The sequence below is a fragment of the Neoarius graeffei genome, chromosome 7, assembly GCF_027579695.1.
Source record: "Neoarius graeffei isolate fNeoGra1 chromosome 7, fNeoGra1.pri, whole genome shotgun sequence".
NCBI lineage: Eukaryota > Metazoa > Chordata > Actinopteri > Siluriformes > Ariidae > Neoarius > Neoarius graeffei.
The window spans coordinates 65,977,590-66,121,768 of NC_083575.1; the positions used below are offsets into that span (position 1 = coordinate 65,977,590).

Below are 144,179 nucleotides of genomic sequence, written 5' to 3' on the forward strand. Positions count from 1 at the left end.
TGCCCCAGCCGCAACAGGTGTCAACAACTTGAGAGAAGGTGAGCCTATCTTAGCCTAGATGTAAGGAAAAGCACACTATAAACCTCCACCGGTGTGCGATGCCGCGCGCCCGCCTCAGGGGTGCCATAGAAACGTGGCTGACACTAAGATATAAAATGAAATGTAATCTAAATGATTCGGTCACAACATCCTTAACAACAATACCACAACACCCATTAATGAGGTCAAGAGATTGTCTTCTTGTCCACATCAAATTTGTAGAGTCTGTCCTCGTTACCTTATGAATGTGAATCGACGTCCATCAGCTGCCATGTCAAGGCGGCGGTGCGAATGGGCAGCGCAAGGAGGAAAAAAAAACAACTTCCAATCGCGAATCGTTCTGTCATATCAAATAGACTGCATGCTTATATCTGTATATATTTCATGGTTGTAGAGGGCCAGTTCAAAATGTTGTACTGCCTCTGGTGTTGTTAATTTTATATATTATGAATAAAGAAAATGAAACAAAAAACTGTGCATGTGCAATATTTTCTGAGGAATCAATGCAATTGCAGCGGGGGAGAGAGGGGGGGGGTCCACGGAACTGGTGGTTCCTGGGGCCCCAAATTTGGTGCTACGCCCCTGTTGGGTGGCCTTGGCATGGAAAAGTTTGGGAACCCCTGTTTATAGCGTCTGTTCCACGCTCCAGCCCAGTAGGTGGCGGTAATGCACCTTTGCCAAACTCCATAAAACCTTAAAGAAGAAGTAGAACATGTGAGAAGAGCATGCGACAGGGAGAGCCAGAGGCGGAAGGACAGCGACGTCAGAACCGGGTTGCTGACGGCGGTGAATTTAAATCTCTCTGCAATACGCGGTAACGTTGATATCCTACCAGAACTGTACAGTGAATGTGAATGGTCATGGTGGAGAAGCCTGGCGGGCGTTTGAGAAATAATAATCTGGGTGACGATATGTTTTGGGATGAACCTAGTCGGGTGAGGAAGCTATCAGACAGAGATAGCAGTGGAGAATCGGTGACCTCAGTGGTCAAAAGGTCAAGAGTGGTTAGAAGATGGTCTAATGAAGATAGAGAGACTACGACATGGAAAGTAATTGTTGCCTTCGAAGCAAAAGGTGGACCAGATTTACATCCCATTCACATCACTAATGCCATTCAGAAAGAAATAGGGAAGATTCATCATGCCACATTCCTGGGGAATGGTAGACTGCTAATCTATGCTAGTTCAGAAGAACAACGTAACAACATCCTAAAGAAAAACACACAAGCTTAAGATATCCTCGCACATTCCAGGGACAGCGTCTAGAACAAGAGGGGTCATATCAGGAATTCCTACGACTGTCTCTATTGAAGAGATCAAAAAGAATCTGTCCCAGTATGCAATACTTGATGCTAAATGACTGACTAAAGGCAAAGAGAAAACAGACAGCATGTCAATTTTGTTAAGTTTCACTAAAGACCTACCAGCTCGAGTTCAAATGGGTTATATGTCTTACACCAGTGGTTCTCAAACTTTTTTCACCAAGTACCACCTCAGAAAATACTTGGCTCTCCAAGTACCACCATAATGACCAACATTAAAATACAGTAGTGTAGTAGGTCTAAGTATTCATTAAAAACAAGGCGGAGGTTTTATTTAACAAGTATATTTAATATTGTTGGCCACTGTAACATTACGCACAGTACTTTGAACAGTAACACTGTGTTTAAATATAGGAAAATAAAACACTGTACTTAAATAATGAATCAAATAAAATTAATTGCACATAAAAGTTTAACTCTCTGGCAGCTTTCTCTCCACACATGATACGTGTCATCTCTCTGGCTAATGGTAAACACAGCAGTTCCCCGATTGTGTGTGGCTTACCGGCTCTGGTGATCAGGAGGCTGGCACGATATGAAGCTTCCTGTGCTTTGGCTACGGGTGTACCGTAGGACAGAATGGTGGACTTGGACTGCTTCAGTTCATCACGTTTTCGTAAAAAAATCCATTGGTTTGTCCTTTAGTGCTGTGTGTTTGGTTGTAAGATGCCGTTTGAGATGCGACGGTTTCATGGACTCATTGCTCAGAACGTCCCCGCATACAACACACTGCGGCCTGGGCAGCTCCTCTGTCCCGCTCCAAATGAATCCCAGTTTTATGTATTTTTCGTCATACTTCCTCCTCACTGGTTTCTGCTGTTTGCTAGCAGTTCTGGGGCTGGTTTTGCCACTGTCGTTAGCATCTGCGCTCAGCTCACACACGTCCTCTTCAGTTCTCCCTCTTTCCTGATCCACGCTCCCATTCGCGGATTTAAGCCATGACAGTAATTTTGTCCTACTTGTCATAATTAGCAAAGCCACCTCCACCTTTTCCCATCACAGCCTAGTCTACCAATGGCAGATAACCGTCTGTCAGCGGAACCGGCGGGAATGCGTACATATGCTACGTATGGCTATCCAGAAGCACTTGCAAACTTTTTAAAATTATTATCTTAATTTGTATTTCCTTTCATTTTCTTGTCATCGGTTGATAAGATATTTTCATCCATTCGGATATTATGGATAGTATTTCACTTTTTTTAATTTATATTTAATTAAGTGATTCTTTGGTGTACCACTAGAATGGAGCCCGCGTACCACAGTTTGAGAATCTGTCTTACACGGTTCGTGAATACATCCCTCCCCCTTTAAGGTGTTTTAATTGCCAAAGATTTGGACACATTGCAAGCCAATGCAGAGGGAAATTAAGATGCGCTAAATGTGGTGGGGACCATGAATATGATAAGTGTGAGACAGAAGTGTTAAAATGTTGCAACTGTGGAGGCCCACATAGTGCTGCGTATGGTGGCTGTGAAAAACAGAAAGAGGCAAAGGAGGTACAGAAATGCAGAGTCATGCGTAAGATGTCTTATGCGAACGCCCTTAAGACGGTTCAGAATGACAAAAGAGTCTCTAGTGTTCCCATTACACTGCAACGACCTACATGGAGCCAATATGACAGAGTTAATAACCTGAATGAGCAGGTACAACTGGATGGAAGTCATTACATGACTAGGCCTGGTCCTAGGCCTATGCCAGCCCCAGAGAAGTGTGCATGCAGCACTAACATTACAAAGGACACACTGTTAGTGAAGAAAAATGAATTTATTGCATTCCTGTGTACAGTGATGAATAAAACTCTGAACTATCCAGGGAAAAGTGACAGGATTAAGTCTATTGTGGAAATTGCCAATGATTTCCTGGGGTCTACTGCTAAAGCGGATGAGATACATAAAATGCTAACTCTCAAATATGGCCAGACTCAAGATAATTGAATGGACTATGGTGTTTTTCATTTTACAATGGAATGCACGAAGTTTAATAGCCAATGGTCAGGAACTTGCATACATGTCAACCTATACGGAATGTCCATATTTTATACGGATTTGATTCAATAAACGTAGTATACGGGCGTATAAATAAAGTTATACAGATTCTTTAAAAAAACTTCAATATTTATCTAGAGCTATAATCAATTCCCACGACAGCCAGTAAAGAGTCTTATGAAATCGCGCATTATCTTGTGGTAGCGAGACTTCGTTCCACTTTTGATCATGCGCACACCGCATTGCGAGAATCCCGCCAACCCGGAAGTCATAGACATAAACATAGATGCCGCCTTCTGCGTAGAATCATACGTCATCCTCGCCGCCATATTGGATGTGGCAAAGTGGCGATTCCGAGAATAAAGATGCCTCATTCATGTGCTGCGTTTAACTGTACCAACAGGTTTACCGTCCAAACGAGATCACATGGGATTACCTTTCACAGGTGAGACTGGAAAAATACTTTTCATTGTATTTGGTCATTATAACGTAATTTTACGAACAGATTTTCCTGACTTTGTGGCTAATATGAAGTCTCGCGCATAATAGCCGCTCGGTGAAACCTGTCTCCAAACAACGAAGTATTTCCTTTGTAACTACGCTGATAACACTGTGTTTTTGTCAAACATTGGAGCTTTGTATTCATTCTGAAGGTTTATTGTTATTAATATTGAATAACAGTAACTGGGATATATCATTGTTAATTATCATTCAAATTTTAGGTAAATTATTTTAATTTGCATCTTATATGGATTTTATAAGGGAAATACGGATTTTGGAGGTTGGTCATACAGGTTTGATTGACCAAAGGTTGACATGTATGAACTTAAAAGATATATTCAAAAGTTAACAGATAAACCTGAGGTGATTTTGTATCCAGGAGACCTAGTTGAAAGCACACTTACAATTTGTCATTAAGGGTTACAGTGCTATTAGACGTGACGGGGGTAATGAGAGAGGTAGTGGATGTATAACATTCATTAAAGAAGGGATTCCCTATAAATGCATTAAAACAAGCAGTGAACATGAATGTATTGTTACAGAAATATTTAATGGGCCTAAGGAGACGTATGCTATCATTAACTATTATAACCCATGTAAAGCCTTAACAATTGATTTCTTAAATAGTGTTGCTAAGAGGAATCACACAGAGATCTGGTGTGGCGACTTTAATGCCCACAATAGTTTGTGGGGTAGCAAACACACAGACCTAAATGGTATGGTGGTTGAAGAAGTCATCAATGACAGAATGCTAGTGTGTGTAAATGATGGCTCTGGCACTAGACTCAATATCCTTAAGAATGAGACTTCATGTATTGACCTAACCCTAGTTGACAGAAGATTAGCTTACAGATGTCAATGGAACACTGACCAAACAACTACTATTGGCAGTGATCATTTTCCTATCTGGTGTAAAATGGATGTGGAAATCAGGATTGAACCTAATTATGTACATCATAAATGGCTTTTTAGGAAGGCTAACTAGGAGGAATTCCAGAACATGTCTGCAGATTTGGCTGAACGAATACCAGGATCTGAACAGAGTGTGAATGACATGAATGACAGTATAAGCTCCTTTTATCTATTTTACAGCAAGGCAGTCTATACCAATGAGTGAGGGCAAAAATAACACGAGGAATGTCCCCTGGTGGGATGATAAATGTACCAAAGCGATTAAGGACCGAAATAAAGCTTTTAAGCTATTACGTAATACTTTAACCTATGATAACTTATTGGACTATCAAAACAAGAAAGCATTAGCTAGAAGAACTATCAAAGAGGCGAAAAGAGAATCCTGGAGAAACTTTTGCTCATCAATAGGCAGAGAAACCTCACTCAACCAAGTATGGCTGATGATTAAAAAGATGACTGGTAGATATGAACCTCCTCATATTCCTGTCTTAACTGACAGGGATAATCATTATATTACAGATGTCGATAAGGCTAATATATTAGCTAAAACTTTTGCAGATGTTCACAAAGGACACCACCTGGAAGACTGCTTTAAGAAAAGAAAGGAGGAAATATTGAGTATGAATGAGGACCTTCTTACAAAGAGGGAATCAAACATGTCTAGTATAGATCTTGATTTTAGTATGATAGAGTTAAAAATGGCTTTAAATAATATGGCCTACTCTGCCCCTGGCAGTGATGGTCTCTGCTATGCCATGTTTAGACAACTCCCTGACGAAGTTTTAGAAATAATCCTTAAGCTGTTTAACAAAGTGTGGAAGGAGGGTACTTTACCAACGGCATGGAAAAGATCAACAATCCTCCCATTTCATAAACCTGGTAAAGACAAAAGTGATCCAGGTAATTATAGACCAATAGCCCTCACCTCACACCTGGGCAAATTAATGGAGAAAATGATTGTGACTAGACTAAACTACTACCTAGAATATAATAATTTACTCCATAGCTATCAAACGGGATTTAGAAAACAAAGATCAACTACAGATGCACTGGTCAAACTCATCTCATCTCATCTCATTATCTCTAGCCGCTTTATCCTTCTACAGGGTCGCAGGCAAGCTGGAGCCTATCCCAGCTGACTATGGGCGAAAGGCAGGGTACACCCTGGACAAGTCGCCAGGTCATCACAGGGCTGACACATAGACACAGACAACCATTCACACTCACATTCACACCTACGGTCAATTTAGAGTCACCAGTTAACCTAACCTGCATGTCTTTGGACTGTGGGGGAAACCGGAGCACCCGGAGGAAACCCACGCGGACACGGGGAGAACATGCAAACTCCGCACAGAAAGGCCCTCGCCGGCCCCGGGGCTCGAACCCAGGACCTTCTTGCTGTGAGGCGACAGCGCTAACCACTACACCACCGTGCCGCCCACTGGTCAAACTCACAAATGAAATTGAGAAAACATTGACTATGAAAGAAGTGATGGTAACAATTTTCCTAGATATTGAAAAAGCTTATGACACAAAGTGGAGAGAAGGACTATTAATCTAACTAAAGAAAATGGGCATTGAAGGGAAGATGTACAACTATATTTTAAATTTCCTATCACAACGCACCTTGAGGGTTAGAGTTGGAGAAGCTGTTTCACAGGAGTTCCCAGTGGAAGGTGGAATTCCGCAGGGTAGTGTGATTAGCCCAATTTTATTTAATATTATGATTAATGATATTTTTGAGAAATTGAACAGAATGAATGATGGTCTACTTTACTTTTAAAACTGTTAATATTATAGTCAGACTGTCTGTTGTTGCCCAAATGAGGATGGGTTCCCTTTTGAGTCTGGTTCCTCTCGAGGTTTCTTCCTCATGTCGTTTGAGGGAGTTTTTCCTTGCCACCGTCGCCACAGGCTTGCTCATTGGGGATAGATTAGGGATAAAATTAGCTCATGTTTTAAGTCGTTCAAATTCTGTAAAGCTGACAATGTTTATTGTTAAAAGCGCTATACAAATAAACTTGATTTGATTTGATTTACTTTATGCTGATGATGCCGTCATTTGGAGAAGGGGGAATAATATCCCGTATATCACTAAAACAATACAGAAGGACTTGTATATCCTAGAACAATGGGGAGTGGAGTGGGGTTTTAAGTTTTCCGTGCAAAAATCACAAGTGTCATACTTCACAAGGAAGAAAGTTCCAGAAAACCATGAAGTCTTACTTTACAACCACCCGCTCAAAAGAGGAGAAGGTTTCAAGTATCTGGGTCTATGGTTAGACAACAAACTCACCTGGAAACAACATATTGAATACATAGAAACAAAGTGCAAAAAGGTTCTGCACTTGATGCGAATGGTTTCTGGTCTTTGTTGGGGAGCAGATAGACAATCTTTACTCAATATTTATAAAGTGTTGATAAGGTCAAATTAGGGCTGTGCGATGTCCCCTTAATTGGCATCGACGATGTTTACAGTGCAAACATCGTGATGGACGATCATATCGTGGGCGGGGGGGGGGGGGGGGGGGGGGGGGGATTTTAATACCACATTATTATTATTATTATTATTATTATTATTAATAAAAGTATTAGATACTCATCTGAGGCTTTGGCACGTAAAGAAAAAAAAGCGCTAGGTGATGTGGAATATTTGGCCTTGATAACGGATATGTGGTCCAGCTGCAACATGATGCCCTATATGTCAGCTACCGTACATGATGTGGACCGAGAGTGGGCAATGCAGTCCAAATGCCTGCAGACGAGTTTCATGCCAGAGACACATTCAGCGGACAATTTAGAAGACGCATTGCGCGAGACACTTGCTGAATGGAAAATAGAGGAGAAAAAGATCGCCTGTATAACAACGGGGCGAATATTTTCACAGCCATCAGGCAATTGAAATGGCCGTGGTTAAGTTGTTTTGGGCACAATTTGAACCTGGCCATAACCAACTCGCTTGCGCAACAGAGGGCCAGTACAGACCGAGCGTTTGGAGTTTGCCGAGCAGTCAACACTGCGTTTGCGCACAACTGGCTTCGGAGAAATGAGCTGCGCAAAGCGCAGGTGGAAATGAACCTCCCCGAGCACTCACTGATCACGGTAAGATATTAATCTGCTCTAACAATGAAAGACTAGTATTCAAACTATGAGAAGAAACTACACTTAAGCTATTACTCATTGTTTATTTACACCATATCAATTGAAGACAGGGGCGTCGTAGAGGGGGGTAAAGTAGGACTAATTCACAGGGTCCTGACTACAGGGAGGGCCCCTGGCTGGGAGGTCCCCAAAAGGAGTCGATTTTTTCCCCTTTCGTTTTTTTTTTCTCTCAATAATGTCAATATATGTTGGTATTTCATGCAAATTCAATGTTCTCTGGGAATACATCGGTTGAAATGTATGTCCCAGCCTGCAAATAGTACCTATATCAGACACCCCCATTATTAATGCACATTGGTTTAGTCCGCCCTCTCGCGGACTTTTGATTGTATGCGCAACGGATTTTTTCATGCTTCGGCATGAAACGCAGCAGACAGTTCTTAGCCAGCAAGGAGCATGTCGTCAAAGAAGAAATAAGGCTTTCAGAAAAGAAAAGAAAAGAAAAGAAAAGAAACGAAAAGAAAAGAAAAGAAAAGAAAAGAAAAGAAAAGAAAAGAAAAGAAAAGGCAGAGGAAACAAGATGAAGGAAAGCAACTGCTTACTGATTTCTTTCCCAAGAAAGGTGAGCCCAAATGTGAAAATTAACAGCAGCTAACTGGTTATCCCATTCAGTTGCATACCACCGTGATAGTAGCCTAAATCAAATAATTCGAAATGAAATAATCTGTCATTTTGTAGGCTACCACATAATTGTGATAGAAGCCCTATTCTTGTCTTAAATTTTTCAGAATTACTATTATAGATACAGTGTGTGTCCCAAAAGCCTAACATAGGGTCGATGTTGGTTCAAAATGTTGTCCAAATATTAGGAAAGCTAATTTATAAAATGAATCCCACTCAGTTTCAGAAAATGTCACAGAACGTTATGATGCCCCAGCCGCAACAGGTGTCAACAACTTGAGAGAAGGTGAGCCTATCTTAGCCTAGATGTAAGGAAAAGCACACTATAAACCTTCTCCACCGGTGTGCGATGCCGCGCGCCCTCCTCAGGGGTGCCATAGACAGGGGCGTAGCACCAAATTTGGGGCCCCAGGAACCACCAGTTCCGTGGACCCCCCCCCCCGCTGCAATTGCATTGATTCCTCAGAAAATATTGCACATGCACAGTTTTTTGTTTCATTTTCTTTATTCATAATATATAAAATTAACAACACCAGAGGCAGTACAACATTTTGAACTGGCCCTCTACAACCATGAAATATATACAGATATAAGCATGCAGTCTATTTGATATGACAGAACGTTATGAGAACTCAGTTTCAGAAAATGTCACAGAACGTTATGATGCCCCAGCCGCAACAGGTGTCAACAACTTGAGAGAAGGTGAGCCTATCTTAGCCTAGATGTAAGGAAAAGCACACTATAAACCTCCACCGGTGTGGGTAGACCGTATCAGCGGATCATCAGATTAACGTTTTTAAAACGATTAGTGTGCACACAGCAACGCCAATACACGATTTGCGTGCACACAGCAACACCAATACACGGATACGCTCGGCTCCGCAGGCATCCTGCGCTCCAAATCACTCCGCCCTGAACAGCGAGTGCCCTCTGGAGGGTGCGCACTTCGGCCCTGCGCAGCTCACAGAGCGCGCGAGTGAAGCGCACTAGCAGTGTTTTCGGGACTGAGCCGCTGTGTGTGTGATCTCAGTGCATATCACTTACCACTTGCAAGTGGAAGGATGGCAAGCCTAAAGACAATCATAACTACACAATGGGCAGTATTTGCATCAGTATTTGCAGTATTTTCATACTTTTATACTCTTTAACGAAAGGTGATGCAAGGCGGAAGTCCGCGCCGTTTTTCAGCAGTCGCGTCACATGACCAACGCCAGCGAATCAGGAAGGTGGATGTCACAGTGACGCTGTCCAATGAGACGCCAGCTAGAGCTCAGCACAGCGTATCCGCGTATTCTGAATGTTTACACAGCACCGGAGCTGACACGATCTGGATTGAATACGTGGACGCTGGCGGATTCCCCTTTCCCGGCGTTTCCAGGCGGTTTAATGTAAACGGACAGTGCATCCGCGAAGAAAACGAGACAGATACGGTCTAATGTAAACGTAGCCTAAGATATAAAATGAAATGTAATCTAAATGGCCACGACATCCTTCACAACACCCATTAATGAGGTCAAGAGATTGTCTTCTTGTCCACATCAAATTTGTAGAGTCTGTCCTCGTTACCTTATGAATGTGAATCGACGTCCATCAACTGCCATGTCAAGGCGGCGGTGCGAATGGGCAGCGCAAGGAGGAAAAAAACAACAACTTCCAATCGCGAATCGTTCTGTCATATCAAATAGACTGCATGCTTATATCTGTATATATTTCATGGTTGTAGAGGGCCAGTTCAAAATGTTGTACTGCCTCTGGTGTTGTTAATTTTATATATTATGAATAAAGAAAATGAAACAAAAAACTGTGCATGTGCAATATTTTCTGAGGAATCAATGCAATTGCAGCGGGGGAGGGAGGGGGGGTCCACGGAACTGGTGGTTCCTGGGGCCCCAAATTTGGTGCTACGCCCCTGTCTATGGCACCCCTGAGGAGGGCGTGTGGCATCGCACACCGGTGGAGAAGGTTTATAGTGTGCTTTTCCTTACATCTAGGCTAAGATAGGCTCACCTTCTCTCAAGTTGTTGACACCTGTTGCGGCTGGGGCATCATAACGTTCTGTGACATTTTCTGAAACTGAGTGGGATTCATTTTATAAATTAGCTTTCCTAATATTTGGACAACATTTTGAACCAACATCGACCCTATGTTAGGCTTTTGGGACACACACTGTATCTATAATAGTAATTCTGAAAAATTTAAGACAAGAATAGGGCTTCTATCACAATTATGTGGTAGCCTACAAAATGACAGATTATTTCATTTCGAATTATTTGATTTAGGCTACTATCACGGTGGTATGCAACTGAATGGGATAACCAGTTAGCTGCTGTTAATTTTCACATTTGGGCTCACCTTTCTTGGGAAAGAAATCAGTAAGCAGTTGCTTTCCTTCATCTTGTTTCCTCTGCCTTTCTTTTCTTTTCTGAAAGCCTTATTTCTTCTTTGACGACATGCTCCTTGTTGGCTAAGAACTGTCTGCTGCGTTTCATGCCGAAGCATGAAAAAATCCGTTGCGCATACAATCAAAAGTCCGCGAGAGGGCGGACTAAACCAATGTGCATTGATAATGGGGGTGTCTGATATAGGTACTATTTGCAGGCTGGGACATACATTTCAACCGATGTATTCCCAGAGAACATTGAATTTGCATGAAATACCAACATATATTGACATTATTGAGAGAAAAAAAAAACGAAAGGGGAAAAAATAGACTCCTTTTGGGGACCTCCCAGCCAGGGGCCCTCCCTGTAGTCAGGACCCTGTGAATTAGTCCTACTTTACCCCCCTCTACGACGCCCCTGGCCATAGAAACGTGGCTGACACTAAGATATAAAATGAAATGTAATCTAAATGATTCGGTCACGACATCCTTAACAACACCCATTAATGAGGTCAAGAGATTGTCTTCTTGTCCACATCAAATTTGTAGAGTCTGTCCTCGTTACCTTATGAATGTGAATCGACGTCCATCAGCTGCCATGTCAAGGCGGCGGTGCGAATGGGCAGCGCAAGGAGGAAAAAAACAACTTCCAATCGCGAATCGTTCTGTCATATCAAATAGACTGCATGCTTATATCTGTATATATTTCATGGTTGTAGAGGGCCAGTTCAAAATGTTGTACTGCCTCTGGTGTTGTTAATTTTATATATTATGAATAAAGAAAATGAAACAAAAAACTGTGCATGTGCAATATTTTCTGAGGAATCAATGCAATTGCAGCGGGGGAGGGAGGGGGGGTCCACGGAACTGGTGGTTCCTGGGGCCCCAAATTTGGTGCTACGCCCCTGATTGAAGATGCGTTTCGGCTTTTAGTGCGCACTTGAACGCGCTAATTTTTCCAATTTATTAGTGTTTGAATTATTGCACCAGCTTTTAAAATCATGATTTAATATTGTTTTTTTTTTTACTGTCTTTACATTTGTCAGAATCACCTTCATTCTTCCCTTTGGTTTGACATTATGGCTTAGAGTGGACCATTTTGTGTCTGAAAGTAGGCCTATTTACCAGATTAAAGTTATTTGACTTCTGCCGAAGTCTGCACTTCACTGCCGTTTGATAAGGTGCAATATTTCCCGACTGAAGTCGTTAATAGTGTCTATTTGTTTGAACAACATGACAAATTTTACATTAAAAGTATAGTGTAGGCTAAAAAGTGAAGTCAAAATTTATTAGTAGTAGCATACTGTATTTGTGTAACCACGTTATGTTCACTAGCACGTCCCTGCATCATAGCCTACATGAACAAGCAGTAATAGAATATTACTTTATAATGATTCATATAATTATGTATTTATAATTATATGTTATATAATATATTTATATATTAAACAAAACTAACTAACTAAACTAACAAAAAACTAACTTTTTAGGTTAAATAGGCCCAGATGATACCGTATATGCATGATTATGACAGGAGGGGGCGTGGTATCACGATGGTGGCTCTCCATCGTGATGGATGACCACCATCGTCGATGGACGATGGCATCGTCTATCGGCACAGCCCTAGGTCAAATATTGATTATGGTTGTGTATGGCTCTGCTTGTAAAACATCTCTCCTGAAACTCGAAAGAGTACACTCAAGGGCCCTGAGAATAGCCCTGGGTGCTATTAAGACAACTCCCATTAGTGCCTTACAAGTGGAGTCAGAGGAAACTCCACTTCAGCTGCGTTTTGCAAAACTGTCATTGACCTGCTGGGTCAGACTACAGTGCAGCACTGACAGTCCAGCCATATCAGTGCTCAAAGATTGTTGGGAATATTCCAAAGAAGCTAAGGGATTTGGATGGAATATTGATGAGTCTGCAAGAGTGTTTGGTTTAAAAAATCTTAAGTTCAGCTCTGCATTGGCTATGAGTAGTGTCCCCGCATGGATCCTCCCTGCTCCAGATGTTAACACAGAATTGCTTACAGCGAAGAAAGATCACTCTAACGAACACAGCTTTGCAATACATTGTAAAACCTATTTGACTTCTACATTCTATGGTTACCTACAGATATTTACAGATGGTTCAAAAGACCCTCAAAATGGTCAGTGTAGTATAGGAATCTATACCAGAATTCAAGAGGACCTATGGATATTGATTGAATAACTTTTTGTCCATATACTCAGTAGAACTAACTGCTATAATTACTGCTTTGAGATGGATTGAAGAAGTCAAACCTTTAAAATCAGTCATATGCACAGACTCACTCTCCATTTTGCAAAGCTTTATCTCTGGAAAAGCAGTAAGAGATGATCTAGTTATTGAAATGAAATAGTTATTGGCTCAACTCAGAAATCTTGGACTCACCGTCCAATTTTGCTGGGTACCAGCTCGTACGGGCCTCAAGGGTAATGAAACTGCAGATAAAACTGCCAAGGAAGCTTTAGGTCACCACTGTATCACAATTCATGTACCATTAGGAAAAAGGGAAGCTAAATCTTATATTAAAGCAGAAATCATGAGTAGATGGCAGGACGAATGGGAGACAGACTCAAAGGGTAGACAGTACTTTAATGTGCAACATCAGGTTGGTGGGAGAAGAATCACTTCAGTGGGGCTTGGAAGAAGGGAGGAAATTACATACACAAGGTTGAGATTAGGGCACACTGGTCTCAACGCCACACTACATGTCTTGGGGAAAACTGATGGGCTTTGTGCTGAGTGTCAGGTTAAGGAAGATGTAGAACACATTCTTTTCTACTGCAAGAAGTACAATGATCATAGGAGAAAATGGTTAGAACAAGAAGGAGATGAAGGAGATATCCATAACATTTTGAAGGAAGAGGGAATGCAGGGAAATAGGATTAAAGCCCTTATGAGGTATCTAACAGATTCAGAATTCTGTGGCCCCATGCATGAACCTGACAACCCATTTGTTCCAAAAATTTTAGTTGGGCATGTCTCTGAACAGTTCATATCAATATCTGCCTTCCCTGAAATTGACGAACCGATAATTAGTTCCACTTCCAGACATGCCAACCCTGTATGATAGCAAACTGTAATGGTTGTTTTGAGATTTGTCCATGTCTGCCAACGGCAGACATAATGCACGCAGAGCGTGCATGGGGGGGTTCCAAAGGGGGGGTGCGCCTTTACATACATATATATATATATATATATATATATATATATATATATATATATATATATATATAATGTGTATGTGTATATATGTGTGTATGGAGAGAGTTTTGATTAATTTTCAACAATTTACACAAAAGAAAAAAATTTAAAACATGATTTATCAACGTTTCTTTAATATTCATACATCTTGTAAGTTGTAGGCAAATACTAAGAATTTTGCTAAAGCAATGAAAATACGAGTCGCTAACAACTGATTTACTATTCCATAACTTGATCACATAATAGACTAGAGATCTACAGACTTACCTTCAAAGCGATTTTGGAGTTGGGAAACATGGCTTTAAAGAGAGGCCCACTGTGATCAGCTGCGGCGATTGGCAGGTTGTGTTCCACGAGAAAATTTGTGAATAAAACTTCAGCTTTTGTCACACTGTCAATCGAGGATCGATCAACGAACATCGAGGTGATCGTCCGGTTAGCACTTCCAGATTTGGCCAAAGTTTGACGCGAGACAGAACTCACGTGCTGTCTGACATCGTAAACACCGGAATGTGCTACAGAGAAATGGACATTACATACGATGCACAACGCATGATTCGCGGATTTTCCTGATTTTGTGATAACTGGATAAAAGGTACTGTATTCCTCTTTAAATTTTTGGTACACGGTCTTAGTTTTGCCGATCGTTTTTCTTGCTTTTTTCGGCGGCGGGTCAGACAGATCGGCTGAACTGTCAGCCATTTTTTGCTTCTTCTAAAGTACAAAATGTGTGCGGGGCTCTTATTGGTCGAAATTTGATAAAATTGCTGAGGTTAACCAATCAGAGACCGTGTTTCTAAAGCATTGGCTGACATTCTAGTAATAGCGCCCTCTCAGGGTATCTGCACATTTTTCAAGTACAAATTTAAAGACTTTTAAGACCTTTTCAAGACCTCTAAATGGAAAAATTAAGACTGTACCATGGCAAAGAAACTGATAAATACGACAACTTAAAACTGTTTTCTGCAATAGTTTTTTTTTTTACTAACTTTAAGAAGAATGCACACAATTGGTGAACAACAGGGTGCATCAATGGCAACTGTTAGACATGCAAACAGCTGAAGCAAAGTCGTGTGTTTTGGGCCTGCAGAACTACTGTAGCAGCAAGGAGAAGACTGGTATTTACTGGAGAAAACACCATGAATCATTTCAAAAACCAAAACAATAAACGGCAAGTAGAACCAGCTGAACAACCTTAGCCGGCATTATTTCAATCCCCAAAGATTATCTTTGATGTGTGATTTTGTGTCTGACAGCAAAATCAGTCTGAGTGTCGTACAGTACACAGCTGGCTGAGGAAGTTCTTGAGTATCTTCTGCATTATAGCAGGTAACAGCATAAACCTGTTTATGCAGTCATACAATCATCAGAGCATTACATTAAACACAGAAAAACAACTGTCACCTTTCATAACCATTATCAATATTAATCAATGTGTTGTAATAACTAAACTAATCATCATCAGTGCAATTGTTATATCAATGTTCATTATTCAAAAATAATCATTAATTATTATCTATAATCCATGAATAATTGTTTGTATTACTACTACTAACTACTTTTTTAATAATAATAAAAAATTAACTCAATTTTATAACATTTTAATAATCACTACTTATTAGCTATATTAATTAATAATTAGAGTAGCAATGATTATAATTCAGTATTATTAATTACTACTTAATTAATAAGCAGTGATTATCAAAATGTAATTTAATAATTAATAAGTAGTAATCATCAACTACTACTTAATTATACTGATAATTAATAAGTTGGGATTATTAAAATGCTATAAAATTGAGTTATAAGATTAGTTTAAATTATTATTAAAAAGTAGTAATAATAATAATTATTATTATTATTAGTAGTAGTGATACAAACAATTATTCATGGATTATAGATAATTTGTTTTTAATAGTGAACATTGATATAACAATTGTACTGATAATAATAATAACAACATTAACAAGTATTACTAGTAGTGTTATTGTTTATTATTATTATTATTAGTAGTAGTAGTACAGTTATTTTATATCAATGTTCACTATTTAATTTGTTTGTATTCTACCAATTACTACTTTTTAATAATTATTTGTAATAATTTTTAATAACTTAATTTTATAACATTTAATAATCCCTGGTACTTATTAATCACTAATTCATAAGTAGTAATGATTACTAATCAATAATAATTACTACTACTAATTATTATTAGTGGTTGTTAATATTATTCTTATTATTATATTAAAAACACTGTTGTAGACGATAGGTAATAAAACTAAACTTTTTATACAAATTATTTATATTGTATTATATTTAGAATTATTGTATTTTCTGTAGTTCTTTTTAATTGAGTTTTGAAATAAAGGCTGTTTATATATTTATATTAAACTTAGTACAATAAACAATGTTAATTTTGTAAAAAATGATGCTAATCATTATTATTATTAGTAGAAGTATTTCCTTTTAGCCCCATTTTCCACCTGACTCTTGTGCGCATGCGCGAACCCCCCTGCGTTTCACTCCGGAGTGCTTGACCTCTAACACACGCGCGCGCGCCTCGTGTCCGTGAAAAGCCAGTTTCCCAGTGGGCGTGTCTCCAGCGCTGCGGTACCGGCTTTAAACACATTTGTGCGATCCAGCGCTTTTTATCGCAAACGAGTCTTCTCCTTATTTTGGGGTCGCTTTCTAGCGCCCGCGTAAGCTACCTGCGCATCTCTCACTCTTTACAACCACCACACCACACCACACTTCCTCCAGTGGCCTCCTAACGTCAGCTCTTGATCTACGGAACGCACAGAACCAATGCTGCCCCCAAAAGGTGCGCTGGTCACTTTTAAAATTACGGTTCAAAAAATAAATACATTTCACTCGTTCGGTCCAATATTAAATTTAATACCTCCCTTTCGAAAATTCCAGTCATTCCAAACAATTTAAGACATTTTAAGGCCTTGAAAACCGAAAGTTGTATTTAAGACTTTTTAAGGACCCGCGGGAACCCAGCCTCTGCCGGGGTACTGGGAAATCGCAAGTGTGGGAATTCTGGCGGCAAATTTGAAAATATCAATTATGAGCAAAAACCGTGATAATCGACTTCAAAGTCGTAATAGCGTAATTGGACCACCGAAACCGTAATGATTACGGGCAAACCGTAATGGTTGGCATGTCTGCACTTCTGTAATACAGGTAGCAGCACTATCTGCTGAGCATATAATCAAAATATTTTTCCATGCATGAACCTGACAACCAGCAAAATCCAACATGGCAGCGCCCATGGGAAGACGTGCAAAGACAGCTGCGAGAAGGCTGTCCTTTCAGGAAGTTATTAGTGAAATCCTGAGAGGTATATATATATATATATATATATATATATATATATATATATATATATATATATATATATATATATATCTGTGATCACAGAACAACCAAGCAGTACTAGAATTAAAAATTTTCAACATTTACATTGTGTGGGACGCATTCAATTTATCTGGACCGCTGTAGGCTGGCTTACTACGCCTATCACATTTGAAATGGGAATTATGTGTGTATTGCTGCTTATATTTCGTGCGGTCCTACAACAAAACATGTTAATATGCAATACTTAGGAAACCCTTTGAAACATTCCAAGTCTATACACTATCAAGTAGATTTATTTTGCAGGTTGTCTTTCATACGCTTGTGATGTGCCTCAGAAGACATAGTATATGGACCGGTGTGCAATGCCATTGGGGCCTATACCATATAAACTAGCCGTGGAAGGCTTAAAACTAGATGATTTCACAAGTTTCTTCATTATTCAGTTGTTTCATTTGAAACCATGTTGTTGTTGTTTGCAGTTAATAAAGTATTACTTTGTAACCAAGTAGTAATGCTACTTTTTTAATGTTTTACCGTGAATGAACCTGACAACCTGGGGGTTGTCAGGTTCATGCACCAGATTCTTCATTGGGGATATTCACCTCATATACATATATCTGTATTTTTCTTAGCTGTTTAAAATTTTCACCATTGCAATTTTCAGACTGGGCGGCACGGTGGTGTAGTGGTTAGCGCTGTCGCCTCACAGCAAGAAGGTCCTGGGTTCGAGCCCCCTGGCCGGCGAGGGCCTTTCTGTGTGGAGTTTGCATGTTGTCCGTGTGGGTTTCCTCCGGGTGCTCCGGTTTCCCCCACAGTCCAAAGACATGCAGGTTAGGTTAACTGGTGACTCTAAATTGACCGTAGGTGTGCATGTGAGTGTGAATGGTTGTCTGTGTCTATGTGTCAGCCCTATGATGACCTGGCGACTTGTCCAGGGTGTACCCCACCTTTCGCCCATAGTCAGCTGGGATAGGCTCCAGCTTGCCTGTGACCCTGTAGAACAGGATAAAGCGGCTAGAGATAATGAGATGAGATGAATTTTCAGACTAACTGGAGACATGTTAATGAAACCCTTACAAACCTCAAATCTATGTCTGGTTGACTGATATCAAATTTACGGATTATTATATTCAGATTCAATTTTCTCATTTTTAAAAATATGTGGGTTATCAGGTTCATGCATGGGGCCACAGAATTAATGGGAAGAATTTAGGTTATTTTATTTTTCTACCTTTTTTTTTGCCGTGCCAAGGCTTGACCTGACCATCTCACACACTCCTATACAGTAGGTGGCGATATACAATCATATATTATGAACCGACAATAATCAAAAGAAGAAGAAGAAAAGACGCGCATGCAGATATGGATTACTCTTGGAAGTGGGGTGGTTTACCTACTGCTCCGAGCCTAAAACACCTCACAGAGGAAGGATTTGGGCGTCCGAAAGATAAACAGCACGAAGCTGTGCAGGATCTGGTGAAAGCGCACATCGAGTCGTTTGATCACGCGGTGACTGATGGACTGGGCAGAGTGGTTCAGGTCAGTGGTGCGCGCTGGGGCTCACGTGGAGCAGGACTGCCATCATTATCATCCACTGACTGTCTAGATGTACATTACATTACATTACATTACACAGGCATTTAGCGACGCAGAAGAAGTGCTGAACTTCTAAACAAGAACTTGTTAGCACTTCCGGTAAATTTCCAGTAAAGGTGCTACTATTAGTCAAGTTTCAAGTCACGTTTATTTGTATAGCGCTTTCAACAATACACACTGTCTCAAAGCAGCTTTACAGAATTTAAATGACTTTAAACATGAGCTAATTTTATTCCTAATCTATCCCCAATGAGCAGCCTGTGGCGACGGTGGCAAGGAGAAACTCCCTCAGACGACATGAGGAAGAAACCTCGAGAGGAACCAGACTCAAAAGGGAACCCATCCTCATTTGGGCAACAACAGACAACATGACTATAATATTAACAGTTTTAACATGAAGTCAGTTTCATTGATGTTATAAAAGGGAACCCATCCTCATTTGGTGATGGGTTGTTTTACAATCAGGGTACAAAGTTTGTGTCACAGGGGTCCAAAATTCAAATTGATTCAAACTGGTTCTTGTACCAGTTTTTAAGTGAAGGACAAGTTAAAGAACAGATTTCAGGTAATTTTTTGATGTGTGTATGGTAGTTTTGTGTAATCTGCTATAAGATGGGAGAAACAAATGAAGTGATTCTCGGAGAGGACTTTTTTTTTTTGATAATTCAGAATCCACTACTTCCATAGTGCTTTTAAATATAAGGCTGTAAGCTTTGTGTTAGTTGTCTCTAATATTTATGTCCCAATATCTTGACCACATTTTAGGATGAAAATAATCATTTTAGATGTGTTATTTTTAGTGCTGTCAAGCGATTAAAATATTTAATCGCGATTAATGTCGCGACTGTCATAGTTAACTCGCGATTAATCGCAATTTAATCGCACATTTTTGTCACATGAAAAACCATTGTGATTCTCTTATCAGCATAAAAACGTGAATGGGCTTACTTTGTATTGCAAAGCATAACACGTCTTGATACAGCTACTGCAAAGTGAACCCTAAGCCGAACACCGGGGCTGGCAAAAGAACCATGAGTGAAGTGATCTACTGTTTGAGTTAGTCTACAACTCAGAGAGACAGGTTACACAGTGACGGTAGGCTTGACATGCTTGATTATAATATAAAGTACACTATTAAGTTTAAGTTGTTCGTTGATAAATATTGCATTGAATCTGATCTTTACTGTTTCAGCTCACTTAACACATTTTGTACTTTTACACTTTCTGCCTGTTGATGCGTCGCGCTGTCCAATCAGAGGCGGCCAAATTTGCATATTACAGGAAGGATTTCTGGGATAGCATTGAGTTTACAGTTCAGAGGGATTTGGCTTCTTTAGACGCTGTCTTCTTAAAACTGAATAAATATTTAAAAAGAGCCAAATGAGCCAGTCTTTTGAACGGCTCTTTTCAAAGAACGGATCACAAAGATGCGGATCCCATCAAAGAGCCATAAATCCCATCTCTACTAGCGCGCCCTGCCCGCGCTGATTCTTGGGGGGGCAGAGGACTCTGGCTGTGTGGGGCGCGGCATTACAGTCCAGCTGCTATCGGTTTTCTAAGCAAAGTCTATGTTCCAAGTTCCTGGCAGTTTCAAAAGCTTATGAAAAACCTACATCATGTCACAGAGCGTTTAATCTCGCGATAAAAAAAATTATCGCCGTTAAAATTGAGTCAAGTTAACGCGTTAATAACGCGACATTTTTGACAGCACTAGTTATTTTATATTGAAAAATTAGCTGTCTCGGAGAGGACTTTTTTTTTTTTTTGACACAATTACATACTAATTTGATCAAAATAGTCTGAAAACTTACTGGCATTCAACATTAAAACTTAACTATGTTTCCAATGATATGGAACCAAATATTTGTTTTATGATATAAAGAATGATTTAAGTGCATCCCTTTTGGAGCTACCTGTGGTCAAAAAAGCACGTTTTCTAAATGACACGAGTAATTTTGCTAAATATGACATGTATTGCCATACATTCACCAAAAATAACGTTATCACAATTTTTTTTTGCACGGTAAATAGAGCTATCACAGGGCTACAATAAACAACCAAGTTTATTTAGTCAAGTCTTCTGATATTGAAGATAAGTGTTAAATGTGATTTTTAGCTTGCGTACCCTGATTGTAAAACAACCCTGATAACAGATAGCGTGATTTTATAAATAACTCACTTCTATAACTGTATCTGTATAGTCACAAAGTACAACTGTGTAACCACGAAAATCACTGTGTAACCAGTGCTAACCACTACACCACCGGGCGGCACGGTCGCCTCACAGCAAGAAGGTTCTGGGTTCAAGCCCAGCGGCTGTCGAGGGCCTTTCTGTGTGGAGTTTGCATGTTCTCCCCTGTGTCTGTGTGGGTTTCCCCCACAGTCCAAAGACATGCAGTTAGGTTAACGTGGGGCGGCCTTGGGCTGAAGTGCCCTTGAGCAAGGTACCTGACCCCTGACTGCTCCCCGGGCGCTGTAGTGTGGCTGCCCACTGCTCTGAGTGTGTGCGTGTGTTCGCTGCTTCAGATGGGTTAAATGCAGAGGATGAGTTTCACTGTGCTTGAAGTGTGCATATGAGAAATAAAGGTTTCTTTTTCTAGTTTTAACACGAAGTCTAGTTTGTTGAAGTTATAAACTGTTCATTGATGGAAACTTGAGTGCAAAACTGTTCATGACAACCGCAGTCCTAAAGTTAGCAAGTCATCTGTAGTCCTTAGGCCTAAAAGTATTACTGTAAGTGGCCAGAGCGTCTTCCAAGTGCGACTTTCGACTGTCCATATGGGGCCGTCCTTCACAGGAGCGATGTGATGAGACTCCAGCCAGATGTAGAACATCAGGATGGATCAGGCAGGTCCGAGGAGCTGTAGTCCTTGGGCATAAAGAGGAACCAGACTCAAAAGGGAACCCATCGTCATTTGAGCGACAACAGACGACGTGATTGTAACATTTTTACCATGGAGTCTGTTTTTGTTCATGTTATAGACTTGGACAACCTTTGTCATTCAGTATGCAACAAATGTACACAGAACGAAATTTCGTTGCAATTTGGCTCAGCACAGAATTAAATATGAAGTGTATTAAATTAAGTTATGCAGCAGCAGAAATAGTATAAAGTGACCTGTGGAATTAGGAAATGTTCAGGTTATAAATAGAAGTTTAGAGTTTGGGTTTGGAGTTCAGCAGTCTGGTGACATGGGGGGGGAGCTGTTGCAGAACCTGGTGGTCCTGCACCGAATGCTGCGGAACTTCTTTCCAGAGGGGAGAACAGGCCATAATGAGGGTGTGAAGGGTCACTGATGATGTTTCTGGCTCAAGACATGCAGTGCCTTGGTGCAATGTCCTGAATGGAGGGAAGAGAAGTCCCAATGATTTTCTCTGCTGTCCTCACCACTCTCTTCACATTCTTCCATTCAGGGGCACTGCAGCCTCCACACCACACAGAGATGCAGCTGGTTAGAATGCTCTCTATGGTGCTTCTGTAGAATGTATTGAGGATGGGCGGGGGCAGGTGGGCTCTCCTCATCCTACGCAGGAAGTGCAGACGTTGCTGTGCCTTCTTTTTTTTTTTTTAAAGATATTTTTTTGGGCTTTTTGCACCTTTATTGGATAGGACAGTGTAGAGACAGGAAATGAGCAGGAGAGAGAGAGACAGGAAGGGATCGGGAAATGACCTCGAGCCGGAATCGAACCCGGGTCGCCCGCATTCATGGTATGGCGCCTTAACCACCTGAGCCACGACGCCCCCTTGCTGTGCCTTCTTTACCAGTGACGCAGTGTTCCATCAATGAAGAGTTCATTGATGGAACACTGCGTCACTGGTAAAGAAGGTAAAGTGGTGAGTGCAAGCAGGGACTCTGGCAAAACTAACTATGGCAGCATAACTAAAAGGGGAGAGCCAGAAGGTAACACAGGCATGAGGGAGCCCCGGGACATAAAGCAGCAGCCACTACACCATCAACAAACTCGAGTGAGTGGGGGACTGACAGCATCCATACATCCCAGTTTACTAAAACGCACTATGCCTGAGGACCCTCCAGATCTACACCTTTACCTCATAAACACCATTAACAAAAGGCTTGACTAAACAGATGTTTTCAGCCTAGACTTAAACACTGAGACTGTGTCTGATTCCCAAACACTACTTGGAAGGCTGTTCCATAACTGTGGGGCTTTGTAAGAAAAGGCTCTGCCTCCTGATGTAGCCTTCACTATACGAGGTACCAGCAGATAGCCTGCACCTTTTGATCTAAGTAGGCGTGACGGGTCATAGAGGAGCAGAAGTTCACTCAGGTACTGTGGTGTGAGACCATTCAGTGCTTTAAAGGTCAATAGTAGTATTTTATAGTCAATATGAAATTTGATTGGGAGCCAATGCAGTGTGGATAAGACAGGGGTGATGGGGTCATATTTTCTAGTTCTAGTAAGGACTCTTGCTGCTGCATTTTGAACTAACTGGAGCTTGTTTATGCACTTATTGGAACATCCAGACAGTAAGGCATTACAGTAATCCAACCTGGAGGTAACGAAAGCATGAACTAGTTTTTCTGCGTCGTGTAGTGACAAATTTCTTATCTTAGCAATATTTCTGAGATGAAAGAAAGCTATCCGGGTAATGTTATCAATGTGAGTTTTGAATGAAAGACTGGGGTCAATAATCACTCCGAGGTCTTTTACTGCTGCACGTGAAGAAACAGAAAGGCCATCCAGAGTTACTGTATAATCAGAAAACTTACTTCTAGCTATATGTGGTCCGAGTGCAAGTACTTCAGTCTTGTCAGAGTTAAGTAAAAGGAAGTTACTATTAGTGTTTACTATTAGTGTAACATCCAGAGATGCATTGCAGTACTCACAGGAGACAGGAAAGTGAAATACATAGATGAGATTGCCTCAAAGACAAGCACTTATGAATATATTGTCAATCAGTGCTCCTATTTGAAGCAAACCTTCAAATAGGAGCTTCATTTTGAAAGTAATGGATTTTGTCCCACTTCACATTAATTTAATAAACTGTAAAATGGATCTTTTAGTTGCATGAATCACTCAAAACCACTCCAGAAATGGCAAATGATTCAGGAAGCTGGTAGCCCATTGTTAGGGAACCATTTGTGACCAAGACAGATACAGTTACAACCCGAAATTTACATACAGTTTCGTAGAAAAAGACAAACTTTTTTTTTTTCCTCCATGTTTGACAGTAAAATTGAGGAAACTTTTCCTGTTTTAGGTCAGGTAGGAGCCCCTATTATTATTATTATTATTATTGGCGGCATGGTGGTGTAGTGGTTAGCGTTGTCGCCTCACAGCAAGAAGGTCCGGGTTCGAGCCCCGTGGCCGGCGAGGGCCTTTCTGTGCGGAGTTTGCATGTTCTCCCTGTGTCTGCGTGGGTTTCCTCCGGGTGCTCCGGTTTCCCCCACAGTCCAAAGACATGCAGGTTAGGTTAACTGGTGACTCTAAATTGACCGTAGGTGTGAATGTGGGTGTGAATGGTTGTCTGTGTCCATGTGTCAGCCCTGTGATGACCTGGCGACTTGTCCAGGGTGTACCCCGCCTCTCGCCCGTAGTCAGCTGGGATAGGCTCCAGCTTGCCTGCGACCCTGTAGAACAGGATAAAGCGGCTACAGATAATGAGATGAGATGAAAGTCAGAAATTTACATACACTTCACTTCATTAGTATTTGGTAGAATGGCCTTTGAACTGTTTAACTTGGATCAAGCGTTTTGGGTCGCCTTCCACAAGTTTCTCACAATACCAGAGGAATGATGCCCTACGTCTGGTTGGAGTCTCATCACATCGCTCCTGTGGAGGACAGTTGAAAGTCACACTTGGAAGACGCTCTGGACACTTACAGTAATGTTTTTATGGCTGAGGACTACAGTTGAATTGCTAACTTTAGGACTGCAGTTGTCATGAACAGTTTTGCACTCGAGTTTCCATCAATGAACAGTTTATAACTTCAACGAAACAAATTTTATGTTAAAACTGTTATCACGTTGTCTGTTATCACCCAAATGGGGATGGATTCCCTTTTGAGCCTGGTTCCTCTCAAGGTTTCTTCCTCATGTCGTCTGAGGGAGTTTTTCCTTGCCACCGTCGCCTCAGGCTTGCTCATTGGGGATAGATTAGGGATAAAATTAGCTCATGTTTAAAGTCATTAAAATTCTGTAAAGCTGCTTTGCAACAATGTCTATTGTTAAAAGCACTATACAAATAAACTTGACAATATCTTGCTGGAATTTTGGCCCATTCCTCCTGACAGAACTGGTGTTGAGTCAAATTTGTGGGCCTTCTTCCTTGCACATGCCTCTTCAGTGCTACCTGTAAATTTTCTATAGGATTGTGGTCAGGGCTTTGTGATGGCCGCTCCAATACCTTCACTTTTTTGTCCTTAAGCCACTTTGCAACTAATTTAGCGGTATGCTTGGGGTCATTGTCTATTTGGAAGACCTGTCCACGTCCAAGCTTTAATGTATTGGCTGATGTCTTGAGATGTTGCTTCAATATATCCACATAATTTTCTTTCCTCGTGACGCCATCTATTTTGTGAAGTGCGCCAGTCCCTCCTGCGGCAAAGCAGCCCCACAACACGATGCTGCCATCACCATACTTCATGGTTGGAATGGTGTTCTGAGGCTTGCAAGCTTCCTCCTTTCTCCTCCAAACATAACGATGATCATTATGACCAAACAGTTAAATTTTTGTTTCATCAGACCACAGGACATGTCTCCAAAAATTAAGATCTTTGCCCCATGTGCAGCTGCAAACTGTAATCTGGCTTTTTTGTGGTGGTTTTGGAGCAGTGGCTTTCCCCTTGCTGAGTGGCCTTTCAGCTCATGTTGGTACAGAACTCGTTTTACTGTGGATAATGATACTCTCTTACCGGCTTCAGCCAGCATCTTTACAAGGTCTTTCGCGGTTGTTCTGGGGTTCGTTTGCAGATTTCACACCAAAGCACGTTAATCTCTGGGACACAGAATCTGTCTTCTTCCTGAGTGGTATGAATTTTGACTTTGTTGCTTTCAGAAAGCTCAAAATAAATTAAAACTTGTGCACCAAATTATTATTTTTCTATTAAAGATGTATATCGTATAATCATTCTGCCACAGAAAAAGAACAGTTCAGAGAAATCACCGAAGGCCAAATATTGCTGTGTTGTTCATGTCTATGATGTAAACATCTGATCACAACCGTATCTTGGGACTATTTCACTGTTTAACAACATTTCAGTTTATCAGATAGCAATCATACCACAGTACTGTTGAATTCTGGACTCTAATTGGTCAGAAGTTGTTGAATAATTTTCAGTAACAGCACCTCTGGAAGTAGTGATTAGAATGACCTTGCTCTAATATGTTATTTTTGTAGTAACAGCTTGCACAGGATGTAGCGGAAGCTCCACGTGAGCAGATTTTAGAATGTGTAATTGTTGATATGGTGAAGCTTTCTATGAGGAAACGTATATTATTATGGAAGGAGTCTCCAGTGTCCACACTATGTAAGACTCCGAGGTAAAGCTGTAACTTTAAATTTTCCATAATGGAAAAGGCTTTAGGACAGAGGACTTTGCATATTGTGCTTTCTTTGTACAACCCCGATTCCAAAAAAGTTGGGACAAAGTACTAATTGTAAATAAAAACGGAATGCAATAATTTACAAATCTCAAAAACTGATATTGTATTCACAATAAAACATAGACAACATATCAAATGTCGAAAGTGAGACATTTTGAAATTTCATGCCAAATATTGGCTCATTTGAAATTTCATGACAGCAACACATCTCAAAAAAGTTGGGACAGGGGCAATAAGAGGCTGGAAAAGTTAAAGGTACAAAAAAGGAACAGCTGGAGGACCAAATTGCAACTCATTAGGTCAATTGGCAATAGGTCATTAACGTGACTGGGTATAAAAAGAGCATCTTGGAGTGGCAGCGGCTCTCAGAAGTAAAGATGGGAAGAGGATCACCAATCCCCCTAATTCTGCGCCGACAAATAGTGGAGCAATATCAGAAAGGAGTTCGACAGTGTAAAATTGCAAAGAGTTTGAACATATCATCTACAGTGCATAATATCATCAAAAGATTCAGAGAATCTGGAAGAATCTCTGTGCGTAAGGGTCAAGGCCGGAAAACCATACTGGGTGCCCGTGATCTTCAGGCCCTTAGACGGCACTGCATCACATACAGGCATGCTTCTGTATTGGAAATCACAAAATGGGCTCAGGAATATTTCCAGAGAACATTATCTGTGAACACAATTTACCGTGCCATCCGCCGTTGCCAGCTAAAACTATCTAAACATGATCCAGAAGTGCAGATGTCTTCTCTGGGCCAAGGCTCATTTAAAATGGACTGTGGCAAAGTGGAAAACTGTTCTGTGGTCAGATGAATCAAAATTTGACGTTCTTTATGGAAATCAGGGATGCCGTGTCATTCGGACTAAAGAGGAGAAGGACGACCCAAGTTGTTATCAGTGCTCAGTTCAGAAGCCTGCATCTCTGATGGTATGGGGTTGCATTAGTGCGTGTGGCATGGGCAGCTTACACATCTGGAAAGACACCATCAATGCTGAAAGGTATATCCAGATTCTAGAGCAACATATGCTCCCATCCAGACGACGCCTCTTTCAGGGAAGACCTTGCATTTTCCAACATGACAATGCCAAACCACATACTGCATCAATTACAGCATCATGGCTGCGTAGAAGAAGGGTCCGGGTACTGAACTGGCCAGCCTGCAGTCCAGATCTTTCACCCATAGAAAACATTTGGCACATCATAAAACGGACGATACGACAAAAAAGACCTAAGACAGTTGAGCAATTAGAATCCTACATTAGACAAGAATGGGTTAACATTCCTATCCCTAAACTTGAGCAACTTGTCTCCTCAGTCCCCAGACGTTTACAGACTGTTGTAAAGAGAAAAGGGGATGTCTCACAGTGGTAAACATGGCCTTGTCCCAACTTTTTTGAGATGTGTTGTTGTCATGAAATTTAAAATCACCTAATCTTTCTCTTTAAATGATACATTTTCTCAGTTTAAACATTTGATATGTCATCTATGTTCTATTCTGAATAAAATATGGAATTTTGAAACTTCCACATCATTGCATTCTGTTTTTATTTACAATTTGTACTTTGTCCCAACTTTTTTGGAATCGGGGTTGTAAGCTGTGTTTTTTATTTTTACTTTAGTGGGGGGGGGGAAGTGTCTGCTGAGGGAAATGTTATATATAATTATTCTATCCACATTCACTGGATATGAGCAATCGCGCACTCTGATTGGCTACTCTACTACTAGGATATCAGCTCATATACCGTGAGTAGAGGAAAAACAAAATGCCGGAATGTGTTGCTGAAACAACCGAGGACAAAATAAGAACTACTCGAAAACAACCCCCCCCCCCCCCCCCCCCCCCAAAAAAAAAAAAAAAAAATTATCAAGTATTTAAAGCTAGACGGCTTTTTGATTTCATAAAATCGGTGAAATTTAGTTCCCTCTGAAATTTGGTCATTGTGATATGTTTTTCTGTAATATCTAAAAAAAAAACCACCAGGCCATTCTGTGGCTGGGAAGTTATTTAATTTGAGGGGATTCCCTAGCAAATAATGTGCATGAAATCGCTCGCTTCGCGCAGTCAAGCAGATGGAGAAAATCTGGTGTGCGCATGTGCAGGTTTACCACCTTCTTTTAGGTTTTACGGCAGCTGGCATCCAGTGTTGCATTACTGCCATCTACAGGTTTACCTTTGACTGTGCACTGAGAGTTCCATCATTCCGTCGCTAAACGAACAGCTGATCACACCGAGGTGCTCGCTGACCGCCGATATTTATTAGTTTGGTCCTGCGTTTCCTTTCCTTCACAACATAACGTCTTTTCTTCTCGCTTTCCGTTACTGTAGTTGGTCTTTCACGTTTCATTCGCACGCTCACGTCCTCCATTTTTCTCTCCAGTTTCAAATTTTTATCCCACAATGCCTTGCACGAACGGGGAAAGCCCACCATGTGATGCATGATGTAGTATCTTGTATTGTGTCATGTTGAAGCAAGCAAAAATAGTGGAGAATTTGGGGCTACGTGACCCTAAATTCATTAATTGTTCTATTAGGGAAAAAAACCTAATTAAACTGGAAGTCTGTGATTTGACTTCAGTAGCTTTCTGTCCACTAAACAAAAATAACTGGGTGTCAGGGAAAATTCTTTTTATGACCTTCACTTGAAAAATCTGAAAGGCAGTCTTCCTTTAAAAGAAACATAAATGGCTAAAATAATATAATTGGTTTTTTTTTTCTTTCCCAATATCTTCTGTTCCACACTCCAACCCAGTTGGTCATCGTAATGCACCTTTAAGTTGGTTTGCCAACTGCCAAAAAACCCTAAAGAAGAAGAAATAGAAAACCTCAAAAAATAGAAAAAAAGGCAACAAAATGTGGAATAAAAGTATTTGATGGTAAGAACATCATTTTTTTTCCCCCCAAGAACTATTTTATTATTATTATTATTATTATTATTATTATTATTATGGGCGGCACGGTGGTGTAGTGGTTAGCGCTGTCGCCTCACAGCAAGAAGGTCCTGGGTTCGAGCCCCGGGGCCGGCGAGGGCCTTTCTGTGTGGAGTTTGCATGTTCTCCCCGTGTCCGCGTGGGTTTCCTCCGGGTGCTCCGGTTTCCCCCACAGTCCAAAGACATGCAGGTTAGGTTAACTGGTGACTCTAAATTGACCGTAGGTGTGAATGTGAGTGTGAATGGTTGTCTGTGTCTATGTGTCAGCCCTGTGATGACCTGGCGACTTGTCCAGGGTGTACCCCGCCTTTCGCCCGTAGTCAGCTGGGATAGGCTCCAGCTTGCCTGCGACCCTGTAGAAGGATAAAGCGGCTAGAGATAATGAGATGAGATGAGATTATTATTATAGCATTTTTCACAAATTGCTACTGCCATTTCGCCGGTTTGTTTACATTCTCAGCGGAAATTATTTTGTCGGACGTTTTGCACAAAGTTTTCTTTATTGAATTTGCAAAAAGTAAAAATGCTCTTTCTCAAAATCCAGTGAATGTGGATTAGAATAAACAGTTATTCCACTCAATCTTGTCGTACATGGCTTACAGCCAACTCGGAGCTACGTGCCTCGTCGGCTATTGGCTCATGTATGACTCGATTTTGTGGAATAACTGTTGAAAATACGGTATAATAGCTGCTTTAACATTGTTAATGGCATCACACAACCCCACTGTTGGTTATTTTCCTGTAACAGAATGCCCTATTGTGTTTTATTCCTTGCATCATCCATTTGTCTGTCTTCAGGCCATTCCTCCTCTGGAGTTCCTGTACAAGGGGGACAGAATCAGCCTATCGTTTGTGGAAGCTGCGATACACAACCCATCTGTGGCCAAAGGAGGAATCTGCAAGGATCTTCGTGTCTATCCTGCTGAGTGTAGAGGAAGGCGGTGTACATACAGAGGAAAGCTCGTGGTAGGACAGACTAACATATTGCACAATAAACCAAAATATCTCAGCATGGTTGCTTGTGTTGCTGACATGAGCCCCTCTTTGTTACCTTTGTGTTTATGTGCACAGGCTGATGTCAGTTGGTCAGTCAATGGAGTCCCTAAAGGAATTGTTAAGCAGTCATTGGGACAGGTGCCCATCATGGTGAAGTCCAAACTGTGTAATCTCCATGGCCTTTCGCCTAAAGAGTTAATAGAGCACCATGAAGAAGCAGAGGTAACCTTTAGATTTTTGATCTGCTTATTAAACAGAAAACCTGCAAATGTCTGCACGCTTATTTTGAGTATGCGTGATGCTTCCTTCATCCTTCTCCACTTCTGTTCTGTAGGAAATGGGAGGTTACTTTATAATTAACGGCATCGAGAAAGTGATCCGCATGCTTATCATGCCGAGGAGGAACTACCCCATCGCCTTGTCAAGACCGAAGTTTAAAAGTAGAGGTCAAGGTTACACTCAGTACGGTGAGTATTAACATTATGCTAACATGGATTTGAATGCAGACGTTTGCATTCCCTTCTGATCAAATGAATATGACGATTGTTTATACCAGCAAAACACTGGGTGCGGTTTCCCAGGCATTCCAAAGATGTTCGTGGTGGGGGAAAAAAAAAATCTAAGTTTTCTATTTCTGAATGCGATATATTCCTTATTATCTCTCTCATCAAAAAATTCCTGTGCAGAGGTTGGCCAAGGATGGCTCACATGACAAATAGTTCCACCATTAAAGGAGAACTGAAGGCAAATTTTTTTTATTATCAAAATTCTATTTATCTCATTTTATTAAATATAGGAATGCATTTTTGATGGCTATTGTCACTGCTATAGCAAGTTATGAGTGTTTGAAATATGCTATGTAATATCAGTCCATATGTCAAAGCAATGGCCGTAAACGAGATTCGTTGAGACCTGCGCGAGACATCGTAGGACGGAAGTAAAACGTACAGCGGAAATCATAGTGACCAACCCTGTGTCCGAAATCGCTCACTCGTTCACTACTCCCTATATAGGGAATTACTATATAGAGGACTATATAATAAGCTCGTTGGTAAAATGAAAAAAAAAGCTTTTGGACACTAGTCCGTCGCGCTGGTATTTACGTCATTACTGTCGCACAGTTAAAACGTGCCAGATCAGTCGGCTGGTGGGTTTTCAAAATAATAAATACATGCATGTATTTTTGTGATATCCATATTATACCGAGCGTATTTCCCACATTTAATCAATACAAAGTACCTGCATCTTTCAGTTCTTCTTAAATCAAGGCTGAGTACTTCTTTGCCGCTGCCTTTTATTAAATCAAATTTGAGACTTTTTCTTTCAGCATGACCGCAATGCATGATGGGATATATTGCTTTGGTTAATAACCATCGTTGTACACTACTTTTCGTGATGCGTTGTGGGATACTTTGTGTGCACTATATAAGGTGTAAATAATCCTCACTGAGGTTTCAGACAGCACTACAAAATGGCGTCCTCACTATATAGTGCCCTAATGGTGAGTAGGGAGCGATTTCGGACACATTGTCAAAAGACACGCGCGCCCTCTCGAATGCTGATGTAATCAAGCTGGAAGTTTTGTTTGTTTTGATAGCAATCAGGAAAGTTTGGAAAAAAAGTAGGCAGTAATTGTCATTTAAACTCGTTTTTGTGCAATATTTCGTTTGGAAAAGAGTTTTCAAAATGGCGGCACTGACACCTGGCTGACACTTCACGTTTCGAAGTCTCGCACAAGTCTCGTGAAGATCGCGCGGATAAGCGATGCCTGCCGTGGACCAAACGAACTACATTCAACAAGGTTAAAAACCGAATAGGCTGATCAAGTATAATATTTAATTGCAATTAGTTGCTGTTACGACCCTGGTGCCAGGGGACGTGTGTGTGGTTATGTGTGGGTGCGTATGTTTTTTTTTTTTTTTTTCTCTCAGGTAGACACCCCTTCCTCTTGTACGCAGCTGTTCCCACTCACCGTGTTGAGGAGCCATGTTAAAAGTGAGAGGGAGACGCCTTTCGAGAGGGTGTGTGAGCCGGTGGGCTGTGGCGGTGACCGTTAGGAGAGAGAGTTGTGAGCTGCATCTAGCGAGAGTGTGCTGCTCCTTTAAGGGGAAAGGAGCATGCGTAATCCTGGAACTGTTTGGTTGTGGTTTGTTTACTGTAGTTTTGGTGAGAGAACCTGGCTCTTGTTTGTTTTTCCTTTGTTTGGAGACCAGTGACTTTAGTTTTTTTTTTTTTTTTTTCTATTTTGTGAATAAAAACGGTTTCCATTTCGGCCCCGAGTCCACCTCCTTGTCCTCTTTTTCCTCCCAGGTTTTTTTTTTGGTTTTTCTCTGTTGCTTTCCCCATCCCCTATTTGCCACGGGGAATGTAACAAGTGGGGGCTTGTCCGGGAGCTCTCCATTGAAGGAGAGGGTTTTGGTTGTGGATCACCGGCGTGTGTGGGGTTTTTGACAGTCTCCCTGGTTGAGATAGGTGAGTGTCCAGCTAGGCTGATTTCAGTCTTTCCATCAGGCACTCATTTATTATTTTGCCTTTTTTGTTTTTGGAGTAATCCTGGGTGGGGATATACTTCCCTGGCGGGGGTAGGCGTTCGGGGCTCCGGCTGCCGAGGGATAGCCTTTAAAGTCGCCTCGAGCCCGGCACGCTCCGAGAAGATTGAGGTAGGTGAAGTTCTGGTTAGGTAGGAACCGGGGGTGAACTGTTAGCCAGTGGGTCTGTTTTGTGTAGTGGGTTAGTTGTGCTCTCTTTTTTTTGTGGTTGTAGCGCTACTATTAGCTGTGGGTTAGGTTGGCTGGGGGGGGCTGGTTAGCCATGGCGACATTTAATGTAGCGACGTTTGCGGCCAGTCCTACGTGGGGTCAGTTGGAGGAGTGTAGGAAACGGGACTTATTCGAAATCGCCAGGCACTATGGCGTCTCTGTCCTATTTTCTCTCCGTAAGTGTGACCTGAAGGCTGCGGTTGCGGAGGCTCTAGTGGCTAAGGGGGTGCTTAGCCTGGCGCCTGGGGATTTCCCAAGTGGTATCGGGGAGACAAATGTTGCGGTGAGCCACCCCTCTTCTCCTTTGGAGGAGCTGGCTGAGGGCCAGCCGACTGTGTTGACTCCTCACTCCAGTGTGCTGGAGGAAAAGAAGCCGGTCACTCTGCCGCAATTTGACCCCTTTTCAGTCGAGTCCTCCCCTGGTTCGAAGATTGACGCTCGGCTAAAGATTCGCCTCGCTCGCCTCCAGCTGGAGAAGGAGGAGCGTGAGAGGGAATTCCAACTTCGGAGGGAGTTGGAATTGAGGAAACTGGAGGCAGATACGGCGATTAAAATGAGGCAGTTGGAACTGCAGACAGGGTTGGGGGTGGTGACCAAGTCGCCGCCGTCTCTGACCAGAGGGGGCTTCGATGTGAGTAAAAACATTCCCCTGGTCCCGGTGTTCTGCGAGGCTGAGGTTGAGACCTATTTTAGTGCATTTGAGCGAATCGCTGTAGCATTAAGCTGGCCACAGGAGGTGTGGGCAGTTTTGCTACAGTGCAAGCTAAGTGGGTAAAGCTCAAGAAGCTTGCACGTCGCTCTCGGTTACTGATAGCCTAGAATATGATAAACTTAAAGGAGCTGTCCTGCGGGCATATGAGCTGGTACCAGAGGCGTACTGCCAACGCTTCAGGGGGCTCAGGAAAAACCATAGCCAAACTTATGCCGACTTTGCCTGGGAAAAGGGCGTGTTGTTTGACAGGTGGTGTGCGGCATGTAAGGTTGGGGATGTAGCCTCCTTGCGGGAACTGGTGCTGGTGGAAGAGTTCAAGAACTGTGTCTCTGACCGTATTGTTACATACTTAAATGAGCGAAAGGTGTCAACACTGCAGCAGGCTGTGGTGCTGGCAGATGAGTTTTCGCTGATGCACAAAACCAACTTCGACCGGCATGACCCCTTTTCTACCCGCGCCTTTTCCCGCAAGGCTGTTGACTCGCCGGTGGGTCCAGCTCCCCGTGCCAGTCCACCTGCTCAGGGCCCAAGAGGGGGAAAGCCCTGCTTTTATTGCCTCAAGCCGGGCCACCTGGTCGCTGACTGTGAGGCGCTGAAGCGGAGGCAGCAGGGGGCTGCACCAAAACCACCAAAAGGAGTGGGTCTGATTAAAACGATGGCCTCGTCACCGATCAGTCAGTGTCCTGCCATACCTGAGTCAGATGAATGTTTTAAACCGTTCATTTCTCGTGGGTTTGTGTCACTAACTGGTAGAGTGGAGGATCAGCGCCCGGTTACCATTCTCCGTGACACTGGTGGTTCCTAGTCATTTATACTATCTAGCGTTTTACCTTTGAATAAAGAGTCTGCCTGTGATGCGAGTGCTGTGGTTAGGGGGATCGGGATGAGTTTTGTGCCTGCGCCCCTCCACCGCGTCCATGTGCGATCACAGTTAGTGACTGGTTTCTTTTCGGTGGCTGCTCGTGCCTCTTTCCCTATAGAAGGTGTTGAATTCATTATGGGAAATGACTTGGCAGGTGGGAAAGTTTACCCTTCTCCTGAAGTCGTGAGTGTCCCTATCTCTGTTCATGAGCCTGATGTCTTAGCTGAAAAACACCCAGATGTGTTCGGCATCAGTGTTTTGACCAGAGCTCAGGCCCGTAAGCAAGGTAAGGAAGTGAATCTGTCTGACTCTCTGTTCGGTACCACCCTGTTTGAGGACAAGCTGCCCCCTTCTGTTGAGTTGCCAGAGGTAGTGGAGACGGTTACCACTCCTGATGTCACCCTGCCACTAAATCGGGACGCCCTTATAAAAGCTCAGAAGGCTGACCCCTCTCTGAAAAAGTGTTTTGCTGCTGTTGGTGATGGTAATCACGGAAATAAAAGAAAATCATTGTACTTACTGGATGATGGCTTGTTGGTGCGGAGGTGGGTTCCACGACTGGGAGGGGTGGATGAGGACTGGGGGTCGGTCCATCAAATAGTGATTCTGGAGGGTTGTAGGCAGCATGTGTTGTCGTTGGCCCATGAACATCTGTGGTCTGGTCACCTGGGGGTGACTAAAACGTATGATCGGGTCCTAAAACATTTCTTTTGGCCCGGAATGAAAACGGACATAGCCCGTTTTTGCCGAACGTGTCACACATGCCAGATAACTGGTAAACCAAATCAAAAGGTTCCTCCGGCCCCGCTGTGTCCCATTCCCACTGTCGGCGCGCCGTTCGAGCATGTTATCGTAGACTGTGCGGGTCCCCTACCAAAAACTAAATCCGGTAACCAGTTCCTATTGATGATGTGTGTCGCGACTCGTTTTCCTGAAGCCATTCCCCTTCGGAAAATTACTGCATCGGTGGTGAGTAAAGCCCTCCTAAAGTTCACCACTTTTGGCCTTCCACGTATCGTGCAGACGGATCAAGGCACGAATTTTATGTCAAAAGCATTCCGACAGGCCCTGCAGTCCTTGGGGATTTCCCATTCCGTAGGTAGCGCTTACCACCCAGAGTCACAGGGCGCGTTGGAGCGATGGCACCAAACTCTAAAATCAGATGTTGCAGAAATATTGCTACGAGTCCGGGAAAGATTGGGATGAGGGGCTGCCATTTATGCTCTTTGCTATCCGTGATGCTAAGCAGGAGTCACTTGGGTTTAGTCCGTCGGAGCTGGTGTTTGGCCACAATATACGTGGCCCCTTAAAAGTGTTGCAGGACCAGTTCACGACCAGTTCCCCTCCTAAAACCAATGTTTTAGATTTTGTCACAGTGTAGAGCCCGATTACATAGCGCCACTTCGCTGGCGAGGGAAGCCCTCTCCGCTTCCCAGGAGGATATGAAGAAGCGGTATGACCGTAAGGCAGTGGTGTGCCAATTCCACCCTGGTGATCAAGTGCTTGTGTTGCTACCGGTGCCTGGTTCTGCTCTCACCGCCCGGTTTCTGGGTCCGTATGTGATAGATAAAAGGGCATCGGACACGGATTATATCATCCACACCCCTGAACGTAGACGTAAAACACGACTATGCCATGTAAACATGTTAAAACCTTATTTTCCCAGAGACCCGTCTCAGGTGCGGGGCAGCGCTGGGCAGCCGGCTTCCCTGGTGTGTGCTGAGGTACTAGCGGATGACGGACTCAATGTGCCCTCTGGTGGCCAACAGAGTGGTAGATTAACAAATTCTGAGTTTCTGTCAGATGCTGACTCCCGTCTTTCTTACCTCCCAGCCGAACAGCGATATGAAATTCTGAGCTTGTTTCAGTCCTTTCCCACCTTGCTTGGGGATGTGCCAACTTGTACCAAGGTACTGCAGCATGATCTTGACGTGGGGGGTGCTGCTCCTATTAAGCAACATGCCTATCGATGCTCAGTAGATAAGCGTCAGCTAATGAAGGCTGAGGTGGAGTACCTGGTGGAAAATGGTTTAGCTAAGCCTAGTCGCAGCCCCTGGAGTTCCCCGTGTTTGTTAGTGCCAAAAGCTGATGGAATGCCCCGTTTTTGTACTAATTTTAGGAGGGTAAATGCGGTCACGGTGTCAGTTTCCCTTTGCCCCGTATTGATGACTGTGTGGACAGTATAGGTCCGGCCACTTGCATTACAAAGTTAGATCTCTTAAAAGGGTACTGGCAGGTCCCGTTAACACCCCGAGCGTCCGACATCTCAGCTTTTGTGACCCCCGACCACTTCATGCAGTACACAGTCATGGCATTTGGGTTAAAGAATGCGCCCACTACTTTCCAGCGCTTAATGCACCAAGTGTTGGGTGATGTTCCACAGTGTAATGTGTATCTCGATGATGTTGTAGTGTACTCTAGTAAGTGGTCGAGCCACCTGTCCACCTTGAGGACAGTATTTCAGCGGCTGGCGAATGCGAATCTAACTCTTAATCTTGCCAAGTGTGAGTTTTGCAAGGCTACCGTCACCTATCTGGGTAAACAGGTGGGGCAGGGGCAGGTCCGACCGGTGGAGGCTAAAATCACAGCTGTGGTAGCCTACCCAGTTCCCACCACCAGGTGTGAGCTGCGCCGTTTTCTGGGCATGACAGGCTATTATCGGTGCTTCTGTAAAAATTTATCTGTTGTAGTCGCCCCTCTTACTACTCTGTGTAGCCCGAATGTCCCTTTTGTGTGGACCACCGAGGGTCAGCATGCTTTCGAAGCGGCTAAATCTCTCTTGTGTAGCGCCCCTGTACTTGTTGCACCTAACTTCTCTCTTCCCTTCCAGCTAGAAGTCGATGCTAGTGCGTCCGGGGCTGGCGCGGTATTGCTCCAGAGTGATGGTAGCAGGGTTCCTCACCCAGTGTGTTTCTTCTCTGCAAAATTCAAACCCCACCAGCTGAACTACTCCACCATTGAGAAGGAAACCCTAGCCATGTTACTCGCTTTGCAGCACTTCGAGGTCTATGTAGGCTCAAGTACACTCCCAGTGACCGTGTACACTGACCATAATCCCCCCGTGTTTCTGGCCCAGATGTACAACCATAACCAACGGCTGATGCGTTGGTCTTTGTTGGTGCAGGGGTACAACATTGAGATCAAACACAAAAAAGGGGTTGATAATGTGGTAGCTGACGCTCTCTCCCGTGGGTGAGGTAAGGAATTGAAAATTGTAAACTGGTATTCCCTACCACCTTCCTAAACAAACTGGGGTTTGTTTTTTTTATGGGTGGGGGTGTTACGACCCTGGTGCCAGGGGGACGTGTGTGGTTATGTGTGGGTGCGTATGTGGTTTTTTTTTTTTTTCTCTCAGGTAGACGCCCCTTCCTCTTATACGCAGCTGTTCCCACTCACCTCGTTGAGAAGCCATGTTAAAAGTGAGAGGGAGACGCCTTTCGAGAGGGTGTGTGAGCCGGTGGGCTGTGGCGGTGACAGTTAGGAGAGAGAGTTGTGAGCTGCATCTAGCGAGAGTGTGCTGCTCCTTTAAGGGGAAAGGAGCGTGCGTAATCCTGGAACTGTTTGGTTGTGGTTTGTTTACTGCAGTTTTGGTGAGAAAACCTGGCTCTTGTTTGTTTTTCCTTTGTTTAGAGACCAGTGACTTTTTTTTTTTTTCTATTTTGTGAATAAAAACGGTTTCCATTTCGGCCCTGAGTCCGCCTCTTTTTCCTCCCGGGTTTTTTTTTTTTGGTTTATTTCTGTTGCTTTCCCCTATTTGCCATGGGGAACGTAACAGTTGCCAATACGAGCCACGATATAAGGTTACTAAAACTGAAAACGTAATTGAATAACACGTTAATTAAGAAATAAAGCAAGTTTAAAAATGACTTCAGTTCTCCTTTAATAGTGACCACCACGTTAGGAAAATACACATACCAAAAAACGTTTCCAAAACAGCGTTAGAAATTGTGGCCTGATCACAAATGAGTCTCCGTCGCCCATGTAAAAGGTAAAATGTACCTCTAATTTACAAATGATTTAAAGGCAGAAAAATGGATAGGAAAAATAAGTGACACCTGACAGAGTTATTACAGAAAAGTCAGAGAGAATCGAGGAACAATACAACTGTGTTCCCCTTTAAAGGTGGTCTGTTAATTTTGTTTTATATACTGTATACACACAGACGCACAAAATAATTTGAGCTCTGTGTTCCCAGGAATTTCGGTGCATTGCGTGAGAGAAGAACATACGTCCATTAACATGAACCTTCACTACCTGGACAATGGAACGGTCATGCTGAACTTCATTTATCAAAAAGAGCTGTTTTTCCTTCCTCTGGGCTTTGCTCTCAAGGTAATGCTGATAGTTACACTGTTTATGAAACACAGGCTGTGTTCACATTACCAGGTTGAAATGACAAGTCTGATTTTTGGTCATTCGCAGTTACGGATGTGAACTATAAACATGGACAGATCTGATTTGAATTAAAAAAAAAAAAGTGGAACAGTACAAAGAAGCATGTACTGTCATGTTTTCTGTGATGAGAATGTCGTCTAAATTGTCCAGTTATTGACTTCCTCTATACATCAGTGGATGAAGCTGTAGTTCAGTATATTTTGTCTGTGGATCACAGGCCCTAGTGGACTTCTCAGACTACCAGATCTACCAGGAGCTGATAAAGGGCAGAGAGGAGAACTCCTTCTTTAAGAGCTGTGTGGCAGAGATGCTGCGCTTGGTGATGGAGGAGGGCTGCACTACCAGAGTGAAGGTGCTTGACTATCTGGGAGAACGCTTTCGTGTCAAGCTCAACTTGCCAGAGTGGTACACACATGAGCAGTGTGCTAAATTTCTTCTGGAGTAAGTCCCTTTTTTTTTTTTAATAGGCTATAAACTGAACTGTTAGTCCTTTTAAATAATGCTAACGGGTAATTGTTTGGCCCTGGCTCCTCCTTCGGGACAGTTACTGGAGGATGTTTGTTTGGGTTTTTTGGTGCTTGTAATATAGATGAAAGTCTTCCGGATTTACCCGGAAATCCGGATATTTGATAAAACTCTTGAAAATCTCTGGTTTTCTGAATGGAGAAATTTATTTTTCGGATTTTTCACGTTCCGAGATGTGGCGTAATACTTCGCATTGTCCTTGCATGGGTGCAGTCCTTAAATAGCCCAAACATAGTTCATTGATTTAAAGACAGGTGTTCTTTGTTAACGGCGCACCTGCTGGAGCTCGTTAGCACGAGCTAAGGCGCGCAGGACTGACACCGTTCTGCGCAAGCGCAACACAATCACACTAGAAAGCATGTTCAGGCTGCCAGTGTAGCTGCAGTCTTTTTAGTTGCGACTTACAAGTATTTCCTCGTGTTAATAATTCGCCATGTCAAAACAAGCAAAACTTTCCTCCTCCTTTCGACGTGAAGAGAGGTAAGCAATTTTATTATATATATTTTTTTTCCATCAAAGTTGCATTTTGTGGCTTCGAAGCAAAGTTTTAGTGCCGTTTCTAGAAAACAACATCAAGAAAACGTGGAAGAAACAGCGATAATGGAAGAGCCGGTTTCTAAGCTGCCTAAAACTAGCAATGGTAATTATTTTTTGTTACATAATGCACTCAAGCTGCCAGTCAATGTGTGACACACACACACCCTACGCCCCGATTTAACATGAGAAATTTGGTATTCATTGGTGTGTTTAAATTTACAGACAATATGAACTAATGTAAACAATTGGCTTCAACTCGCATAAATATGAATTGGAAATGTTTAGTTCACTTTAGCTTCTGCAAACGCACAACTCTACTAAAAGATTGATAAACGAGGCTCAGTGTCTCCAACATTGAAACCTGAAAGCTTTAGAAACTAACAGACCTTTACTTTTTAGTCAAGTCAACTTTATTGTCAAATATGCTATACATGCTCGACATACAGCACAGATGAAATTTCAGTCCTCTCTGACCCACGGTGCAAACAGGCAATGCAATAAATAAAAATAGAATAATTGAAAAAACAAACAATATAAACAGTATAAACACTCTAGATAGGAACTAGACATAGACTAAACACTCAGACAATATAAAACAGTATAAACACTAGATAAGAACTAGACGTAGACTAAACACTCATATGGGCGGCACGGTGGTGTAGTGGTTAGCGCTGTCGCCTCACAGCAAGAAGGTCCGGGTTCGAGCCCCGTGGCCGGCGAGGGCCTTTCTGTGCGGAGTTTGCATGTTCTCCCCGTGTCGGCGTGGGTTTCCTCCGGGTGTTCCGGTTTCCCCCACAGTCCAAAGACATGCAGGTTAGGTTAACTGGTGACTCTAAATTGAGCGTAGGTGTGAATGTGAGTGTGAATGGTTGTCTGTGTCTGTGTGTCAGCCCTGCGATGACCTGGCGACTTGTCCAGGGTGTACCCCGCCTTTCGCCCGTAGTCAGCTGGGATAGGCTCCGGCTTGCCTGCGACCCTGTAGAACAGGATAAAGCAGCTACAGATAATTTTATATATATATATATATATATATATATATATATATATATATATATATATATATATATATATATATATAATTAGTGCTGTCAAGCGATTAAAATATTTAATCGCGATTAATGTCGCGACTGTCATAGTTAACTCGCGATTAATCGCAATTTAATCGCACATTTTTGTCACATGAAAACCATTGTAATTCTCTTAGCATAAAAAAGCGAATGGGCTTGCTCACCGTTCGAACTACGGGGGTACTTGGGGGATCCGAGATCCCCTGAAACAGACATGAGATCCCTTGAAAACATGATTTGGGAAATGTTGGGGGGGGTCTCTAAAATATTGGCAAAATGATGTTTATTGACACAGCAATCGTGTGTAACGGGAAGCATTTGCATATCCGAAGTGAGCGCGCAATGGAGAGCCGCGCTCTGAGACAAGGGGAAAAAAAGGGACCTCCTGAAAATATCGGCATAGTTCGAACACTGGTTGTACCAATGTTTTTTTTTTTTTTATTGTAGAGCATAACACGTCTTGTCACAGCCACTGCAAAGTCGGGCTGGAGCCGCCGATGGGAAAACGAAACCTAAGCCGAGCACCGTGGCTCTTTGGGGGAGGGCAGAGGACTCTGGCTGTGCGGGGCGTGGCATCATGTCACAGAGCGTTAATCTCGCGATAAAGTTATCGCCGTTAAAATTGAGTCAAGTTAACGCGTTAATAACGCGACATTTTTGACAGCACTAATAAAAAATATATACACACACACACACACACACACACACACTACTGTTTTGGGATTTTGCTGAGTTTACCTTCAACTGTCTGATTTTTTTCAAAGTAATGAACTGTGTAGGCAGGAAAATCACCGCATTCTAAATGCACTCCTGAAAATTACTCATTAACTAGAGGAATTAAATTTGATATTTATGACATGTTAATCATTAATGTACGTGAAAGAAAAAGGCTTAAAAGTTATAACTTGTTTTAGTGAAAATAAGTACTAAAATGCACTAGAATGCAGGGTTTTGCGTGTTATGTTATTAAAATTTTTTTGGGGGACGTGGCCCCCCCCCATCTTAGTTTGACTTTCAAAAGTTCAGGATTTTTTTCTTTGCTCCACTTTCATCTCTATTGTAATGTCTGAAACTGAATTTCATTTGTCCGCAGTGAGTGTCTGTGCATTCACCTGAAGTCTGACACGGAGAAGTTCTACATGCTTTGTCTGATGACACGAAAGCTGTTTGCTTTTGCCAAACAGGAGTGTATGGAGGAGAATCCAGATAGTCTGATGTGTCAGGAGGTCCTCACGCCTGGACAGCTTTATCTCATGTTCCTGAAGGTGAGCTTGCTGTGTCAAAAGCAGCGTTGTTCAGTGGATATTATGGTGCAATTCCTATTATACTACATTTAATCATGTGAAAGTACTACACAGTCAGTGTATGAAGTGCACGCCATGAAATTGAGTCATACGTGAGTTGATAGCCGCCGAGGCGCGTAGCACCGAGATGGCTATAAGCCAAGTACGACAAGATTGAGTGGAATAACTCTTTTTTATTATATCCACATTCACTGGATTTTGAGAAATGGAGCATTTTTCTCATCTCATTATCTCTAGCTGCTTTATCCTGTTCTACAGGGTCGCAGGCAAGCTGGAGCCTATCCCAGCTGACTATGGGTGAAAGGCGGGGTACACCCTGGACAAGTCGCCAGGTCATCACAGGGCTGACACATAGACACAGACAACCATTCACACCTACGGTCAATTTAGAGTCACCAGTTAACCTAACCTGCATGTCTTTGGACTGTGGGGGAAACCGGAGCACCCGGAGGAAACCCACGTGGACACGGGGAGAACATGCAAACTCCACACAGAAAGGCCCTCATCGGCCACAGGGCTCGAACCCGGACCTTCTTGCTGTAAGGTGACCGTGCTAACCACTACACCACCGTTCCGCCCCAGATAAATAAATAACTTGATTGTCAGACATTTTCTATAATTTCTGCTTAGCGGACTTGTGGCAAATTGCATACATGCGTAGTAGCAATTTGTGAAAAATGCTATAATAATAATAATTTGTGAAAAATAAAAAAAAGATATGTTCTTAGCATCAAATACTTTTTCATACCATTTTGTTGCTTTTTTTTTTTGTATTTTTTGGGATTTTGTTTTCAAGTAGAGTTTTTATTTCATCCTTGGTTGGTTCAACAACACACTGCCATTTTGTTTTTCTCTACTCATGGTATATGAGCTGATAGCCTAGTAGTAGAGGAGCCAGTCAGAGTGCACGATTGCTCATATCCAGTGAATGTGGCTAGAATAATTAGAAATACATATAATTATAATTAGTCAAAATTATTTGCAGGTGTAGTCTTACAAAAATTTTTAATACATGAGGGAAAGTATAATATCAGAAAAAAAAAGTGCGCATCACTTTAAAAAACTGAAGAATCATGCAAAAAGTAAAAACCTAACACAGTGTGAGCTGTGAAGAAAAACCTCAAAACAAGTCAGAGACATGACCAACAACCTCCATAGGGCAGGGGTAAAGGGATCACAATCCACCATTCGAATAAGACTTTGAGTGCAGAAACATGGAGGCCATAACACACAATGCAAACCCCATCAGCAGTACGAATCAGAAGGCCAGGTTGGAATTTGCAAAGGGAAAAAAAAATATGGAGATGAGCCACAAAAGTTCTGAAATCAAGCTCACCCTCTAGCAAAGTGTGGAGAAAGAAAGGATGCTGCTAATGATCCTAAACATATAAGCTCATCGGTCAAGGAATTCTGCTGGTCAATTTTCAGTGAGCCTGTGCCCGCTGTACTGTAGCCTCAGCTTTCTGGCGCGAAACCACGTCCGATGGTATAGGACATGACGGGCATCCCTGATTTAATATCGGTTCAGTTATGGCCGCCTTCTAACTTTTGCACCTATTACAACGAGTACATTCCTTTTTCTGTGTATGTATTTTTCAGGAGAAAATGACAGGCTGGCTGGTGTCTGTGAAACTGGCCTTGGATAAACGGAGCCAGAGAATCGGGGGACTGACCTCCGAGAACCTGGCTAAACTTTTCAACATGGGCACTGACCTCACTAAAGCCTTTGAGTACATGCTGGCTACAGGAAACCTCATCTCCAAGACGGGTATCATTGTGTAATGCTCAAAAGTGAAAGCTTGGACTTGCTGAACTCCTGCTTTTTGTGAACATGTTGATTTGTACCTCTTTTTGTCCCTCAGGTCTGGGTATGCTGCAGTCCAGTGGTCTGTGTGTGGTGGCTGACAAGCTCAACTTCATTCGCTATTTGTCCCACTTCCGTTGTGTGCACAGAGGAGCAGCCTTCGCCAAGATGAGGACCACTGCAGTTAGAAAGCTGTTACCCGAGTCCTGGGGTTTCCTGTGTCCCGTGCACACACCTGATGGAGCGCCATGCGGGCTGATGAACCACCTGACGGTCCACTGTGAGATTGTGGCTCCTGTTCACCCCACTACTACGCTCCCTGCCCTGCTCTGCTCACTAGGTAATCAGCGTGGGCACATTTTCTCCAATCTTTTTATTTTTAAAAAGGGCTGCACTACAAGTACTGCATGTGGTCTGTGTGGAGCTGGAGATTCTCAGAATGAAAGTAATGGAGTAGTATTTCAGGTGTCTATATTGTTGACCTCATCTTGACGGACAGTCGAGATTAGTATTTCCTGTATTTTGGGAAGTCTGAGGTACCTTAGGCAACTTTTGCTCTCTGCTAGTGACTCTGGTGGGTAAAAATTAACTGGCTTGTTGAAGGTCTAACAGAAAAAACACGTAATTTTTTCCTTGATAATTAATTTCCATGTAAGGGCATAAATTATACAAATGGACATTTTCAATAAAAAATATATTTAAATTATTCCATGAAATTGAGTCATACATGAGCTAATGAGTTGGCTATAAGCTATGTATGACGAGATTTGAGTGGAATAACTGTTTTATTCTATCCACATTTACTGGATTTTGAGAAACGGAGCACTTTTTTGCAAATTTGATAAACAAAAACTTTATACAAAATGTCCAACAAAATCATTTCTGCTTAGAATGTAAACAAACCGACGAAATGACAGCAGCAATTTGTGAAAAATGCTGCTATAATAATTCTTGGGAAAAAAAAAAAGAGATGTTCTTATAGGGCTGGGCGATAAAATGATCACGATACGTATCGCGATAGACACATACTTGATATCTATAGAAAATGCGTTCGATAGAACATTTCGATAGAATGTTTTTTTTTTTTTTTTTCAAGAAACAAGCGTTAGCCAGAGCCCTGTCTGGTTTAGGTCCGCTTTCAATCAACTGTTGTTGCAAAGCAAGCTTGGTTGCATGAGCAAAGGCACTCGTCCTCTGGTGCCTAGCAACGCATAAGGAGTGACACGCTGATAGCCAATCATGTAATAGTATCGCATTTGGTTGCGCCATCTCGTTGTCTCGTGGTCGTGTTTATTTTTTTTCCAGAAACAGCGTGGCCAAGAAAAGAAAGATGAGTGCCGGAACGAGCGAGGAAATTGTGGATAAAGTCAGTAAGGTCAGATGTTACAGATGTAAAGTCTTAAGTCTACCTCAGTTTTACTTTAATTTCATCTATGTTTACAAAACACTTTATTTTATTAAACCTTCAATGAAAATATACTTGAATAGTTTAAGAATAGTCTAAGTCTACCTCAGTTTCACTCAATTTCTTTTATGTTTATAAAGCACTGCATATTTTTATTTATGTTTTTAAATGTTATTCACCAGAGGGTGAACTTTTTTTGCACTAAACTTGCAGTAAAAAATTAAAAATATGACAGTCCTTCTCACACAGCAGGTTTTGCTATGTTTACATTTAACACTTTGCTCATGTTTTTATAACACTTGAGTTTTTTAAGCACTTAATTATTGATAATTGCTCAGTTTTTGTTGTGATCGTAACATTGAACATGCGTGTTGACATTCCTTGCTTATTGGCTGTCAGAGGAAGTTTAAGTTTAAAATAAATGTTTGAATTTAGTATTGTTCCCTCCTGGTCCTTATTTTAAATAGGTCATAAAATGTTTCAATAATTATCGATATCGACCAATATGAAACACTTATATCGTGATACAGATTTCAGCCATATCGCCCAGCCCTATGTTCTTACCATCAAATACTGTTCTTCCATATTTTGTTGCTATTTTTATTACCACCCGCCCAAACGAAGTTTGGCGCGGGATATAGAAACGGGTTCCATCTGTCCATCCGGTCACATTTTTGTTTCCGGGCATATCTTTAAAACTACTGAAGATACCTTTATGAAACTTTCAAGCAACATATCAACTGGTGCCTTTTGCTATTTTGGATTTTTGAAAAAATATATTTTTCAAATTTTTACATAGAAAATAGATTTTGACTTTGTTTCTAAGAGCAGTGTTTGTTTCCGGAGCATATATCCAAAACTATTCATGATACAGATTTGAAACTTGGTATACATGTTAACAAGGTGATGTAGATGTGCCTTTTCATACTAAGAAATTTTAATTTTTCATGTTTCCATGGAAACAATTTCAGGCTTCGTTTCTCAGTTTAGTCTTAGGGGTCAGTTTTGTTTCTGGAGCAGAACTTGAAAACTATGAGTGGTATGGTCTTAAGTTGGTATATGTGTTGATTAAGTGATGCATATGTGCCTTTTGATACGAAGAAATGTGAGAAATTTACATTTTTAGCTCACCTGGACCAAAGGTTTATGCCATGGGTTGCTGAGGTCAGTGTAAAGATGTAGGATTGGTTTCCTGCAGCAGAACTTGAAAAATGTGACAAATAATATCTCGAAACTTGGTATATAGGGTGGGGGATATAGATGACTGTCGTCTTGTTTTTGGGGTTTTGTTTTCGAGTAGAGTTTTTATTTCGTCCTTGGTTGGTTCAGCAACACGCGCTGCCGTTTTGTTTTTCTCTACTCACGGTATATGAGCTGATAGCCTAGTAGTAGAGTAGCCAATCAGAGCGCGCGATTGCCCATATCCAGTGAATGTGGATAGAACAAACAATATACATTCTACACTAAAATTTTATTTGCATTGTGATTTTTAAAATTGAGTACTTTTTAAACATGTTTTTTTCCACAACTTTATTTATCTCTAGTTCACTCATCAATTGACTCTGGCATTGATGTAGAAGAGCTTTTCTTTGGCAGGTGTTACTCCAGTAGATGGAACTCCTGGTCAGCCATACTCCTGCTGCTACCCTGTCGTATTGGACGGCGCCATGATTGGCTGGGTCGAGAAAGATCTCGCACCTTCTCTGGTTGAATCTCTCCGCAAGTTCAAGGTTAGTAACACTTGCACAAAGTTTATGGTGGTATGTTTTTCATCCAATGCCAACATGCAGTCACCCTAACTGAAATAATGTTGTAGTCATAGTAGTAGTTGTCCTTTTGGTGTTTGGACGCTTATTTATACTGCTTGAGAGCATGTCCAGTATACAGATTTATAGAATTTCCATTTAGAAATGGATTTCTTGATGCTTCTGTGGATTTTTGTCCTGGCACATCAAGATGTTTAGTGGAATATCTCAATCGATCACTTTTAGTATTGTGTATACTTTAATGTGCTTACTTTGAGTGGAAATTTTGGCTTGATTTACCTTTTATGGTGATGAATGAAATATTGAGGTGAAGTAAGTGTGTTTTATTTAATGATATTTTAGCAGGATGCTTCTTCACTAAAGTGATTTTCAATAAGGTCTTGTAAAAACTAATTATAGATTGAGAAAGTTTAAAAACAAAATATTTAAACTAATTGAAGCAAATTGATTTAAAAAAAATTACATTATAATAATGTAAGAGTGTAAAAAATTTGAATCGTATGCATTGAAAGACTTTTAAAAGAATTTAAACTGGGAAATCTTGGAGCACCGTTTAACATTTGTCACTTGGATTGTTCCATTTGATGGCTTGATATATCCTTTGTTTTTGCAGTTGGTAGACGAAACTCGCTTCCGTGTCTTGTATCATAACCATGTTCAGTCAATTTTCGGTTTGAGTAAGTGAGAGTTCTACTTTTTAATTTTTTTTTTGTCAACCACATTGTTTCCTCTCTCCTCTTCCAGGTCCTGAGGGAAAAAAAGATTCCTCCATGGACTGAAATTGTGCTAGTTCCTCAAACGGGTAAAGCAAGCTTGTACCCTAGCCTGTACCTGTTTACTACACCGTGCCGCATGGTGCGACCTGTCCGTAACCTCGCTCTGGGAAAAGAGGAGCTCATTGGCACCTTCGAACAGGTCTGACACCAGTCAAACTCTCATTATAACTCCTCAGTTGTACGTAGTGATGGTCTATAGACCCCTTGCATTGATGCCACATTTATGTTAGCAACCGTTGCAACCCTTATCCTGGGGGACAAGCAAACTTTGTTTACATACTGAAGCCAAGTGAAGCTGTCCGGTGTCTGTTGCTATTGTCCGAAGAAAAATACAGTTAAAAAAGCTCTACTACCAGATTACTTGGATAATCTTAGAAATAAGCAAAGGATACATATACAGTACGTGGAAATTAGAGTTTAGTGGCAGTTACAATCTGTACAAAATTCCTCGAAACGACTGGAGTTATGTAGATTTGAGGCCTAGCTTTAGCTACATAGATATTGGAATGTACCTTTTTTTTTTTTTCCCCCCGAAGAGTCCCGACACAGAAGAACAGTTAAACTGCAAAAGCAAGAAAAGCTTCTTTGTGTCAAGAATGTTCAGTTCCCTCTTAATTTATTCTCGATTCAAAAGGCACAGCTGAGTCACACAGGTTGAGAAGTGTGTAACAGACAACAAAAATTTTATCCAAAATAGTTTTTCCTGCCTTTGACGATTTATTTCCATTTCATATGCATGGAGCTGTTGTAAACTTCAGTGTGTTTGTGTAGAACTCTCTTGAACTGAAGGTTCACTCTGGCTCCATGGTGATGTATTGCACAGGATTGGGTTCCTTTGAAAACAGAAGCAGTGCTTCAGTGCTTTCTGCTCTTAATCTTTTCTGTTTTTTTTTTTTTTAACTGAGTTGTTTGTTTGGTGCCCAATCTAGTGATACTGGCTTTTGAGGGCACCATTAATCCACCAATGGGGGTTTTCCACTACCAACGCGGCTGAGTTGGGCTGAGTCGAGCTGAGTGGGGCTGTTGGGGTTGCATTTCGACTACAACCGCGCTGAACTGTGCTGGCTGGAAGTGGGTGGACACATTGGGTGGAGTTAGCGAAAGTGGGTGGACGTCACGTGATGTCGTTAGGCGGCGCAAACAGTGACATCAGTGACCTTTTAAGCGGTAGTCTCACGACCCGGATAGTAAACAATAAACATGGAGAACATGGAGTCGTTAGTGTTGCTGGTCTTGGTGCTGTGGCTTGTTGGGTTGGTCTTCCATCTTCTAGTTTTCTGATCATCATCATCTTTGTCGTAATTCTTCTTCTTCCGGGTTTACGGTGTTTACAGATCCCAGCGTGCTCGCGGGGCGTGTGTGGGCATGTGAGGACACTCCTCCTCACCAATTAGTGCACAGGGGAGTGTCTCCTCACGCCCCTAGCCCCACTCGGCTCGGTTGGGCTCACTTCAGCCCCACTCCAAAACCGTGCGAGTTTTGGGTGCTGAGTAAGGCTGAAGTGAGCTCAGTCATGCTGCTCTGAGGTAGTCGAAACGCGAGCCGTGTTGGGCTGAAGTGAGCTGAAAAAGGGTAGTGGAAAAGGCCCACAAGTATCAGCAAGGAATAAAACACAACAGGATGAACTGGGACAGGAAATTAATCATTGACAGGGTGGTGTGATGTGGCCTGGTGTGAAGCCAAGTTACTGTTGCAACAAAGTTGGTTATTTTCCTGTATCATGTCCCAAATTTGGTTTATTCTTGTTATATCACAGCAATTTGTAACTGATAAAAATTTTATCATTTTTATCTGTTTATAGTTACATTTAATATTGGAGAACATCCACAAGACAAGTTAGCTTGTCATGTTACTTAGAAAGTGTTGCATGGAAAGTGCAAAGTCTTTAGATTCATTGCAGAAAACTTATTGACACACTGGATACTCCTTCCCTTAATGTTAAATAAAAGTCTCCTTACAGAAAACTTCACTATCTTTGTCTTTGTTAAATAACACATTTTTAGTCTGTTTATTATTAAAGGAGAACTAAAGGCAAATTCTTTTTAATCAAAATTCTCATCTCCTCTCATTATCTCTAGCCGCTTTATCCTGTTCTACAGGGTCGCAGGCAAGCTGGAGCCTATCCCAGCTGACTGCGGGCGAAAGGCGGGGTACACCCTGGACAAGTCACCAGGTCATCACAGGGCCGAGACACAGACAACCATTCACACTCACATTCACACCTACGGTCAATTTAGAGTCACCAGTTAACCTAACCTGCATGTCTTTGGACTGTGGGGGAAACCGGAGCACCCGGAGGAAACCCACGCGGACACGGGGAGAACATGCAAACTCCGCACAGAAAGGCCCTTGCCGGCCACGGGGCTCGAACCCGGACCTTCTTGCTGTGAGGTGACAGCGCTAACCACTACACCACCGTGCCGCCCAAGATCAAAATTCTATTTATCTCATTTTATCAAATATAGGAATGCATTTTTGATCGCTATTTTATCACTGCTATAGCAAGTTGAGTGTTTTGAAATATGCTATGTAATATATCAGTCCATATGTCAAAACAATGGCCGTAAATGAGATTTGTTGAGACCTGTGCGAGACATCGTAGGATGGAAGTAAAACGTACAGCGGAAATCAAAGCGACCAACATCTGCTAACGTTGTCAAAAGACGCGCGCGCCCTCTTTCGAAAGCTGATGTAATCAAGCCAGAAGTTTTGTTTGTTTTGATTGCAATCAGGAAAGTTTGAAAAAAAAGTAGGCAGTAATCATTTAAACTCGTTTTTGTGCAATATTTCGTATGGAAAACAGTTTTCAAAATGGCAGCACTGACACCTGGCTGACACGTCACGTTTCAAAGTCTCGCACAAGTCTCGTGAAGATCGTGCTGATAAGTGACGCCTGCCGTGGACCAAACGAACTACATTCAACATGGCTAAAATTACAGCCATCACATGTCAGACTTGTTCTTCTGTTCTAGAACATTAATTGGCACCGTCTGAGCAATCAGAATTGAGAATTTAACAGTGCTGTGGCATAACTAATATGAAGTGTATAACATTTGCAATGGAAGCATAAGGTGTTGGGTCAACATGTGCGCTTTGTGTTTTCAGCTTTACCTTAACGTGGGGATATTTGAGGAGGAGATAGAACATGGTGTCACCACCCATCAGGAGCTCTTCCCCCACAGCATGCTCAGTGTGGTGGCCAGCTTCATCCCCTTCTCAGACCATAACCAGAGTCCTAGGAACATGTACCAGTGCCAGATGGGTAAGGTTGCGCTACCATACCAGGTCTGCTAGCTTTAGCTTCCAGAGATGAATTTCCTTTTGTATTCTATGGACATGAGTGTTTTACTGGGAAATACACCACTCATCTTTTTCATACGAGCTACATCCGGGACATGGAGAACCAAAATCGTGACCTAAATCTCTGTTACTCATGAGGATATTGATGATTTGTTTTTTGATAAATTTGGGCACTTTTTTTTTTTTTGTGTCTATATAATAAAAATAAAATCACGTGTTTGCTTGAAGATATGAAGTTTATCTTAATGTTAAACTCCTATTTTTCATAGAAAATACATCGCGGCTCTGAGTGACATATATATTTAAATAATATTGGGTGGTATATCGGATATATTCCATTCAGCTAGCATGATACTGAACAAGTCGAAGACGAGTAGCTGAATGGAATATATCTGATGGACCACAAAAAAAGCCAGCTATTATTATACATACTGTACACACTCTTCATATCCGCATTCTCGAAGGCCAATGCTAGCTTACCTGCGACTCGGTGCTATTAGCGCGGCAGTCCAGCTACCTTCCAGCCAGTGTAGTGTAGTGTAACGCTAGCACGGTCAAGCCGAATATTATTAGTTTCCCTGTGTAATTTACTTAGTTACTTTTAAAATCAACATTGACAGCTACACGCAACGGAGCGACCTGGCAGTCAAAATTCTCTCAATCTTCTGTATTTAACGAAGCAAACCTGGCGGCCATGTTTGTATACAAATTGTCACAGTCGCTCGCGAGCATGGAAGTTTTACATCTCTGACGTGTGACGTCATGTTGTCTTGACAATCATGCAATATCGTAAACCATATTCAACGCTCATTTTCCATTGGGTAGAGTGACGTAATAGTGTAGGATAAGCAATATGCTAACAATATTACATGCTATCAAACCAAATGAATGGAACCCACTAGAAGGGAATAGAATACATGTTTTTATTCCATGGAAAAAGTGTCCTGTATGTATAATAATTCCCAATATTTCACTCCAATGATGTCACTCCCAGTGTTTTCCCACATGTTGTCAAAATGGCGAACTGGTTCAAAATTAAAATGCTTTTGATTAAAGGAACAGTCCACCGTACTTCCATAATGAAATATGTTCTTTTCTGAATTGAGACGAGCTGATCCGTACCTCTCCGAGCTTTGCGCGACCTCCCAGTCAGTCAGACGCGCTGTCACTCCTGTTTACTCCTGTTAGCAATGTAGCTAGGCTCAGTATGGCCAATGGTATTTTTTGGGGCTGTAGTTAGATGCGACCAAACTCTTCCGCGTTTTTCCTGTTTACATAGGTTTATATGACCAGTGACATGAAACAAAGTTCAGTTACACAAATTGAAACGTGGTGATTTTCTATGCTATGGAAAGTCCGCACTATAATGACAGGCGTACTAACACCTTCTGCGAGCTTCGACAGCGCATTGATACCTTCACTCCTGGTTTTTTTTCAATGTGGTATCAATGCGCTGTCGAAGCGCGCAGGTGTTAGTACGCCTGTCATTATAGTGCGGACTTTCCATAGCATAGAAAATCGCCATGTTTCATTTTGTGTAACTGAACTTTGTTTCATGTCACTGGTCATATAAACCTATGTAAACAGGAAAAACGCGGAAGAGTTTGGTCGCATCTAACTACAGCCCCCAAAAATACCGTTGGCCATACTGAGCCTAGCTACATTGCTAACAGGAGTAACAGCGCGTCTGACTGCGTCTGACTGACTGGGAGGCCGCGCAAAGCTCTGAGAGGTACGGAGCAGCTCGTCTCAATTCAGATAAGAGCATATTTCATTATGGAAGTACGGTGGACTGTTCCTTTAAGGTGTGTGCGTGTTGTGTTTTTTTTTTTTTTTTTTTTGTGGATGTGTCCATATAAATATAAAGAATATCACATGGTGACGTGAAGATATGAAGTTTATCTTCTTGTGTTGAAAATATTTTCACTCATTCACTTTGCTCACTCGTGATGTATCCATCCACCCTTCGAAGATAATCTTCGTGCCACTGCGTAATATCCTCTATGTATTGATACACGGACACTGTTGCTAGTATATGAAAATAAGTGCTGTAGTGTTCCAACCAAATGTTTAACGTTAAAATTTTCCACTTTTTCCTCTCACCTTTGTGTGCAGGTAAACAGACTATGGGTTTCCCTCTGCACTCTTATCAGGATCGCTCGGATAATAAGCTTTATCGCTTACAGACCCCCCAGAGTCCTCTGGTCCGTCCTGTCATGTACGACCACTACAACATAGACAACTACCCCATTGGCACAAACGCTATAGTGGCTGTGATCTCCTATACAGGCTACGATATGGAAGATGCAATGGTCAGTGTTTTGATGGCCTTTAATTGTAATAGTACTGATCATTTTCTGATAGCTTTTGTAGCTCGATACATGTGATTTTAGCTTAACGTTGTAAACATAATTATGTCCTTAATATGCCATATGGTTAATTAGCATTTCTTATCCAGATTGTGAACAAGGCATCATGGGAGCGTGGTTTTGCCCATGGCTCTGTCTATAAGACTGAGATAGTGGACCTATCAGAGAAGGTCAAAGGTGAGGACGGCGTGGTGTTTGGGACTAAACCTAGTGACCCTAAAGTGTCTGGCAGACTGGATGCAGACGGATTCCCCCCTATAGGGACCAAGCTGAACTATGGAGACCCTTTTTACAGCTACATCAACCTCAACACAGGCCAGAGCCATGTTATTTTCTACAAGTACGTTATCATGATCATTTATGGTGAATTTAAAAATCGTCAGTTATCGTGTAATTATTTTGCCTCGTTAAGAAGCTAAATTTAAACAAACATTTAAAAGGCATTAAATTGTCTGGTTCAAAAACTATTTAATTCCTGCTGCTATCCTTGTTTCTCTCAGGAGTCAGGAGAGTTGTGTGGTGGACAACATCAAAGCATGCAGCAACGACGCGGGAACAGGCCGCTTCAAGCGTGTGTGCATTACCATGCGAGTACCACGCAACCCCACCATCGGAGACAAGTTTGCCAGCAGGCATGGTCAGAAGGGTATCCTGAGTCGCCTGTGGCCAGCTGAGGACATGCCCTTCAGCGAGAGCGGCATGACCCCTGACATCTTGTTCAACCCACATGGCTTTCCGTCACGTATGACCATCGGCATGCTGATCGAGAGCATGGCAGGCAAATCGGCAGCGCTGCACGGCCTGTGCCATGACGCCACGCCGTTCACCTTCTCTGAACACAACTCTGCCCTTGAGCACTTCGGTACCATGCTGAAGGCGGCAGGTTACAATTATTACGGCACCGAGCGCCTTTACTCAGGACTGAGCGGACTGGAGCTGGAGGCTGACATCTTTGTAGGTGTGGTTTATTACCAGCGCCTGCGCCACATGGTCTCTGACAAGTTCCAGGTGAGGACTACGGGAGCGAGGGACAAAGTGACCAATCAGCCACTCGGAGGGAGGAACGTGCAAGGTGGCATCCGCTTCGGAGAGATGGAGCGCGATGCCCTGCTAGCTCATGGCTCGTCCTTCCTGCTGCACGATCGCCTGTTTAACTGCTCGGATCGGTCTGTGGCTCAGGTGTGCGTGCGCTGTGGCAGTTTACTGTCTCCACTGCTGGAAAAGCCGCCCCCGCATTGGTCAGCCACACGCCATCGGAACACGATCTGCTTACTGTGCAAAAAAAGTGACTCCATCGACACAGTGGCTGTCCCCTACGTGTTCCGTTACTTCGTGGCCGAACTGGCGGCAATGAACATTAAAATTAAACTAGATGTGAAGTAGATTTACTGTCTGTATTTAAACATGCAGCACCAATTATGCTCACGGATCATCATTTCAGACTGTTGCTTATCACACTTGTCATGTAAAGACAATATATTTTTCAATGTAGGTAACTGATATAATGCTATTTTTATATTGAGGCACCTTTGTAGATTATTTTTTCCATGAATTATTTAAAATGGACATTCAGAACCTAAACGCAGCAAAGTGTCTCGAAGAGTTAGGGTTTTTTTTTGGTACAATATGAATATGAACTATCATCCATCATGGTGTTCGTTGGGTGACAGTGGTCCTAGACCCAGGTGGACTCTGGTTTCTTCAAACCACTTGCATGAAAAACCTGCAGTATATTACTGGTTGCTTATAACAGTATGTTAATGTGTGAGTGCAGGTGGATAATAAGGCAAAAATATCAGTGTGTGATTCATTTTCACTTTACAATATGCCACATGATTTGCTTTTCCTCAGGTGACGTATCAGTTGTCACGTTTAAAATCAATGTCTAATAACGTCTTCGTTCAAAAATAACTTGAAGAATTAGCGTTATTAAGAAGACAAGGTTTAACATCTACTCACCTGCTAATCCATTACTGAGTAAAATGCCATTTGCATTTTTCAAGATCTCTATAATGTCTTTTTTTTTTTTTAAAGTGTATTGTGACCTTGTGACACAAAATCGATTTGATATTGTCACATCGCCCCATCTCTGTGTGATTATTACAATAAACCCGATTTAAAAACATGTCCTGCACCTCTAACATTTGTAATAGTGTTTATTCAAACTTGGTAAAAGTTATAAAATTGACAATATGCATAGATATGTTCAAGTTTATTCAGGGCTGCACGGTGGCGTAGTGGTTAGCACTGTCGCCTCACAGCAAGAAGGTTCCGGGTTTGAGCCTGGTGGCTGACGAGGGCCTTTGCTGTATGGAGTTTGCATGTCCTCCCCGTGTCTGCTTGGGTTTCCTCCAGGTGCTCCGGTTTCCCCCACAGTCCAAAGATATGCAGGTTAGGCTAACTGGTGGCTCTAAACTGACCGTACGTATGAATGGTTGTATGTCAGCCCTGTGATGATCTGGCAACTTGTCCAGGGTGTACCCCGGCTCTCGCCCACAGTCAGCTGGGATAGGCTCCAGCTTACCCGTGACAGATAATGGATGGATAGATACTTTTCATTCGTTGGTGGGGAAATTTACATGTTTCAGCATCTCACAAATAGAGTTAGGAATAAACAAAGATGGAGTGTATTAAAAAAATGACTACTCGTATCATTTAAGATAATCATTTCAACTTGGCTAAAACATTAGGCAAGTCTAGCACAGAGTGAATGGTGTAATCAGGAGTCACACTATTCTCTGGAAGAACGTCTGTGCTCTTGGTAATCCACACTGTAGCTCGAACCCCTGCATCAAATCCACCCTGGATATCCGTGTCCAGTGAATCTCCGACCATGATGCAGTCCTGTGGCTTCACTCCCAGCAGCTTGAAGCAGTGTGAGAAAATAGAGACTGCAGGCTTCTGCTCAGAATGTTCTCCTCCTACTACCATTGCGCTGAAGAGTCCCTCACATCTCACCGCCTCCAGCTTCTCCCGCTGCGTCTGGGCATCACCGTTCGTCAGCAGTAGCAGTTTGTATGAGCGCTTGAGCTCGTGCAGCAAGGCTAAAACTTCAGGAGAAAATTCTAGTACCTGGAGACGTGCGGTTTTCCAAGTGTAGTAGCAGTCTGAGGCCAGAGCACGGCCAGGATCCACACTTTCTGCTTCCTGCAGGGCCTCGTGCCAGTGATTTATCCGCACGTCGTCTATTGTTTTGCCTGCAGATGGGTCAAACTTTTCCTCATGAAGTTTACGGGTAAACCGCTTACAAATATCGCTGGGGTTTGTGTCCTTCAGCTTACTTCTCAACAGCTCACATACCTGTCAGGTTTAGAATGCAAGTTTTAGTAAGTGATATCATGGCTAATATTTAGGTAATTAAAACTTTTGGATGAAGGAAACGACATGATTAGAGTTGTAAAGTATTGCAGTATTAGCCCTTATATTACTGCTATTGGGGAAAAAAAAAAGAAGTCTTTAACCATGATACAGAAAGGTTTCCGCAGTTTATTACGTGTGGCGTGATGACCACAATGCTATTTTATCCATAACTACTTTGACATTTTGTTCACTTTTCCCATGCTACACACTTACTGGCCACTTTATTAGGTACACCCATTCACCTGCTGTTTTACACAGTTATCTAATCAGCCAATCCCTTAACAGCAGCGCAATACATAAAAATCATGCAGATACACATCAAGAGCTTCAGTTAATGTTCACCTCAAACATCAGAATGGGAAAAGCTGTGATCACTGCAGGGCTCGACATTAACGGTTGTCCGCTTGTCCGGGACAAGTGATCCTTTATGTCGGACAAGTTCATCGTCTCAGTTACTTGTCCGATTGGACAAGTGCCAAAATACGCCGATATTCGGGTTACATATCAAATTTATCGGTTTATTCACATGATTTCCGAAGCATCTCACTCGACATATCGTTTTGATGAATCGCCGGATGTTTCTCTTCAGAAAGAGCGATGTGCGCATGCGCAATATTCCGCTTGCGAAACCGGCCAATACCGCTTCGTGTATTTGAGCTGAAAAGTAAACGGTCGTTTACCAGACCTGCCAGGATTTCGCGATTTGCAACTTCAACGCAAACTTTCCTGCAACGTTGACCAATCGTTCGCGTCGTCTTGAGGTGACGTCGACAAACTACCTTCCGCCTTACTTCTGTGTATACGTTCAAGAGAAGCAGCATGTGCGAGTCAGTGTTTATGTAGGCTTAAATTCTGTTACTGAAAGTGTGTTATGTTTACAGTGAAGGACTGTGTGCACTTTACATTATTTTTTACTTAATACAAGAAATTAATGGATGCCAACATTTTTGCCAAAATGGTATTTTATTTTCAATTGTTTAGGCAGCTTCAGCATCATACTGTGAGATTCTGTTCAAATTATTTTTTTTCTTCTATGAAGCCTGAGCCATTTATTTTATTAGTTTATAATTATTGTTTGAACAAATATGAAAAGCATGTGCGTATCGAGCTGTGGGGTGACTTTATGGAACAGACTGGAGACAGAAATAAAACAAAGTGAAAATATAAATCTGTTTAAAAAAAAGTACAAAAAATATTTTTAAACAGGTATATAGAAGAGGAAGTATGTTAACGGAGGATGATGAGGGATAAATAGAATAGGGATGATTGTTATATTAGAACTAACTTAGTATATGGTATATATTTATTTATGGGGATACTTTATATATTCATATTTACAGGGATAGGTATGTCGTAGATATTTATTTTTGTAATTATATATTTATATGGATATTTATGAAGTGTGTGTATATATATATATATTTTTTTTGGTAATTATATATTTATATAGATATTTATGAAGTGTATATATGGTATGTAGTATATTTTTGTAATTATATAGATATTCATGAAGTGTATATATGGTATATATTTTTATAGGTGTATTAATGTAGTTTGGATTTCGGGGTAGTTAAAAAGGGGTGGGAAATTAAAAAAGTATTGTACTTCTTCCCACTCCTTTTTCGAACAATGTGCGGTGTTTTGGAATGTCTTAGCTCTTTGTTATTTTATTTATTTTTTGTTAATTTCTCGTTTTCTTTCTTTTGTATGTACAAATAGTTACACACTTTTTTTTATACATGTTCGAAAATAAAAATAAATTCATTCATTCATTATTGTTTAATTTAGTCTTCAGGAGAGACTGCCTGCACACAGCACTAGTATTAATAGTTTTTTTTCTTACATGAAAGCTGAGGCATTTATATTATATTTTAAGGTAACTTCATGTTGTGCTGTGAGGTTCTATGCACTTTAACTTTTGAACCAACAGATGCATTTGGATAATGCCGCTTTTCCACTACAAACGCGGCTGAGTTGGGCTGAGCCGTGCCGTGCTGAGTTGGGCTGAGTCGAGCTGAGTGGGGCTGTTGGAGTTGCATTTCGACTACAACCGCGCTGAACCGTGCTGGCTGGAAGTGGGTGGACACATTGGGTGGAGTTAGCAAAAGTGGGTGGACGTCACGTGATGTCGTTAAGCAGCGCAAACAGTGACATCAGTGATCTTTTAAGCGGTAGTCTCACGACCCGAATAGTAAACAATAAACGTGGAGGACATGGAGTCGTTAGTGTTGCTGGTCTTAGTGCTGTGGCTTGTTGTCACCGACAACGCGGACAGATACTGGCAAGAGCGTATAGATGAGGCGAGGCGCATAAGGCTTCAGAAATTCTCGTAATTCTTCTCCTTCCGGGTTTGCGGTGTTTACAGATCCCAGCGCGCTCGCGGGGCGTGTGTGGGCATGTGAGGACACTCCTCCTCACCAATCAGTGCACAGGGGAGTGTCTGCTCACGCCCCCAACCTCACTCGGCTCGCTTTGGCTCGCTTCAGCCCCACTCCAAAACGGTGCGAGTTTTAGGGGCTAAGCAGGGCTGAAACGAGCTGAGTCGTGCTGGTTTTTGGTAGTCGAAACGCGAGCCGTGTCGGGCTGAAGTGAGCTGAAGCGAGCTGAAAAAGGGTAGTGGAAAAGGGCCATAAGTAAAGCCTATTTTTCTGCATTTTTGTAGTCCTGGCAATCTTTTATATTGGTAAAGTTGTTTATAGGACCATTTCTCAGTGTCTTTGTTTTTTTAATCAATAGTTTTTCAGTAATATCTTAATATTTAACATATCACTCAATTTTAAATCACAAAGAGACAATCGCAACAATTTCTCGCAACTTTCACTTCCTCCCGCAATATAATCGCAACAAAAACCTAAAAAACACCGCAACTTTCATCGCAACCATTAAATACCATACAGGAGCCACAATGAATAATTAGACAACAACAATTAATCAGTGGATGATATATATTCAAAGTTAATAATTTAAAAATGAAAATATACTGTATCATTTTAATTTTCTGGTTTTCAATTTCTCATAAATAAATTAATGATTGAGTCCAATTTTTTTCTGCAGTGAATAGATTGTGTTAAAGTAATTCTGGTGAAATTAGTTTATTACAAATAGTTTGGTTTTTTTTTTTTCTCAAATTTTTCTTCGGACAAGTAAATTTCCTTTCAACTTGCCCGACAGGACAAGTGGTTTCAAAAGTTAATGCAGAGCCCTGTCACTGTGACGTAGGTGTTCATGCCAGATAAACTGGTTTGGGTATTTCAGAAACTGCTGATCTCATGGGCTTTTCACACACAACAGTCTCTAGAGTTTACACAGAAAGGTGCAAAAACCATCGAGTGAGTGACAGTTCTGTGGATGGAAACATCTTGCTGATAAGAGAGGTTTGAGGAAAATGGCCAGATTGGTTTGAGCTGCCAGGAAGGATATAGCAACTCATATCACTCTTTATAACTGTGGTGAGCAGAAAAGCATCTCAGCATGCAACAGCAGAAGACCACATTGGGTTTCACTCCTGCCAGCCAAGAACAGGAATCTTAGAATCAAGAACAAGTTCCTATTAAAAAGTGGCCAGTGTATGTAATATAACATGTTTAAACAGCTATATTTAACAGTTTTATATATAAACATATATATTTTATAAATAATACACACACATTAGTTTTTAACAGTTTTTCCACGAAATCGAGTTGTACGAGTGGACTGCTGACGAGGCGCGTAGCACTGAGTTGGCTATAAGCCATGTATGATGAAATTGAGTGGAATAATTGTTTTATTCTATTCACTGGATTTTGAGAAACAGAGCATTTTTGTTTTTATGCAAATTTGATAAAAACTTTACACAAAACATCCGACAAAATAATTTCCGCTTAGAATGTAAACAAACCAGCGAAATGACTAACAGTTTGTGAAAAATGCAATGATAAAGTCAGGTGTTTTCAATCAATGGGATGACAATCAGGTGTGAGTGGGCACCCTGTTTTATTTAAAGAACAGGGATCTATCAAAGTCTGATCTTCACATGTTTGTGGAAGTGTATCACGGCACAAACAAAGGAAATTTCTGAGGACCTCAGAAAAAGCGTTGATGATGCTCATCAGGCTGGAAAAGGTTACAAAACTATCTCTAAAGAGTTTGGACTCCACCAATCCACAGTCAGACAGATTGTGTACAAATGGAGGAAATTCAAGACCTTTGTTACCCTCCCCAGGAGTGGTCAACCAACAAAGATCACTCCAAGAGCAAGGCGTGTAATAGTCGGCGAGGTCACAACGAACCCCAGGGTAACTTCTAAGCAACTGAAGGCCTCTCTTACATTGGCTAATGTTCATGAGTCCATCATCAGGAGAACACTGAACAACAATGGTGTGCGTGGCAGGGCTGCAATGAGAAAGCCACTGCTCTCCAAAAAGAACACTGCTGCTCATGTGCAGTTTGCTAAAGATCACGTGGACAAGCCAGAAGGGCATTGGAAACATGTTTTGTGGACGGATGAGATCAAAATAGAACTTTTTGGTTTAAATGAGAAGCGTTATGTTTGGAGAAAGGAAAATTCTGCATTCCAGCATAAGAACCTTATGCCATCTGTGAAACATGATGGTGGTAGTATCATGGTTTGGGCCTGTTTTGCTGCATCTGGGCCAGGACGGCTTGCCATCATTGATGGAACAATGAATTCTGAATTATACCAGTGAATTCTAAAGGAAAATGTCAGGACATCTGTCCATGAACTGAATCACAAGAGAAGGTGGGTCATGCAGCAAGACAACGACCCTAAGCACACAAGTCGTTCTACCAAAGAATGGTTAAAGAAGAATAAAGTTAATGTTTTGGAATGGCCAAGTCAAAGTCCTGACCTTAATCCAATGGAAATGTTGTGGAAGGACCTGAAGCGAGCAGTTCATGTGAGGAAACCCACCAACATCCCAGAGTTGAAGCTGTTCTGTACGGCGGAACGGGCTAAAATCAACAGTTACAGGAAACGTTCAGTTGCAGTTATTGCTGCACAAGGGGGTCAAACCAGATACTGAAAGCAAAGGTTCACATACTTTTGCCACTCACAGATATGTAGTATTGGATCATTTTCCTCAATAAATAAATGACAGAGTATAATATTTTTGTCTCATTTGTTTAACTGGGTTCTCTTTATCTACTTTTAGGACTTGTGTGAAAATCTGATGATGTTTTAGGTCATATTTATGCAGAAATATAGAAAATTCTAAAGGGTTCACAAACTTTCAAGCACCACTGTGTGTGTGTGTGTGTGTATATACACAAAATACAGTTCGGAGAAAAAAAATGAAAATAACGACGAGTAAAACAAGTCAATAGAAAATCCAAACAGTGTTATGCAACTGTTAATATCTGGTTCTTATGGTGAAGTAGGTGATGGAGTTTAATGGCAGGGAACTACAACTTCCACAATCCCTTACATTCCACCACAAACACTGTCGCAAAAATACATTATTATTATTATTATTATTATTATTATTATCTTTTAAAGATACTTGCTTTAAAAATACCTAAAAAAAAATATAACTGTGGTCGATAATACTGCTATTTAATGTGTACTATTTAATCTTGTGTAATTGGATATGAAATGTTCATTGGTTTGATTCCCTAACTCCCTCCCACCTGGTGTAAGGCCAGCTGTCCTGCTCCTGCTGTGTCCACCAGAGTGTTGTCCAGGTCGAACAGTATCGCTGATATTCTGCCTTTCTCCATGTCGAGTAGGGGACCTTCAGAACCGGTGTTATTCCTGAACAAAATACAGTCATCATTCAGTGCAAAACATTCAGGAAGCGGAACTACAGAGATGACGTCAGCAGGACACGAGCCGGTGATTTTGCGAAATACAGGAAGTGAATTTAGCTAAGCATCATGGGAGTTGAATTTTTTTTCCCTTCAAAACTTTACTTAGAACATACAGTACAAACAAGGCACTTCAAAGTCACATACGATTTCTTCTTTTGGTTGAGCAAAAATAAATAAATAAATAAATAATAAAGTAAAATAAGCAAACAAAATATAAAGGGCTTTCTCATATTAACTTAAACGTATCAAGTAATGAAAACAATTTAAGGGCTTTTTTTTAAATCATTAATCAGCTTTCACGACTTACTTAAGACTTTAAGCTCATTCCTCCACATAATCAGACAGGGTTTTGTTTTAAAATACCTGCATTTATGGATAAAGAATTTTCCAAATATTACTAAAATATTAACAACGAGATTTCTATCATGAATAAACACACCAAAGTTGACCATGTTTACAGTCAGAGGTAACAAATCAATGTTTTTGGACTGCAGCCAGCTTTGCATATCATTCCAAAAAGGTTGTACTAAGTTGCAATTAAAAAATACATCTTCTATCCATATGGTGGTGTAGTGGTTAGCGCTGTCGCCTCACAGCAAGAAGGTCCGGGTTTGAGCCCCATGGCCGGCGAGGGCCTTTCTGTGCGGAGTTTGCATGTTCTCCCCGTGTCCGCGTGGGTTTCCTCCGGGTGCTCCGGTTTCCCCCACAGTCCAAAGACATGCAGGTTAGTCAAGTCAAGTCAACTTTATTGTCAAATATGCTCGACATACAGCACAGATGAAATTTCAGTCCTCTCTGACCCACAGTGCAAACAGGCAATGCAATAAATAAAAATAGAATAATTGAAATAAACAGTATAAACACTCTATATAAGAACTAGACATAGACTAAACACTCATATATATATATATATATATATATATATATATATATACACACGCATATATATATATATATATATATATATATATATATATATATATATATATATACACACACACACACACACACACACATAAATTGGAGCAAATAAACAGTCAAGGGCACTTGAGGTATAGCAGGTAAACATGAAATAAGCAGTATAAACAATAAACTAATAGCTGTTAAGGTGAGGTAGTGTGGAATAGTGCAAATGGGCGAGGTAAAGTGAAATGTGCAGTCCCTGAGTTCAGTGTGTTAGTGAACGTTGAGAGTATGTGTGTGTGTTGGGGGGGAAACCGTGAGAGTGACATGTCAGATGCTGAAGGGGGGGCAGGGGGCTGAGCGGGCAAAATCTGTGGCAGGGGGCAGAGGGGGGAGGAGTGGCAGAACAGGGAGGGAGTTGAGCCTCCTGACCGCCTGGTGAAAGAAACTGTCCTTGAGCCTGCTGGCTTTGGCCCGGAGACTCTGGAGTCTCTTCCCTGACGACAGCAGACTGAAGAGGCTGTGAGATGGGTGCGTGGAGTCACCTGCAATCCTGATGGCTTTGCAGGTGAGATGGGAGTTATAGATATCCATAAGAGAAGGGAGATCTATAACTCCCACCTCACCCGCAAAGCCATCAGGATTTGACAATGGGTGAGAGGCGGGGTTGTCGCAGGTTAGGTTAACTGGTGACTCTAAATTGACCATAGGTGTGAATGTGAGTGTGAATGGTTGTCTGTGTCTATGTGTCAGCCCTGCGATGACCTGGTGACTTGTCCAGGGTGTACCCCGCCTTTCGCCCGTAGTCAGCTGGGATAGGCTCCAGCTGACCTGCGACCCTGTAGAACAGGATAAAGCGGTTAGAGATAATGAGATCTTCCATCCATTATCTGTAGCTACTTATCCTGTTCTACAGGGTTGCAGGCAAGCTGGAGCCTATCCCAGCTGACTATGGGTGAGAGGCGGGGTACACCCTGTACAAGTCGCCAGGTTATTGCAGGGCTGACACATAGAGACAAACAACCATTCACACTCACATTCACACCTACGGTCAATTTAGAGCCACCAGTTAACCTAACCTGCATGTCTTTGGACTGTGGGGGAAACCGGAGCACCCAGAGGAAACCCACGCGGACATGGGGAGAACATGCAAACTCCACACAGAAAGGCCCTCGCTGGCCACTGGGCTCGAACCCAGACCTTCTTGCTGTGAGGCGACAGTGCTAACCACTACACCACCAAAATACATCTTCCAGAGCCTCAATTTCTTTCTCACAATATACACAATTGTTTACATCAAAATTAAATCTTAATCTTAGGAATTCGTTTGTCTGGTAGATTTTGTTTAAGATTTTAAAATTTACTTCTTTAACTTTCGAGGGAAGAGGAAATAAAATTTTTTTTCTTATTTTCTTAACCTCTTCAACTTCAAATCCTTTTAGAATATGAAATTTGAATTTCCACTGCTTGCCAAGTAAGCTAACTGCTTTAGCTTTCAGATTGGGTCAGTGTTTTAAAGAGAAAAAAGTACTTGGGAAATTAAGTGACTAAACCTGGACACTGCATTTTTTTTTTAATTTAGTTTATTGTTGTTGTTGTTGTTTTTGCACTACATGTCCATTTGGACACTCAAAATACCAGAACCTGTTTTGCTCATTTGTTTCGTGCCCACTAATCACAACATTTTGCACTACATGTACAGTTGTTTGCTCATTTGATATCTTTTGTTGAATTATCTTAAACATTATAGTATATTAGATTTATTGTATTGTATTTCTATTTATATTCCACTTGTCTTTCTGCTGCTGTCAACACCCATATTTACCTGCCTGGGGCTTAATAAACAGTGATCTTACCTTATCTTAAAATTGCAGGGTTTGTTGTTGTTGTTTGTCCCCCTCCCACCCATCTGTGTACTGTGTTCAGTGTCCTGTTTAATGCTGCTACTCACCAAATGTCCTCTGTTTTGTTATTTGCACTAACACTTGATAGCTTTACACCTGAGGCTGCATTTCGTGATACTGTACATGCCTGTATATGTATGACGACAATGAAAGGGTACTTGAATTATATATGCTTATATTGAAATATGTGTGAAGGGTTTAGCAATTCTATTGCTAATTTGTTGGGTGGTGCCGTATTTTCATTATTCCTGTGAGGAGTTTGCATTTGTGTGCTGCTCTGAATGGTACAGGGGTCCATTGATTTCAACAATCTCAAACATAGGGGGTAACAGGATAACAAATTTCCCACAAATTTCTGCGGAAGACTGTCTTTCTCTTATCATTTGAAAGTACAAACTTTTTAGCTTTCCTTTTTTTCCACTAAGAAGTCTCAGTCCCACTAATCCTCCCAGTTCTCAACAGACATCAGAGATACACTATATGGCCAATAGTATGTAGACACCTGACCATGATGCTCATATCTGCTTGTTGAACATCCTATTCCAAAGGCATGGCATGAATATGGAGTTGGCCCCCTTTGTTGCTCTAACAGCTTCCACTCTTCTGGGAAGTCAAGTCAAGTCAAGTTTATTTGTATAGCGCTTTTAACAATAAACATTGTCGCAAAGCAGCTTTACAGAATTTGAACGACTTAAAATATGAGCTAATTTTATCCCTAATCTATCCCCAATGAGCAAGCCTGTGGCAACGATGGTAAAGAAAAACTCCCTCAGACGACATGAGGAAGAAACCTTGAGAGGAACCAGACTCAAAAGGGAACCCATCCTCATTTGGGCAACAACAGACAACATGACTATAACATTAACAGTCCTAACATAAAGTCAGCTTCGTTGATGCTATCAACCCCCCACCGATGAAAATCTGAGCGTAAAACCGTTCACAACAATCGCAGTCCCAAAGTCAGCAAGTCAACTGCAGTCCTAAAGTCAGCAAGTCAACTGCAGTCCCCAGCCACAAAAGCACCACTGCAAGAGTCCAGAGCGTCCTCCAGGCATGACCCCCAACTGTCCACATGGGGCCACCCTCCACAGGAGCGATGCGATGAGACTCCAACCAGACACAGGACACCAGGATGGATCAGGCAGGTCCGAGGAGCAGAAGAGGTCAGCATCTCGATTCCAGGACCGACATGTAACTCAGAGGGACAAATTTGGGGGTGGGAGGGAGAGAAAGAAAAAAAACACAGGTTGTTAGGTATGCCCAATGTTACCTGAATAAGTAGGAAGAAGAAGAAGAAACCTTTATTCGTCACATGCACACTTCAAGCACAGTGAAATTCATCCTCTGCATTTAAAGGAACAGTCCACCGTACTTCCATAATGAAATATGCTCTTATCTGAATTGAGACGAGCTGCTCCATACCTCTCTGAGGTTTGCGCGACCTCCCAGTCAGTCAGACGCAGTCAGACGCGCTGTCACTCCTGTTAGCAATGTAGCTAGGCTCAGTATGGCCAATGGTATTTTTTGGGGCTGTAGTTAGATGCGACCAAACTCTTCCGCGTTTTTCCTGTTTACGTAGGTTTATATGACCAGTGATATGAAACGAGTTCAGTTACACAAATTGAAACGTAGCAATTTTCTATGCTATGGAAAGTCCGCACTATAATGACAGGCGTACTAACACCTTCTGCGCGCTTCGGCAGCGCATTGATATCTGAGCTCCGTATCAATGCGCTGCCGAAGCGCGCAGAAGGTGTTAGTACGCCTGTCATTATAGTGCGGACTTTCCATAGCATAGAAAATCGCTACGTTTCAATTTGTGTAACTGAACTTGTTTCATATCACTGGTCATATAAACCTATGTAAACAGGAAAAACGCGGAAGAGTTTGGTCGCATCTAACTACAGCCCAAAAAAATACCATTGGCCATACTGAGCCTAGCTACATTGCTAACAGGAGTGACAGCGCGTCTGACTGACTGGGAGGTCGCGCAAAGCTCGGAGAGGTACGGAGCAGCTCGTCTCAATTCAGATAAGAGCATATTTCATTATGGAATTACAGTGGACTGTTCCTTTAACCCATCTGAAGCAGTGACAGTATACATATTGCACTGAGTACAAGCTGGAACTCCTGCAACTAACTATGACAGCATAACTAAAAGGGGAGAGCCAGAAGGTAACACAGGCATGAGGGAGCCCCGGGACATAAAGCAGCCAGTCACTACACCGTCAACAAACTTGAGTGAGCAAGCGAGTGGGGGACTGACAGCATCCATACACCAGGAAGGCCTGGTGTGGAGTTCATCTCATCTCATTATCTCTAGCCGCTTTATCCTTCTACAGGGTCGCAGGCAAGCTGGAGCCTATCCCAGCTGACTATGGGCGAAAGGCGGGGTACACCCTGGACAAGTCACCAGGTCATCACAGGGCTGACACATAGACACAGACAACCATTCACACTCACACCTATGGTCAATTTAGAGTCACCAATTAACCTAACCTGCATGTCTTTGGACTGTGGGGGAAACCGGAGCACCTGGAGGAAACCCACGCGGACACGGGGAGAACATGCAAACTCCACACAGAAAGGCCCTCGCCGGCCCCAGGGCTCGAACCCAGGACCTTCTTGCTGTGAGGCGACAGCGCTAACCACTACACCACCGTGCCGCCCCTGGTGTGGAGTTAACGTTCCAATTCATCTCAAAGCTGTTCAGTGAGAATGAGGTCAAGACTGTGCAGGTCACTCAAGTGCTTCCAAACCAACTTTTGAATTCGCTTTGGGCTTATTTTCATGCTGCAACAGGTTTGGGCTGAACACCTTAGTTCCAGTGTTGGGAAATCATAATGCAAACGCATACAAAGACATTCTAGACAATTATGTGCCTCCAACTTTTTGGCAAAAGTTTGGGGAAGGCCCACATTTAGGGGTCATGGTCAGGCGTCTACATACTTTTGGCCATATAGTGCATGTTTAACCAATTGTGTCTATTGTTGGATTCATTACCTACAGAAAAAAATCTGCCCATATGATTAAATTCTCTCTTATTTCTAGATTTTCTCTCTTTCTGGTGGCGTATGACCAGTGTCATGTAATTGCTTCAGGGTGATTACGTACACTTTAGATAGCTTTTGAAATGTAGTGCCCATTGGAGTTGTACTACATGTTTCTGACCACTAAAGGGCATCAAGTCATTAAATTTAGAGCTGGATAAAGTGAAAGGCAAACTAAATATCCTTGGTATTTGAACACATTATCGCCATTGATGTCATGTTAAAAAATATACAGCTTGCTTTCAATCTCTATAGGGTAAGCAATATTTGGTTAGCGTCTGTGGAATAAGTGCACTTTAAGGCTAGTGTGTGGCATTCCACAGGGGAGGAAAGAGTAAGAAGAACTTTTAATAGCTAAGAAGAACTGAAATGTAAGTAGTAAGTAAGTTGCAGGATTGGATCAATCTGACTGAAAGTTTATTTATTTATTTTTATTTATTCATTTTTTAAATCTCTGAAGAATGGTTCTATTGATCCTAAGCTCAATCCACTTCTCTCTTCTCCTCTTAAATAAATGCATGCTTCAAGGAAGCAAAATTGTCTGCCAGGGAATAAGACATTGTAAAAAAAAAAAAAAATTATATATATATATATATATATATATATATATATATATATATATATATATATATATATATATATATTCAATAATTCAAATTTTATTGGTCACATACACAGTCATACATAGTACGACATACAGTGAACTGCTTATTGCACTGTTCTGTAAGTAGTAAAGATAGTGTAGATAGTGTGTGTGGGGGGGACAAAAGAACGAACAAACAAACAAACAAACAAACAAACAAACCCCAAAAACTAATAGTAGTAAAAATAAAGGGGGTAAAATAGAGTGTAATAAATAGAATAAAAAAGTAATAGAATGCTCTGCAGAACATACACAATATACAGAATATGTATAAATACGTTGCACTAAAGAAAAAAAAATTAAATATATATTGCACTGTAATGAATGAAGTTGCACGAAGAGGTAAAATTGCAAAAGTAATGTACTGTACTGAAATGTACTGTATCTATTTCATTTTAGTGAGATGGAATTGCATGAAGAGGTGTAAGAGATGGGGGAATGAGGATGAAGTGATGACGAAACATACAGTGGTGCTTAAAAGTTTGTGAACCCTTTAGAATTTTCTATATTTCTGCATAAATATGACCTAACACATCATCAGATTTTCACACAAGTCCTAAAAGTAGATAAAGAGAACCCAGTTAAACAAATGAGAAAAATATTATACTCGGTCATTTATTTATTGAGGAAAATGATCCAGTATTACATATCTGTGAGTGGCAAAAGTATGTGAACCTTTGCTTTCAGTATCTGGTGTGACCCCCTTGTGCAGCAATAACTGCAACTAAACGTTTGCGGTAACTGTTGATCAGTCCTGCACACCGGCTTGGAGGAATTTTAGCCCATTCCTCCGTACAGAACAGCTTCAGCTCTGGGATGTTGGTGGGTTTCCTCACATGAGCTGCTCGCTTCAGGTCCTTCCACAACATTTCGATTGGATTAAGGTCAGGACTTTGACTTGGCCATTCCAAAACATTAACTTTATTCTTCTTTAACCATTCTTTGGTAGAACGACTTGTGTGCTTAGGGTCGTTGTCTTGCTGCATGACCCACCTACTTTTGAGATTCAGTTCATGGACAGATGTCCTGACATTTTCCTTTAGAATTCACTGGTATAATTCAGAATTCATTGTTCCATCAATGATGGCAAACTGTCCTGGCCCAGATGCAGCAAAACGGGCCCAAACCATGATACTACCACCACCATATTTCACAGATGGGATAAGGTTCTTATGCTAGAATGCAGTGTTTTCCTTTCTCCAAACATAACACTTCTCATTTAAACCAAAAAGTTCTATTTTGGTCTCATCCGTCCACAAAGCATGTTTCCAATAGCCTTCTGGCTTGAACACATTATCTTTAGCAAACTGCACATGAGCAGCGGTGTTCTTTTTGGAGAGCAGTGGCTTTCTCGTTGCAACCCTGCCATGCACACCATTGTTGTTCAGTGTTCTCCTGATGTTGGACTCATGAACATTAACATTAGCCAATGTGAGAGAGGCCTTTAGTTGCTCAGAAGTTACTCTGGGGTCCTTTGTGACCTCGCCGACTATTACACGCCTTGCTCTTGGAGTGATCTTTGTTGGTCGACCACTCCTGGAGAGGGTAACCATGGTCTTGAATTTCCTCCATTTGTACACAATCTGTCTGACTGTGGATTGGTGGAGTCCAAACTCTTTAGAGATGGTTTTGTAACCTTTCCCAGCCTGATGAGCATCAACAACGCTTTTTCTGAGGTCCTCAGAAATCTCCTTTGTTCGTGCCATGATACACTTCCACAAACATGTGTTGTGAAGATCAGACTTTGATAGATCCCTGTTCTTTAAATAAAACAGGGTGCCCACTCACACCTGATTGTCATCCCATTGACTGAAAACACCTGACTCTAATTTCACCTTCAAATTAACTGCTAATCCTAGAGGTTCACATACTTTTGCCACTCACAGATATGTAATATTGGATCATTTTCCTCAATAAATAAATGACCAAGTATAATATTTTTTTGTCTCATTTGTTTAACTGGGTTCTCTTTATCTACTTTTAGGACTTGTGTGAAAATCTGATGATGTTTTCGGTCATATTTATGCAGAAATATAGAAAATTCTAAAGGGTTCACAAACTTTCAAGCACCACTGTAGTTATTGTAAGTTATTGACAGTATAATAATAATAATAATAATAATAATAATAATAATAATAATAATAGTAATAATAATAATGTTTCAGATGTCCACAAACTTTTGGCCATAATAATGTGGTATAGATAATCCACCCCTCACCAGTAATTAACAAACTGATTTTTACATGTTAGCTATTACATAAAAGTACCCACAAAATTGTATAATTTATCACTGCATGTAATACTTCTGAAAAATGATGATAAATTAGGCTCCTGCAAGTTTTTGATTCCCTCCTCGAGAGCTGAATTACTTCATGCGATCCGAGCCTCACCTGTTAGCGTGCTTTTACACCTGGCCAGGTGCCAAATGTTCACACGCAAAAATGTGTCAGTACATCCTGCACTCATGGTGACAACTCAGGTCATTTCTCACGCACAAGAATACTGCTCATAGCCCACATGCCAAGCCCTGTGAAAGCTATTCTATTAATCTCATCTCATTATCTGTAGCCGCTTTATCCTTCTACAGGGTCGCAGGCAAGCTGGAGCCTATCCCAGCTGACTACGGGCGAAAGGCAGGGTACACCCTGGACAAGTCGCCAGGTCATCACAGGGCTGACACATAGACACAGACAACCATTCACACTCACATCTACGGTCAATTTAGAGTCACCAGTTAACCTAACCTGCATGTCTTTGGACTGTGGGGGAAACCGGAGCACCTGGAGGAAACCCACGTGGACACGGGGAGAACATGCAAACTCCACACAGAAAGGCCCTCGCCGGCCACGGGGCACGAACCCAGGACCTTCTTGCTGTGAGGCGACAGCGCTAACCACTGCACCACCGTGCCGTCCTATTCTATTAATGTCAGTCACTTTTCGAAATGTTCTATAAACCTTGGTTTCAGGAAACAGGGAGTGTATGACAGCTTGTTAACATATTTTCAGCTACAGAAAAAACCAGCCCACTGCCTGAGGTATTGGATCCTGCAGATCAGTGCAAACAGCTGTGCTTTTCAGTCTGCCTTCCTCTTTATTAGATATGTTTACAGATCATGTGTAATGCACACTTTTCAGTGACGCCTACGCAGTAGCAGCGAAGGGCATCGACTGAACTCAGTGGGAGAAATGTTTAATATTTTGCTGCATGCTCTGCAGGCAGACACTATATTTATTTTCCTTTTCATCTCAGTAGGTGGCCAGAGCTGCAGGCACACGCTATCTTGTCATGTTTCTCACAGTTATCACAACTAACAACTGTCACATGATGCTTGAATGCCTCAGATATATAAGAAACACTAAACATGGGTGGAAACACAAACAACAGGAAAAAAAAATCACATCCTGGGATTGTGCAACTTCAACTCACACTGAGTGCCTTTTAATACATCAAGGTCAATGAATAAGACATCCATCCATTATCTGTAGCCGCTTATCCTGTACAGGGTCGCAGCCTATCCCAGCTGACTATGGGCAAGAGGCAGGGTACACCCTGGACAAGTCACCAGGTCATCACAGGGCTGACATAGACAACCATTCATGGTCAATTTAGAGCCACCAATTAGCCTAATCTGCACATCTTTGGGGGAAACCAGAGTACACCCACACGGGAAGAACATGCAAACTCCACACAGAAAGGCTCTCGTCAGCCACTTTGCTCGAACCCAGGACCTTCTTGCTGTGAGGCAACAGTGCTAACCACTACACTACCATGCCGCCCTAAAGAAGACATAAATATGTAAAAGGTATGGAGTAAGTTATTAATACTTGAGTATCACACAGGCTGTGATATTCATATATTTATGGCTGGACGCTAAAACAGGCCATGGTGTTTTATCATACATAAGAAAATGCATGAACTACAGTCTACATATAAACTCCACAGCAAGTCTAACCTTTATTGTTGAGGCAACTTGTGCATAAATCAAAATAAAAGAAAAATCTGAATACATGAATATGCACCAAGAATCAATCTTTATCAATTAATGTAAGATTTAATGATCCCACTTTTATTTTGTAAACATAGCTTGTGCCTCACATAGAGAAATTAGACTCTGTGGAAGCATTCGGTGAGCTTGCTGCTTCTTTTATGTTCACTTTACAGCTGACTACGGGGTGTGTCTGATTTGATGTTATAAGCGTGTCGAGACCTGTGGTTGAGACATTGCATAACTTGAGCATGAGTGATAAGAGATGGCTTTCAGTAAGGGTGCTAATAAGAAACTTTCAGGGCATTTAAGGTAAAGAATGGAGTTATATGTGGTCACTTTTTTTTTTTTTGCTTTATTGTTAGTGTCTGTGCTCAACTCAGTGACTTTTTTTGGTAGCTGTTTTAGGCAATGAAAGAGTGGCGTTGTGGTCATAACCTCCTCCAACAGAAAGGGAACAAGAAGTGCATGTTTTGATGAAGACCTGGAAAGTGTTGACAGATGGCCAGTGAGGCCATCTTGCCCATTAGTCCCGCACACATTGCCTACAGCATCTGGCAGATCTGAGCTATTCGGAGCTTTCCTGAACACACACACACGCACACACACAGCAGTAATAAGGATGTGTGAATGATTACCCTGATATATCAACAGAAGTTCGAATATCAAGTGAATAAATCTAATGAACAAGAAGGGTTCTTCTTTCTTAACTTCTGCTTACAGGTATAGTCAGTGATATTAGTGGAACTTCGCTGAAACTGAACCTCAAAAATTCCAACAAAATCAGTCGATTTCTTTAGTGTTCTCTTTAAAGTCCGCCCTCCAAACACATGCATGCCCAAAACCTTAACCACAAAGTTACCACTGCCTTATACAAACATAGGGCAGCATTTCTATTTAATTTAACTGATTAATTATTAACAAGACTGTCAATGACAGCGTAGCTCACTCCGGCCCCGTCTAATCCAGAAGGAACGATCTAAAGTGGGCCACCTTGCACAATAAATGTTGCAAGCTATATACACTATATACAAGCTACAGTTGTGGTCAGAAGTTTACATACAGTGACATGAATGCCATCTTGGATATGAATGTCATGGCAATATTTGGGCTTTCAGTAATTTCTTTGAACTGTTCTCTTTCTGTGGCAGAATGATTCTACAGCATACATCTTGAATAAAAAAAAAACACTAGAATTTGGTACACAAGTTTTAATTTTCTTTGGGTTTTCTGAAATCAACACAGGGTCAAAATTATACATACAGCACACCTAATATTTGGGTAAAATGTCTCTTTGCAAGATTCACTTTGATCAAACATTTTTGTTTACCATGAACAAACTTCTGGCAGAATTCTGGTTGGATATTTCACAACTCTTCATGGAAGAATTGGTAGAGTTCAATTATTTTTTTTTCTTGGCATGGACTTGACTTATAAGCACGGTCCATATATTTTCAATAGGGTTGAAGTTAGGACTTGTTTTAAGCTTAATGTTAGCCTGCTTTATCCTCCACAACCAGCTCTGATGCGTGTTTGGGGTCATTGTCCTGTTGTAACTCCCAAGCCGTGTTCAAGTTTCTGATGGTTTATGTTGAAGAATTCTGAGGTAGTCTTCCTTCTTCATTATTCCATCCACTTTGTGCAATGAACCAGTTCCAATGGCAGTAAAACAGCCCCAGAGCATGATGATCCTACCATCACCACCAGCTGGTACAGTGTCCCTCTGTACATGGTGGTCATTGTGGACAGACAACTCAATCTTTGTCTCATCTGACCATACAGCTTTCCTCCAGAAGGCTTTTTTCTTTGTCTGTGTGGTCAGCTTCAAACTTTAAGTTTGAAGGTGTCAGTTTTGGAGCAGGGGGTTATTTCTTGGATAGCAGCCTCTTAGTCCATGGTGATCTGAACTGTAGACAGTGATCCATCAGCTTCCAGTTCATGGAAAGGCTGTGCCATGGTGGTTCCCAGGTTGTTCCTGACCATCCAAACCAATTTCCTTTCAGCTGAGGGTGACAGTTTGGGTTTTCTTGAAGCAAAGTGGCTTGGCAAAGTGACTGCACCTCACAATAACTTGGATACAATTGTTTGAACTGATCTTGGAATTTACAGTTGTTTAGAAATGGCTCTAAGAGACATTCCGGAGTTGTGTATATCTGCGATCCTCTTTCTGAGATCTGCACTGAGCTCCTTGGACTTCCCCATTTTACTGTGTGTTGGTCAATCAAATGAGTGCTGTAAACAAACCCTTTTTATGAAGGCACAGAGAAGCTACCAGCTGTAGTTAATCATGATCACTAACAGGAAGTTAAGAGACCTCAGCCTTGGCAAGATAAGAGATATTTTGGAAGTTTGAGCACCTCTGAATTTATAATCTAAGTGAGCGTATGTAAATTTTTGACCATGTATGTATAATTTTGACCCTGTGTTGATTTTGGAAAACCCAAAGAAAATTAAAACTTGTGCACCAAATTCTAGTGGGTTTTTTAAATTAAAGATGCATGCTGTACATTCTGCCACAGAAAAAGAACAGTTTAAAGAAATTACTGAAAGCCCAAATATTGCCATGACGTTCATATCCAAGATAACAGTCATGTCACTGTATGTAAACTCCTGACTGCAACTGTATATATAGAGGCTATATCCACCCTAGAAATGGCTACCTATTTACATGAAAGAATCCAAAACGACAAGGAATTGACAGAGAAGAAATAATTTTGGTTGAACTGCTCATTAAAGATCAATTAGTTCATAACTTCATTAATAATTGTAATTAAGCAAATCTGGGTAGAAGTTATATGCACCCTAGGTACCCCTACCTTCATGCCAGAAAAAATCAAAATCAGTGAAGAATTGAGGGAGAAGAAGTGATTTGTGTGGAAACTGCTCATTAGGGCTTAAATACTCCATATCTTCATTATTAATTGCAATTATGAAAATTTGGGTAGAAGCTATAAGCACTCCAGGCAGACTTAGCTTCCTGCCAAAAAGAATAAAAATTGGTGAACGATCGAGAGAGAAGAAGCGATTTTTGTGAAATGTGGACGATGGATGACGGACAATACATGATGGCAGAAACTCATTGCTTGTTGGTCGGATAAGCTAATGATTAATTAATGGTCAATTAATTGTATACAATTTATGCATCAGGTAAAAATTGTAAGAATAAATACAATTGAGCTTTTTATTTTTTAAGTTTTCATAAATGACTTCTCCACAACATAATGAGTTGAGTTATGGAGTGCTTCAGAAGCTGGATTAGATCAGGTATTTTTGGGAGCAGAGAAAAGCTGAATAATTTTTTTAGGCAGTGAGCCCCTGTTGATCATTTAAATATTATCTTCAAATTTAACAAAGATGAAGATTCAAACTACGACTTCTACTTGGAACCCTGTCTGATAAGGAAACACTCTACGAATTTCCCCAAAGGGACAAACTGAAGAACTCATCTCATCTCATGATCTGTAGCCACTTTATCCTTCTACAGGGTCGCAGGCAAGCTGAAGCCTATCCCAGCTGACTACGGGCGAAAGGCGGGGTACACCCTGGACAAGTCGCCAGGTCATCACAGGGCTGACACACACACAGACAACCATTCACACTCACACCTACAGTCAATTTAGAGTCACCAGTTAACCTAACCTACATGTCTTTGGGGGAAACCGGAGCACCCGGAGGAAACCCACGCGGACACGGAGAGAACATGCAAACTCCACACAGAAAGGCCCTTGCCGGCCATGGGGCTTGAACCCGGACCTTCTTGCTGTGAGGCGACAGCGCTAACCACTACACCACCGTGTCGCCCACTGAAGAACTCTTTAGGGTTAACTAGTTTGCTTTTATTTCTAGAAATGCAGACAGCAGACAGTTGTCTTGTAGCAACAGACATAAAGTGGAGAAGGAAAGACAAAATGATAGAGTGAATGAAATGAAGTGGATATTTGATTCAACATGATGGATCAGGGCGGCACGGTGGTGTAGTGGTTAGTGCTGTCAACTCACAGCAAAAAGGTCCAGGTTCGAGCCCCATGGCCGACGAGGGCCTTTCTGTGCGGAGTTTGCATGTTCTCCCCGTGTCCGCGTGGGTTTCCTCCGGGTGCGCCGGTTTCCCCCACAGTCCAAAGACATGCAGGTTAGGTTAACTGGTGACTCTAAATTGACCGTAGGTGTAAATGTGAGTGTGAATGGTTGTCTGTGTCTATGTGTCAGCCCTGTGATGACCTGGCGACTTGTCCAGGGTGTACCCCGCCTTTCGCCCGTAGTCAGCTGGGATAGGCTCCAGCTTGCCTGCAACCCTGTAGAACAGGATAAAGCGGCTAGAGATAATGAGATGAGATGAGATGAGATGATGGATCAGTTAAGGAGCAACAGGTTTTTCATAATAGAGGTTTTCATATAAATGGAGCTGGTCAGTGCCCAGTCGCATCCTGATGGGAGTAACTGAGAATAAATGAGTACTGGGAGAGTAAGAGTGTCCTTTATGACTAACTGGGTATAGAGTTTGGATTGATGGCATTGGGTAGCTGATGATCCAAGAGAGATTATATTTGTGGTACACACTGACCCCACCTGGAAAACAAGGTTTAGCATTCCCCCAGCTGTTTAGGACTGGACTGATCAGCAAAAACATGCAAGTAAAGATGCATCACCAACTGAATCAACTTTGCCTCATAAATGTGCAAAAGTCTTAGGCACCTTATTTTTTTTTCATACAAACTGTTATAAATTTCTATTTTATGACTTTTACATTATCAAGTCAGTACAAAAACATTTTAGAGTTCCAAACGTTCATTTTCCAGCACAAAATTAAATGTTACAGAAAAAAAGTTCATATCTGAGCAGCATATTACATAAGAGACCCTTTTTCAGATTTAAAAAAAAAAAAAACACATAATGAAGGCTACTGAGTTTTGGTGCAAAATTAAGAAGCAAGTGTGACAAAGTGTCCAGAAGAACTGTGGCTGGTTCTGTAAGATGCTCAGTAAAACCTACAGCTCATTTCCTTATAAAACTGCACTCGTTGTACCTGAGACTACTTTTTTTTTAACCAAAGGGTCATCTCATACCAAGTAAGTAATTTATTATGGCTTATTGCTATTTATAGTATTTTTTAAAAATGTTGAAACATTTCATTTCATTATTTTCAAACCATTTTTGGTCTACAGCATTTCTTTACACGTGCCTAAGACTTTTGCACAGTGCTTTATGTGACTGCATTATTTACAGAGGATAAATCCAGGAAAAGAAAACAGATGTCATCATGACCAAGGTCAAAATACTTTAAATAACACACTACTTGTTCATTTTATAGACACACACATTTTACAGACACAGGGAAGAACAATTCTCTTCTTTAGCATATTATTGCCATAACTCACTGCAGTGAAAAATAAGTCATTCTAAGTAATCATTTATATCGCACATGTCTATGATCTATTAGTGATCCCTGTTTGTACCAGATGACCATGAAATAGATGAACTAGTCCTGGTGATTGCATCCGTGACAGGCAAGTTCAGGTCAAGCAGCTGTTAATGACACTGAACACCCAGAATGCATTTGAGTGGCAATAAAAGAACGTGTCAACAACATTGTAATGAGGTATGTAGAGGCTGTTCTCAAGAACCTTACAAATTAAAACATTAACAAATGTCATCAGATGGCTTAAAGGAAAAACATAACAGGGAGGTGGTCAAAGAGGATTTAGAGGCTCTGAGCTCATGGGCATTACCATTCAACTCATGACTGTTCAGCTAATAAGCACAACAGTGATGAATAGCAGGAGTGGCTTGTTCCTAAAGGATGCACTGCAAACTAAATTCTGCATAATAAAGTTTTATTTTAAAAGTATGTAGTTTAATATATGCCTGTACTTTTAGCAAAAGTAAATGCTGTGGTGACAACAGTTATCATCCATCCATCCATTATCTGTAGCCACTTATCCTGTGCAGGGTTGCAGGCAAGCTGGAGCCTATCCCAGCTGACTATGGGCGAGAGGCGGGGTACACCCTGGACAAGTCGCCAGATCATTGCAGGGCTGACACATAGAGACACACAACCATTCACACTCACACCTATGGTCAATTTAGAGTCACCAGTTAACCTAACCTGCATGTCTTTGGACTGTGGGGGAAACCGGAGCACCCAGAGGAAACCCACGCAGACACGGGGAGAACATGCAAACTTCACACAGAAAGGCCCTCATCAGCCACTGGGCTCGAACCCGGAACCTTCTTGCTGGGAGGTGACAGTGCTAAACCACTACACCACCATGCCACCCAACAGTTATGATTACATTTAAAAAATCATAATTTTTTACAACAAACAAATCATAATTTGGTTGAGTTTTTCTTGCTATATTTGCCTGTAATAGCTGTCTGTCAAACAACTCATGGGTATGACACTGGAGAAATGACCATATTTCCTTTCCTCTATTTTCATTTCCTTCCTTTTTGGACTGCTCAATTGAATTCATGCTTACATTAAAAGCACTGCTAGCATGCAAAGTACAGTACCAGTCAAAAGTTTTGCTACACCTTCTATTTCAATGTTTGTTCTTTAATTTAATTAGTTAAAATACACGTCATGCCTTAAAGTAATGATGGATGCCGTTTCTCTTCACTTAGTTGAGTGGTTCATGACATAATTTGGATTACTACAGTTGTGGTATAGGGCTATTTACTGTATTTTTATTTAATCCAAGATTTTATATCAGCCATGAAGTCACTATAAGAAACATGAGAATGCAAATCTTTTGTCAATATCATGAGTTAGGCTTAGTGAGTTGGAACTAGATTAAAGGTGATGACTGCAAAGTCTCATCTCATCTCATTATCTCTAGCCACTTTATCCTGTTCTACAGGGTCGCAGGCAAGCTGGAGCCTATCCCAGCTGACTACGGGCGAAAGGCAGGGTACACCCTGGACAAGTCGCCAGGTCATCACAGGGCTGACACATAGACACAGACAACCATTCACACCTACGGTCAATTTAGAGTCACCAGTTAACCTAACCTGTATGTCTTTGGACTGTGGGGGAAACCGGAGCATCCGGAGGAAACCCACACGGACACGCAGAGAACATGCAAACTCCGCACAGAAAGGCCCTCGCCGGCCACAGGGCTTGAACCCGGACCTTCTTGCTGTGAGGCGACAGCACTAACCACTACACCACCATGCCGCCCTGAATACAAAGTCATCTCATCTCATTAGCTGTAGCCGCTTTATCCTGTTCTACAGGGTCGCAGGCAAGCTGGAGCCTATCCCAGCTGACTACGGGCGAAAGGCGGGGTACACCCTGGACAAGTCGCCAGGTCATCACAGGGCTGACACATAGACACAGACAACCAAAAATTTTTTTTTATTGTGCATGGCATTTTCCTATGTTTCACAAGAACAATATCATGCAGATAAGATGTGATCATTTTGATGTGCTGAGGGTCGCTTTTCTCCCTTTTGGGACTGAATATCCTCTGTCTTGAGGTCAACTGTATGGCCCTATGGAAATAGTCAAATGCGTGGAGCTTGAACTAATTAGCATAATTATGGATTTGGGTCACACCAAGATGGTGACATTGTGGAAGACATTGCGGAAAACATTGTGATTCTGCATCGACCTTGGAGAGTTTTGAGTCGCGGTGTGGCAGCGGGGGCGTGGTCAAGCGCCGGTCTGTGACAGGAGGGCGGAGTCAGGGAAGGTAAGTGGCAGAATCACTACACCTGACTCCAATTAACCTGTGTTTGTGTGTGTCTTCCCAGTGACCGCGCCCTATGTAGGCAGGGAGAGCAGAGAGCAGAGGAGCTCATCCCTGAACAAGACGCCAGTTGTGTGTGTGTGTGTGTGTGTGTGTGTGTCTGTTTGAGTGAAGTATTGTTAAACTGAAAAGTCTAGCAATAAATGCTATTTTGAACCTGATCTCTGTCCTGCCGTCCTCTGTGTGCCACCCACCCATACTGAACCGCTACAGTGGTGCTGAAACCTGGGACAAATTTGTGGAGCACAGCAGCCGATCAGCCCCATGGAGTCCTCCCCATTCGCTGACCTGGTCCACGCCCTCACCACGGCCCAGCAAAGCCAGCACCAGGCACTAGTCACCCTCCGAAAGGAACAAGAACACCGCTTTGAGGCCCTGGTGCTATCCCAGCAAGAAGATCGGGAGGCGTTCCGGCACCTCCTCGCGGCGGAGGGGTCCACCAGCGCTCCCACCGCGGGCCTGTCCCCCCTCACCGTAACCAAGATGGGTCCGCAGGATGACCCCGAGGCTTTTATCACGCTCTTCGAGCAAGTCACAGAGGCCTCGGGGTGGCCGATGGAGCAGCGTGCGGCGCGCCTCCTCCCCCTGCTAACGGGAGAGGCACAGTTGGCCGCGCTACAGCTCCCCGCCGACCGCCGGCTGGCCTACGCGGACCTCCGCTGGGCCGTCCTCCAGCGCGTGGGGTGCACCCCGGAACAGCAGCACCAGAGCTTCTGCGCCTTGCACTTGGAGGAAGTCGGCCGGCCGTTCGCGTTTGGCCAACAACTCCGGGACGCCTGCTGGCAGTGACTGAGGGCCAACAACCGCGACGCCGAGGAGATCGTCGATCAGGTGGTGCTGGAGCAGTTCGTCGCGCACTTGCCAGCAGGAACCGCGGAGTGGGTCCAGTGCCACCGCCCGGCGTCACTGGATCAGGCCATCGAGCTGGCGGAGGACCATTTGGCGGCTGTTCTGGCAGCAGGACAGCAGACCGCCTCTTTTCTCTCTTCTTCTCTCTCTCTCCCTCCTCCTGTGTCCTGTCCTCGCCCCATTCCCCCACCGTGGAGGCGGGGCCCAGCGCCACCCCAGCCGGCCCGCCGCACCCGCGGTGCCCTCCCGTTTCTCCCTTCTGTGTCTGTCTCTCCCCCCCCCCCAGGTGAGTGAGCCCCAGAACACCGGTGCAGAGAGGAAGCCCGGGCCGGTTTGCTGGTGCTGCGGGGAGCCGGGCCACCTTCATCAGCAGTGCACAGCAATGGAAGTGGGCGCGGTGGTCCGGATCCCCGATGCGCCAGAGGCCGCCCTCGATCGGGCCGGAGCATATCGCATACCGGTGAGTATCCAAGGGGCTACATATCAGGCGTTGGTGGATTCTGGTTGTAATCAGACCTCCATTCACCAAAGCCTGGTGCAACACGAGGCATTGGGGGGAGCACAGGGGGTGAAGGTGTTGTGTGTGCACGGGGACGTTCACAGCTACTCTTTGGTGTCAGTCCACATTTTTTTCCGAGGGGAAAAATTTATAGTGAAGGCAGCGGTTAATCCTCGCCTTACCCACTCTTTAATTTTGGGGACTGATTGGCCGGGATTTAGGGGTTTAATGACATGCTTAGTAGAGAGTGGGTCCTGCCATTTAACAGGGGGAGGTCCCAGTGTCGCTTTGGCAGGAGCAGCTGTCACAGAGCCGTCTACATCAGCTCCGCGTCAGAGTGAGGAGCCGCCGGCCCCTCCTCTCTCTATTGGGGAATCCCTCGCAGATTTCCCATTAGAGCAGTTGCGAGACGAGACTCTGCGACATGCGTTTGACCAAGTGAGAGTAATCAATGGTCAAACGCTCCAGCCGAACGCCACCCTGTCCTTCCCCTACTTCGCGATTATGAAGGCTAGGTTATACCGAGTGACGCAGGACACTCAAACTAAAGAGTGAGTCACGCAGCTTTTAATTCCAAAGAGCCGCCGGGAATTGGTATTCCAGGCGGCTCACTTTAATCCCATGGCTGGACACTTAGGGCAGAATAAGACACTAGCCCGAATAATGGCCCGATTCTATTGGCCGGGGATTCGCGGCGATGTTCGTAGGTGGTGTACGGCGTGCCATGACTGCCAGTTAGTAAATCCAGTGGCCATTCCAAAAGCGCCTTTGCGCCCTCTACCATTAATCGAGACCCCGTTCGAAAGGATTGGAATGGATCTCGTCAGGCCATTAGATCGGTCAGCACGAGGGTACCGCTTTATATTAGTTCTGGTGGACTATGCAACGCGATACCCGGAAGCAGTGCCTCTGCGCAATATCTCAGCACGCAGTATTGCGGAGGCGCTCTTCCGCGTTATCTCCCGAGTTGGAATCCCGAAAGAGATTCTGACTGATCAAGGCACCACATTTATGTCACGGACACTGCGCAAACTGTATGGGTTATTGGGGATTAAGCCGATCCGCACCAGCGTGTATCACCCACAAACGGACAGTTTAGTGGAACAATTCAATCGCACCCTCAAGAACATCATTAAAAAATTCGTAAGTGAGGACGCACGTAATTGGGATAAGTGGCTCGAGCCCTTGTTGTTTTCAGTGCGAGAGGTCCCCCAAGCCTCCACGGGGTTCTCCCCGTTCGAATTATTATATGGGCGTAAGCCACGCGGCATTCTAGACATGCTGCGGGAAAATTGGGAGGAGGGACCTTCACAAAGTAAGAACGAAATTCAATACGTTATGGACCTGCGCGCAAAACTCCACACGCTCACCCACCTAACCCAGGAGAATTTGCGGCAGGCCCAAGAACGGCAAGCCCGCCTGTACAACAAGGGTACGCGCCTTAGGGAGTTCACACCGGGAGAGAAAGTACTCGTACTGTTACCCACATCAAGCTCCAAATTGATCACCAAGTGGCAAGGACCCTTTGAGGTCACACGGCGAGTCAGGGACGTCGACTATGAGGTGAGGCGAACGGACAGGGGTGGGGCGCTACAGATTTACCACCTCAATCTGCTTAAACTCTGGAATGAGGAGGTCCCCGTGGCGTTGGTGTCGGTGGTTCCGGAGAAGGCGGAGCTGGGGCCGGAGGTTCAAAAAGGGGCATTGACATCACGTACCTCTCCGGTCCCCTGTGGAGACCACCTCTCCCCGACCCAACTCACGGAGGTCGTCCAGTTGCAGACCGAGTTTTCGGATGTGTTCTCGCCCCTGCCTGGTTGCACTAACCTCATAGAGCACCACATAGAGACGCTCCCGGGGGTGGTAGTGCGCAGCCGCCCTTACAGGCTACCCGAACACAAAAAAAAGGTGTTTCGGGAAGAACTTGAGACCATGCTCGAAATGGGCATTGTCGAGGAGTCCCACAGTGACTGGAGCAGCCTGGTGGTCTTGGTACCCAAGGCCAACGGGTCGGTCCGGTTCTGTGTGGACTATAGAAAAGTCAACGCAGTGTCTAAATTCGACGCGTACCCAATGCCTCGTATTGATGAGTTGCTCGATCGACTCGGCACTGCTTGCTTTTATTCGACACTGGATTTGACGAAGGGATATTGGCAGATCCCCTTGACTCCATTATCCCGAGAAAAAATGGCCTTTTCCACACCGTTTGGTTTACACCAATTCGTCACACTTCCGTTTGGGCTGTTTGGGGCGCCCGCTATGTTTCAGCGACTGATGGACAGGGTCCTCCGCCCCCACGCCACCTATGTGGCCGCCTATCTCGACAACATCATCGTCTATAGTAATGACTGGCCGAGGCACCTTGAACATCTAAGGGCCGTCCTTAGGTCGCTGAGGTGAGCGGATCTCACAGCCAACCCAAAGAAGTGTGCGATTGGGTGGGTGGAAGTACGGTATCTGGGCTTCCACTTGGGCAATGGGCAGGTGCATCCCCAAATTACCAAGACCGCAGCAATTGCGGCCTGCCCGAGGCCCAAGACCAAAAAGGGGGTGAGACAGTTCCTGGGGCTGGCTGGCTATTATCGTAGGTTTATACCTAATTATTCGGACGTCACCAGCCCATTGACTGATCTCACTAAAAAGGGGGCACCAGATCCGGTCCAGTGGACGGAGCAGTGCCAGCGGGCTTTTTCTGAGGTAAAGGCTGCACTGTGTGGGGGGCCACTTTTATACTCCCCTGACTTTTCTCTCCCCTTTACGTTGCAGACCGATGCATCGGACAGAGGGCTGGGGGCGGTTTTGTCCCAGGAGGTGGAGGGGGAGGACCGCCCCGTCCTGTACATCAGCAGGAAGCTGTAGGTGCGTGAGGGGTGCTACAGCACCATAGAGAAAGAGTGTCTGGCCATCAAGTGGGCGGTCCTCGCCCTCCGGTACTACCTGCTGGGGCGCCCTTTCACCCTCTGTTCGGACCACGCGCCCCTCCAGTGGCTCCACCGCATGAAGGATGCCAACGCGCGGATCACCCGTTGGTATCTGGCACTCCAACCCTTTAATTTCAAGGTGGTCCACAGGCCGGGGGCGCAGATGGTCGTGGCGGACTTCCTCTCCCGTCGGGGGGGGGGGGGGGGAGTCGGCTGCAGGCCTGAGTCGGGCGGTGGGGGTATGTGGCAGCGGGGGCGTGGTCAAGCGCCGGTCTGTGACAGGAGAGCGGAGTCAGGGAAGATAAGTGGCAGAATCACTACACCTGACTCCAGTTAACCTGTGTTTATGTGTGTCTTCCCAGTGACCGCGCCCTATTTAGGCAGGGAGAGCAGAGAGCAGAGGCGCTCATCCCTGAACAAGACACCAGTTGTGTGTGTGTGTGTCTGTTTGAGTGAAGTATTGTTAAACTGAAAAGTCTAGCAATAAACGCTATTTTGAACCTGATCTCTGTCCTGCCGTCCTCTGTGTGCCACCCACCCATACTGAACCACTACACGCGGGTATATAATTTGTGGTTGACATTCGTGAATAGATCTGTGAAACACAGGATAAATATATCTTTTCTCTGTTACTGCTTTTGTGTTATTGTTTCTTTCTCTGTAAAATCAAAACATTAGGTGTATAACTCTATACTCGCTACCGTAGTGTCGAGTCCATGCATTCTAAGGTTAAGATCGCTAAGCACTAGCTAGAATGATTTAGTTATCTGTCCAGAAAAAGGACACGTCATCTAACCTCACTCTATATTGCAGTTGCACTCACTAGGCAGGCTTTCCTTTTCTTTTCCGCTGGCTTTTAGCTGGTGGGAGAGCTGAGTCCGCCATGTTTGTCCATGCTGACTTGTTTTGGCTAAAAGTAGGTTAAACACGCCCCACGGTGGTCGCATGATATTGTTGCTTACTTGCTTCGGCAATCTCCGGAATAGTAAAATGCAGGATGCACTTTATCTCGGCAAAACATTTACACATATGATACACGGTGTGTGCAGCAGTGACACATCTTGAAACTCCAACAGCAACAGAAATAGAACATTTTGCCCAGAATTGAACTTTGCAGTTAGCACCTTTAACTAAATAAATACAGCGTGTTAAGATACCACAAAATGACATTACTGAAAACAATGTAGCACTCATGTTTACAGTTTTCATGTTTAGGTGATTTCCACACATGCTTCCATGGCAGGTTTTTTTTTTTTTTCATCTCACAGTGACATCAGCTCAACATGTCATGGTATTATTTCAGAGCTAGTCACCCACCAAAGAGACAAAAACAGGAGGACATAGTGTGGAAAGTAATTTTATGTGTCCACAGTGAGACAGAAAACTGTTCTCATGTTCTATTTTTTTGCCATGACCTCAGGTTGCACAGGACTCAGGGATTATGATGTGCTGTTATCAGGAATCAGTTTGATTGTGGGTTTTGAAAGCACACATTGTTGTGGCTCTGGAAGACACGCTACCTAGTCCACGCAAATGCTCATAGCATCAGTTGTCTATATGTCTAAAAATACAAATATGAAACTTGAAGTTTTAATTAAACTGCAGCAACACATTAATGCACTGTAGTATTTTCTATTATTATTATTATTATTATTAATAAAAATGTACATATTTAACAAAGGGCGGCACGGTGGTGTAGTGGTTAGTGCTGTCGCCTCACAGCAAGAAGGTCCTGGGTTCGAGCCCCGGGGCCGGCGAGGGCCTTTCTGTGTGGAGTTTGCATGTTCTCCCCGTGTCCGCGTGGGTTTCCTCCGGGTGCTCCGGTTTCCCCCACAGTCCAAAGACATGCAGGTTAGGTTAACTGGTGACTCTAAATTGACCGTAGGTGTGAATGTGAGTGTGAATGGTTGTCTGTGTCTATGTGTCAGCCCTGTGATGACCTGGCGACTTGTCCAGGGTGTACCCCGCCTTTCGCCCGTAGTCAGCTGGGATAGGCTCCAGCTTGCCTGCGACCCTGTAGAAGGATAAAGTGGCTAGAGATAATGAGATGAGATGAGATATTTAACAAAGAAAAAAACTATAATCATCGATATGGTGAAGTTTTCTGAGCAATTTATGAAAGGAGTTTCCAGTGGGCAGCACGGTGGTGTAGTGGTTAGCGCTGTTGCCTCACAGCAAGAAGGTCCGGGTTCGAACCCTGTGGCTGGCGATGGCCTTTCTGTGCAGAGTTTGCATGTTGTGGGTGTGCTCCGGTTTCCCCCACAGTCCAAAGACATGCAGGTTAGGTTAACTGGTGACTCTGAAGTGAATGGTTGTCTGTGTCTATGTGTCAGCCCTGTGATGACCTGGTGACTTGTCCAGGATGTACCCCGCCTTTTGCCCATAGTCAGCTGGGATAGGCTCCAGCTTGCCTGCGACCCTGTAGAACAGGATAAAGAGGCTAGAGATAATGAGATGAGATGAGTCTCCAGTGTCAGTACTTTGTAACTCTTGGTAAGTTTTCTAACATGGGAGAGTTTTCAGGCCAGAGCACTTTGCACTTCTCTTTTTTGTTCGATAATATGACAAGCTGCATTTGTTTGTCTTATTCTCTCTCTTAACTTCAAGAAAAAGAAAAAATAGAGACTTGTAAAGGAACGACTGTGTATAGATACTATAATGTTAGTGATAAAAGGAACCAACTTGTTGAGGAGATGTTCCATATTAAACTATAATAAAAAAAGGTAGTGTCCATTCATAAATTAAAAATTACAATTGCTGATAAATCGCTGCAGTATGAGAGGGATAATACACTTTGTGATATGTCATAATTGGAAAAGAGCTATCTTCCAGCTACTCTGGTTCACATCATACTGTATCACACCACCCTGTCACTGATTATTATCCTATAACAGCACAGCCTGTCATGTCTTTTAAGAAGAAGAACAGCAACTTTATTCATCACACATACACTTGTGAAATTCCTCTCTGCATTTAACCCACCTGAAGCAGTGAACACACATACCCAGAGCAGTGGGCAGCCATGCTAACAGCACCCGGGGTGTCATGGAACAGACAGGAGAGGAGATCAAATGCACTCAAACCACAGTTTATTAATAACAGGGGAAAGGGGAGAATGTGTGGGTGAAATCCAGAGGCAGGGATGGCTGGTGGTGATGTCTGAGGTCTCCCATCCAAGTACAGACCAGGCCCGACCCTGCTTAGCTTCTGAGACCTAATGGGATCTGGCGTAGTCAGAGAGCTGTGGCTGCAGGCTAGCAGCAGGGCTGAGCGAGCTGGAGAACAGACGAAGGTACAAGAGGGGCAGGCAAGAGGCAGAGTCAACAGGACAGAAGGCAGATCAGGTTACCGGGGCTGGAGAGCAGACAGAGTCAAATGGAACAGCACAATATCAGGAGTCAGAGAAGTAGGAACACAGAGCAGGTTATCAGGCTGAGAGTAGCAGATGATCTGACACTGAGGCTAGGGAGAACTGCAGCTTAAATACACCCGGGGGAAGCAGGTGATCGGCAACAGCCAATGACAGTCACTGAAAGTTAATAAGAGGAAGTGAGTGCGGGCGTGGCCGGTAATGCTGAGTGGAGATGTTACTTGAAGAGAGAAGCCCACAGGTAGGACCATGACAGAACCCCCCCCTCAAGGGACGGCCCCAGAAGTCCCTAGCCACAGATCACCAAAGACGGGCGGGAGGAGGGGGAATACCGGTGGAGGGTTAGAACTCCTCAGACCGGTCAGTGTCCATAGCCTCCGCACCCTCTTCACCATCAGAAGAATCGTCATCCCAGGACCCCCACCCAGGATTCGGTTCGGTGTCAGGCTCAGGCGTTGGAGCAGGGGCAGGGTCCGGGAGTAGATCTGCATGGTGAGGACCCCTACGTCGGCCCCGTCAGACGGAGTAGACCGGACCACCGTCGATGAGACGAGGAGGAGGAGGAGGTGCAGCTGGGACCAGCGGGCTCTCGTGTACTGGCTTGATCTTAGAGACGTGGAAGGTGGGGTGCACTCTCATGGACTTGGGCAGTCGGAGCCGGACAGCAGACTGGCTGATTATCCTCTGGACAGGGAATGGTCCGATGAACCGAGGTGCTAGCTTACGAGACTCCACCTGGAGGGGCAGGTCCTTGGAGGGGGCAGAGCTGGCAGGTGGAGTACGGGGGGTTAGAGTGGCGGCCCGTAAGCAGGTCCAGTGGGAGTTCTTGCCCCATTCTCTTATCGCGCCAGTGGCCCAGTCGAGGTGAGGACTGTGTTGGCGGAGCCATGGATAGCCCAGGATGAGAGGTTGGTCCGGGGAACGGAGCAGGTTCCGGAGCAGGTGAAACTGGATGGTTTCGTGGTGGTTGCCTGACAGAGTCATTGGGACAGGGGCAGTGAGGCGGGCGACGGTGCCAAGAAGATGGCCATCCAGTGCCCTGGCTGGAATGGGAGAGGATAAGTGAAGGCTTTGCAGACCCAACTGGTGCACAAGTTCGGTGTCCATGATGTTAGCCTCGGCGCCAGAGTCGACCAGGGTGTGGGTGGAATCCAACAGATGAAGACGAACTTGGAGCATAGGTTTCTGGCTGGTGGAGGACTGGATGATCATTGAGCCCAGCCGGACCCCTCCCATAGCCAGTGAGCTCGTCGCTTTTACTGGGCAAGAGGCAGCACGGTGACCGTCACCCCCACAGTACAGACACAGATTGGAGGTGATCCAACGCTGGCGCTCTGCCGGGCTGAGGGAAGCACGGCCGATCTCCATGGGCTCTGCCTGGTCCAGAAGGCTCGGCGGAGAAGCAGCAGGAGACGTAGAAGGGGCTGGGTTACTCCGTGCGCTGGTGACTGACTGAGTCTGGCGGGCCCTCTCTCGTCGACAGGTCTGGACCCGGCGGTCAATGCAATGGCCTCATCGAGTGTCGATGGTTGTTCGTGCGAGACCAATTCGTCCTTAATGTAGTCGGCCAGGCTGTGCAGAAAGGCGTCCACCAGTGCCTGCGTGCCCCACTTGCTGCGCCAGTCTAGGGCAGAGGGTTCAGGCGCTGACTCCATGTTGTGGTCAGATCGTTCTGTCATGGAACAGACAGGAGAGGAGATCAAATGCGCTCAAACCACAGTTTATTAATAATAGGGGAAAGGGGAGAATGTGTGGGTGAAATCCAGAGGCAGGGATGGCTGGTGGTGATGTCTGAGGTCTCCCATCCAAGTACAGACCAGGCCTGACCCTACTTAGCTTCTGAGACCTGACAGGATCTGGCATAGCCAGAGAGCTGTGGCTGCAGGCTAGCAGCAGGGCTGACCGAGCTGGAGAACAGGCAAAGGTGCAAGAGGCAGAGTCAACAGGACAGAAGGCAGATCAGGTTACCGGGGCTGGAGAGCAGACAGAGTCAAACGGAACAGCACAATATCAGGAGTCAGAGAAGTAGGAACACAGAGCAGGTTATCAGGCTGAGAGTAGCAGATGATCTGACACTGAGGCTAGGGAGAACTGCAGCTTAAATACACCCAGGGGGAAGCAGGTGATCGGCAACAGCCAATGACAGTCACTGAAAGTTAATAAGAGGAAGTGAGTGCGGGCATGGCCGGTAATGCTGAGTGGAGATGTTACCTGAAGAGAGAAGCCCACAGGTAGGACCATGACACAGGGAGCAGTTGGGGGGCAGTAATAGGTGCCTCGCTCAAGGGCACCTCAGCACGTCTTTGTACTGTGGGGGAAACCGGAGCACCCAGAGAAAACCCATGGGGAGAACGTGCAAACTCCACACAGAAAGGCCCCATCGACCACTGGGCTTGAACCCAGAACCTTCTTGTTGTGAGGCGATAGTGCTAACCACTACACTGCCGTGCCACCCTTTTATTCCTTACTTAGAGAACTGGTTACCTTTCTTTGCAACTCTGAAGCATCAAAATGAAAATGCTCTGAAATGAATTACAATAAATCACTATTATATGAATATTTATATATTCAGGAGATTGCTTTAAAAATTATTCTAGCCACATAATAATGGGGCTGTAATATAAGTGTAGTAAGAGTGAAGATGAGTGTCCATGAAAAATAGATTGTAAAAAGGAAACCATGGAGCTTTAGTGTGGCATTTAGAATCTGTGACTGATACAGAAACAAAAACAGGAAAGTAGAAAAGAAAAGCAAGCTTAAAGGGGAAAGAAGATCAAGAGATAGTTTTGATGCTAAAGGTAGCGGGGTCTTTCAATGATCAGTTCATTCCAATAACCATTCAACATTGTCCTGGTCAAAATAGAGTGGCATTGATAATTATTCTGATGACAGATGGCTTATCAACCCTGTACCTATCCCATTTAGTGATGGAAACGTGACCTACAACCTTCTCATCCTTGTGATCAAAGTGCAGCAGCTGAACAAAGAAGCTGTTGATCCACTGTGCATCATGACCAGTTTTCTTTTTAAGGAAATGACATTTGTTTTTAACTGAGACAGGAAGTGACTCAATAAGCTATTTCTGGTTTATTTACTTTAGTGTGGCATTTTGATTCTGTGACCTACTTGTGAGCTAATTTCATTTGCATAGTTTCTATTAGCATTCCTAAGTACTGATGCAAAACACAACTCTCTGAGGCATAATGTTACATGGGTACCAGATGCCCACTGATCTGATGAACGAAAACATAAAAATGGATCATGTATGCAATAAATAAATAAATGATTACATGAACAATATCTACACAAATCAAACACGACACATGGCGGCACATTATATGATTAATTCATTAGGCTGTACACTTTGAACTGTCTTTCGAAGTTACTAATATGTGAGACTATCACACCTTATTCGATCTAAGAATACCCGCTCATGGATTTCACCAAATAAATATGGTGTCTTGCAAAAGTATTCAACCTGCTTAAAAGTCATCAAATTTATCTGGATTACAGTCGGCACTTATGCAGATTGTTGCAGCCAATATTCTGATTGCAAACCAATATGCTCTTAAAATATATTTCCAAAGTAAAAATGAATGATCTGTCAGCAGATCTTTAAAAAAAATGAAAAATTGAAAAATGCTGCTTGCACAAGTATTCAAGCCTTTCAGAATAGTATTTGGTAGAACCACCTTTTACAGTGACAGCTTTAAGTCTTAAAGTGCATATCACGGGTAAATTCAGGAGCAAGATCAATGCAATTCTCCTATTTTATATTAAACTTTGGTCAAATATCTGTAACATTTTGCATTTTGTGCAATTTTTTTACCTTGCGCAATACCAGAAAAATTCAGTTGAAATCAAGCCATTTGAGGCGAATTGGTCCGCCTCTGAAAAAACTTGGCATTTGGATTTCCCGGCAAACATTGATTTTTGTGATGTTGCGTGTGGGACGCCTCCCTCTGAATCCTACGTCAGCGCTGGTTTGTTTATGAGAAAACGACCTGGTGGTTTTCTGCAAATTTCTTCAATGTTATCACGTAATTATTAAAATGGTTAACAGATGTATCGTAGGAGGATGTAGCAACACCAATCTTGATGGGATTAGTACTCATCGTTTTCCAACAGACCGGACAATAAGAGAGAAATGGGAGCGCTTGGTCTACACAGGCTGTGCACTGAAACTGTGCAAAGCTCTTGCAGCCTGCTGGCGCTTCCGCAGGTAACGTCACGAATCTGGCTCCAGACTCCCTTGGGATTTTTCCAGACGCATTTTGTTATTTTATTTTTTTCTGCTGTAGACAGATGGCCTTGTGCAAAATTACCCTTCTGGATGAGTGTGTAAAGGGACATACTTTCATATAAAAAAAACAAAATTGGTCCAGAATATGCACTTTAAGCACTTTGACTTGGCCATTGTAGAACATTCAGCTTTTTTTTTTTTCTTAACCACTCCTGCATTGCTTTGGCTTTGTGTTTGGAACTGTTGTTCTGCTGAAAGGTGAAGTTTCTCCCAAGCTTGAGTTCTTCTTCTTCTTCTTCTTTAGAAAAGGGATAGTTGCTTTAGATATTGAGTTTTGGTACATAGCAAGCTCAAGATGTACATGTGTGGTGAGAGAGCAAGATAGTTGTTTTGTCTCTCAAACTGAAGGTAAATCATTTTGTTTCCACAAACAACACTTGGAATATTCTTTTAGGGCGGCACGGTGGTGTAGTGGTTAGCACTGTTGCCTCACAGCAAGAAGGTTCTGGGTTCAAGCCCAGTGGCTGACGGGGGCCTTTCTGTGTGGAGTTTGCATGTTTTCCCCGTGTCTACATGGGTTTCCTCTGAGTGCTCTGGTTTCCCCCACAGTTCAAAGACATGTGGTTAGGTTAACATGGGGCGGCCTTGGGCTGAAGTGCCCTTGAGCAAGGCGCCTAACCCCCAACTGCTCCCTGGATGCTGTAGCATGGCTGCCCACTGCTCTGGGTATGTGTGTGTGCGCTCACTGTGCATGTGTATGTTCACTGCTTCAGATGGGTTAAATGCAGAGAATGTGCTTAAGTGTACATGTGATAAATAAAGTTGTTTTTGTTCTTCTTCTTTCCTTTACAAAACTCATGCAAGTTCTCTTGTAACATCCTCCTATATTTTATTCCATCCATATTCCTTTCAATTTTGACACTAGTTCACTGTAGTAATGGTACGATTTATCAGTAAAGGCATTGGGAATGACAGCGCTAGCCAAACTACAAACATGGCCATTCAGAACTACAATTCCCAAAGAGCACAGCACCCCCTGTCACCAGCTTATTGAGGTATTTCACTCACGTGACCAAGTCATGTGACGCTGCCATTTTGGACGGCACGGCTCGAATCAGTTTGAATGCGAGGAAGGCGACAAACGAAAAACATAAAAGAAAAAGGAGCGAGATGCAGAAAACACCTTCACTATCCAGCGACGTAGGGCATTTACAGGGCGAGCAGAGGGAGAGGTATTTGCAAAAATTGAGGTTAGCAGGCTTGGAGAACGATGTTTACCTGCTTCCACCAGGATTGTTCACTGACAGCTAAGATTTGTTCACATTTTCATTTACTTTCGGTCCTCAGGATAAACAAAATGTTATTAAATGTCATTGAAATAACTTCTTAGTCTGTTGAGACATGGCCCGTTATAAGTTTTTCCTTTACTGTATTTACTAGTTTACTGAGCGCGCTCCGGGGCGGGCTGGCTGGCTGGCTAGCGCTCCGGGGCGGGCTGGCTGGCTGGCTAGCTAGCGCTCCGGGGCTAGCTAGCGCTCCGGGGCCGGCTGGCTAGCGCTTCGGAGCCGGCTGGCTGGCTAGCGCTCCGGGGCCGGCTGGCTGGCTAGCTAGCGCTCCGGGGCCGGCTGGCTGGCTAGCTAGCGCTCCGGGGCCGGCTGGCTGGCTAGCTAGCGCTCCGGGGCCGGCTGGCTGGCTAGCTAGCGCTCCGGGGCCGGCTGGCTGGCTAGCTCTCCGGGGCCGGCTGGCTGGCTAGCTAGCGCTCCAGGGCCGGCTGGCTGGCTAGCTCTCCGGGGCCGGCTGGCTGGCTAGCTAGCGCTCCGGGGCCGGCTGGCTGGCTAGCTCTCCGGGGCCGGCTGGCTGGCTAGCTAGCGCTCCGGGGCCGGCTGGCTGGCTAGCTAGCGCTCCGGGGCCGGCTGGCTGGCTGGCTGGCTAGCTAGCGCTCCGGGGCGGGCTGGCTGGCCGGCTGGCTAGCGCTCCGGGGCCGGCTGGCTAGCGCTCCGGGGCCGGCTGGCTAGCGCTCCGGGGCCGGCTGGCTAGCGCTCCGGGGCCGGCTGGCTGGCTAGCGCTCCGGAGCCGGCTGGCTGGCTAGCGCTCCGGGGCTGGCTGGCTGGCTGGCTAGCTAGCTAGCGCTCCGGGGCGGGCTGGCTGGCTGGCTAGCTAGCTAGCGCTCCGGGGCCGGCTGGCTAGCGCTCCGGGGCTGGCTGGCTAGCGCTCCGGGTCCGGCTGGCTGGCTAGCTAGCGCTCCGGGGCCGGCTGGCTGGCTAGCTAGCGCTCCGGGGCCGGCTGGCTCAGTAAACTAGTAAATCCAGTAAAGGAAAAACTTGAGACTGAAAGGTTTTAACAGTCATCCAGATGACTGAACGTAAACATTGCTACAGTAACATACCAGCTACTGTTGTTGACATTAGCTAGCTTGCCGTCCAAAATGGCAGACACCGGGGCGTCACGTGACCCTGTGACGTCAGGTGAAATACCTCAATAGAAATCAGCTGTTGTTCATTCACACTCATCAGCCACACTACTTAAGCCTCTCTCTCACACACCTTCAATGCGAAGTATTGTTCTGTGTTTTCCAGTCTATACCAAGCCTTTCTATCGCTGCCTGACTCTAGTATTTCTGACCCTCGTTATCTCTCTTCGTCTACGTCACTTGTCTTTTCTATATTGCCCTGTTTGCTGATCGACCAACCCTTGCCTGCCTTTTGACCACGCTTCTTTGCTTTGCGATTTGGCTTTGTTTCCAGTTTGCTCTCCGCTCTTCCCTGCACATACATCTGTAAGTGCCTGCACTCTGACACTATTTGATGTATGGCCTGCATTAGGTTTTCACCATATACGGTATAGAGCTTTGTCCAAATGCAGTATCTTGATTTGTAGCCTCATTAAAAAACAAACAAACAAACAAACAAACAAACACAAAAAACCCCACATATATCTTCACTGGGACATTCTCATGCTTTCACTTGGCTCTTTCTTAAAAATTTCCTTCCTTAGAAAGTCTTTTCTAGCCACCATCCCAGACAGTCCTCAATAATGCAGAACCCTTGAAATGGTTGTCTGGTGCACCTTCAACCCACTCTTAGCTACTGTACTCTGCAACTCCTTCAGAATGACTGATGGTCTTACTGTGGCTTCCGTCACTAATCTCTGTCTTGTTTTTGTGCTGAGTTATGAAGGACAGCCATATCTAGGTAGTCATTGTGTGATATACTGCAGTTTCCACTCCTACACTATTGATCCAACAGCGCTTATTGGGATGTCCAAATACTTCAATATAATTTACATCCTGTTAAGAAGAAAGAAAAAACCTTTATTTGTCACATGCACATTTCAAGCACAGTGAGATCCATCCTCTGCATTTAACCCATCTGAAGCAGTGAACACACGTACACACACCCAGAGCAGTGGGCAGCCATACTACAGCACCCGGGGAGCAGTCAGGGGTCAGGTACCTTGCTCAAGGGCACTTCAGCCCAAGGCCGCCCCACGTTAACCTAACTGCATGTCTTTGAACTGTGGGGGAAACCAGAGCACCCAGAGGAAACCCACACAGACATGAGGAGAACATGCAAACTCCACACAGAAAAGCCCCCACCAGCCACTGAGCTCGAACCCAGAACCTTCTTGCTGTGAGGCAACAATGCTAACCACTACACCACCGTGCCACCCTGTTCTTAAGTTATGAAATTGTAATACATTATCTTTAACTGTAGAATGCTCCTAAGCCTTCACTTTCAGCCTTTCCTTCACACTGGCAGTCTCTTCAATAGCCAACAACTTTCTCAGTTCAACTGAGAAAATGGAATCTGTTTTAATATTTCACTTGTGAAGTCAGCTGTGTCCTCATTAAGAAATCTTTCATGGGAGGTTGAATATTTACACAAGCAGCATTTTTCAGTTTTTGATTTTCTTTGAAATACTTGCTGACATATAAGTAAATTTAACATGTAAAATTCACTATAAGAGAGCATAAATTTGCAATAAATTACTAACAGGAAGAATATGTGCATTTATTATTTGCTATTCAGACAAATACAATAAATTTCGGGGGGGGGGGGGGGGGGGTCAAATTTTTTTTTTAAGCCACTGTAGATATATTAGACTGTAGTTACATAAAGCAGGTTGCCTTGAAAATAACTGTAGTGATATATTTTATCTGATTTACTATAATGATAGTTTTGTTTCACCAAGGACATTGTCAAACTACGAAACTGGATTATCAAATGATGTTCAAAATACACGTTATGAAATTTCATCATTTTCTGATGAAGACTGAAAAATACAATGGAAACGCCAAAAACTGTCTGCATGTAATGCATCTGATCAGCTTAAAGGTCATTTCCTTATGGGATCCAGAGAAGTCGTGTGAAGTATTTTAACAAAAAGGCAAAGACGACGAGATTGCATTGTGTAAAAATGATGAAACATGATGAAAAAAAAATTCTTTGATCATGCACTATGGCATAACCATATGTTTTGTAAATGCTTGTGTTTCTGTTTCTTTCTACAATAGAAGACAACCTGTAATTATACCACATGTTCTGGAAATGAAACTGGTATTTCAGTTACCAGATTTCATCTTTTCTTTCAGTACAGTGTAGCCACATACTGATAAACCTCCAGGGCAAAAATGCAAAGCACCCAAACAGCAACAGAAACAATGTCATGGACGAGTAATCCTAATTTACAGTAGGAAATTGTTAAATTTAACATGCTGAATAATTGTGGCTCAAGGTGCCTTTTTTGATTAGTCATGGTTAACTGTGTAATGAAGAACAGAATGTAGTTACACAAGACACAGTAAAAAGGGCCGTGTACATGACACAGCTATGATAAAGCATTAGTTTACTATAAGCTGGCGGCAGCCAATAAGGCAGAACAGTTGTCATTTTGATAAGTATCTGCATAAGCCAACTTCAAACAAAAGGTACCTGTTGAAAACACGAAATGTGTGAGGGGGGAAAGAAAAGAGGACATAGTGTTTGCATTGCAGTAACAAGAGTGCTCTGAGAGCATAATATTCCCCGCTGGCAACTATGCCATCACTCTGGTAAAATGCGACTGAATTGAACGAAATTGCAATATGTGTATTACCGACATATAACAAAGAATCCTGTCAAGTTTTGTGAAATTCCTCCAAAAATTGTGAGGGAAATTGATTTCAGAAAGCAAGCATACATTGTCGAAATTGCCAAAGTACAAGTTTGCTAATAATTAAGGGCATAACTCTGGTAAAATTTGCCCAAATTAAACGAAATTTCAATATGCGTTTAACTGTCATATAACAAAGCCTGTTGCCAAGTTTGGTGAAATTAATCTCCAAATTGTGAGAGGAGTTGATTTCAGAAGAACGTACACCCTCATGAAATTGTCAGAGTACAAGTTATTTAATCAGGGGCCAAAACTCTGGTAAAATTTTGACAAATGAAATTAAATCGTAATATGCATATTACCATCATATAACAAGGCCTTTTGCCAAGCTTCGAGAAATTCATCCCAAAATTGTGAGAGGAGTTGATGTCAGAAGGCAAGCACACCTTTGTGAAATTATGAAAGTACAAGGTTGTTAATCAAGGGCCACAACTCTGGTAAAACGCGACCGAATTGAACAAAGTAACAATATGCATACTACCGACATACAACAATGCCTTTTGCCAAGTTTTGTAAAATTCCTCCAAAGATTGTGAGGAGTTGATTTCAGAAGGCAGGCACACCTTCGTGAAATTGTGAAAGTACAAGATTGTTAATCAAGGGCCACAACTCTGGTAAAATGCGACCGAATTGAACAAAGTAACAATATGCATACTACCGACATACAACAATGCCTTTTGCCAAGTTTTGTGAAATTCCTCCAAAGATTGTGAGAGGAGTTGATTTCAGAAAGAAAACACACTCTCGCCCTTACAGAAAAACCACATGAACTTCACATGTGATTTCTCACATGTGAAATATGTGGAAAATGTGTTTTGCACATGGGAAACATGTTATTTGCACATGGGAAACATGTGGTTTTGGCCCAATTTTATGTGAATCACATGTGGGAATGTTTTACACGTGATAACATGTTTTCTACATGTGCTCTACATGGTAACACATTACAAAATCTGATACCATGTATTCCACGTTACCACATGTGGTAACATGTGATCACATGTGAAATACATGGGAAATTCATGTGTTTTTTCTGCAAGGGAAATTGTCAAATTATAATTTTGTTAATCAAGTGCTGTAACTCTGGTAAAATGTGACCAAAATTACAATATGGATATTACTGACATATAACAAAGAATCCTGGCAAGTTTTGTGAAATTCTTCCAAAAATTGTGAGAGGAGTTGATTTCAGAAGGTGAGCACCCTTCCCAGGACAGATGGACATCGCCATGACATAATCCCCCTTCAGGCCTTTTGGCCAGCAGGGGATAAAAACTTCAAAAACATCAATCTTGAAATTTGGACAGTGACAGTGTACTCATGGCCGTAACTACCATTGAGGACACCGAGGTCATGTCCTCGGTATTTTTTTCAGAAATGTCAAATTGGAGTACGCTGAATTCGAGCAGTGATCAATGTAAAACGCAGCGTCCGCATCCACATGTCATCTGTATTTCCCCCCAATAAAATTCACATTTGTCTAATGTCATCTGAAATCTCTTAGCCTCTATCTCTATCGTTGCCGTGTCTAACGCAGCGTCACGCGACGTAGCCTATACTAGTGTCGGCCGGGGCTAACGTAAGCTAATAGTCACATAGCATTATAGAGCTTTACCAGAGTGCAAAATGAAAAAGTTGCAACAAACTAAATTAAGGTTTGGACAGCCAACAGAAGAGCAGGGAAAGAGAAGGAGGGAAGATGAGAAAATATTGTCAGTGCAGTGGCAGACCGTTCAGCAGTGTCATGCCAACTTTCCTAGGGGAAACGTTTCATTGTCATTGCCTATTATATTTTAGTTAGCATTTCGAGAAACATTCAAAACTACGTTGTCACAGGCAGCCCTGTGCAGGGCTGAGTAAACGGGCTTGTTCGAGTAACTCTCTCTTTCTCTCATAACTCTCTCTCACTCACTCACACACACACAGACACACAAATACAGACACACACACATACACACAAATAATACACTCTCACACACTCTCTCTAATGCATAGTCTTCACACAGAACTAATAGCTCTACATTCTAATGTAATTTAAGATAATGAAATGTAAATAATGCCAATACTTCAGGTAGCTGAGCAATACACTCAGTTCAGTTTTGACTTTTATGTCAGACAAAACTCCACAGTTCTGATGGCACAGTTTAAGAATTGTTAAAGTAAATGTGTTGCAAGCCAAACTTACATTACAGGCAATGGTGAGAACACTCTGTTTCAGAGAATGCATGCAAATGGATCTCAATTCAAGACAGCCAGATAGACTGATGCCTTTACATTACTGCTCAGAATGTCTCTACACATACAGACACCCACAAATAACACACAAACTCTCTCACGCTCTCTCTCTCACACACACACACTCACTCACACTATTATTATAAGGTGTAATACTAAGCTTACAATTCAGCAGTTCACACCCTTTCTGTCATGTGTATGCTGCAATGTAAATAATGCTAATACTTTAGGTAACTGGTACTTTAGGTATGTATACTCAGTTCAAGAGTTCACTACTTTTCTACTTTTATGTCAGATAAAACACCACAGTTATGGTGCCACAGTTTTAGAATTGTTAAAATAAATGTGTCCTCCACCAAATCTATCCTTATTTATTTATTTATTTATTTATTTAAGTTGTACCGGGGGGCTTCGGTGCTGTCAGCCATGTTTGACCTCGGTATTTGAAAAATCCTGGGTACGGCCCTGAGTGTACTCCATGTAATTGGATTTGAAATTTAGCATGGACCACTGTCACATTTAAATGTGTAGAAGTTACAGCATTTTGGAATATACATACATGTAGTGGCTGATTTAAAAAAAATCTAATAAAACACTACTATCTGTCTTTCATAAATGTAATTAATTTACATAAACTATTATTGTTCACCTATGGTAAATGATCCTTATATTAATGTCCTTAAATGTCATTAATTAATGTCCCTTACATCTCAATACATTTCAAAATTTGTAAGAACATTTTATTTTCTATACCACTTATCCATTGCAGGTCATGGGACCCAATCCCAACTGACATTGGATAAGAGGTGGGGTACACCCTGGACAAGTTGCCATTCCATCACAGGGCCAACACAGACATTCACATTCATGAGCAAGTTAGAGTAGCCCGTTGACCTAATCCACATGTCTTTGGACAGAGGAAACTGATGCAGGCATGAGGAGAACATGCAAACTCCATAAGGAAAAGGCTCCAATCAGCTGCAAGGTTTGAACCCAGAACTTTCTTACTGTGAGACGACAGTACTAACCACTGCACTGCCATGCCATCTTGAAAGAAGAAGAAGAAGAAGCCTTTATTTTTGTCCCATGTACACTCAAGCACAGCGAAATTCCTCCTCTGCATTGAACCCATCTGAAGCAGTAAACACACGCATCCACACACAAGTAAGCAATGAGCACACACACCCAGAGCAGTGGGCAGCTATGCTACAGTATCGGGGGAGCAGTTGATACCTTGCTCAAGGGCACTTCAGCCATGTTATAGAGAGAGGGGAAAATGCTGCTCATTCACTCAACTCTCCTCACATTTTTCCTGCCGGTCTCAGGAATCGAATCGGCGACTCTTTGAGCCAAAAAGGCTGCTTAGGTCAAAGACACAAACATACAAATCCATTTGGCATAATGCCAAATAATACAGTCACAACATAAGACCTTGGAGTTTATGTACTCTTCCTCTGAGACATGTCTTGCCACCTTTATGGATTCTCTCTAATCTAGACATAATGCAGCTATACATGCTGTCATGGCTAATTTGTGTGCCCACAGAAAGTCTCAATTGTAAACTATACTAGGTCCTTTGAAAACAAATCTGTAGCACATATTTTCTGTTCCTTATTTGTATACCATGCGTTGTTTTCCCCCCCAAAATTCCAGACACTATATTGATAATGGAGACAGACAAAATGACACCATAGCATACTCCTTAAAGCAGATACGCAGAACCATAGCCCCACTTTTTGTTTAGAAATGCCTTGAGACCTCAAGAATGGCATAGAAATAGTTTTAAGCATTAACAATAAATCTAATAGTAATTTTTATGATTAAAGTGATTCATATAGGTAGCGGTCTGAGTGAATGACCTTGACGTCTGTGATGCCACAGCAGGAAGTCTATCGGTCTCATCGCCATTTCCGCTATACTAAAACACAGAGCTGACTGCAACTCTGATCCTCCATTTTGAGTTAATTTATCGCCATGCCATGTAGATATGTTGCTGGCAGGTGCAGCAACACGACAGAAGGTGGATTTATGCTGCATTCATGGCCCAAGAATGTTCAAACTGCAAAGATTTGGACGAGTTTTGTGAGAAGTTCACGGGCACATTGGGCACCTATGAAGTGGTCTCTCTTCTGCTCTGCACATTTTACTGAAGATTCATATGAAACCTCTGATCTGTTGAGAAGCATTGGCTATAAGCCCGTATTGAAAGAGGGTGCAGTACCAACAATTAAATAAAACTACAAAAAAGGAAAGTATTTATTTATTTATTTAAAAGGAACGTAAGTTCAGTTGCACCAGTTCTCCCGGAGTGTGAGCCAAGGGTTGTTGGTAAAACCCGGGACAGAATGGGATGTGACATATTGCTTGGGCAGTGACATCCCCGTGGTTGTTGCTAAAACCAGTGACGTACAGTCCCATCCTGGGTTTTAGTAATTGCTTGAGCCAAGCAGTAATGGCGGAGTACTCAATATGGAGAAAATGGAGAATGAGTGGACCAGCTGTCTGATTTCTCTGCTGGATATATTGCTGTCATCTCGCCCTTACATGGAAGAAGCGAATGAGCAGAGAACTGAACGAACAACTGAAAATCAGATTGTTTCCAAACAATTGGCCACAAGATCGGCCTTCAAGAAGCGAGAACACAGACGGATAAGATATGACTCTCATTTGGATACAAAACAACAAAAACATGTTGTTTACCTGCATTTAGATTAATACATGTAACTTGCATTGTGTGTTTAAGTTACCGGTATAAGATTGTTTAATTTGCTTCAGAATGTGATTGTCTTAGTTCATCTGATTATTTAATTAGTCTTTTACATTTTATCAGTGAAAATGCATGCATGTACATGTATGTTGCATAAGTTATAACACCTATCCTGTTTTAATGAGAGTCAACCTACAATCAATTAAGTCAAATCAGTCTTAGTTGAGCAAGTCGGTAACAGTATTTCTTACTTTCACCATAAATTTTTATTTATATGACTTTGGTCTATTGAGGTATTTCACTTACGTGACCAAGTCATGTGATGCTGCCATTTTGGACGGCACGGCTTGAATCAGTTTGAATGCGAGGAAGGCGACAAACGAAAAACATAAAAGAAAAAGGAGCGAGATGCAGAAAACACCTTCACTATCCAGCGACGTAGGGCATTTACAGGGCGAGCAGAGGGAGAGGTATTTGCAAAAACTGAGGTTAGCAGGCTTAGAGAATGACGTTTACCTGCTTCCACCAGGACTGTTCACTGACAGCTAAGATTTGTTCACATTTTCATTTACTTTCGGTCCTCAGGATAAACAAAATGTTATTAAATGTCATTTAAATAACTTCTTAGTCTGTTGAGACATGGCCCGTTATAAGTTTTTCCTTTACTGTATTTACTAGTTTACTGAGCGCGCTCTGGGGCTGGCCGGGGCGGGCTAGCTAGCTAGCGCTCCGGGGCTGGCCGGGGCTAGCTAGCGCTCCGGGGCTGGCCGGGGCTGGCTAGCGCTCCGGGGCTGGCCGGGGCTGGCTAGCGCTCCGGGGCTGGCCGGGGCGGGCTAGCGCTCCGGGGCTGGCCGGGGCTGGCTAGCGCTCCGGGGCTGGCCGGCGCTGGCTAGCGCTCCGGGGCTGGCCGGCGCTGGCTAGCGCTCCGGGGCTGGCCGGCGCTGGCTAGCGCTCCGGGGCTGGCCGGCGCTAGCTAGCGCTCCGGGGCTGGCTGGCTCAGTAAACTAGTAAATACAGTAAAGGAAAAACTTGAGACTGAAAGGTTTTAACAGTCATCCAAATGACTGAACGTAAACGTTGCTACAGCAACATACTAGGTACTATGATGTTGACATTAGCTAGCTTGCCGTCCAAAATGGCGGACACCGGGGCGTCACGTGACCCTGTGACGTCAGGTGAAATACCTCAATAGCTGTCAAAAGCCTCGGCCTTAAAACTGGTTAACCCTGTAACGTCATGCTCTCAGGGCTGGCTGGCTCAGTGGGGCAGCTCGAATGCCAACTTTGCAGTCGATTTTAACTCTCAAATATATTATATATATATTTTAGATGTATGTAGTCTTTGTGTGCTATAAGTAAGTGGGAATGACATTTAATATACACCTGCTGGATTGTGTCATTCAGAAAGGTCCCCATTTTTTTCCCTCTCCCCCCCTTTTTTCATTTGTGAGTTTTTAATTGTAATCTGTACTGCGTCTGTAAGTGAGTTAATGTGTGTGTACAGTGGTGCTTGAAAGTTTGTGAACCTTTTAGAATTTTCTATATTTCTGCGTAAATATGACCTAAAACATGATCAGATTTTCACACAAGTCCTAAAAGTAGATAAAGAGAACCCAGTTAAACAAATGAGGCAAAAAATATTATACTTGGTCATTTATTTATTGAGGAAAATGATCCAATATTACATATCTGTGAGTGGCAAAAGTATGTGAACCTCTAGGATTAGAATTTGAAGGTGAAATTAGAGTCAGGTGTTTTCAATCAATGGGATGACAATCAGGTGTGAGTGGGCACCCTGTTTTATTGAAAGAACAGATATCTATCAAAGTCTGACCTTCACAACACATGTTTGTGGAAGTGTATCATGGCACGAACATAGGAGATTTCTGAGGACCTCAGAAGAAGCGTTGTTGATGCTCATCAGGCTGGAAAAGGTTACAAAACCATCTCTAAAGAGTTTGGACTACATCAATCCACAGTCAGACAAATTTGTGTACAAATGGAGGAAATTCAAGACCATTGTTACCCTCTCCAGGAGTGGTTGACCAACAAAGATCACTCCAAGAGCAAGGCGTGTAATAATCGGCGAGGTCACAAAGGACCCCAGGGTAACTTCTAAGCAACTGAAGGCCTCTTTCACATTGGCTAATGTTAATGTTCATGAGCCCACCATCAGGAGATCACTGAACAACAATGGTGTGCATGGCAGGGTTGCAAGGAGAAAGCCACTGCTCTCCAAAAAGAACATTGCTGCCTGTCTACAGTTTGCTAAAGATCACGTGGACAAGCCAGAACGCTATTGGAAAAATGTTTTGTGGACGGATGAGACCAAAATAGAACTTTTTGGTTTAAATGAGAAGTGTTATGTTTGGACAAAGGAAAACCCTGCATTCCAGCATAAGAACCTTATCCCATCTGTGAAACATGGTGGTGGTAGTATCATGGTTTGGGCCTATTTTACTGCATCTGGGCCAGAACGACTTGCCATCATTGATGGAACAATGAATTCTGAATTATAGCAGCGAATTCTAAAGGAAAATGTCAGGACATCTGTTCATGTACTGAATCTCAAGAGAAGGTGGGTCATGCAGCAAGACAATGACCCTAAGCACACAAGTTGTTCTACCAAAGAATGGTTAAAGAAGAATAAAGTTAATGTTTTGGAATGGCCAAGTCAAAGTCCTGACCTTAATCCAATCGAAATGTTGTGGAAGGACCTGAAGCGAGCAGCTCATGTGAGGAAACCCACCAACATCCCAGAGCTGAAGCTGTTCTGTACGGAGGAATGGGCTGTAGGACTGATCAACAGTTACTGTTGCAGTTTAGTTGCAGTTATTGCTGCACAAGGGAGTCACACCAGATACTAAAAGCAAAGGTTCACATACTTTTGCCACTCACAGATATGTAATATTGGATCATTTTCCTCAATAAATAAATGACCAAGTATAATATTTTTGTCTCATTTGTTTAACTGGGTTCTCTTTATCTACTTTTAAGACTTGTGTGAAAATATGATGTTGTTTTAGGTCATATTTATGCAGAAATATAGAAAATTCAAAAGGGTTTACAAATTTTCAAGCACCACTGTAAGTGTATTCATGTCCAAACTTTGACCCAGAATCTAAATACTGAGTCTTAATGGGTTATTATTTTTGGGTCTTATAATTCTAATTTCATGCTGTCATTTGTAAAACATTCTATTCATTGATATCATCATTGTATAATTTTGACTTGAAAAGAAAACCAATAAAAATAATTTGCAAATATATATATATAAATAAAATACACATTTATGCAGCAAACAAGAGTCAAGGTTGGAGATACTATCCACTCAGAAATGTGTTTAAAAATAAAGGTTCTGCATATCTGCTTTAAGCAAATGAGCTCTTTGGTTATTATTTGATTTCAAAAACACCATACCAACAAACCAAAACACAGTGAATACATAATCGCACTGTCTCCTACAAACAGAGAAATAAAATCATCACCAAGCGATCAGGGTAAAAGACGTCCCAAAAGAAATAAAATGTGTGTTCCAAATACAATCAAGCTCCTTTGTGGTCATTCTCATTAGATAATGCAGTGCTAATAAAATCCCTTCTGAACACTTACAGAATAATTTGGTTTGATTATGTTGCTCAATACATGTTGTGAAGAGCTGAGATGATGAAATGTGGATGAAATAGGTCAGCAGAGAATAGCCAGACTGGTCTGAGCTGAAAGGAAGGGTCTTCTTCTTCTTGACAACCCAGAACCTTCTTGCTGTGAGGCGACAGTGCTAACCACTACACCACCATGCTGCCAAAGGAAGGGTAAAATAATTCAGATAATATCCACTTTTTACAATTATGGTGAGCAGAAAAGCATCTCATAATGCAAAACAAGTTGAGCCTTGAGGGGGATGGGCTACAGTATCAGAAACCTGTGAGCTGAGAACAGGAATCTGAGGATACAGGGAGTACAGGCTCACCAAAACTGGACATTGAACCAGCCAATAGTTTTTAAATCTTTAATTGCCAAGTTTCAGTCAGTGGAGAATGATTAGTTTGGCCATTGTTCTCTGGCCTCTCTAATCAAAAGAGCTTTTCTGCCTGGAGAACTTGTCAGAAACAACCTACTCTCATTATATACACACACACACACACACACACACACACACACACACACACACACACACACATATATATATATATATATATATATATATATATATATATATATATATATATATATATATATATATACACACACACACACATATATATATATATATATATATATATACACACATATATATGGGTGATTCTTTAACTATGGGCACTATTGGCCTTGTGAACTTGAAGGGGAAAAAAGTGTGAAAATATAGTCACACTGGGATAGGTAAACACAACTAGTCTAGTTTGATGGTTCATAAGAGAACACACTGATATTCTAAGACAAGTTGGTGATTTTTAACAGATTTCCCGACTCCCCTTGCACAAATGTAATTTCCATCACATGTAAATATTTGTCATTTATTTTAAAATAGTATGATACACATAATTTCTTTTCACTGGAAGACCAATTTCATATATAGTTTTAGCAGTTTATGCCTATATTGTAATTCCCATGAATTTATGGATTAGGAAAATTAATTGTGATGAGGACCAAACACGAATCTTACATCCACCACAACCTGAGATATAACACTGGAATGGTTAGATACACTTCAAGGAGTAACTACTTGTGTTTTTACTTGAAGTGGAACATTACCTCATAAATTATGCAGATGTTTTTAATGAGTGATTAGAGTTTTGTAACTATTTGTTTAAAAAGAAATGGGGTGGTGGAAATTACTAGGCGTAGTGGAAATTACTTTTTGTTGTGGAAATTACAATAAATGGACCCCATAGAAAAACTAAACTTTTATTTTAAAACTTTATGAAGCACCCAATTCCATTCAACAAATTCATTTAGTATGTTTGAACCTTTCTTTTTAAAAAGACAACTTCATATACATTTCATATCATATATTGCATACAACATGAACAGTATTTTGAAACCGTTCACAAACAGTAGTCTTGACAGTATCATGAAAAGTATTCTGAACACAGAGAGAGGGAGGTTTGTCCTGAGAGCATGACCATTGTTGGCCAAGAGAGCATGACCATTGTTGGCATGTGAATGGTTAATCAGGAACACTAAAAACAAACAAACAAACAAACAAACAAACAAACAAACAAACAAACAAACAAACAAAACAAAACAAACAAACAAACAAAATAAGGCGGCGGTTGGAGTTGTCACAATGAGAACACAAGTCATTGGGCTGGGAACAGTATTCACAATAAAGAAAGAAAACGTCACAACACAGCCATCATGTGAACTTGCAATCAAGTAAACCTGAAGACATTTGGATGAGATATTGAAACATTCTGATTACTCACAGTTTTCTGAGCTAAGCGAGGAGCGCGTGTGTGTGTGTGTGAGTGAGGGTACACTGCCGTGGTGGTTGGCCTGGACATGGGCTCTCTGTGAAAGGGAGATGGAGTGTGTGGGACAACATGGACTATACTGGATGCGATGGGCACCATGAACTTTGTGTGTGTCAGTGAGAAGTGAGCTATGAGTGGGGCAATGTGAAGGGGCATGAGGTAGTTGGGGTTTATGCGTGTCTGTGGTGTGAGAGAGCATTCAGTGATGTGGATGTGGGAGAGCATGGACAGGATGTGATGGGGGAGAGTAGACTGAGTGTGCGAAATGTGTGCATAGGCTGAATGTGTGGGGAGAGCATGAGATGAGTGTGTGAGAGAGCAAAGGCAGTGTATGGGGATCTTATGCCGCTTTTCCACTACCAACGCGGCTGAGTTGGGCTGAGCCGTGCCGTGCTGAGTCGGGCTGAGTCGAGCTGAGTGGGGCTGTTGGAGTTGCATTTCGACTACAACCGCGCTGAACCGTGCTGGCTGGAAGTGGGTGGACACATTGGGTGGAGTTAGCGAAAGTGGGTGGACGTCACGCGATGTCGTTAGGCGGCGCAAACAGTGACATCAGTGAGCTTTTAAGCGGTAGTCTCACGACCCGGATAGTAAACAATAAACATGGAGGACATGGAGTCATTAGTGTTGCTGGTCTTGGTGCTGTGGCTTGTTGTCACCGACAACGCCAACAGATACTGGCAAGAGCGTATAGATGAGGCAAGGCGCATAATATGGCTTCAGAAATTCTCGTAATTTGTAATTCTTCTTCTTCCGGGTTTACAGATCCCAGCGTGCTCGCGGGGCGTGTGTGGGCATGTGAGGACACTCCTCCTCACCAATCAGTGCACAGGGGAGTGTCTGCTCACGCCCCTAGCCCCACTCGGCTCGGTTTGGCTCGCTTCAGCCCCACTCCAAAACCGTGCGAGTTTTGGATGCTAAGCAGGGCTGAAGCGAGCTGAGTCGTGCTGCTCTGAGGTAGTCGAAACGCGAGCCGTGTCGGGCTGAAGTGAGCTGAAGCGAGCTGAAGTGAGCTGAAAAAGGGTAGTGGAAAAGGGCCATAAGAATTTCGCCTGCATGCATAAATGTAATTTCCACCACACCATTGTAATTTCCACCCAAGAATGCAATGTGGTGGAAATTACGGTGGTGGAAATTACAATCCTACAGTTTTTTGAGGAAAAATCTACGCTAACATCTTATATTAGCTAAGAAGTGGTATCTAGCATTTTGTGCACGCAAAATACATCTATGTGCGTTAAAAAAACAACTTATTTACAAACTCAGTTGACTTTACGGCATGTTTGGAAATTACATGCAATAAAAATATTTTCATTTCAAGCTATATTTACCTTGGCTTTTCTTCAAAAGTTGATGGATGAAGTCAAAATTCCCTCCATATCAGACATGTTCTCTGGTGTCACTGTTCATCTCCACAGAAACTACCCAAACAATCTTTCATACAAACCTTTTAAAGGGACATTACAGTGTTGTGGTGGAAATTGCAGCAATAGTGTGGGACAACTACATTTGGTTAAAAAAAACCCACATAAACAGTTGAATGACCTCGAATACCCCAATTATGTTTTGATTATTTTACTGATACTTTATTCAGTGACATTTTAAAACATTAGAAAAAAATTTTTTTTACAATTAATTTTTATCATTGAAGATCAAAAGTCTGGGTGTGGGACAACCACAAAACAGCAACATTTGCATATATAATGATGTTGAAAAAGGTGAAAAAGTCATCATACACTACCAGTACAAATTTCTTAAAACACTCTCATTGTAAAGATAACTATAAAGGTGTGAAATTTCCCTTTTTTTCTTTCTTTCATAAAATATGATCAAAGGACATAAAAGTGCCCGTAGTCTAAGAATCACCCATATATATACACATATATATACATATACATATATATACATATATATACATATATACATATATATACACACACACACACACACACATATATATATATATATATATATATATATATATATATATATATATATATATATATATACACACACACACACACACACAACCCCGATTCCAAAAAAGTTGGGACAAAGTACAAATTGTAAATAAAAATGGAATGCAATAATTTACAAATCTCAAGAACTGATATTGTATTCACAATAGAACATAGACAACATATCAAATGTCGAAAGTGAGACATTTTGAAATTTCATGCCAAATATTGGCTCATTTGAAATTTCATGACAGCAACACATCTCAAAAAAGTTGGGACAGGGGCAATAAGAGGCTGGAAAAGTTAAAGGTACAAAAAAGGAACAGCTGGAGGACCAAATTGCAACTCATTAGGTCAGTTGGCAATAGGTCATTAACATGACTGGGTATAAAAAGAGCATCTTGGAGTGGCAGCGGCTCTCAGAAGTAAAGATGGGAAGAGGATCACCAATCCCCCTAATTCTGCGCCGACAAATAGTGGAGCAATATCAGAAAGGAGTTTGACAGTGTAAAATTGCAAAGAGTTTGAACATATCATCATCTACAGTGCTTAATATCATCAAAAGATTCAGAGAATCTGGAAGAATCTTTGTGCGTAAGGGTCAAGGCCGGAAAACCATACTGGGTGCCCGTGATCTTCGGGCCCTTAGACAGCACTGCATCACATACAGGCATGCTTCTGTATTGGAAATCACAAAATGGGCTCAGGAATATTTCCAGAGAACATTATCTGAACACAATTCACCATGCCATCCGCCGTTGCCAGCTAAAACTCTATAGTTCAAAGAAGAAGCCGTATCTAAACATGATCCAGAAGCGCAGATGTCTTCTCTGGGCCAAGGCTCATTTAAAATGAACTGTGGCAAAGTGGAAAACTGTTCTGTGGTCAGACGAATCAAAATTTGAAGTTCTTTATGGAAATCAGGGACGCCGTGTCATTCGGACTAAAGAGGCGAAGGACGACCCAAGTTGTTATCAGCGCTCAGTTCAGAAGCCTGCATCTCTGATGGTATGGGGTTGCATTAGTGCATGTGGCATGGGCAGCTTACACATCTGGAAAGACACCATCAATGCTGAAAGGTATATCCAGGTTCTAGAGCAACATATGCTCCCATCCAGACGACGTCTCTTTCAGGGAAGACCTTGCATTTTCCAACATGACAATGCCAAACCACATACTGCATCAATTACAGCATCATGGCTGTGTAGAAGAAGGGTCCGGGTACTGAACTGGCCAGCTGCAGTCCAGATCTTTCACCCATAGAAAATATTTGGCGCATCATAAAACGGAAGATACGACAAAAAAGACCTAAGACAGTTGAGCAACTAGAATCCTACATTAGACAAGAATGGGTTAACATTCCTATCCCTAAACTTGAGCAACTTGTCTCCTCAGGCTACGTTTACATTAGACCGTATCTGTCTCGTTTTCTTCGCGGATGCACTGTCCGTTTACATTAAACCGCCTGGAAACGCCGGGAAACGGGAATCCGCCAGCGTCCACGTATTCAATCCAGATCGTGTCAGCTCCGGTGCTGTGTAAACGTTCAGAATACGCAGATACGCTGTGCTGAGCTCTAGCTGGCGTCTCATTGGACAACGTCACTGTGACATCCACCTTCCTGATTCGCTGGCATTGGTCATGTGACGCGACTGCTGAAAAACGGCGCGGACTTCCGCCTTGTATCACCTTTCATTAAAGAGTATAAAAGTATGAAAATACTGCAAATACTGATGCAAATACTGCCCATTGTGTAGTTATGATTGTCTTTAGGCTTGCCATCCTTCCACTTGCAAGTGGTAAGTGATATGCGCTGGGATCTCACACACAGCGGCTCAGTCCCGAATCACAGCTTGTTCACTTCACTCGCGTGCTCTGTGAGCTGCGCAGGGCCGGAGTGCGCACCCTCTAGAGGGCACTCGCTGTTCAGGGCGGAGTGATTTGGAGCGCAGGATGCCTGCGGAGCCGAGCGTATCCGTGTATTGGTATTGCTGTGTGCACACTAATCGTTTTAAAAACGTTAATCTGATGATCCGCTGATACGGTCTAATGTAAACATGGGCTCAGTCCCCAGACGTTTACAGACTGTTGTAAAGAGAAAAGGGGATGTCTCACAGTGGGAAACATGGCCTTGTCCCAACTTTTTTGAGATGTGTTGTTGTCATGAAATTTAAAATCACCTCATTTTTCTCTTTAAATGATACATTTTCTCAGTTTAAACATTTGATATGTCATCTATGTTCTATTCTGAATAAAATATGGAATTTTGAAACTTCCACATCATTGCATTCTGTTTTTATTTACAATTTGTTCTTTGTCCCAACTTTTTTGGAATCGGGTTTATATATATATATATATATATATATATATATATATATATATATATATATATTCCACATTCTGTATAAACTCCACGTTGTGCATCAAAAATCAATTTTAAACAGCAGTTTGTGAAACACTTAACCTGTGTAGAACCAACAAGGCCATGGTCAATGTCACTAAGATCACATTTTTCCCAGTTCTGATGTTTGATGTGAAAACTACCTGAAGCTGTTGACTTGGGTCTGCAAGATTTTGTACATTGTGCTACTGCCACTTGATTGGTTGATTGGATAATTACAATCAAGCTGGATTTGGATTTAAATTTGATGTGTGTGTGGCCTAAACCATTTTCATACTTTTCATTTTTTGAGGTAAATATGGACCCTACCATTATGCCCTTGGAAGATGAGAACATGCTAGAAAAACAAACAAACAAATGAAAAGTCGTACAGAGCATGATACTTGCGAAAATCACAAAGAAACGGAAGTTATGGCCGATTAGGTGTTTTTACAAGATTTGACCTTGGTGACTTTGACCTTGACCCACCAAAAACTAATGATGTCTTTGTGTGACCCTAGTGAGTTGTCCTGTGCATTTTGGTGAAGATTGGTCAAGAAATGACAACACTAGAGCACCAACAAACAAATGGACAGATCAACATACTTGCAAAAATCTCTGATTTTCGCAAGTAACTAACAAACAGCAGTAGAAAGTTAGAATGAATTCTGAATTCTGACTCCTAAGCTCCAAAACCTCAGCAAAATCATTTGAGTTTCACTACAGAGGTGCACGGGACTATTTTTTAAAATCCTGCACATGCAGTTATAATTTTTGTTTGTACCTCCCTGCGATACATTCTAACTAATTTATTTGTTCATATTTCCAAAAATATAAACAAACTTGTAGCCCAATTGAAACAAAGATGAATGAATAAACACTGTAAATCCATTGCAGAGCACTGCATGTACATGTAAATCAGTGTGGTCTTTTTGTATCTTGCAAAGCTTCATATCTAACTGCTCTCTATATCTGCAGGAAAGCAAAACTTACTGCTTGCATGGTATTTTTGTTCGATGCACAATTTTTAGTCTCAACCAGGGGTGGGCAGAGTCAGCAAAAACTGTACTCAAGTAAAAGCATTGTTACTTTATAACATACTGTACTGCATTACCATATAATAATAATGACTAAAGTAGAAGTAAGAGTACTCATCAAAATAACGACTTAAGTATGAGTAAAAAAGAATCTTGTAAAATGACTACTGAAGTAGTGAGTAATGTCCATCCATCCATTATCTGTAGCCGTTTATCCTGTTCTACAGGGTCGCAGGCAAGCTGGAGCCTATCCCAGCTGACTATGGGTGAAAGGCGGGGTACACCCTGGACAAGTCGCCAGGCCATCACAGGGCTGACACACAGAGACAAACAACCATTCACACTCTCATTCACACCTACGGTCAATTTAGAGCCACCAATTAACCTAACCTGCATGTCTTTAGACTGTGGGGGAAACCGGAGCACCCGGAGGAAACCCACGCAGACACAGGGAGAACATGCAAACTCCGCACAGAAAGGCCTTTGCTGGCTGCTGGGCTTGAACCCAGGACCTTCTTGCTGTGAGGCGACAGTGCTAACCGCTACACCACTGTGCCGCCGTGAGTAATGTCATATGATGAATTATTACTTCTATTATGCATTACATTCAAATGTTTCAGAACATCAGTTATGCCCAAAATAAAAATTTAAAGTGTTTGTCTAAGAAACAGAACATAAAATCTGCTTATTCAGGTTTTACTCCTAATGATAGATAGATAGATAGATAGATAGATAGATAGATAGATAGATAGATAGATAGATAGATAGATAGATAGAATCTCATCTCATCTCATTATCTCTAGCCGCTTTATCCTTCTACAGGGTCGCAGGCAAGCTGGAGCCTATCCCAGCTGACTACGGGCGAAAGGCGGGGTACACCCTGGACAAGTCGATAGATAGAATACTTACCAAATAACATAATTTAAGGCAATTTTGAATTTTGCTGCAGGTTAGTTTCATAAATCTTCCAGGATAAAAAGGAGACAGATATGCGCTGTGGGAGGGAGAGAGAGAGAGAGAGAGAGAGAGAGAGAGAGAGAGAGATGAATGGCAGCTGTGTGTGTCTGTGTGTGTGTGTTGAATGAACTAAAATAGCGGAAATAAAGTGCACCTGTTTAAAAAACCAATAGCAAAGTCAGAACACTTCTTAACCTCTTAACACAGCCCTGGTCTTTATTTATATTTGTCCATCTGTGTTCAAACTCCATGTGTCAAAGCAATCGATATAGAAGCTGTGCACATGTGAATAAAGATAATTGAATTAAGATAACTAAAAGTAGCAAGAAGTGTGTAGTCTAATGTAACTGAGTATAAGGACATTTTTTAAATCGTAAAAGTATTATGCATTAAGACTACTCCTATCAATACAATTTATTGGAAAAAGTTATGTAACAGAGTACACAAAATGTGTTACTACCCACCTCTTGTCTCAACCAGATGCACTGGGAGCCTTTCTGGGAGCCTCATAAAAAAGGAAGTGTGCCTCCTATTAGTATCTGTTTAAAACACAATGTATTGATTCAGAATAATGTATTTCTATTTGCTTATGTCCCTGATGTAAATCAGGGAGAACTCAAGTAGGCTTATGAACTGAAATAACTCAGATGCTTAAACTAGTGGGGAAACTCATGTGCCCCTGTAGAGCTGGTCTGAAACACCAAAGAAAGTGTGATAAGTGACAAAGGAAGTCCGGAAGGATAAATGTAGACCTAAGTGCATTTGGCATGTTAACATGTAAACAAAAGCAAAACAAAAGTTCATCACTATGTCCCAGCAAAAGTGCCAGATTCATCACAACACTCTAAATTGGAAGATCTTACATGCCACCATGCAGATCTGTCACCACTCACATTAGGCAGCTGATAATTACAGAAAGATTTGTCATATTGTTCATCCAACATGACACTCTAGGAGGGTTACTTTTATTTGTGCCATAACAGAAAAGCTAATAATATATCATATGAAATTAAGAAAACACTGTGCAGCCACAATGGGACGTGGCAGTAAAATAAAAAGAACAAAGGAAATGTCAGTCAATCTATGTGACCTTCTTGATCACTTCAGACTCGAGAGATACCTTTAAAAGTTGAATTAGCATTATAAATAGCTGTGAAGAAAAAAAACCCCTCACAACTCTTTTCTGGAAGACAAAGGGTTCTTTCTCATCTCTGCATTATCTCATGACTGACATGTATGTGCCAGATTTGTGCTATGGTAACTAGTATTTATCTACACAAAGACCTGCACATGTCACAGCCTTAGTCATGGTCTGCTTTCTTAGCAAAGACACTTAGCAAGTCTATTCAGTAGCCATATCCATGGCCTGGCTACATATACATGGGGAAGCCTAATGGTTAGAGAAGCAGCTTTGGGAGCAAAAGATCACCAGTTCCATTCCCTGGACCAGCAGGAATGGCTAAAGTGCCCTTGAGCAAGGCACCTACCCCCCAACTGCTCTCCAGGCTGCTCTGGGTATGCTAAATACCAGTAATGTAATGTAATATCTATTGGACATATATTAAATAACAAAAACAAGTGTGTCTGAATACTTATTTCCTCTCCCTGTATACTACCATATGAGAAGTTTTACCCTCGAGGCCCAAAGTAAAGGTGAAACCAAACTCATCTCATCTCATTATCTGTAGCCACTTTATCCTGTTCTACAGGGTCGCAGGCAAGCTGGAGCCTATCCCAGCTGACTACGGGTGAAAGGCGGGGTACACCCTGGACAAATCGCCAGGTCATCACAGGGCTGACACATAGACACAGACAACCATTCACACTCACATTCACACCTACGGTCAATATGTGCCGCTTTTCCACTACCAACGTGGCTGAGTTGGGCTGAGTCGAGCTGAGTGGGGCTGTTGGAGTTGCATTTCGACTACAACCACGCTGAACTGTGCTGGCTGGAAGTGGGTGGACACATTGGGTGGAGTTAGCGAAAGTGGGTGGACGTCACGTGATGTCGTTAGGCGGCGCAAACAGTGACATCAGTGACCTTTTAAGCGGTAGTCTCACGACCCGGATAGTAAACAATAAACATGGAGGACATGGAGTCGTTAGTGTTGCTGGTCTTGGTGCTGTGGCTTGTTGTCACTGACAACGCCAACAGATACTGGCAAGAGCGTATAGATGAGGCGAGGCGCATAAGGCTTCATAATTCTCGTAATTTGTAATTCTTCTTCTTCCGGGTTTACGGTGTTTACATATCCCAGTGTGTTCGCAGGGCGTGTGTGGGAGTGTGAGGACACTCCTCTTCACCAATCAGTGCACAGGGGAGTGTCTCCTCACGCCCCTAGCCCCACTCGGCTCGGTTTGGCTCGCTTCAGCCATACTCCAAAACCGTGCGAGTTTTGGGTGCTAAGCAGGGCTGAAGCAAGCTGAGTCGTGCTGCTCTGAGGTAGTCGAAACGCGAGCCGTGTCGGGCTGAAGTGAGCTGAAAAAGGGTAGTGGAAAAGGGCCATTAGAGTCACCAGTTAACCTAAGCTGCATGTCTTTGGACTGTGGGGGAAACCGGAGCACCCGGAGGAAACCCACGCGGACACGGGGAGAACATGCAAACTCCACACAGAAAGGCCTTCGCCGGCCACAGGGCTCAAACCTGGACCTTCTTGCTGTGAGGCGACAGCGCTAACCACTACACCACTGTGCCGCCGTGAAACCAAACTGTCCAGAATAAATAAAAGTAAACATATAGGGGCTGCAGTGTTAGGTCGCTCTCATTTCTTTCACAGACACAAAGCTAGCCAACATCTTTTTGAACTGCTGCTCTTGCTGTGTTGCAGGGCAGTGTATTTGTCCTCTTTTGCACAAATTTTGGAACTTTAAGCCTTTATTCATCACATGTACATTCGAGCTGTAGAGGGAGGGGAAGTACTCTAATGTACACTACCCCCATCCATACATTTTCCTGCTGTTCCAGGGAACTGAATCAGTGACCTTTTGGTCCCAAACCTGCTTTTGTAACCTTTAGGCCAGGCGCTTCCCACAAATGAGGACACAGACACCCACAATTGGCTAGTGTTACTGTGATTGGGAGGGGGCAGATAGTATGCCATTCCTCCTATACCTACCCACAGAATATGCCCAATTTCACTCTCTTGAACTTCCAGCCACAGACAGCTGTGGCACTGTAGGGATTCAAACTCATGACCTCCCAATGATAAGGCGTATGCTTTTCTGTTGTACCACACATCAAGCTAAACTCTGCTTATGATACTTTGTGGGCCTGTCTATAAAAGGTTTTTCAGTGGGGTTGCTTGAAGATTCTTGAAGACGTTTCACCTCTCATCCGAAAGGCTTCTTCAGTGCTGTCTGACTAAGGCCCTGTCCACACGGCAACGGATTCAGGTGACTCTGATACAATTGCTTATCATTTAGGCCTGGCGTCCACACGGCACCGGCGTTTTGGGTGCCCAAAACGCAATCTTTTTGAGAACGGGTTCCAGAGTGGAAAGATCTGGCAACGTTGCCGTTGCGAAGTCGTCTGGATGAGTAGAACGGATTTGTTTACGATGACGTCACAACCACATGACTGTGAGTGCTTCACGCCGGGTAGAAGTGTAACGAATATCACCAGGAAAAAGCCTTACAGAGCACTAGTGAGAGTAAAACACGAGCTTGGATATTATTATTATTATTATTATGTTCAGTGTTAGTTCACAGTAGTAATGCAAGAAGCAGAATAGTGACAGTAATAGTGAAGCAAAAACATACAATTGTACAAACACTGCAGCTCTACAGCAAAATATTCATTTATGAAATGGTCTGATTCTTAACACCAGTAGTGCCAATGATCTTCTCATTGAGATGTGATGCAAGTTGTCAACAAATCCTATAACTTGGTTCATGAAACGCGCTTACAAAATATTTTCACTGTGAATATTTATTGTGTAATGGTGCAAAGTGAGAGAGAGAGAGAGAGAGAGAGAGAGAGAGAGAGAGAGACTCTGCCCTTAGGGCAGAGTCAATCCTGCCAGCAAAAATAGGGAAAAAAAGGAGCGATCTCACCTCTTCAGATGTTGATTTAAGTCCGACAATACATTCCTCAAAAAGGGCGTAGAGGAGCAAATTAATCCATCAACGTGTAACATTCAATTCATTCCGGACCATTAAAGACGCTGCCTTCCGCGTAAAATCATAAGTCATCCTCGCCGCCATATTGGATAGGTCAAAGCGGAGAATAAAGATTCATGTGCTGCCTTTAACTGTACCAACAGGTTTACCGTCCAAACGAGATCACATGGGATTACCTTTCACAGGTGAGAAACAACAAATTAATCCATCAACGTGTAGTATTCAATTTATTCCGGACCATTAAAGACGCCGCCTTCCGCATAGAATCATACGTCATCCTCGCCGCCATATTGGAGATGTCAAAGCGGAGAATAAAGATTAGCTGCGTTTAACTGTACCAACAGGTTTGCCGTCCAAACGAGATCACATGGGATTACCTTTCACAGGTGAGACTGGAAAAATACTTTTCATTGTATTTGGTCATTATAATGTAATTTTACAAACAGATTTTCCTGACTTTGTGGCTAATATGAAGTCTCGCGCATAATAGTTTATGCGCATGCGTCCTTACTTCTTCTATTGTTCTGGTGTCTCCGAAGGGACCGTCTTACAGCGCCCCTAGAGGTGTGGCATGTGTATTGCATCGTTTTCAGCAAGCGTTGCGTTGCCATATGGACCTGATATTTTACTGATCTTTGCCCATTTGGACGCGATATATTTTTAAATAACATCTTGCCTGCGACCCTGTAGAAGGATAAAGCGGCTAGAGATAATGAGATGAGATGAGATCTCGTTGCCGTTGTCGTGTGGATGTAGCCTAATAGGGAGTATCAGGTATTTATCCTCTCATGGATGAAAAGCAATCCTAAGGTGTCGTTGAGTCATCCTGTTGGTGTGGGTCACTGGGGGCTGGGTGTGAATGGCCTAGAGAGTCGTAGATCAATGGATTGTTGGTTCTCTCTGTCCTCCTGTGAGTCACTGAAAACAGCTGGGTTTTGGTGTGCATTCAGTTGTCTGGGAAGTGTGCCAAGGACTGCATTGTAGGTGGCTGATAAATGATGTCTTAGACCACCACCTCTGTTCAGTGATGGCCGTTCCAGGTTGACAAAAATGGCTTCTTTAACTCCTCGCTCATACCAACGATCCTCTCTGGCTAAAATGCATATGTTGCAATCCTGAAATGAGTGTCCTTTGTTGTTAAGATGAAGATAGACAGCAGAGTCCTGGCCTAAGGAACTGGATCTCCTGTGTTGAGCCATGCGCCTGTGAAGCGGTTATTTTGTTTCCCCAATATACGAGTGTATGCATTCCTCACTGCACTAAATTGCATACACTATGTTGTCCTGTTTGTGTCTGGCTATTCTGTCCTTAGGGTGGACCAGTTTCTGCTTCAGGGTGTTATTGGGTCTGAAATGTACTGGAATGTTGTGTTTGTAGAAGAGCCTCCTGAGTTTCTCAGATAGACCTGAAATGTAGGGAATGACAATATTCTTGCGTTTGTTCCTGTTATCCTCCTTGTCCGTTATGTTCCTTTTTCTGCTCTTGAAAAAAGCCCAGTTGGGATACCCGCAGTTCTGAAGTGCTTTCTTGATGTGATTCTGCGCCTTCTCTTTTCCCTCTACCATTGTAGGAATGTTCTGAGCCCTGTGTTGCAAGGTCCTAATGACCCCCAATTTGTGTTCCAGTGGGTGGTGTGAGTCGAAGAGTAGGTACTGGTCTGTGTGTGTGGGTTTCCGGTAGACCTTGATGCTAAGGCTTCTGTCTTGTCTAATTTGTACATCACAATCCAAGAAGGCTAGATTATTCCCACTGACGTCCTCCTGAGTGAAATTGATGTTGATATCCACTGCATTGATGTGCTTAGAGAAGGCTTCCACCTCATGGGTTTTGATTTTAACCCAGGTGTCATCCACATATCTGAACCAGTGGCTGGGAGCAACTCCTGAAAAAGTGGTCAAAGCTTTATGTTCCACTTCCTCCATGTATAGATTGACCACAGTAGGGGACACCGGTGAGCCCATGGCACATCCATGCTTCTGTCTGTAGAAACTTTCATTAAACTGGAAATAAGTGGTAGTCAGGCAGAGGTCAAGCAGGGTGCAAATCTGGTCTGTGGTGAGGTTCGTTCTATCCAGTAAGGTGCTGTCTTGAAGGAGTTGTTTTCTAGCAGATGTGACTGCTTCTGTGGTGGGAATGCAGGTGAAAAGAGAAGTGACATCATAGGAAACCATGGTTTCATCTGAGTCTAGTTTGAGGTCTGCAACTTTAGTAGCAAAATCTTGGAAGTTTTTGACGTGATGTGGCGTGTTCCCAACAAGAGGAGCCAGGATGGTGGCTAGGTGTTTGGCAATGTTATAGGTGACAGAGTTTCATTCAAAAGCCAGCATCTGTGGTGGGGGGGGATTAGTGCACATGGCATGGGCAGCTTGCACATCTGGGATGGCGCCATTAACTATAAATGCTATATACAGGTTTTGGAGCAACATGCTGCCATCCAGACATCTTTTTCAGGGAAGGCCTTGCTTATTTCAGGAAGACAATGCCAAACCGCTTTCTGCTAAACTGGCCTTCTTGCAATCCAGAAGTGTTTCCCATTGAAAACATATGGTGCATTATGAAATACAAAATACGACAAAGGAGACCCCGAACTGTTCAGCAACTGAAATTGTATATCAGTCAAGAATAGAACAACATTTCACTTTCAAAACTACAGCAACTGGTCTGCACAGTATTCAAACATATACAGAGTGTTGTTAAAAGTAGCAGTGATGCAACACAGTGGTAAACATGCCCCTGTTACAACTTTTTTGAAACATGTTGCTAGCATCAAATTTAAAAATGAACATATATTTTAAAAAACAATAAAATTTCTCAGTTTCATTTGACATGTTGTCTTTGTACTATTTTCAGTGAAACATAGGATCTTCTATGATTTGCAAATCATTGTATTCTGTTTTTATTTGCCTTCTACACAGCGTCCCAACTTTTTTGGAAATGGTGTTGTAGAAATAAGCATGTTAATGCAAACTTGGGGTTTTCTGACCAATCAAAATCAAGCATTTAATTGAGATGTGGTATAACAGGTAATTTCTGCAAGCTTTATGGATATAAAGCTTGCAGAATCTCTCAGCGGGTCCAGACTTACATTCATTACCCTTGTAACTAAATGCCTTTCCTATTAGTTCCACTGTAGTTACTGAATAATTCATGATAGTGAATATATATATATGTTATTTACCAGCTGGGAGGTCCGTATGGTGAAATACCGTGACCGAGGTCTTGAAAGTACTGACAGAGGCCCTCTGGGCTGAGGTCAGTATTCAAGGCCGAGGTCACGGTATTTCACCATACGGACCAACCTTAAGCTGGTAAATAATATATTTATTTTTTTCTTTACCAAATTCTAACAGAAAACGAGAGCGCCCGAAAGGGAAAACCGAGCCGAGCCGAGCTGAGGCGAGGCGAGCCGCCATTTTGAATCCTCATTCACAGCTGTAATGCAAATTGCTTTCTCCTCAGTATACAAGTGCACTTCCATGGCAGGAAAAAAACCCCTACATTTTGCCACCTATGTAGTCCCCTATTTATACAAATAGGAGTCATTCAGGATTCAGCCATGTTTTTGCTCGGTGTTAGCAAGTTAGAGGTTTTTAGCTTTCTCCTGAAATGTTTTATTTTATTTTGTCTTCCTCAGGGTAGTAAAACTCGCTTTCGCTGTGAAGACTGTCGTTATCACTATCCATGCTGTAAAATTAATGCTATTCTGCTGAGAAATGCTGGCAAAAATGTACAAGATTTTTGATAATCTTATAAATAAATCTTATAAAAAAAGATAAATGTTGACAAAAAATTCTACTATGTTTGTCGTTGTTGTGAACAAGTGAGTCGCCAGAGGTCCATAACCGGGGTCCGTAACTGGGGTCTGTACCCTAGGATACGGACCCGCTCGCCAGCCAATCAGAGCACAGTCAAGTCAAGTCAAGTTTATTTGTATAGCGCTTTTAACAATAAACATTGTCGCAAAGCAGCTTTACAGAATTTGAATGACTTAAAACATGAGCTAATTTTATCCCTAATCTATCCCCAATGAGCAAGCCTGTGGCGACGGTGGCAAGGAAAAACTCCCTCAGACGACATGAGGAAGAAACCTTGAGAGGAACCAGACTCAAAAGGGAACCCATCCTCATTTGGGCAACAACAGACAGCATGACTATAATATTAACAGTTTTAACATGAAGACAGTTTCGGTGATGTTGTAACTCTTCATTGATGGAAACTTGAGTGCAAAACTGTTCATGACAACTGCAGTCCTAAAGTTAGCAAGTCAACTGTAGTCCTCAGCCATAAAAGCATTACTGTAAGAGTCCAGAGCGTCTTCCAAGTGTGACTTTCAACTGTCCTCATGGGGCCATCCTCCACAAGAGTGATGCGATGAGACTCCAACCAGACACAGGGCACCAGGATGGATCAAGTAGGTCCGAGGAGCAGAAGAGGTCAGCATCTCGATCCCAGGACCAACATGTAACTCAGAGGGACAGATTTTTTTTTTGGGGGGGGGGGAAGAGAGGGAGAGAAAACACAGGTTGTTAGGTATACCCAATGTCACCTGAATAAGTGTAGGCAACAGGTGTCAATGTCTAAAAATAACACAAGTATTAAGTCTGTGTGGTAGGCTCGCAGAGACAAGAGTCCTGACATCAGGCATAATACACAATGGCATGTTAATATGGTTAAAAAATATCATGACCTGCTCTGGCTGGATGCTTGATTGGGTGATGGGAGCACACTCCTCAGCAATGAGACAGTTGGAATTATAGATCAGAGTGAGTGCAGGCAGATGCAGATGGGACCCTTAGGGCTGGCCAAGACAATTCAGTTACATTTCACCGGGTCTGGGACATGCGACAGAATGTCTGATGGCCGATTCCCTACAAGCTACGAGAGCCAGTCGAGGTCTCCACCCTCTCCACCAAAAGATTTCCTGTTGACTCCATGTAACTCAGAGGGACAGATTTGGGGGGGGGGGGAGAGAGGGAGAGAAAACACAGGTTATTAGGTATGCCCAATGTCACCTGAATAAGTAGGAACAGTATACACATTGCACGGAGTACAAGCAGGGACTCCGGCAACTAACTATGAAAGCATAACTAAAAGGGGAGAGCTAGAAGGTAACACAGGCATGAGGGAGCCCTGGGACATAAAGCAGCAGCCACTACACCATCAACAAACTCGAGTGAGCAAGCGAGTGGGGACTGACAGCATCCATACATCCCAGTTTACCAAAACACTATGTCTGAGGACCCTCCAGATCTATACCTTTACCTCATAAACACCATTAACAAAAGGCTTGACTAAATAGATATGTTTTCAGCCTAGACTTAAATGCTGAGACTGTGTCTGATTCCCGAACATTACTTGGAAGGCTGTTCCATAACTGTGGGGCTTTGTAAGAAAAGGCTCTGCCCCCTGATGTAGCCTTCACTATACAAGGTACCAGCAGATAGCCTGCACCTTTTGATCTAAGTAGGCGTGGCAGGTCATAGAGGAGCAGAAGTTCACTCAGGTACTGTGGTGCGAGACCATTCAGTGCTTTAAAGGTCAATAGTAGTATTTTATAATCAATACGAAATTTGATTGCGAGCCAATGCAGTGTGGATAAGACAGGGGTGATACGGTCATATTTTCTAGTTCTAGTAAGGACTCTTGCTGCTGCATTTTGAACTAACTGGAGCTTGTTTATGCACTTATTGGAACATCCAGACAATAAGGCATTACAATAATCCAACCTGGAGGTAACGAAAGCATGAACTAGTTTTTCCGCGTCATGTAGTGACATTAAATTCCTTATCTTAGCAATATTTCTGAGATGAAAGAAAGCTATCTGGGTAATGTTATCAATGTGAGTTTTGAATGAAAGACTGGGGTCAATAATCACCCCGAGGTCTTTTCCTGCTGCAAGTGAAGAAACAGAAAGGCCATCCAGAGTTACTGTGTAATCAGAAAACTTACTTCTAGCTATATGTGGTCCTAGTACAAGTACTTCAGTCTTGTCAGAGTTAAGCAGAAGGAAATTAATAAGCATCCAGTGTCTAATGTCCTTAACACATTCCTCAATTCTATTAAGCTGGTGTCTCTCATCAGGTTTTGCAGAAACGTACAATGTGTGTCATCAGCATAACAGTGCAAACTAATACAATGTTTACGAATAATATCACCCAGAGGTAACATATATATAAAGAAAAAAGCAGTGGACCCAAGACAGAACCTTGTGGAACACCAAACGTTACCTCAGTACATCTAGAAATATCACCATTTATATCAACATACTGATAACGATCAGTTAAATAAGAGCTGAGCCAGGAGAGGGCCGTTCCCTTAACTCCCACAAAATTTTCTAGTCTATCCAGAAGAATGGAATGATCAATGGTATCAAATGCTGCACTAAGGTCAAGCAACACAAGCAGCGAGACACAGCCCTGATCAGACGCCAACCATAGGTCGTTTACTACTTTAACCAAAGCTGTCTCTGTGCTATGATTAGGTCTAAATCCTGACTGATACATTTCATGGATGTTATTCTTATGTAAATATGAGCATAACTGCTGTGCCACAGCTTTTTCAAGGATCTTGAAGATAAAGGGGAGGTTTGATATTGGCTGATAATTGGACAGCTGACAGGGATCAAGGTCAGGTTTTTTAATCAGGGGTTTGATAACTGTTAGTTTAAAGGATTTGGGTACATAGCCAATCGTAAGAGAATAATTTATTATTTTTAGAAGCGGTTCAATTACTTCAGGTATTATCTGTTTGAATAGACGTGTAGGTAAGGGATCTAGTACGCAAGTTGAGGCTTTTGATGCCAAGATTAATGAAAGTAATTCAGTTTCTTTAAGGGGAGTAAAACATTCTAATTGATGATCTGATACAGTTATATTGTTAACTACAGGGTCACTTACATTGTCTGACCTTAAATTAATAGTTTGAATTTTTTGTCGGATATTCTCAATTTTGTCATTAAAAAAATTCATGAAATCGTTGCTATTACATACTGCAGGTGTGCATGTGTCTATAGTGAACTTATTCCTGGTTAATTTTGCTACAGTATTAAATAGGAATCTAGGATTATTTTTGTTATCTTCTATTAGGGAGGAGAGATATGTTGATCTCGCAGCACTAAGAGCTTTTCTATACTTCAGGAAGCTCTCCTTCCACACTAATTTGAACACTACCGATTTTGTTTGATGCCATTTATGTTCCAGTTTTCGAGTGGTTTGTTTTAATGTGCAAGTGTCATCATTATACCAAGGTGCTAATTTTTTTGTCTCTGACCATTTTCCTTTTAAGAGGAGCAACATTATCTAAGGCATGGCGGAATGTTGACTCTAAGCATTCAGTTGCCTGATCATGTTCTGCAGGGGCGGACAGTGACCCAATCAAAGTTGATAACTCTGGGAGATCATTTATAAAGCTCTGTGCAGTAGTTGACGCGAATGTACGTTTAATACAGTAGCGTGGTGAGGTGCATTTTATTACTCAGACATAGTTTGAATGAGATGAGATAATGATCTGAGATAACTTTAGACTGTGGAAGTATGACTATATTGTCTACGTTTAACTTGAATGTTAGTATTAGATCAAGGGTGTGACCACCATTATGGGTCAGTCCTATGATATTCTGATTAATCCCTACTGAATCTAAAATGGACACAAACGCTGTTTTTAAAGGGTCTTCTGGGTTATCAAAGTTAATATTAAAATCTCCGACAATTAAAGCTTTGTCTAAGGAAATAACCAGATCTGAGATAAAATCTGCAAATTCAGAAAGAAACTCAGAATATGGCCCCGGGGGCCTGTAAATAATAAGTAATGGGATTAACTGGGTAGACTTATTTTTCGAGGCTACATACATTATATGAGTATGAAGAACTTCAAATGTATTAAATTTACAACCCCGATTCCAAAAAAAATTGGGACAAAGTACGAATTCTAAATAAAAACAGAATGCAATAATTTACAAATCTTAAAAACTGATATTGTATTCACAATAGAACATAGACAACATATCAAATGTTGAAAGTGAGACATTTTGAAATTTCATGCCAAATATTGGCTCATTTGAAATTTAATGACAGCAATACATCTCAAAAAAGTTGGGACAGGGGCAATAAGAGGCTGGAAAAGTTAAAGGTACAAAAAAGGAACAGCTGGAGGACCAAACTGCAACTCATTAGGTCAATTGGCAATAGGTCATTAACATGACTGGGTATAAAAAGAGCATCTTGGAGTGGCAGTGGCTCTCAGAAGTAAAGATGGGAAGAGGATCACCAATCCCCCTAATTCTGCGCCGACAAATAGTGGAGCAATATCAGAAAGGAGTTCGACAGTGTAAAATTGCAAAGAGTTTGAACATATCATCATCTACAGTGCTTAATATCATCAAAAGATTCAGAGAATCTGGAAGAATCTCTGTGCGTAAGGGTCAAGGCCGGAAAACCATACTGGGTGCCCGTGATCTTTGGGCCCTTAGACGGCACTGCATCACATACAGGAATACTTCTGTATTGGAAATCACAAAATGGGCTCAGGAATATTTCCAGAGAACATTATCTGAACACAATTCACCGTGCCATCCGCTGTTGCCAGCTAAAACTCTATAGTTCAAAGAAGAAGCCGTATCTAAACATGATCCAGAAGCGCAGACGTCTTCTCTGGGCCAAGGCTCATTTAAAATGGACTGTGGCAAAGTGGAAAGCTGTTCTGTGGTCAGACGAATCAAAATTTGAAGTTCTTTATGGAAATCAGGGACGCCGTGTCATTCGGACTAAAGAGGAGAAGGATGACCCGAGTTGTTATCAGCACTCAGTTCAGAAGCCTGCATCTCTGATGGTATGGGGTTGCATTAGTGCGTGTGGCATGGGCAGCTTACACATCTGGAAAGACACCATCAATGCTGAAAGGTATATCCAGGTTCTAGAGCAACATATGCTCCCATCCAGACGATGTCTCTTTCAGGGAAGACCTTGCATTTTCCAACATGACAATGCCAAACCACATACTGCATCAATTACAGCATCACGGCTGCGTAGAAGAAGGGTCCGGGTACTGAACTGGCCAGCCTGCAGTCCAGATCTTTCACCCATAGAAAACATTTGGCGCATCATAAAACGGAAGATACGACAAAAAAGACCTAAGACAGTTGAGCAACTAGAATCCTACATTAGACAAGAATGGGTTAACATTCCTATCCCTAAACTTGAGCAACTTGTCTCCTCAGTCCCCAGACGTTTACAGACTGTTGTAAAGAGAAAAGGGGATGTCTCACAGTGGTAAACATGGCCTTGTCCCAACTTTTTTGAGATGTGTTGTTGTCATTAAATTTAAAATCACGTAATTTTTGTCTTTAAATGATACATTTTCTCAGTTTAAACATTTGATATGTCATCTATGTTCTATTCTGAATAAAATATGGAATTTTGAAACTTCCACATCATTGCATTCCGTTTTTACTTACAATTTGTACTTTGTCCCAACTTTTTTGGAATCGGGGTTGTATAACCAGGTTTTTGTGTTACACCTAGATAACCATTATAAATAACCGCAACGCCTCCTCCTCTGCCAGTTTGACGAGGCTGGTGTATATAACTGTATCCAGGAGGACTCGCTTCATTTAATGCTATATATTCATTTGGCTTAATGCATGTTTCAGTTAAACAAAGTACATTAAACTCCTGATCAGTAATGAGTTCATTAACCATTAGCACTTTAGATGTAAGAGATCTAATATTTAATAGCCCCACCTTTAGATCAAAGGTGCTGGCAGCAGCTGTACAGTCAGTATGATCTAATTTTATATTGATTAGGTTACTGGAGCAAACTCTCTGAAAATTTCTACCTTTTTGTTTAGCTTGGGGAACAGACACAGTCTCGATGTAGTGGACCCTGAGTGACGACTCTGTGCAGCTAGCAGACAATCGGTTTAGCCTATTTGTCTGCTCCCTGGCCTTGGCTCTGGATTGTCAGGAATTAACTAGGCCTGTCCTGAGACTATGACCTATGCTGCAGGAAATGAGAGCAGCACCTTCCCGAGTGGGATGGATACCGTCCCACCCTAATAGGCCAGCAGTGCCCTCAAAATAACCTGCTGTAAACTATATTGCCACGCCGCATTGGGATGGGGCCAAAACATACTACAGCATCGGACATCGCCTTCGCTAATTTAAACACCTCTACAAAGTTACTCTTAGTAACCTCAGACTGACGAAGGCGTATATCATTAGCTCCTGCATGGATAACTATCTTTGAGAACCTGTGCTTGCCTAGGAACCTAAGATTACGTGCTATGTCCGGCACCCTGGCTCCCGGTATACACCCAGAGCTGGTTCAGACCTTCATGGGGCCCTAGGCAAAATTCTGCTAAGGGGCCCTCTTAACTGAACCCCAAAATGTTCAACAGTCGCACCTGACACCCAGTACTTCCACTCATCCCCCCTTTAAACATATTGCACTAGTGTCGCCACCTGTTGGTCTAACTCCAAATAAACACAGAAATAAATTTATAAATTATACAGAAATAAATAAATACATTTCACCATTTGACAGCCGTCTCTGTAATAATCCTGGATGGAACCCTCTTCTGGACTTGTCTTTGGGGTAAGAAAAATCTACTCCTGGCTTGAATGGACCTCTGCGCACTAACTCAGTCCGCATACAGTCCGTTAAGACTGGGGGCCAGTCTGCTGGATCATTTGGTGGAGCAGAGACTGTTGCTTTAGGGTTTGAGCTAGCTTCTGATGCTTGCTGTGCACACGTGGTTGTGTGAATAGTGGCCGAGGCTGCCTGTTCTTCCTCTGTGTCTGTGCTTGACAACGGTGGCTGTACTGGACCTGTGCTGCTGCTTGTACTGGCTGAGGCAGCTGCATACGACTCATCTGTGCTGGTTGAAGGTGGCTCATCTGTGCCTGTCCTATCTGGTTCTGTCCCTCCACTGGCTGACTGGCAGGACTCTGTGCTGCTTGTTGGAAACTTAAGCATAGCACCTGTAAAATATAGACAAGGCTACTATTAATTCAACTCCATCAAATTGGCTGCACTTGTTTTACCTTCAGATACTGTACTTAAAATGTAGGTGATTTAGATTATTATTTAGCCTATTTAGCACCATTGTCATAATATTTCAAGAGTTTTATTTATTCACTAATATATCTGCATCTATATTTGCCTGTGGGCTATCCAAGCAAACAAAATTCAATCTTAGTAAATATTTATCCATTACTTTCCATTTTGTATAAGTGCAGTTGTAACTACACTCAGAACGATTGATATAACACTTAAATTGTAGAAGCCAACAAGACGCACACGGAGACTGTGTGGGGTTCACCCAGGGCTCACCGCCCTGTTATGTAGGTCAAACACCGATGAGCCCCGTCCCTCCCACTCTCCCACCCGGAGAGGAGAGTTACCTGACTGCTGTTCCCGCTGTTCATTTTCATGCAGTTTCTTTTTCCTTTTTTCACTCCCCAAGGGATAACTCCACTTCATCTTGCTAGGTTGATGCACATGCACTGGGAATCTGACGTGCGCGAGCAGCGCGACGGACGGTCACGTCGTCACGTCCCCCCCCCCACGGGGCCTCTGAGTTTGCGGAGCCCTACACAACGTGCGTAGTGTGCGTATTGGGTGAACCGGTACTGTATACACCTGACTGAAGCTGCTGGTGCCCCTAAAGGCTGAGCTAATTTCACGTGCCGTATGATAGAGTCCACATAACCAGAGCTCTTTCAGGTTTCTCAGCGGGTGTGTCACTAAAGAGAGCAAACCTGTTTGACACGTGACGCGGAGAGGAGGGGTGCTCCCGTGGGTGAGCCTCAGTGGTAGCTTTGGCTCTACGCTTATGCCGCCGAGTCGTCACCCATTCGCCCCGCTGTAAGGGCTCTAATGCCGGAGTTGGGGGATTACTAACTCCACCTAGGGCATCCAGACTTTCCCCTACAGAAACTACACTGTTCTCACGTTCACTGACCTTCTCTAAAGCCTGGAGACACGCTTCTAGCACTGTAATCTTCTCCGTCAGAGAGCTAACTAATCTGCACTTATCACAAATAAAGCTATCACTAGCGACGGAGAAAGAATGACTAAACATCCTGCACTCAGCACACTGAGCAAGCTGAAGGTGTGCCATGATGAAAAGATTCACGTACCTTAATCGAAGATCTGTTGATATTAAAGCAGATCCGATGTAGATGGCCTCCGCTTGTGGTCTTTACACAGGAGGAGAGAGGAAAAAAAAAAGAAAGCTTCCGGTCTCGGTGTTCTTCCGAAAAGAGAGAGAGAGAGAAAAAAATAGGATTTAGACCACGAAAAAAACAATATGCTTTACTGAATAATAACCCAGGACTTTAAAGGTTAAAGTAACTCGAAAAAAATTAATCATACAGTATTTATGCATAAAATTTGGCGACATCAATTCATCTTTAGTTGTACTGTCAATAGCAAATGCATATCATTTATTGTGTTGAACACAACATAATGCACAAGTACAAAACTAGAATTTGAAAAAAAAATCAATGGAGTACTGAATTTGATATTACATTTAAACTTTTTTTTATATTATTTGTGGCAAATTAAAAACAGGCTATTGGTGATTGACACAAGGCAACATTTATGCCTTTAAATGCACAGTGTAGATTTTAAGATTTACTGTATATCCTTCAATAGAAGTGATATACAGTGAATGGATTTAATGGAGACATGTAATGTTATGTGAATATTTTATAACTTATTAGGTGCAAGACCACCCCTGTGCTCTAGACCTGTGTTCCATAAGGGTTCAGTAATGTTTATATCTGGTGATTGGGGAGGTTATGGAAAGCATGTTAGGGTTTTTAAAAAACTGCAAATTCAAGACACCACTTTTGATCATTTTATCCATTTGCATGGGGCGATTACCATCTTACAATATGGGATCATTGTAAGGAAACAGTGTTAGACTATAAGCTGCATCTGGTCCTCATATTGTCATTACTGAGCAATCATCAAACCTAATGACTACCACAAAATGGCTACCTTTACTATTAAAGATCCACCACCATGCTTGACAGTTGGCAACTGCCACTGTGGGTTGAAGGCATCCTTTGGCTTTGTTTAAACATAAACACATCTGGATGTAGGAAAAAGCGGTAAAAGACGACTCGTCAGACTTTAATACTCTCTCCCCAACCCCCCCATTACTCAGTAGTACAGGTTTCATGTTCTTTATTTGTCTGTACAAAAACCCAGCATTTTACAGCTCAGGTCATTGTTTACACATGGAATCATTTTTTCTTGAAAATTGGCACAAATTCTCTACAACCCCACTTCCAAAAAAGTTGGGATGCTGTATAAAATGTAAATAAAAACAGAATGCAATGATTTACAAATCTCATCGACCCATATTTTTTTTCAGAATGGAACATAGACAACATATCAAATGAGACATTTTGCTATTTCATGAAAAATATTAGCTTATTTTAAATTTGGGGCGGCACGGTGGTGTAGTGGTTAGCGCTGTCGCCTCACAGCAAGAAGGTCCGGGTTCGAGTCCCGTGGCCGGCGAGGGCCTTTCTGTGTGGAGTTTGCATGTTCTCCCTGTGTCCGCGTGGGTTTCCTCCGGGTGCTCTGGTTTCCCCCACAGTCCAAAGACATGCAGGTTAGGTTAACTGGTGACTCTAAATTGACAATAGGTGTGAATGTGAGTGTGAATGGTTGTCTGTGTCTATGTGTCAGCCCTGTGATGACCTGGCGACTTGTCCAGGGTGTACCCCGCCTTTCGCCTGTAGTCAGCTGGGATAGACTCCAGCTTGCCTGCGACCCTGTAGAAGGATAAAGCGGCTAGAGATAATGAGATGAGATTTTAAATTTGATGACAGCAACAGGGCGGCACGGTGGTGTAGTGGTTAGCGCTGTCGCCTCACAGCAAGAAGGTCCTGGGTTCGAGCCCCGGGGCTGGCGAGGGCCTTTCTGTGTGGAGTTTGCATGTTCTCCCCGTGTCCGCGTGGGTTTCCTCCGGGTGCTCCGGTTTCCCCCACAGTCCAAAGACATGCAGGTTAGGTTAACTGGTGACTCTAAATTGACCGTAGGTGTGAATGTGAGTGTGAATGGTTGTCTGTGTCTATGTGTCAGCCCTGTGATGACCTGGCGACTTGTCCAGGGTGTACCCCGCCTTTCGCCCGTAGTCAGCTGGGATAGGCTCCAGCTTGCCTGCGACCCTGTAGAAGGATAAAGCGGCTAGAGATAATGAGATGAGATGAGATGAGATGACAGCAACACATCTCAAAAAAGTTGGGACGGGGCAACAAAAGGGTGGAAAAGCAAGTGGTACTAAAAAGAAACAGCTGGAGGAACATTTTGCAACTAATTAGGTTAATTGGCAACAGCTCAGTAGCATGAATGGGTATAACAAAAGCATCTTAGAAAGGCAGAGTCTCTCAGAAGTAAAGATGGGCAGAGGTTCACCGATCTGCCTAAAACTGTGTCTACAAATTGTGGAACAATTTCAGAATAATGTTTCTCAATGTCAAATTGCGAATAGTTTGAATATTTCATCATCTACAGAACATAATATAATCAAACGATTCACAGAATCTGGAGAAATCTCTGTGCGCAAGGGACAAGGCCGAAAATCAGTATTGTATACCTGTGATCTTCGGGCCCTCATGCAGCACTGCATTAAAATCAGGTATGATTCTGTAATGGAAATCACTGCATGGGCTCAGGAACACTTCCAGAAATCACTGTCCGTGAACACAGTTCGCTGTGCGATTCACAAATGTAGGTTCAAACTCTATCATGCAAAAAGAAGCCATATGTGAACATGATTCAGAAATGCCACCATCTTCTCTGGGCCAAAGCTCATTTAAACTGGACTGAGGCAAAGTGGAAAACTGTTCTGTGGTCAGATGAATCGAAATTTGAAATTCTTTTTGGAAACCATGGACGCCACATCCACTGAAGTAAAGAGGAAAGGGACCATCCACCTTGTTATCAGTGCTCAGTTCAAAAGCCTGCACCTCTGATGGTATGGGGGTGCATTTGTGCCTATGGCATGGGCAGCTTGCACATCTGAAAAGGCACCATCAATGCTGAGAGGTATATACAGGTTTTAGACTGTAAGACTCCCTACGTGTGGGTGGAGCACTGAGGACGGCAGGACAGAGTTCAGGGTTGCAAAAATGGCTTTATTGCCACACTTTTCAGTGAACAACGTTATACTGCTTAGACACACACACACACAGCCAGCGTCTAGTTCGGAGATCACCTCTGCTCTCACTCTCCCTCCTTAAATAGGGCGCGGTCACTGGGAAGACACACACAAACACAGGTTAATTGTTCTCAGGTGTCGTGATTCTGCCACTTACCTTCCCTGACTCCGCCCTCCTGTCACAGACCAGCGCTTGACCACGCCCCCGCTGCCACATACCCCCACCGCCCGACTCAGGCCGGGCGGCCGTCCGGCCTGCAGCCGACTCCCCCCCCCCCCTTGACGGGAGAGGAAGTCCGCCACGACCATCTGCGCCCCCGGCCTGTGGACCACCTTGAAATTAAAGGGTTGGAGTGCCAGATACCAACGGGTGATCCGCGCGTTGGCATCTTTCATGCGGTGGAGCCACTGGAGGGGCGCGTGGTCCGAACAGAGGGTGAAAGGGCGCCCCAGTAGGTAGTACGGGAGGGCGAGAACCGCCCACTTGATGGCCAGACACTCTTTCTCGATGGTGCTGTAGCGCCCCTCACGCACCGACAGCTTCCTGCTGATATACAGGACAGGGCGGTCCTCCCCCTCCACCTCCTGGGACAAAACCGCCCCCAGCCCTCTGTCTGACGCATCGGTCTGCAACACAAAGGGGAGAGAAAAGTCAGGGGAGTGTAGAAGTGGCCCCCCACACAGTGCAGCCTTTACCTCTGAGAAAGCCCGCTGGCACTGCTCCGTCCACTGGACCGGATCTGGTGCCCCCTTTTTAGTGAGATCAGTCAGCGGGCTGGTGACGTCCGAATAATTAGGTATAAACCTACGATAATAGCCAGCCAGCCCCAGGAACTGTCTCACCCCCTTTTTGGTCTTGGGCCTCGGGCAGGCCGCAATTGCTGCCGTCTTATTAATTTGGGGACGCACCTGCCCGTTGCCCAAGTGGAAGCCCAGGTACCGTACTTCCACCCGCCCAATCGCACACTTCTTTGGGTTGGCTGTGAGCCCCGCTCGCCTCAGCGACCTAAGGACGGCCCTCAGGTGTTCGAGGTGCCGCTGCCAGTCATTGCTATAGATGATGATGTCATCTAAATATGCTGCCGCATACGTGGCGTGAGGGCGGAGGACTCTGTCCATCAGCTGCTGAAACGTCGCGGGCGCCCCAAACAGCCCAAACGGAAGGGTGACGAATTGGTGTAAACCAAACGGTGTGGAAAAGGCCGTTTTTTCTCGGGATAGTGGAGTCAAGGGGATCTGCCAATATCCCTTCGTCAAATCCAGTGTCGAATAAAATCGAGCAGTGCCGAGTCGGTCGAGCAGCTCATCAATACGAGGCATTGGGTACGCGTCGAATTTAGACACCGCGTTGACTTTTCTATAGTCCACACAGAACCGGACCGACCCATCGGCCTTGGGTACCAAGACCACCGGGCTGCTCCAGTCACTGTGGGACTCCTCGACGATGCCCATTTCGAGCATGGTCTGAAGTTCTTCCCGAACCACCTTTTTTTTGTGTTCGGGTAGCCTGTAAGGGCGGCTACGCACTACCACCCCCGGGGGTGTCTCTATGTGGTGCTCTATGAGGTTAGTGCGACCAGGCAGGGGCGAGAACACATCCGAAAACTCGGTCTGCAACTGGGCGACCTCCGTGAGTTGGGTCGGGGAGAGGTGGTCTCCACAGGGGACCGGAGAGGTACGTGATGCCAATGTTCCTTTTTGAACCTCCGGCCCCAGCTCCGCCTTCTCCGGAACTACCGACACCAACGCCACGGGGACCTCCTCGTTCCAGAGTTTAAGCAGATTGAGGTGGTAAATCTGTAGCGCCCCACCCCTGTCCGTTCGCCTCACCTCATAGTCGACATCCCCGACTCGCCGTGTGACCTCAAAGGGTCCTTGCCACTTGGCGATCAATTTGGAGCTCGACGTGGGCAACAGTACGAGTACCTTATCTCCCGGAGTGAACTCTCTAAGGCGCGTACCCTTGTTGTACAGGCGGGCTTGCCGTTCCTGGGCCTGCCGCAAATTCTCCTGAGTTAGGTGGGTGAGGGTGTGGAGTTTTGCGCGCAGGTCCATAATGTACTGAATTTCATTCTTACTTTGTGAAGGTCCCTCCTCCCAATTTTCCCGCAGCACGTCCAGGATGCCGCGCGGCTTACGCCCATATAATAATTCGAATGGGGAGAACCCCGTGGAGGCTTGGGGGACCTCTCGCACTGAGAACAGCAAGGGTTCGAGCCACTTATCCCAATTACGTGCGTCCTCACTTACGAATTTTTTAATAATATTTTTGAGGGTGCGGTTGAACCGTTCTACTAAACCGTCCGTTTGTGGGTGATACACGCTGGTGCGGATCGGCTTAATCCCCAATAACCCATACAGTTCGCGCAGTGTTCGTGACATAAACGTAGTGCCTTGATCAGTCAGAATCTCTTTCGGGATTCCAACTCGGGAGATGACGCGGAAGAGTGCCTCTGCAATACTGCGTGCTGAGATATTGCGCAGAGGCACTGCTTCCGGGTATCGCGTTGCATAGTCCACCAGAACTAATAAAGCGGTACCCTCGTGCGGACCGATCTAATGGCCCGACGAGATCCATCCCAATTCTCTCAAACGGGGTCTCGATTAACGGTAGAGGGCGCAAAGGCGCTTTTGGAATGGCCGCTGGGTTTACTAACTGGCATTCGCGGCATGCCGTACACCACCTACGGACATCGCCGCGAATCCCCGGCCGATAGAATCGGGCCATTATTCGGGCTAGTGTTTTATCCTGCCCCAAGTGTCCAGCCATGGGATTAAAGTGAGCCGCCTGGAATACCAATTCCCGGCGGCTTTTCGGAATTAAAAGCTGCGTGACTCGCTCTTTAGTTTGAGTGTCCTGCGTCACTCGGTATAATCTATCCTTCATAATCGCGAAGTAGGGGAAGGACGGGGTGGCGTTCGGCGGGAGCGTTTGACCATCGATTACTCTCACTTGGTCAAACGCATGCCGCAGAGTCTCGTCTCGCGACTGCTCTAATGGGAAATCCGCGAGGGATTCCCCAATAGAGAGAGGAGGAGCCGGCGGCTCCTCACTCTGACGTGGAGATGACGTAGACGGCTCTGTGACAGCTGCTCCTGCCAAAGCGACACCGGGACCTCCCCCTGTCAAATGGCAGGACCCACTCTCTACTAGGCGTGTCATTAAACCCCGAAATCCCGGCCAATCAGTCCCCAAAATTAAAGAGTGGGTAAGGCGAGGATTAACCGCCACCTTCACTACAAATTTTTCCCCTCTGAAAATAATGTGGACCGACACCAAAGGGTAGCTGTGAACATCCCCATGCACACATAACACCTTCACCCCCTGTGCTCCCCCCAATGCCTCGTTTTGAACCAGGCTTTGGCGAATTGAGGTCTGATTACAACCAGAATCCACCAACGCCTGATATGTAGCCCCTTGGATACTCACCGGTATGCGATACGCTCCGGCCCGATCGAGGGCGGCCTCTGGCGCATCGGGGATCCGGACCACCGCGCCCACTTCCATTGCTGTGCACTGCTGATGAAGGTGGCCCGGCTCCCCGCAGCGCCAGCAAACCGGCCCGGGCTTTCCCTCTGCACCGGTGATCTGGGGCTCACTCACCTGAGGTGGGGGAGAGACAGACACAGAAGGGAGAAACGGGAGGGCACCGCGGGTGCGGCGGGCCGGCTGGGGTGGAGCCGGTCCCCGCCTCGGCGGTGGGGGAATGGGGCGAGGACGGGACACAGGAGGAGGGGGAGAGAGAGAGAGAGAAGAGGAGAGAAGTGACGATGCCATCTGCTGTCCTGCCGCCGGGACAGCCGCCAGATGATCCTCCGCCAGCTCGACTGCCTGATCCAGCGACGCCGGGCGGTGGCACTGGACCCACTCCGCGGTTCCGTCTGGTAAGCGGGCGACGAACTGTTCCAGTACCACCTGGTCGACGATTCCCTCGGCGTCGCGATGGTTGGCCCTCAGCCACCGCCAGCAGGCGTCCCGGAGCTGCTGGCCGAACGCGAACGGCCGGCCAACTTCCTCCAGTCGCAGCGCGCGGAAGCGCTGGCGCTGTTGCTCTGGGGTGCGCCCCACGCGCTGGAGGACGGCCCGGCGGAGGTCCGCGTAGGCCAGCCGGCGGTCGGCGGGGAGCTGTAGCGCGGCCAGCTGTGCCTCTCCCGTGAGCAGGGGGAGGAGGCGCGCCGCGCGCTGCTCCATCGGCCACCCCGAGGCTTCGGCGACCTGTTCGAACAACGTGATGAACGCCTCGGGGTCGTCCTGCGGGCCCATCTTGGTGACGATGAGGGGAGACGGGCCCGCGGCCGGAGCGCTGGTGGACCCCGCCGACGCGAGGAGATGCCGGAACGCCTCGCGGTCTTCCTGCTGGGCCAGCACCAGGGCTTCGAAGCGCTGCTCCTGCTCCTTTCGGAGCGTGACGAGTGCCTGGTGCTGGCTTTGCTGAGCCGTGGCGAGGGCGTGGACCAGATCGGCGAACGGGGAGGATTCCATGGGGCTGCTGATTTGGTGCTCCACGTCCTGGGTTTCGGCACCACTGTAAGACTCCCTACGTGTGGGTGGAGCACTGAGGACGGCAGGACAGAGTTCAGGGTTGCAAAAATGGCTTTATTGCCACACTTTTCAGTGAACAACGTTATACTGCTTAGACACACACACACACACACAGCCAGCGTCTAGTTCGGAGATCACCTCTGCTCTCACTCTCCCTCCTTAAATAGGGCGCGGTCACTGGGAAGACACACACAAACACAGGTTAATTGTTCTCAGGTGTCGTGATTCTGCCACTTACCTTCCCTGACTCTGCCCTCCTGTCACAGACCGGCGCTTGACCACGCCCCCGCTGCCACATAGAGCAACATATGTTCCCATCTAGAGGACATCTTTTTCCAGGAAGGCTTTGCATATTTCAGCAAGACAATGCTAAACCGCATACTGCATCTATTACAACAGCATGGCTTCGTAGTAGAAGAGTATGGGTGCTGAACTGGCCTGCCTTCCATCCAGACCTTTCAGCAATTGAAAACATTTGGCGCATCATGAAATGAAATAGTTTCTTTTTGGAAACCATTTATTATTAATTTAGCAATAATTTGTAAAAATATATCATGGTTCTTTTTGGAAACCATTTATTATTATTTAGCAATAATTTGTAAAAATATATCATGGTTCTTTTTGGAAACCATTTATTATTATTTAGCAATAATTTGTAAAAATATATCATGTACCAACATAACTACGGAATGTAAGCTACATTAGAATATCAGTCTGAAATTGGAGACAAACTGTTGCTGTAATTTGGTGTTGCTGTAATTTCAAAACCGGATTACTTGAGAAAGGCAAAAGGTACAGATGAATATTTTATACCATTTGAAATCGTAGGGACTGCTGTTTATTTTGATGTATGGTTTGTCGTGTAAACTCAGGAGTTACTGAGGTATTGCGCCGACAAGAATGGGTGTGGAGATGGACGCAGAGCTGTATGCAGAATATGATTAAATTTAATGTGAATTCATTGATGTTAATTTTATCGCAAACCGTTTATCACAGCAACTAGTGGGTAGCACTGCTGGGAAGCTCAAGTTGTGTGGTTTCACGTGATATATGTATGTGAATTGTGTGATGAGTATTCCGCCAGCAAATTAATAGAGACGAATGGGTGAGATTTGGATGCGTTGGTCGTATATGGTTATTCTGCAGTGCCAAAGACATTACTGTTTCTGAAATGTGATGAGGAAATTTTACTGGGCCACAGCAGATATATACTGGGGCACGTGCCCCAGTAAAATGGGTCTGGTGACGCTGATGGGCAAGAATGAGACAACATTCCTCTCCCAAAACTCCAGCAATTGGTCTTCTCAGTTCCCAGACGTTTATGGACTGTTGTTAAAAGAAGAGGGGATACTAAACAGTGGTAAACATGCCCCTGTCTCAACTTTTTATCCCCCCGGCATATAATGCGAGGGGATATAGATGACTTGCAACCACGTGATCAAAACGTGCTATGTCATGAGCATCCGCCATGATGGTGGATATACAAAGCAACTAGGATGGCAGCTGCTGAAAGCGCGTCTGTAAACAATGCTGAATTTTCTCAGTAGTACCACAATTTGAACGGTCGAGCAAAGATTCGATACAAAAAGAAGATAGATATGTGTGGTTTTAACCCATATTATTGAAAAAAGTCTGATTTTTCTGAGGATAAGACACTTCTACACAACATCGAGTACCCAGATACCGCGTTCTATCTGGTTTGGCTTCCAAAGAATCAAGTCCGTCCTTGGATGAAACATAGCTCATTTTCTGAGTGGGTGCCCAGTCTGGATTGTTTCTGGCGTATAATTTTGCTGGCGCTCCTAGAAGCGAAATACTAATACACGTTAAAATTATAACAATGACCGAGTGAACCACGACAAGAGAGCGCTCATTTTATTCCAAAATTCTAGCAACACAAAATACAATTCTTCCATGATATTATCGACAAAGCTTTTGAATCTCACCTGAGTTAAAATGATTACTGCAAACACGAGCTGTTTTGGTTTTAGCCTTGGTTAGATCAGCCCTGCCGATGTTGTTCAGCCGTGCTCGTCTCCTCTCCATACTAAGCCTCAGAGTTTCCTCGCCCTCTTTCTGAATCACGGACGGAATTCTAAGAAATCAAAACATGCCACGGTCACGAGTACTGTTGTGACCACAACCATATACAGCACAAAGATATGGCATAGCTAAATGAACGCTTAAAGCAGTGGAAAAACAAAGACAGTAGTGCACGCGTGACTATGTTTTGTATGGAATGTCGCTTGACCCCTCATTTGTATATCCACCAACATGGCCGACATTTGGGTTTCTATTTTGCTTTGATGTCACTTGTAAGTCAAGGATAGCTATCGCTCTGTCCGTCTATAAACATCTTAGTTTCCGGAGCATAACTCAAAAACGATGAGGATTTTTTTTTTTCACGAAACCTCACAATTATGTTAAGTGACTAGAGGAGTGGCGGCATGGTGGTGTAGTGGTTAGCGCTGTCGCCTCACAGCAAGAAGGTCCTGGGTTCGAGCCCCGTGGCCAGCGAGGGCCTTTCTGTGTGGAGTTTGCATGTTCTCCCCGTGTCCGCGTGGGTTTCCTCTGGGTGCTCCGGTTTCCCCCACAGTCCAAAGACATGCAGGTTAGGTTAACTGGTGACTCTAAATTGACCGTAGGTGTGAATGTGAATGGTTGTCTGTGTCTATGTGTCAGCCCTGTGATGACCTGGCGACTTGTCCAGGGTGTACCCCGCCTTTCGCCCGTAGTCAGCTGGGATAGGCTCCAGCTTGCCTGCGACCCTGTAGAAGGATAAAGCGGCTAGAGATAATGAGATGAGATGAGACTAGAGGAGTTGTGCCTTTTGGGATTTCTGTGATCTCATCAGATCTCATCTCATCTCATTATCTCTAGCCGCTTTATCCTGTTCTACAGGGTCGCAGGCAAGCTGGAGCTTATCCCAGCTGACTACGAGCGAAAGGCGGGGTACACCCTGGACAAGTCGCCAGGTCATCACAGGGCTGACACATAGACACAGACAACCATTCACACTCACATTCACACCTACGGTCAATTTAGAGTCACCAGTTAACCTAACCTGCATGTCTTTGGACTGTGGGGGAAACCGGAGCACCCGGAGGAAACCCACGCGGACACGGGGAGAACATGCAAACTTCTTGCTGTGAGGTGACAGCGCTAACCACTACACCACTGTGCTGCCCGGATTTCTGTGATTTTTATTTTTTCTGTATTTCCATGGCAACCAGTTCAACTTAGGAAAATTTGCAGTGGGGTTTCATGTGGGGGCCGGGGGCAATATCTCATCTCCTGATGACTCTTGTTTGAGACATGTTACTGCCATCAAATTCAAAATTACCTTTTTTTTTTTTAAATGGTACATTTTCTCAGTTTAAACATTTGATGTGTTGTCTATGTTCTATTGTGAAAAAATATGGGTTTATGAGATTTGCACATCATTGCATTTTGTTTTTATTTACATTTTACACAACGTCCCAACTTTTTTGGAATTGGGGTTGTACATAGTTTCACAAAACTATGTTTTTTAATAATTTATGTAACCAATGCGTCTATAAACCTGACACACACTGTTCAGCCTACTTGAGTTTCCTTGCTCTTCAGTCTCACATATTGAAGTTGCTCATAGTCAGAGCTTCTTTATGAATGAAATGTAATATTAATTAGGATTCCAACTACCTTTGCAATTGTGTGCCTTTGCAATATGACATTTCCCAAGTTTTTATAATTTTGGTAATAACTCCATATGACATTTAGCAAAATTAAATCAAATGTCGCTGCACAGAAATGAAAGCAAACTTTGAAGAAATGCCAAATGGATAATCGATAATTAAGTAGATTGAGTTATGAGGTTTCTCTAATTCTTTAGGAAGTATTAGGCTTACTGACCAAACTGTCAAGAGAATATAGCCTTAATCCTCTTATTCTACCTATCAAAGCATGCTAGCTACATGCTCCAGGCGTAACCTTATGGGGAAAGAAGCACCAGCAAACTCCTGGCTCTCCTCCTTCCCCTCCTCCTTCACACACAAACACTTCCCCCCTCCCTTTCACTCCTTCATGGATCTTTCGTGAGAAGACAATCAAACAGGGAGCAGCTGGGGTGGAGCTTGTGGTGTACTGCAACAATAAATGTATAATGGCTCATCTTACTAACCGTACATGTCCACTGACAAAGAATCCACAACAAAGCTTCAAAGTCGTGTGGTATGAGTAACTCAACGGCTTTTGTCATGTGACTATGAGAATATTTGGAGATCTTCTGAGTGCCTGAGCTCACTTTAAAATCCAGTTTTTAGCATCTGCATACAATGCTGAATACAACGTACTTTTCCATAATCAGATTAAAATAATCTTCTGGAATAGGAGAGAACTGTGCATGCATTAACTTTTACAAGGCTTGCACAAGCATTCGTCAAGTCAAGTTTATTTTTATAGTGCTTTTAACAACAGACATTGTTGCAAAGCAGCTTTACAGAACTTTAATGACATTAAACATGAACTAATTTTATCCTTAATCTATCCCCAATGAGTAAGCCTGTGGTGACGGTGGCAAGGAGAAACTCCCTCAGATGACATGAGGAAGAAACCTCGAGAGGAACCGGACTCAGAAGGGAACCCACCCTCATTACAATAAACATGTTTGCTTGTGCAAGCAAAAACACATTTTCTATTAAATTACACTTTTGAAGTCTACATGAATCGTGTTAATATTTTATATATTATGACATACAACAGTCTTCATTTATCATTTATTGTCACTCAAATACATAAAAAGCACATGAATTTTATAAAGGTAATGAAATAACATCTTGTACATGTCTATTACAGTGTGGGTAGTTTTGTTAGATGGATATTTTTCAATATATATTTTTAAAGAAAGCAACCATATGAATATTAAAAACAAGCAGCAATATTTTTTTCTTTACAAAAAAGTTGGAGGCGGCACGGTGGTGTAGTGGTTAGCGCTGTCA

At 43.1% G+C, this 144,179-nt stretch overlaps 2 protein-coding genes across 2 annotated transcripts; one reads left to right on the plus strand and one right to left on the minus strand.

Annotated features, from left to right (window-relative positions):
- The first annotated feature begins 18,854 nt into the window (after positions 1-18,854).
- polr1b (RNA polymerase I subunit B) lies at positions 18,855-56,307 on the plus strand. Its single transcript, XM_060926256.1, has 15 exons — positions 18,855-19,048; positions 30,404-30,571; positions 30,677-30,823; positions 30,936-31,068; positions 39,130-39,266; positions 39,547-39,770; positions 42,552-42,723; positions 44,362-44,530; positions 44,625-44,906; positions 47,568-47,701; positions 48,482-48,652; positions 51,619-51,775; positions 53,929-54,125; positions 54,272-54,522; positions 54,683-56,307. The coding sequence occupies exons 1-15, from the start codon at positions 18,872-18,874 to the stop codon at positions 55,563-55,565; spliced, it is 3,402 nt and encodes a 1,133-aa protein (XP_060782239.1). The 5' UTR covers positions 18,855-18,871; the 3' UTR covers positions 55,566-56,307.
- A 13-nt stretch (positions 56,308-56,320) lies between these two features.
- Positions 56,321-119,439, minus strand: nanp (N-acetylneuraminic acid phosphatase). Its single transcript, XM_060926257.1, has 3 exons — positions 119,420-119,439; positions 63,168-63,291; positions 56,321-57,482 (listed from the first exon to the last, which is right to left on the minus strand). The coding sequence occupies exons 2-3, from the start codon at positions 63,255-63,257 to the stop codon at positions 56,847-56,849; spliced, it is 726 nt and encodes a 241-aa protein (XP_060782240.1). The 5' UTR covers positions 63,258-63,291; positions 119,420-119,439; the 3' UTR covers positions 56,321-56,846.
- Positions 119,440-144,179: the final 24,740 nt, after the last annotated feature.

What these genes read in the sequence shown, in the direction of transcription:
- polr1b (XM_060926256.1), top strand. Translation starts at nt 18,872, where the DNA reads ATGGATTACTCTTGGAAGTGGGGTGGTTTACCTACTGCTCCGAGCCTA. An exon ending in AGCACCATGAAGAAGCAGAG is followed by an intron (nt 30,824 to 30,935) that starts GTAACCTTTAGA and finishes TCTGTTCTGTAG; the next exon opens with GAAATGGGAGGTTACTTTAT. An exon ending in AGCCATGTTATTTTCTACAA is followed by an intron (nt 54,523 to 54,682) that starts GTACGTTATCAT and finishes TGTTTCTCTCAG; the next exon opens with GAGTCAGGAGAGTTGTGTGG.
- nanp (XM_060926257.1), bottom strand. Translation starts at nt 63,257, where the DNA reads ATGGAGAAAGGCAGAATATCAGCGATACTGTTCGACCTGGACAACACT. An exon ending in GACAGCTGGCCTTACACCAG is followed by an intron (nt 57,483 to 63,167) that starts GTGGGAGGGAGT and finishes TAAACCTGACAG; the next exon opens with GTATGTGAGCTGTTGAGAAG.